Here is a 144,179-nt window from a genome sequence, read left to right as displayed (position 1 = left end):
TTTCTCTGTGTAGCTTTGTACCTTTTCTGGAACTCACTTAGTAGACCAGGCTGGCCTTGAACTCACAGAGATCCGCCTGCCTCTGCCTCCTGAGTGCTGGGATTAAAGGCGTGCGCCACCACTGCCTGGAGAGCCAGTTGTTCTACTGTAGCCTAGACTGGTCTGAAAGTCACCAAGTGTAGTTGGAAGATTTCTCTGGTCTGCCAGGCCCCTCCAGTCCCACAGCCCACTTATAAAATCATCATTCAGAGGCTTATATTAATTATAACTGCTTGGCCATTAGGTCAGGCTTATTACTGACTAGCTCTTACACTTAGATTAACCCATAATACTTATCTATGTTTAGCCACATGGCTTGGTACCTTTTCTCAGTTCTGCCTTCACATCTTGCTTCCTCTGTGTCTGGCTAGTGATTCCTGACTCAGCCCTTCCTCTTCCCAGAATTCTCCTCGTCTCTCACCCCACCTATACTTCCTGCCTGGCTACTGGCCAATCAGCATTTTATTTATCAACCAATCAGAGCAACACATATTCACAGCATACAGAATGATATCCCACAGCAACCAAGTAACTTGGCTTGGTCTCCACTTGTGATCTCACTGTCTCAGCCTCCTAAGTGTTGGTATTACAGGCTTGTGCCACCATATCCCGAGTGTGAGTGTGTGTGTGTGTGTGTGTGTGTGTGTGTGTGTGTGTGTGCAAGCACATACATTGTGGGGGGAGAGTGGCAGGAAGATCAGTACTTCAAAGTCATCTTCACTGAGAGGCCAGACTGGGCTACATGAGACCATGTCTCAAAAACAACAAAAATATTCTTGGAATCAGATTAAGAGAGTCTTTTTCTGAGACTGGCTTAATTCTCATGTGCGGTTTATCAAGACCCATGTGACTTGGATCCTAGAATCCTGACTAGAGGTGGTGTAACAGGTTTCATTTTAGGCCATCAACCAACTCCCAAATCATGACATGGAGACTTATTAGCTACGAGTGTTTGGCCTTATCTTATGCTTGTTTCTTGCTAACTCTTACAATTCATATTAACCTGTTTCTCTTCATCTACATTTTGCCTCAGGGTTTTTTACCTTTCTTTCATTCTGTATGTCTTACTCCATGTTTGCCTGGCTGGCTGGCTCCAGGTGTCTCCCTTTTTTTCTCCCTCATTCTCTCCTCTCATTCTCTTCTCTTCTCCTCCTTATTCTCTCTGCCCACCAGCCCCGCCTATCCTCTCCTGCCTAGCTATTGGCCATTCAGCTTTTTATTAGACCAACCAGGTGCCTTAGGCAGGCAAGGTGAAACAGCAGCACATCTTGACATAATTAGACAAATACAGCAGAAACAAATATAACACACCTTTACATAACTAAACAAATGAAGCATAAACAAATACCACACTTCTTCACATATTCCACAACAGGGTGGTGAGGGTACGAAGAAAAGATACAGACACACACATACAGGGAAGTTGGGGATGGTCACACTCTAACGGAGGGCACCTACTATCACCAGCTACCTGGAACCTCAGCTGTCTATCAGGTGCAGCTCAGGGTATGGGGCTAGCTAGTCTCCACAGTAGGTCTTTATAGTTGAGCAGTCTCAGGCTGTAAATATCAAGGAGGAGGATGAAGCTGTGGTTGCTAGTCTTCGCACACACTGGTCACTGAATCGCATTCAGACTCCCAAGGAACCTGACATCTCTCTTGAGTTTCTCCTGGGCAAGGCTTTACCACTCCTACATGGAGCTGAGGCATTGGTGACCTCAATATGGTTGTGTGGTGTTGACAATGCAACACACATTCACTCAGGACTTCACTCACTCAGGACTTCACTCACTCAGGGCTTCCTCTGATCCCCACAGTGCTTTCCAAGTTTTACACAGATATCGGATATTTGGTATAGATATAGAAAATCCTGTGTGTACATATGACATGAAAAATAGAAGCCAACTGGCCTGGGGACCAAACGGGACTAACAGGACAAGGGATGAGAAAGAAGAGGGAGGGAAAGCGTGGGGATTTACTGGATACATACTTTACACAGCTGTGAGTTTCCTTACGCAGCAAACACCACTTACATGATACAGTGAATTTGTGCTGCTTTTTCTTCCTTTTTTTGAGATGGAGGCTCACTGTGTGGTCTCCACTGGCCTGGAACTTATTGTGTGGCCTAGGCTAGCCTCAAACCTGTCATCTTCATGCCTCAGTCTCATAAACCCCTTAGAGCCCTGCTCCTGCTCTTTTCTTGATTTTGTTTTGTTTTGGTAGCAAGGAAATGTATCATTTATACTATTTACTCATAAACTCATTAGGACTTGATCTCCACTCAAAGAATTAATGTGATCTTCCGATATTAAATTCAGACCCCAGACATCATCTGAAAAAACTTCTCAATTTTGGGAGCAAAACGTGTGTGTGTGTGTGTGTGTGTGTGTGTGTGTGTGTGTGTGTGTGTGTGTGTGATAAATATATGATTTTTTGAGACAGGGTTTCTCTGTGTTGCCCTAGCTGTCCTGTAACTCACTCTGTAGACCAGGCTGGCATCAAAGACATAGAGATCCACCTCCCAAGTGCTGGGATTAAAGTCATGCACCATCACTGCCCAGCTTTTAAAAAATATTTTATTACTTTTAAAATTATGTACATAAGTATGTGACCATGTGTGGTTATGAATGCAGGTTCCTGAGTAGGCCATAAGAGATCATCAGGTACCTGAGGCTCAAATTCACAACAGACAGTTGTGAATTGCCTGGTGGATGTTGGAACTGAACTCAGGTCCTCTGGAAGAGCAGCAAGAGCTCTTAAGCATCAAGTCATTTCTCGAGCCCCCTAATTTGGATTTTTAATCTATTTGACGGATAATCATGAGACACTGAGAACAGTAATATTGTATTTTGGATTAATATATTACATTAAGCATTAAAAGCTGTCACCTTAAATGGGGCATGCTGACTCACTCCTGTCATTTCAGAACTTGGGAGGCAGGGGAGTTGGAGTTTGAGGCCAACCTGGGCCATATAATGAGACCCTATCTCAAAGCAAAACAAAAACATTTCATCACCATAACAAAGAGAGGAAGAAAGGAATGGAAAAGGAGAGGAGGGGAGGGGATGAAAGGGAACAGAGGAGAGGGGAAGGGAGAGGGGAGAAGGAGAAAGGGAGAAGGGAGAGGAGAGAGGAGGGGAAGGGAGGCGTGAAGATAAGGTTCATATCTGAGTCAACATCTCTGCCATTAGGGTTCCTCTCCCAGCCATGGTCTGATGAGCCTGTAAGTCAGCAGGACCCCACAGTTTATGAAAGGGTCATTCATTGGGACTGAGCAAGAAGGTCCTTCGCCACAGTGAGTTATCTGTCCTGTGTGCATACCCTCAGAGTACAGATGGATCCCCGGGGCAGGAATTAGAGCTGAAGGGAGTTCTTCTGGGTGGAACACAGTGCATTGATTCACTCAGAGGCACCAGGGTGGGTCCCACTTCACTGCCTTTTCCAAAATGCCAAATCTGGCCCCTGTCCTGTCACGGTAGATGTGGCCACTCCCTCAGTAAGCCTGGGACTCTCCCTGTGCTTATCACTGCGTTCTAAGTGAGCTCCCTGAAGGCTTGAGCACCTTTGAAGAGATGAGGATCTGAGTCACTGGAGGCTGGGTGTTACCTCCCCACAAGGCCCTGGACAGACAGAGCCTTTCACTGGTCAATTCTGGCCGCTGGCTGAGGTCAGCCTGAGGAGAGTGGAAGCCAGAGGCGTGCTGGGCGAGCCCAACATCTCCTAACTCTTATAGAGGACGTGTAGGCTGAGGCCTAGGCGGGTGCCGGGCTTGCAGGGTAAACAGGATGGGATAAGAAAGAATGATGCTTTTATGTTCTTGTCTGTTCTGGATCCAGATGAAAGGCAGAGGCTGGGTGAAGTCATATTGTTTCCAGAGACAATTGTACAGGTCCCTGGTGTCTACTTCCCCGTGCCCTATGGGAAGGCTGGACTGGATCTGTCATTGCTAACCAGACCTTATCGCCATCATTGAATATGTGGCTCGGCTACATCTCCATCATCTGAGAATACTTTCCTTACACCTTTGGCTTATTTACTAATATCACCAAAAGTAACGGACTGCAACTCTGACCCAGGTTTTGGGGAATGCCTGGGTAATAGCTGTGAATTAGGCTGACGGTATTAAAACACAGATACATGCAAACTAGAACCAGACACCTGGAACAGAGGCTGTGCCTGGAGTCAGTCACCCAAGAACTGGGGAAAGGTGACCCCAGGAACGCAAAAGCTTGGCATCGTGATCTGAGAACAGGGATACAGGAGCCTACGGGAGCGCGGCACTGTGAGTGAGCTACACATCCAGCCTGCTTTTTATTTTTTATTTTGAAATGATTTCCTGCTAATTGGCCTTGAACTCATTCTGTACCTGAGGATGGGCTTCAGTCTGTCCTCCTCCTACCTCAGTCTCACAAGTAGCTGCAATTACAGGCCCCTATTGTGACGCTCAGCTTCCTTAAGTGATACAGGTTGAGCGGATACAGCCAGTGGAAAAGCTCTTGCCTGGTGTGTGTGAGGCCCTAGTTTCCAACCTCGGTAGCACAAAATTAAAGTGTGGTTGAGTGAGAATGACTCCCACAGGCTCTGTACTTGAGTGCTTGGATCACAGCTGATGGAACTGTTTGGAAAGGATTAAGAGGTGTGGCCTTGCTTGGGGGGGGGTGTCACTGTGGGCAGACTTCGAGGTGTCAAAAGACTCCTCCCATTCCCAGCGTGCTCTCTGCCTCCTGCTTGTAAGCTCTCAGCTGCTGCTCCAGCCACCTGCCACCTGATACCTGCACTCTGCCATCATGCACTCTATCCTTCTGTAGTCACAAGCTACAAATAACTTTGTTCTACAAGCTGCCTTGGCCACAGTATCTTATCACAGCTATGGGAGAGTAACTCATACAATCATCTATTGTACTCACACCAGTAAATCAAAAGATATTGTCATTAAATCCTGATTTAGGGATTGGGGTTGTAGCTCATTGATGGTTACCTAGTTTGTATAAGGCCGAGTTCAATTCCTAGCACCATGCACATATACTAGAGATTTCAATTAGTGTTTTCTTGGGGTTTTTTTTTTGGGGGGGGGTATTCTGAGACAGGGTCTAGCTATGTATTCCTGGCTGGCCTAGAACTCACTTTGTAGGGTCTGGCCTCAAACTTCCAGACCACCTCCCCCAACCCCAGCCCCCTGAGTGCTGTGATTACAGCCGTCACCTCTTTAGACTTAAATTTCACACTATGTATACTCATATTACAAACACTGAGTGTTTGGGAAACTTGATATAAAGCATCGCACCTTGCTACAACATATTTTAAAAAAAAAACACATATATAAATATCTATGACAAAGTTTTAGCCACAAAAAATACAGCCAGTACTGAAGAACTGAAGTATTAACAGATTTTTTTTCAATTTTATTTCACACAATATAAAAGAAGTGAGAACTTTGTCAGTTAAAAAAAATCTACTTTATTTCATGCCATTATTTCTTGTCAGTCTCCTGGCTAAAAACACGTCCATACCCAGCTTTTGTTCCCAGATCCTTATTATAGTGTCCATAAAAATCATTAGAAATACACTGTTTCAGAGAGGGAAGCTGATTCTTCATCTGTCCAAATTGTTAGTTTTCTGATTGACTTCAAAAACCAAAACTTTACTCTCATTGAGGGAAAATAATCTATTTTCCCAGCGAATTCCAACCTGTCAGTCACTCTGATAGACGCACAGCTCCAACCGTATTATTTTTTGTTTCAACGAACATATCTTGAAATCAATTTTAAAGGCAAAGGCAACTCAACATCTTGATTAGTCCCAAGAGTTCTCTTTTTTAGGGAGAGGGCAGAGTTTTGTGTTTGCTGATGTGTTTAGCTTTGTTGGAGACAGGGTCTCATAGCCCAGGACGTGCTCAACTCATCTAGGAAGACAGAAATAAGCCCCAGCTCTTGCCTCCACCCTGGCTTTTTCTTCTTGTTGTTGTTGTTTTTGTTTTGCTTGTTTGCTTGAGGCAGGGTCTATCTGTGTAAGACAGACTTGAAGTTGTGGCAATCCTCCTGTCTCTGCCTCCCAAGGCCTAGGGTTACACGTATGAATCACCACACCCACCTCAGGAGTTCTCAAGTCACCCAGCGATGGCCAAGTCTTCTGATGGAAGATATTCTCGTCAAGTCCCAAACAAGCTGTGATCTGTGTGGACGTAGGAACTGCACCCACACATGATGTCTCAGCGGGAGAGGCCGCACTGCAAAGTCTGTAGCTCACATATTTTTAGTTTTAAATTGCACAGCGAATGACTTTAGCTCCCAGACATAAAATGATTAAAGGAGAAAAAATTAAGTTCAGGAAGTCCTTGCTGCTCATGGTTTCAATCAATGATTCACTTGTGTGGGCCAGGACTGTCACAATGGATCACTATGTGAAGACACGGACTGCAGCCTCGCTGCCACTTCCTCTTGGGAACGGGAACAGTCAGTGTCTCCAGCTCCAAGTATAGATGGAGGGTAGAGAGTTGGGGGATTTTTAAGCAATTATTCTTCAAAGACTATCTCTATGAAAACTTGTTTTAGTTGTTGCAGAAACATGAAGTTGCAGAGCATGCTGAGAGGTTTTTTTTTTTAGGAGCCATTTATTCAAAAGAGGTCAGCCTTGAAAACGACATAGTCAGTAAGCAGATATTCAGGAGAACCAGGGTCTCAGCTGCCACTATGTGGGTCCTGGGGATCGAACCCAGGCCATCAGTCTTGCCAGCAAGCACCCTTACACACTGAGCCATCCCACTGGCCCTCATGAAGTCGATTCTCAAAAGGAGGGAATCTGATGAAAATGTTATACAAGTTGGTGGAATAAAATGAAGAAGCGTGGTCTCTTACCCCGTCCCCGGCCTTGCTGTTTCCTCCCTGCTCCCACCCCACGCCACGTTCTGTGTTAAATCTTTACGAAGTAAATCTTACTCAGCCTGGGCAAGGCTTGCATCCGGTATTAAGAGCCACTTGGCCAGAGGTGCAGCACACCTGTCACTCATCAGGCAGAACCTTCAGGGCAAAGTGCATCAGGAGCCACAATGCAGCAGGTCTCCGTGGCCCTAGACACTGCCGTGGTTTCAACAAGTGGCCAAGACTGTTGTTAAAAATATACATAAGGTTTGCACGTGAGCAGTATAAAAATTATGGTAAAAGAAACCGCCTCTTTCAGTAGCCCAGGCTGACCTTAAACTCCTGACCTGCTTCAGCCTCCAGAGTGCTGGAATTTGGCTCCTCTGATCATCTTTGAAAGCATATCTTCGGTTTGCATTAGGACCAGTGAAGTTTTACATTGAAACGATACGGTCGTCGAAAACACCTTGCCAGTTCACTGAGCCAATTCAAAGAGTATGGGAACTTCCTGTAGATCCAGCTGCTAACTAGGAGACTGAGTGCCCAGGCTCTTGCCTCCTGGGAATGCACTGTGGCCCAGCTACATTTATTTATCTATTTTATGAGGTAGGGTCTCATGTAGCTCAGGCTGGCTCAATTTGCTATGCAGCTGATGATGACCTGGAACTCCTGCTATTCTTGCCTCCTGAGTTCTGGGGTCACAGGTATGTGTATCACCACACCTGGCTTACAGTTACCTTCTATTATACACCGGGCCGCTAGTCAATACTGTGAATTTTTTAAAATTCATACATGTATGTAATATATTTTGATCATACTCACCCCCACCCTGTCTTGTTGCTCTCACACTCTCGGTCTCCCTCTTTCTAGCTGGTCCCCTTTCTCTTTTAAGGGAGTGCAGGGTAAGCCCATGAGTTTCATTGGGGTGCAGACTGAGCTTGAGTGAGAGGTTATTTACAGGACAATGAGCACTTACAGTCTCTCCCTGTCCCATCATCCACTCACTGCCTATAGATCCCTAGGGAGGGGCAGGGCTTCCTAAGCCTCTCTCCCACAGTGATTTTTTTCATCTGTTCCTTTGATCTCTCCTCAAATATTCCACCTTAGAAATTCACCTCTGAGCAAGTCCAGTGGCTGTTTGTACAAGCACCACGTCATCTCTTGGCTCTTCCTCTGCCAAACACGGGTAGAAACTCAGCACCCGGTGACAATCCAGTGTGGTGTCATTCAGAAGGGCAGTGAGGGCCCAGGACCTCCAGATCTTCCAGTTTGTCATGGGAAGCTGAGACTATTAGTATGCATATGTGAGGTCTCCTGATTTCTTTTCTTTTTTTGTTTGTTTGCCTATTTGTTTTGTTTTGGTTTTTGGTTTTTCAAGACAAGGTTTTTCCTTGTCATCTTGGCTGTCCTGGAACTTGTTCTGTAGACCAGGCTGGCCTCTTAGAGATCCGTCTACATCTGCTTCCCATGTGCTGGGATTAAAGGCATAGGCCATCACCAACCAGCTCCCAACTTCTGATATCTAAATATTGGTAAATAATTAGAATTTATCTGAAACTGGGCATGATGATGCACCCCTGCATCCCAGCACTTGGAAGGGAGAAGTTGGAGAATAAAGTTCAAGGCCAGCCTGGGCTACATGAGACTTTCTCCAGGAAAATACAGTAAATAAAATGAAATACAACACATCAGCTTAGTCCTGCCTTCCAGGGACCTGCCCTGGACCCCCTGGCCTCTGTAGCCCTTTGTCCTCAGCCTGGTGCTCAGTTTACTGTTAGCTTAGGCTATCCCCTAAATTTATCTCTCCATGAGGGCTTAGAATATCCTCCAAACAGAATGTGGAGGGCAGATGTGGCGCCACGGTGTCCCTATTTTAGTATGTGTATTAATTCTAGACTGGGACTAGTTAAGCACATGCCTTTCTTTTCCACTTTTTGTAAAACATTTGTATAGCAGTGTCTCACTATGTAGCCCAAGAGTCTCAAATCACAATCCTCCTGCCTCAGTGCCCCAGGTGTTGAGATTACTGGGATGCAGTGTCATGAGTGCTGTGAGGGCTGACAGTGCTGACAGTGATAACTGTTGGGGGCCATCACTGTGACCCACTATGTTACTGTACCTCCTAAGAACCCTGGGTCTCCTTGTCTTCCAGATAAGGGGGAGGCTGCACTCTTCATGTCCTGTGGAGCTAAGATACTTGTTTGTGTGTGCATGTGCACATGGACCTGAGTATTTTTGCTTTTAGAAATAGGGTCTCCAGTAGCTGTGTAACCAAGGATGACATTGAACTCCTCCTAATCCTCCTGCCTCCGCTTCCCAAATACTGAGATGCTAGGCTATGTGGCTACATCTGAATTGACAACAGCCTTTAAAGCCATTTCTGAAAGAATGCTCTTCTATAGTGTGGCGGCCAAAACAAACAAACAAACAAACAAGAAAAGCAAAACAACTAAGGGGTCGGCGAGATGGCTCTGTGGGCGACGGCCCTCACTGCCAAGCCTGACGGCTTCGGTCAACCTCCAAGACCCGCACGGTGGAAGACCTGGGACCTCAAAGTTCTTCCTCTCACACCCACACGTGCTCTGTGGCGCTTGAGTGCGTGTGTGCACGTGTGCAAATAAATAAAAGTAGTTAAAGCTGTATGAAGAGAAGAAACGGAGAAACAGAATTTGCGCTGTAGATGTATCTGGGTTGGTGGAGCTCTGCCCCATTGTGCAAGAAACCCTGGTTCTGTCCCCAACACCTCAGGAGACCAGGTGATCCCCTTGTTCGGCCTTCCTGAGCTGAGTTCACAGGCGTGGTCCCACAAAATTGTTTGGTTGATGGGCTGTTCTTTCTTTTTATTATTTTTCCCTTCATTTTTATTTTATGCATATGGGTGTTTTACCTGCATGTCTATTATATGCATGCAGTGCCCTCAGAGGCCAGAAGAGGGCGTCAGCTCCCCCAGGACTGGAATTACAGATGGTTGTAGCTGCCACACGATGCTGGGAACCGAACCCAGGCCCTTTGCAGAAGCAGAGCAAGTGCTAGTCACTGATGAACAATCTCTCCAGCCCGTTTGTTGCTTCTTGACACAGGATATTATATAGCTCAGGCTAGCCTTATACAACCCAAGCTAGCCTCTACTTCCCAAGTGTTGTGGCTATAAGTACGTGTCACCACACCTATGTTTGACTTTGCTTTCTTTTTCAAGACATATTTAAGCTATCTTGTTTCTCCAGGGGTATTCTTGGATCTCTCCCCCTACCTGTAAAGCTGGGTGACCACCCATCCCCATCCCTGAGAAAGACTGATGGTTTGTTCTTTGGAGAAAGTGGGTGACCTGGGGTGACCAGGCACAGCTAAGGATAGTACTGGCTGAACCTAAGAGGGGACTCAGTGTTGTGCTGAGGCATCCCTCCAAAAATCCACTCACGCACGTGGATAACCGTCTTCTTCCCACACAGGACCTACTGCCTGTCAGCCTAGAGCTGAAAAATCAGAAGTGTGTTTTCCAACAACCCAAGAGGAAACGGTTTTAAAAATGCTGACTAGGAGAAAGATTTAGACCAAGGGTCCGCACAGAGCATGTCCCATTCTCTTGGGAAGGAGACAACCATGAGCAAGAGTGCCAAGAGCACCTGCGACACTGAATGAATAACTAAGACAAACGCATCGAGGAAGCAATTGGAATGAAGCAGAACCTGTGACACAACGGCAAATCGACACCGTCCTAACTGCTGCAGTTACAGGCTGGGGCTGGGGTAGGCTGCTCGCCTAGTGTGCACAGGGTTCTCTGGGTTTGATCCTGACACAGAATTCAACTGGGTACAGTGACAAATCCCCACACTCAGGAGGTAGAGGCATTATCTGGAATTAAAGGCCAACCTTGGCTACACAGGAAATTAGGGGCCTGCCCAGGTTATATGAGACCCTGTCTCAAAAAAGGAAAAAGAAGGGGCTGGAGAGATGGCTCAGGGTTAAGAGCACTGACTGCTCTACCAGAGAATCAGGGTTCAATTCCCAGCACCCACATTGTGGCTCACAGATGTCTGTAACTCCAGTTCTAGGGGACCCTCATCCAGACATACATGCAAGCAAAACACTAATGTTTATAAAATAAAAATAAACATATTTTTAAAAGAGAAAAATATTTAAAAAACGAACGAAACAACCCAAATCTATGGATGTTTAGTCGTTCACTTGTTCCACAAATATTTATCAAACAAGCTTTGTGAGGCTGAACATTTTCTATAAGGATGCATGAAAGATACAGAGAAATGCCTGCCATAGAGAGGTGTACAGCCCAGGGCAGGGGGTGAGGGTAGGGGTGTAGGAACGGGGGTGTGCATGTGCACGCGCACGCGGGGGTGGGGGGGAAGGGTCTGAAAACAGGGAACTGCAGAAAGCAGTGGGGGAACGGAACCAAACAGCATGGGGGAGGGGGGCTATTCTGACAGCAGAGCAGTCTCCTCTCCTGACCTGGAATTGGTCTTCCAGCAGTGTGGATCCTGGTTTGACTACGTGTGAGAGGAAGGAGCCAGGCTGAGGACCAGCACAGCGGTTCAGAAAGCATCTTCCCTGCATGGGAGAGGAAGTAGGTCTGGGGATATAGGTTAAAATAAGCCACAAAAGGCAGGTGGTGGCAGTGCACGCCTTTAATCCCAGCACTCAGGAGGCAGAGCCAGGTGGATCTCTGTGAGTTCGAGGCCAGCCTGGTCTATGGAGTAAGATCCAGGACAGGCACCAAAACAAAACAAAACAAAAGCCACAAAAGGCATGTGAAGGGATTTGGATTTTTTCCTATATTTTCAATTTAATGTATGTGTATAGATATTTGTATGCATGCATGGCAATAGTCATACAAACAAAACCCTGTTCTAAATATTAGGAATCTAAAAGGTAATTGTCCAGTTCTTCTCAGAAGGAAGACTGGGATGTGACACAACCCAACAGTCAACCATGAGAAGCAAGGCTGCTGGAGTGTCCCACTGACCACGTGGCCTGCGGTCCTTGGAGATGGAACTTCCAGGCTGGGTGGGGTGATGTGTGTCTTTAATCCCAGCACTCAGCAGGCAGAGGCAGGAGGATCTCTGTGACTCCAAAGCCAGCCTGGGCTACATAGCAAGCTCCAGGCTACATAGAGAGACCTTGTCTCACTCCCTGATCCCTCACAAAAGTGCCTCGGGGTGAGGTGGCTCAGCAATTAGGAGTGTTTGCTGCTCTTGCGGAGTTCAGTTCCCAATACCCATATCAGGCAGCTCGCAACCGCCTGCAGTTCTGCCTCCGGGGGATCCAGCACCTTTTTCTGGCCTTTGTGAGTTACATGTGTGGCACAGAGAAAGAGAGAAGGGTGGGGGAGGGAGGGAGAGAGGGAGGGAGGGAGGGAGGAAGGAGGGAAGGAGGGAGGGAGGAAGAATTTTTTCTTTTTTGGAGAGAATTTTTTAATTAAGTCTAAGAAAAAGTAATAGGATACATGTCCTTCAAACAACTCTCTCTAGATAATGCCTCTACCAATGAGAACATTGACGGGAGTTGGCCAAAGGATGCTAAAAGACAAAGGAAAGAAGGAGGGAGATTGCGTTCTGACATAGGATGTGACCAAAGATTGGAATGTCATGCCCTCTTTCTCTCTTGTATTTTTGTTTTTGTTTTTCTTTCACTTTTTGCTTTTTGTGACAAGATATTCTGTAAGTTTTCCCGGGGCTTCAAGAACATCTATTTCCAGGGTTAAAGAGATGGCTCAGAGGTTAAGAGCACTGGCTGCTCTTTCAGAGGTCCTGAGTTCAATTCGCAGCAGCCACATGGTGGCTCACAACCATCTGTAGTGAGATCTGACACACCGAAATAGATAGATAGATGATAGATAGATAGATAGATAGATAGATAGATAGATAGATAGATAGGAGATAGATAGATGGATGGATGGATAGATAGATAGATAGATAGATAGATAGATAGATAGATAGATAGATAAGAACATCTACTTCCTGCTCACCTGAGTTAAGGCTCTGCTCTTCCTATGGGTCCCTGCACTATGGCGCTGCTGGAGGGATGTCCAGTAGGATGTGGGTCCTAATTAGAGGAAGTAGGTGTGCCTGTGGAGGCTGTTTCCTGCCCCTGGCCTCTTCCTGTCACTCTGCTTCCTATAGGTCCTGGGTCTTCTCTGTTGCCACAGCCCCAAATGACCAAGGCCAAGGAGCCCCAGCTCAGATCTCTGAACCTACAGCAAAATAACTCCTCCTTCCCTTATGTGGTTGTCTCATTTAGCCTGTCATAGCAAGTAGACGTCTATCACAATATTAAATATGGAAAAGATCCAACAAACTAGGACTCTGCTGCTATGCATTTTTGGTTTGGTTTTTTTTGTTGTTGTTGTTTTGTTTTTGTTTTGTTTTTTTTTTGAGACAGTCTGGGTTGCTGGATCCTTGCTACAGGGAACAGGCTAGACTCAAACTTACAGCAATCCTCCTGCCTCCACCTCCTAAGTGCAGGAGGATTGGGAGTTCAAGGCCAGCCTAGGTTACATGAAACCTGCCCCTCGCCCCTCAAAAAAAATTCCCTGGGCATTGATTAAAAATTGCTCTCCTGGGACTCGAGGTGGCTCAGTGGTTAAGAGGACTTCCTCTTGCCAAGCATTTGGGTTTAATTCCAAGCACTCATGGTGGCTCTCAGCCATCCACAGCTCCAGTTCCCGGGAATGTGAAACCCTCTTCTGACTTTCGTGGCACCAGGCATTCATGTGGTGCACGTACATACACACAGGCACAATACTGATACACATTAAACGATAAATAAAGCCGAGTGGTGGTGGCGCACACCCTTTGATCCCAGCACTCGGGAGGCGGAGGCAGGCCGATCTCTGTGAGTTCGAGGCCAGCCTGATCTATAGGACTAGTTGTAGGACAGCCAAAGCTACCAAGGAATCCCTGTCCCAAAAAACAAACAAACAAAAAGGATAAATAAAAACAAATAATTTCAAAAACTTGTCCCATTCCCCTCCAGGCCTATGGAAGAAGCCATCTTGAGAGCGGGCCTGGGGGCTTTGGATGATTTCTGTGATTAGGACGCTTTCAAAAAGACCTACGACAAGTATTTCTATAAATTAAAACCACATACTTAAAAAAAAAAGGGGGGGGTATTTTCAAAATGTTTCCTACAATCAAACAAAATACTAGGCAGAAATCAAAAAAGAATGTTGGCCTGTCTGCATGAAGTGACGCGGAAGCCGGATGACCTAGTGTGCCAGACACTCTGAAATGAGAAGAGTGCCACCCTTGTGTGACCAGGACCCACTAGAGAAGCAGAGCGCTTTGGAGTCCAATGGGGACTTGGGGCTGGAGATTTCAAAAGAACTTCTCTTGTGCTTAGAATGCTAGATTTTTTTTTTTTTTTTTTTTTTTTGGCAACTAAAATATTTGTATGAGTTAATTCTATAATTAGATGCAAAGATTTATTTCCTGTGTGGTTGAGGTGAAAAAGGCAGCTTGCGACAAACAGATGACTAACCCCAGTCCTTTAACCTTGAGATATGTTCTGCTTAAGTTTCATCTGTATAGTGAACATATGTGAGATTCTGACACTATTCTCATATACGGTGCTACAGGTTCATTGCTCTGGGGAGTCAGGGCAAAGAAGGAGCTAAGAATTGGGGACAGGGGCCCTAGAGTCCTTGCCCCCTCTCTAAGCCCTCTATCCCTCAAATCCAATTCAATTACTGTCTCCAAGGTCCAGTTCCCCCAACATGACCTCATCTGTCTCTCTTAGTTTTGGAGACACAGTCCCTCACTTACTTACGAAATTCTGGCTGTCCTGGAACTCACTATGCAGACCAGGAAGGCCTTGAACTCACGGAGATCCATCTGCCTCTGCTGGGATTAAAGGCATGTGCCACCATGGTGGCCTTGTCTTTGCTTTTTAATATTTACTTATTTATTATTATGTGTATGTGTAAGTTTGGGGTCACAAATGTCAGTGCACTCACGTGAGGGTCAGAAGACAACTTTGCAGTATTGATTCTCTCCCTTCGTTGATCATTTCAGGAATCAAACTCGGATTGTTAGTCTTGTGCAGTAAGTCTTTCTTACACACTGAGCCATCTTGGTAGCCCTTGTTTTACTTTCGAGATGGGGTCTCAGTTAGCCCAGGCTGCCCATAAACTTACTATGTAGTGAAGGATGACCTTGAAACTCATGATGTTACCCATCTCTATTTCTCCAGTGATAGAATTCTGGGAGTTTGCCACCACAACAATGTATGCAGTGCTGGGGTCAAATCCAGGGCTTCATACACTCTACCTACTAAGCCACATCCCCAGCCTCTTATGATCATATGATCTTCCCCAAGTGTAGCTCCTTACAGAAAGAAATCAAGAAGCCCCAGACACACACTGTCCAGTTTCACCTTGAGACATGGAAAGCCGCCCGAGCAAAAGGAGAGAGAGAATGGTCAGACATCTGACAGAGGAGAAAGCAGGAAGCAAGTGCAAGCGTGCTCAAGAGTGAGGCTGGGCCAAGGAACTCATGGGTCTCATTTCAGTGGTGTTTCTTTGTTAAGAAAGGGTCTCATGTAGTCCCAGCTGGTCTTGAATTTCCTATATATCAAGAGTTGGTCTTGAACCCTGATCCTCCTGTTTCTGCCTCCTGAATGCTTAGAGTACAGGAATAGACAGCCAAACCATGCCTGGATGCTTGGTTTGACCTGCGTCTTTTTTTCTTTGAGACAGGGTTTCTCTGTGTAGCCTTGGCTGTCCTGGAACTCTCCCTACAGATCAAGTTGGCCTCAAACTCACAGAGATCCTCCTGCCTCTGCCTCCCAAGCGTTGGGATTAAAGGCATGCGCCACCTCGTCCAGCTAATAACAATTTTTTTTTTAGAGATGAAGTCTTCATCCCATCTTGACTAAGTTCAGCCATGATCTCAGAGTTCTGTGCTCCACATCCAAGCCCTCTGCTTCATTTTTCATTAGCTCTGTGAAGCGCTGACATTTGTCCATCATAAGTTGATCTTCAGAGAGATCTCACAGCTTGCCGAAGGTCACCAGCCAGTGTTCAAGTCTACACCCTTCTACAAGCTTCCTCCCTGTAAACTGAAAGTCACCCCCTGAGCCTCCTTCCTGCTGGGGACCCAGTCCCTGGGCAGCAGTCTCCAAGAAGAGGGTCTGAATAAGCAAGCAGAGAGGCCCGAATCGTACTTCTGAGCATGCACGTCGCCCTGGTGTGGCTGGCTCAGAACCTTCCTTTTCTGCAGCCCTCTCTCTGTGTTCATAGCTCGTAGCCAAGTCCCACTTGACTGTAAAACTAAAGTTTATTGTGGTCCTGTTTGTTAAGTGCCTTTTAAAGCAGAATCGTGAGCAAGTGAAGTCTCTCAGCAGATGATGGGCCTGGCCTTGCTCTGAGAACACTGCTAGAAACATCCGCAAGGACTGGAGCCGGATGTGGCCAGAGTCTCTGAGCAGCAGCGTGTCCTTGGCTGGTTTTTCTGCTTTAGCTTGAGACTTGTTCTCGCTGCTCAGCGTGACCTCCTGCTGTCCTTCCCACCTCAGCCCCTGCAGGACCGGGGACTAAGTTCTCCCACCCACACACCCGGTTTCTTTGTATTTTACATAATATCTAACACAAACTGAGGCAAAGAAGAAAAAGACTAGACTAGAACCTGAAGTCCTGAGGTCAGCTGGGGCCAGGGCTCAGCTGGGGGTGTTTGCCTGGGACGGTTTACCGCTAGCCCTGCTGGGATCCTCAGCACTGAATAAGTGAGAGTGTGGTGAGTTGGCTCACCTGCCCAAGTCTGAGGACTGAATCCACTCCCCAGAAACCATGGTAGAGGAGAGGAGAGAAAAGACTCCTGAAAACTGATCTCTGACTGTCACACCACATGTGCAGCAATAGTTGGATAACTACACTCACCTAGGGCCATAATAAACAAAAAATTTTAAAAGCCCAGATGTGATGGTGAATGCTGGCAATCCCAGCTCCCAGCTAGGGAGGTAGAGGCAGGGGGATCCGAAACTCAAACTTGGCTATTTGAGCCCATTCCAGACTAAAGACCTGGTCTCACAAAAAAACAAAACCAAAACCACTTGATTTGGCTTTAACAGTACCCAGCACACAGTGGGTACACGCAGGGCTAGACAAACATCTTGTCTATTTTGTCAGCAGATCTCCAAGACAGGTGGCACTGTTCCCATTTCACAGAGCAGAATACAGTCTTGGTGGGCCTAAGTAACTTGTTCCGGCTACCGAAACACTTCCGACACCTGACTCACCGGTCATTGCCTGAGTTTGTCTGCTCTGCCCTGACAGCCTTAGAGAAGTGAAGTGAACAACAGCATGAGCTACAGTAGAACATCTTTATCATGAGGGAAAGTCTTTGGACTTCAGGGCATGCCGACTGTCAAATTCAACACCAAGTCTTAGAAGCCTGGGATCACGTCAGAGGAGGAGGAGAAAATTTCACCCCACTTATAAATACATTTTAGACTTAGGCTTTGGTTAGTTATTCCCATCTGGCACTATCCCATATATCACCAAAAATGTACAACATAGATCCACACTCACAGGAATATCGAACTCTTCCAGGACACCATCTGAAGCCTGGACTGAGGCAGCCAGAGGTCACCGCCTCTGACTCAGACTCCCACGGCTCCTGGAACAGTGTTCTCTGTACCACACAGATCCTGACATCCCTAAGCAAGCACACAGTGGATGCAGACACCACCAAGGGTGTAACGATTTCTCAAATTATCATGGTGTGTCTGTCACGTGTGCAGTGTAGTGTGGGCACAGTGGTGCGTGTGTGGAGGTCAGTTCTTGGCCTCCACCTCTAGGTGGGCTCCAGCCCTTGAACTCAGGTCCCCAGGCTTGTTCAGGAAGTGCTTTGCCCTCTGAGCACTCACACCACACCGGTGTTTTGTTTTTCTTTCTAGGCAGGGTCTCATGCGGCCTACACTGGCCTTGAACTTGCCACGTGCCACACTGCTAAGAATGGCTCTTGATCCTCCTCCCTCTCAAATGCTATCACACTAGGGTGCGCCAGCACACTGACTTTCCTGTGAAGGTTGTGCGCGCGCGCACACACTCGCCATTGAGCACCTGTGAGACAGGCAGCCTGCTCTGTCACTAACTCTGCCTACTCCCTTCAGACAAGGTCTCTCGTTGAACCTGGAGCCAGGCTGGCAGCCAGCAAGACCCAGCCATCCTCCTGTCTCCAACCTTCTCCACCAGCACTGGGTGGTTACAAGCAAGCTCGTGTGGCCTTGTTCAACTTTTTTCGTGGGTGCTGGGACCCAAGCGCAAGCGTTTGCATAGCAAGGACTCTTACCTACTAAGTTGTCTCTCCAGCCTCCTGCAAAGATTTTTTTAAAGACATGATGACACACGCTAGTTTTCCCAGCACTCAGAAACCAGAGGCAGAAGGATAAGGGGTTCAAGGCCACTCTGGGCTGTAAGAGACCCTGTCTCAAAAAAAAAAAAAAAAAAAAAAAAAAAAAAAAAAAACAAGCAAACAAAAGACAAAACAAGAACAAAAACAATGAACCAGTGACAACTGTCTGTAATTCCAAGACCTGACACCCTCACACAGATGTGCATGTAGGCAAAACACCAGTGCATATAAAATAAAGATAGATACCGTACTAAAAAGGAGTACTTACTTCTCTATAACAGAATGGGAGTAAAGATCAGAGATACACAAAAAACACCTGTAAGTTTATCTGCAAGGATTACACACACACACACACACACACACACACACACACACACACACACACACACTAGAAAAAGAGAAAGAAAAAAAGGACCTCAACAACCACATCCAAAGTTGTCCTAGGCAAACTTTCCAGATCATCAAAAGAAAAAAAGGGGAGGCTATATTCTAAATTATGTGCATGTGGGGAGTGTGGGGCACAGCTGCTTGTGAATACAGTTGCCCTCAGAGACCTGAGGTATCAGATCCTCTTGGATATCATAAGAAACTGATCTAAAAGAGAGGCCCAGCTGGCACGGGGGTGTGGACCTGAAATCTCAGCAGTAGAGAGGGCAGAGGCAGGAGGGTCACCACAAGTTTGAAGCCAGTCTGGTGTGTATAGTGAGTTCCGGGACTGTTAGGGCTACACAGCAAGGCCTTTCTCAAAAGTAAAATGTAAAATAACAATAAAATCTAACAGAAAAGAGCCTGCCAGTGTTGGAGAGCAGAGAAGACCACATAGCCCACCAGAGGAGAGTCATCCAGCCTCCTGTCACTCAGGGAGCCTAGAACCCAAGAGGTACATGGTTATTCCCATTCCTTCTCTCTCTTCCTTTCTTCCTTTCTTTTTTCTTTTTCTTTTTCTTTTTTCTTTCTTTTTTTCTTTTTTCTTTCTTTTTTTTTTTTGTCTTAAAACTTGGAAAGATTGTTCCTGCACTGTCAACAGAGAAGATTTGGTTCTGAGGACTCATTTGGGATTTTCTGTAGAAATGGCTCAATATCATTAGTAGGAAATACGTTTCTAGACATTTGTGGGAACATGGTTGTTGGGCCCTGCAGTACTTTAATGAAAGACCATTTCTCATCGGCTAAATTTCAGCTAGAAACACTATTAGACAAGTCTTCCTCGCCCTCTGCTCCAGTCTTTTCTGCAATTTGGACACTTGAGGTTTTCATGCAAAATTCACTGTGTACCGAGTCCGGCCTCATGTGATCCCAGGCTCTCTCTTTGATGTGATCACTTAAGTGTATCCATCGTGGTAGAAAAACAGGCAAGTTTGGGCAAACAGTGCTCGCTCAGACCCTGGCTCTCTTTCAGACCTGGGGACCCTTCATCTGGCCCAGTTCCCATTCTTGTTTCTCTCCCCACGGCTTCCCAGTGCCATTTTATTAAAGCCCACTTCATCCACATCCAGCCGCACGACTTCTTACAGGCTTCAGAATAAATCACCACATAGCTCCGATCGTGGCTTCTCTGCCCTCGGCTTTCAATTAAATTTAGAATTGACTTTAAAGGTTCAACCTCAATGTGCATGGTTGAAAATGACCTTGTTTCCCCTTTCCCACCACCTGCGACTTCCTGCGAGGGGTTCTTACACTCCAGCTCCTCGTTCAAAAACTAGAAACAGGAATTTGCTTCATGCTCCTGTGGCAAACTGTAAGTCTCAAGCTGTTTGAAGACTTGAAAGTGCTTTCCAAAAGGTAAAGTATACTCTGCAGAGAGAAATCTGGGGACCAGGATCTGTGTGTGCCTGTATTCAGGAAGAAGGAGAGGCAGAAGGCAGACAAGCCCACCTCTCAGCTGAACACTTTTAATTAGTTTAGTTTCTGGATCTTCGGCTCATAATATACAACCACCATTAAGGCAATGGCGTGAAGGCTGTATTGACTCAGTGATGGGAGAGCCCATCAGGTGAGACTAACATCAGAACTAATTTTCCCCTGTGTTTTCCCCTCTGACTCTCAACAAGGGCCATGCCATTGCAAGCAGGCATGTTGGACTCTTTGGAATCCCCTGACTCCACCACCCGGACCCTTTGGAAGGATGGCTGGTTTGGAAAACGGTTCTCTCTGTGTTCAAAAACCATTAATATTTTAAGACATGTGATCCTATCTAACTGAGGGCAATAAGGTCCCTCAGGTTTGGAAAAGAGAAGAAGGGAATGATTTACTTGTTGGAAGGATCAAAGAAGATTTTGTGTGGGAGAAGGGAGCACAAATTCCCTTGTGACTGACAATATAACCAACTGATTTCTTTATTCTATATCAACCAGTTACTGGGTATTTATCATATGAGCCTCACTTTTCTCCCCTTGAAAATGGGTACAGAGACCCTTCATTTTATGGTGGTGGGAATTAAGTGAAAAAATACATTCAAGACAAGACTGTTTTTAAAAATGATTTATTTATTTTTGTTTTTTAAAGCTGCATTTATTTGCATGTGCATGAGTGTTTACCTGCATGTTATATATGTGTACCAAGTCTCAGAAACCCTGGAAACCGGAGCCACAGACAGGTGTGAACTACCATGTGGGTGCTGGGAATTGAACCCGGATCCTCTGCAAGGGCAGCAAGCATTACTAAGTGCTGAGCTAGGGTTTTATTTGTTTGTACGTGTGTGTGTGTGTGTGTGTGTGTGTGTGTGTGTGTGTGTGCACCTGTGGAGGTCAAAGGACAACTTGTGCGGATTGGTTCTTCTCTTCCACCACGGAAGTTCTGGGAAGTTCTGGTCATCAGGCCATCAGGCTTGGCCACAAGCACCTTTACCATAGTGAGTGGCCCTTTAGACTAGATTTTCAAGAGTTACATAAATACACAAGTTTTCCAAATGTGTGGGATCTAGAACATAATGAATAACTGCCCTGAAACTTCTATTTTTTCCCTCTGCCCCTTTTGTGGAGGGAGGGGAGGTCTTGTATAGTCCAGGCTAACCTCAAACTCATTAAATAACCAAGAATGACCTTGAACTCCTGCCTCTGCTGCCTCTACCTCCCGATTACTGGTGAGGGTATCTTAGTTAGGGTTACTATTACTGTGATAAAACACCATGACCAAAAGCAACATGGGGAGGAAAGGGTGTGTTTCACTCACTGTTCATCATCAAAAGCAGTCAGGACAGGAACACACATGCGGCAGGAACTGGAGGCAGGAGCTGATGCAGAGGCCATAGAGGGGTGCTGCTTACTGGCTTGCTCCTCATGGCTTCTCAGCCTGCTTGCTTTCTTTCTTTTTTCTTTTTTTTTTTTTTTCAGAGCTGAGGACTGAACCCAGGGCCTTTAGGCAAGCGCTTTACCACTGAGCTAAATCCCCAACCCCCTGCTTTCTTATAGAATCCAGGACCACCAGCTCAGGGATAGCACCACCCGCAATGGGCTGGGCTCCCCCCCCCTTCAATCAATAATTAAGAAAATGCCCTACAGCAGGAATTTATGGAGGCATCTTCTCAATGGAGGTTCCCTCCATCTGGCCTACTATTGGCTTTTAAGCTGAAAAGTTTCAAAGATTGAACTTCTCAAACCTCAAATCAGAATACTTTTCTATTGATTTCCCTTTAGAAAGAATTACTGGGGCTAAGGAAACAGAGACAGGAGGGTGGATGTAAGCTTGGGTAAAGGATGGGCCACGTGGTAACTTACAGCAGGCCAGCTAGGTCTACGCAGTGAACCCCTGTCCCAAAAGAGCACGAGGAGGAAAGGTTTACCAGGAAAATCATGAGGGTTTTAGTCCTAGTTCACCCCCTTCCTTCGTGCTGGGTGTGTGTGTGTGCGTGTGCGTGTGCGTGTGTGTGTGTGTGTGTGTGTGTGTGTGTGTGTGTCTGACCCAGTGGATTTCATTCAGATGGCTTTTGGGATCCTGGGTGAGAGATTATTTTTAGGACCATGGACACTTTACCTGTGGCTACATCAGTGAAGAATGCCTCCTCAGAAACCATGAATTACCTACAGAGGTCGATGGGCCCAGGATTGTGCAGGTCTTCTGCAGATAATCTGTGACTCCATGAGTGCAATGGCCATGCCTGGAAAACAGCACAGCACAGCACAGCACACCACCCCTTCCAGCTCTTACCTTCTTCTGCCCTTTCTTCCAAGACAGTCTCTGGGCCACTGAGGATGTGATGTCGATGTTGTAGTCATGGTTGAGGCTTTGGGTCTTCAATAACCACTTAGACTTAGCACGGTGGCTAGTTACCTGGTCTGCAGGCACCATCGCCCTCTGTGAAAAGAAGCTTCCTGACCAGAGCTTACAACAGAGATAAAGGTAATTATTCAGAAGTCGAATTTGTTATGGGGGTAACCAACCACTTTTCCGCTGGAATTGATGCCGCCCCACAGGAAGGAATTCACATCTGGTACTACAGCTGGTCAAAGGTTACAGCTGGGAGACACCAGGCTCTGTTGGAGCTAAATGTACATGACGTGCCAGGGTCACATCCCGATTGGCAGTCAAGTAGTATAACATCTCGGTGGCTGGGTTTTTGTTTTTGTTTTGTGCTTGTTTGAGACAGGCATTCATAGAGTCTAGGTTGGCCTAGAACCCACTGTGTAACCAAGGCTGGCTTTGAACTACTGATCCTCTTGCCTCTCCCTTCCAAGGCTGGCTTTGAATTACTGATCCTCCTGTCTCCACCTCCTGGGTGCTGCAATCGCAGGCATGTGCCACCATGCCCAGCTCGACAAGTATCGTGATTAATTCCTCACTCGGTCTTACACGTAACATTCTGCCGTGTTTTCTTCGTTTCCATTTAAATTCTCCCTGGTAGAGCCTTCTTTTTTCAGCTCTAAGAGATCAATATTGGCAGGGCTGTTTCTGACGGCTTTGATTCTCTTTTCCTTTCTCTCCAGAACACTTCTGCTTCTCTTGGGAAGGAAGCCACACACGTGTGGAAGACTGTGAACGGAAGCTAGGAGGGAGGGTTGCGCCCACTGACCTTCTTCTGAAAGGCTACCACCACCCCCTCGGTTAACTGAGTCCTAATTCTGTATTTTACAGCCTTCCCAAAAGGCAACTCTTAAGTGGATGTGTCCTGCTCTCTGCCTCCCCCATCACAAGGAAAGTGACAGTCATACATTAAAGTTAAACCCAGGAACCCGGGGCCGAAGGCTTTGCTAGGTAGATCCATCCCAGCTACTTGGGTTTGTTTGGGTTTGATTTGGCTTTGGCTTGTGAGGAAGGGTCCCACTCTGTAGCTCAGGTCAAATTAGTTGCCCAGCTTTCCTGTCCCGAATGCATAGGAATGTGCCAGCACGGAGAGGCTTGGTGGGTCGGTCCCAGGCTCCATGGCATTTTGAGGGTGATAAGGAGTCAACTGCCCTAAAATTGTTCTGCCAAGACTGTCACCCTCCACTCGGGTGGCCTAGGCTCTCCAGAGCCTGCCTGGCATGACAGCATTGACACGGTGTGCTTGACCCGACTAGTGGATTGAACTGTCTGTCCACAGAACAAACAACCTTGCACCACAGGAGGCCTCCTTTTTACCCTCTCCTCCTTCCTTCTTTTCTTTTCTCTGCCTTTTAATTTCCAGGAATGGTGGTTTTTTCCCAAGTGGATAACAGGAAGGCACCACACGCTCTTTCACTGCCATGGCCTGAACGCTTCCTTGCCCGCCAGGACAGTCTGTGAGCTCCAAGGATGAAAAGGTTGGAGGGTAAAAGCATTTTTTGGAGGGCTGAGTTGGAAAGAGGATGGGTACACTCTACTCTTTTGAGAGTTCCTTGTGGAGAATAAATGTGCTAATTACAATGTGTGTCGAGACACTGCCGAGCGTGGTCAGGGTGTACTGTGGGCATACCTTGTCAGTGTGACTTGTAGAGAGGCACTGATAGGCGTTTGGCCTTGAAAATATTTTAAGTCTGTTTTTTTTTTTTTTTTTTTTTTTTTTTTCTAGAATGTAATCATGGAATCAGGCAGGATGAACCTGTTACCTCAGGTACTTGGGATGATGAAACAAGTGAATCACATGTTCAAGGCCAGCCTGGGCAACATAATGCAATCCTGTCTGAAGGGAAAAAAAGTCAAAAGACAACTGGAAAGGTATCCCTGCTACAGTGCCTGCCCTCATGCAGCCCTGGACTCAGTTCCTGCCAGGCTACTTCATCTGTGAAGTGATGGGATTAGACTAGCAAGAGAGGCCCGTTAATGGAAAACCAGTCAAAAGAACAGAATCTGATGCTGGGCATGGGGGCACATGCCTTTGATGCCAGCACTGGGGAAGCAGAGGCAGGAGGAACTCTGTGAGTTCAAGATCAGCCTGGTCTACATATCGAGTTCCGGGTCAGCTAGGGCTACATAGTAAGACCCTGTCTCAAAACAAAACAAAAACACAACACAAATAACACGAGAGAGGCCAAGGAGGGAGGGAGTGAAGGAGAGAGAGAGAGAGGGGAGGAGGGGAGAGAGAGAGGAGAGAGGAGAGGGAGGGAGGGAGGGAGGGAGGGAGGGAGGGAGGGAGGGAGGGAGGGAGGGAGGGAGGTGAATTTCTGGCCTACCCTACGTGGAGCCCTAACAATCCAGTAGAACAGTGTCAATTACCTGGCCAAGGGACACCCCTAGGAAGGTGGGTCTACTTAAACCATGCTGAAGAGACCATTGCCCTTCACTGAGACGCTATATTGTTCTCTCCCATATTCCTGCCCCTGGTGGTGGTGGTGGTGGTGGTGGTGGTGGTGGTGGTGGTGGTGGTGATGGGGCCCTTAAGCCAAGCTGAGCAGCGCTGAGGATCTGGAGACTGTACACTTCTGAGTGCAACCTTTCCGTTTCTTTCTCTTCTTTCTGTTGCTGGCCTGAACTTGGGATGCTTTCTCTGACACTTTGGCCTTCCTAACTCTCTCTGCAGCCCCCTTCCCTGCCATGGGGCTGCTTGCCTCCTTGTGAAGGACCAAAGCCACAGCTTTTTTCCTTCTCTCCCCCATTCTCCTCCTCCAGGCAGATACTGAGGTTTTTTAAACTCTAATAAAATTGTCATCGAGCTTCCATTTGAAAATTATTTTATTAAGAAGGCGAAGAACCCCAAAGGGGACCTCGATCTTCCCGGAGTCCCTTGTGCTCTTTCTCCTCTCAAGGGAGTGACATAAGATCCGGCCCTCTGGGAAGCCTCTCCAGCAGCCTGTGGGCACTCAGGGAGTGTTAAAGTCCAGGTCTTTCTTTTGAAATATAGCTGTGGGGTCAAGAGAATGAAGCCAAAGAAATGAGGATCCAGGGTTATGTCCCTCGAACGTCCTTGTCCTCGGAAGACCACGGCTTCCTCCTACAGATCCTGCACAGGAGGAGAGCAGTCAGGGAGAGGCGGGGTCACAAGCACAGGGAAGTTGCTTAGTCAGAAATGGGCCTGAGGGTCCCTGCGTCCCAGGTCCCCCCTCAAGCCTGCCCAAACCTTGAGGGCCTTGTACTTCCTGTTTACACTGCTGGGAACTCAGATGGTCCCTTGGTTTCCTCCTTCAGCTCAAGTGTGGTTCTCTCAAGGACACAGTCACTATCTGATCTGAATCCATTAGAACTCTGGCCTTCCTTGGACTCTGTAACGCCTTATCTTGTTTATTTTTGAGGCCAGTTCTCACTAGTAGTCCAGTCTGGCCTTGAACTTTCTCTCCTTCTGTTATAGCCTCCAGATGTGACCTGACTCCAGGTCAAACCCCTTATCTTGAATGGGTCATCTTCATGTCCCCATCCCCCACCCCTACCCGGAGCTGAGGACCGAACCCAGGGCCTTGCCACTGAGCTAAATCCCCAACCCCTTTGATTGGGTTTTTCCTCTATTACTTTTCTTCTTTTTCCTTTTCTTTGTGTTTTTGAGACAGGGACTCACTATGAAGCCTTGGCTGTGCTGAAACACACAGGTACCTGCCCAGCTCTGCTTCTCAAGGGCGGGGATCAAAATCAGGCACCACCACACCCCACTCCTGATGCTCACCACTGACTTCTCCCACTAGACGGCAACAGCCATCAAGAGGGCATGGATAACGAATTTCCAAAGCAAGTGCAATGAAATGTTTGCTGAATGATGAGAATATGCCTATATTATAGGTGTGAAATGACAGTATTTCAATTTTATGACCGACTTGGCTCGTGTGTGCGTGTGCGTGCGTGTGTGCGTGTGCGTGCGTGCGTGCGTGCGTGCGCGCGTGCGTGTGTGTGTGTGTGTGTGTGTGTGTGTGTGTGTGTGAAGGTCATAAGACAACTTGAGGGAACTGGTTCTCTCTTCCTACCATGTGAATTCTAGGGACTCAGGTTAGGTTGTCAGTCAGGCTTGGGGAAGCTTGTTTAGCAGTTGGATCGTGTCTCTGGTTAAGATTGTATTTAAAAAAAAGATTCTATTTTTTTGGCAGCGGCACACGCCTTTAATGCCAGCACTTGGGAGGCAGAGGCAGGCGGATCTCTGTGAGTTCAAGGCCAGCCTGGGCTACAGAGTGAGTTCCAGGACAAGCGCCAAGCTACACAGAGAAACCCTGTCTCGAAAAACAGAAACAAACAAACAAAAAATTTTATTTGGTGTGTATGAATATTTTTCCTGCACGTATGTACACGCACCATATGCATGCCTGGTGCCTGGAGTGGTCAGAAAAAGGCATCAGATTCCCTGGAATTACAGATGGCTGAGCTGCCACGTGGGTGTTGGCAACTGAACCCAGGTCCTCTGCAAGAGTAGCAAATGCTCTTAACTGCTGAACCCATCTCTCCAGCCTTCACATCTGATCTTCCAACCGGTATTTTCAGCCTCGTGCTGGGGTCCATAGAATGGTTAAAGCTACATGACATATTTTAAAGAAATAATAGACAAATTAACCGTTCTCTAAAACTGGCAAATTTCACTTAGAAAGAAGAATAGTCTTGCCAGGCATAGAGGCCCAGACCTACAATTCCCGCACTAGAAAAGGTGAGGCAGGGGGATGACAAACAAGAGAATCATTTTACTAAGTCCAGGCTGGCTAGGACCGAAAAGAGGTTTGACCTTGTCAGACTTCCTCTGTTCCAGTCACCACCCCAGGCAGTGCTCAAGAAGCTCCGCCCAGAGGGCCCTTGGGGCTCTGGCTTTCCCAGGTAAGGCTGAGTTTCCCTTTAGCTTCTGGGCGGGTGTAGCATATTGTTTTTATCTCCACACTCCACCTCCTGGGGGGAACACCACTGCTTCCCTCCCTTCCCGAACTCAGTAACCTCTGGGACATCCTGTAAAGTTAGGGAGAAATTCTGAAATAAGCTGTGCCCCAAGGAGAGCTTAGGGTGTCCCATTCTTTCTTTTTTCTTTTAGATTTATTGACTTTTGTTTTATGAGCATTGACTGGTGTTTCACCTGCATGTATGCCTGTGTGAGGGTGTCAGATCCCCTGGAACTGGAGTTACAGAAAATTGTAAGTTGCCATGTGAGTGTTGGGAATTGAACCTGGGTCCTCTGGAAGAGCAGCCAATGTTCTTAACCCCCCGAGCCATCTGTCCAGTCCCATGTCATTCTTGACATGCATTTTCACAGTTCAAAGCAGATGAACAAACCATATGCCATAGAGCCAACAGAATTTTCAGCCATCCCAAGGACCAAAGAGAAGCCCCTAACATAACTCAAATTTTCAAACAGCTCAAAACATTAGTTGACAGTTTACTGAGGTACTTCACGACAGAAGGCACATCTCAGTAGAAACAGGGGCTCTCCAGAGCCTCTACTGTGGATTGGGTAGGAAGATAGTTCATTGCTCTTAAAAAAATAATAATAATCAAAATTAAGAGGCAAGGACTACGACTGTAGCTCAGTTGGTATAGTGTTTACCTAGCATGCACAAAGCCCTGGGTTCCAGCCTCGGCACTGCATAAACTAGGCCCGGTAGTACGTAGTACATATTTGTAATTCAGCACTTGGGAAGTAGAGACAGGAAGATCAGAAGTTCAAAGTCATCCTTAGTTGTCTGGGCTTCGCGAGAAAAAAAAATTAGGATGCAGAAATCTGGTTTTGTTTAATCTCAGACACTGTACAACAATATGGTCTCTACAGTCATCGCTAAGATTCCTTTGGGGGGGGTGCAGGGTTCGAGACAGGGTTTCTCTGTGTAGCTTTGGAGCCCATCCTGGAACTCGAGTTGTAGACCAGGTTGGCCTTGAACTCACAGAGATTCACCTGCCTCTGCCTCCCAAGTGCTGGGATTAAAGGCGTGCGCCACCGCCTGGCTAAGATCCTTTTTGAAATGCAGTAACAGGAGAGCCTTAACCACCGCTGAGCAGATGTGTTGGACTGCAGTGAGTAAAATTCATCTTTCACTGTCTCACAAGAGCCTTACATTTTATTACTCAAGCTACTATGGCAGGGGATTTTTTTCTTAAATTAGAAATATTAATAATATGTTTCTTATGATATAGGAACCCATTGTGTTTACCAGCAAGAAGCCTTCCCTAAATCAACAGCAACAAAACCGTGTGTGAGAATCCAGCCGCCTCTGCTTCCTGTCCCTCTATGAATAGGGGAGGAGCCCCAGTCACAACCTCCAAGCTGGGTGCTTGCCTCCATCTCCCCAAAGTTCCCTCCTGGAATAACCTGGCTTAAATGTCAAAGGGCAGGCAGCGGCTTGTGTGACTGCGCTCCCCTGTGTTGCCTTGATGTAGGCACAGAGATCAGCTGTGGAAGAGCCCAGTGGTTGGTGCTTTGTGGAGGAGAAGGGCGCAGGCTGTAGAGAAGGGGCCAGTACTGAGCTGTGTGTGAGGACGCTGCTGTTCCTCCAGCTCCCAGCAGAGAACTGTGAACACCGGCTCCGCTCAGTCTGTCGTCTGGGCATCCCATCCACACAAAGAAGCTCATCACATGGTCCTCATTCCAGGAGCAGAACTATTTCCTGAGCTCTGGCTTGGGCCGGACTTACCTGCTCCAACACCTCCTGAATGCCTCCCTGGTCGCCACAGGGAATCCGTTACAAAACAACAAACAGCTAAGTACAGGAGACCTCTGCTCCACTGGTACCAAGGACGACTCCTCCCTGCTCGGCTACCCCACATGTAGCTACATCTCTGACTTAACGGTGGAGAAGTTGAGCATGTAAACCAGAGAGAGGTAAAGATAGGCAGCTGGCCTCAAATTCACTGTGTTAGCTGAGGATAGTTTTAAACTGATCTCTATACCCACTTCCCAACCAATGGGATAACAGGCATGCTCCAGCACAGCCAGTTACAAAAACCTTCTAAAAAAAAATTTTTTTTTTTTTTTTTTTTTTTTTTTTTTTTAATTTCAAGACAGGGTTTCTCTGTGTAATAGTCCTAGCTGTCCTGGAACTCACTGTGTAGACCAGGTTGGCCTGGAACTCACAGAGATCCGCCTGCCCCTGCCTCCCAAGTGCTGGGATTAAAGGCATGTATCACCACGGCCCGGCAACAAAAAACTGAAGGTTTTTGACAAACAAAACATCCTTATTCAGGGTCTAGCCTGGTAAGTGTAGCCCTGGTCCTTCATCTAGGAAACTTCTCTCTGCAACAGAGCTAGACCATTACAGAAAACCACAACCAGTCACACTGCAGAGGTGTGGAGCCCAGTTCCAATGGATACCTCTAGAAAACTCCACCACCTGGAGTGTGGGAATACTGCGGAAGAGGGGGCAGCAAGACTATAAAAGTCAAAGAATCGGGGGTGGGGTGTGCTGTGAGACGGTGTCTCCTAGGATGTCACCCATAAGTCTAACCAACATGACTGCCTGAATATGAGCTGAACAAGGACAGTAGGAATGGATATACAGAAATGAACCGGGGAGAGACCACGAGGTTTCACCCCTACACAAAAAACTACAGGCAACTAAGGAATGCCAAGAGCTGGAGAAACAGTCTACCTGAAGGAATAGCCCTTGAATTGGTTATCCAGTACCAAATGGTCAGCCCTGAAGACATAGACACGCTGGGTGGTGGTGGTGGGTGGTGGTGGCGGTGCACGCCTTTAATCCCAGCATTTGGGAGGCAGAGCCAGGTGGATCTCTGTGAGTTCGAGGCCTGGATCTTGCTCTGTGGGCTACAGAGCAAGATCCAGGGCGGGCACCAAACTATGCGGAGAAACCCTGTCTCAAAAAACAAACAAACAAACAAACAAACAAAAAACATAGACACAAGAAGCAATATACAAACTGAGCAGGTTATATTTAGGAATATGTGTATATGTGTGTATATACAAATATGTGTGTGTGTGTGTGTGTGTGTGTGTGTGTGTGTGTGAGAGAGAGAGAGAGAGAGAGAGAGTATGTAACAACAATTAACGAGAAAAAAGAGACCATTAATTTGAAAGTGAGCAAGGAGAAGTATATGGAAAAGTTTGGAGGGAGGGACTGGAAGGGGAAATGATGTAATCATAACCTCAAAAAATAAAAGAACATTGTACATTTACCAAATATGTTAGCAAGCAGGACAAAGGCAGTGACTCAGTGTTCTCAGTATCTTCTCATCGAGATGTAGGCATGAGACTAATCTACAGCATTATCCTTGATCCCTTCTCATGCTAATTTTTTGTACATTGATGCCAAGAAGCAACATACTTCTTACATTTTTTAGCCCCTCCACTTGTATATGGTTTGAACTCACAACTTGATTTGCCCAATAGAGTATGATGGGAGAGCAACTTTGCCAATTCGAGGTTTAGGCCTGCAAAGTGTAGAAGTTTCTCTTTAACGTAAGTGTTTGGGGGAGGGGGGAGATACCAAACCACGGGGAAAGTTTGTGAGGAGAAACATGGCTTTCTGTTTGACCAAATAGCATGACTTACTGACTGCTTCCAATCATTACCAATGTCTACCTGCGCATTGTATCACGGTCCACTTTGGAAGGTCCAGAACAGGTACATTCCAGATAACAAGATTCCGTGATTACTCTGGTAGCTAAAATCAACATCACCATAAGAAACGAGCAAATGGTAGTTGTTTCAGGCAATCAAATTTTACAGTGTTTTGTTAGGCAGCGATGAGCAACATAAACATTACCAATCAAAGGCTATAACAAGCAACCTTCGCCCTCTAGCCCTGAGGTTAGTCTCTGGACTCCTACTAGGTACGCAAGTTTGTGAACTAAAAATAGTTAACAGGTCAGTATCCTGAAAGCTATAACTGTGAAGAACATCTAGACACACACGCATACATATAAACAGCACACATATATACATCACACAAACACACACACATACATACACCACACACACACATAAACAGCACACACACGTACATACACCACACACACACACAAAAAAAACCAACCAACCAACCAAACAAACAAACAGAAAACAAATAAGAGAAACCCTACATGGATGAGGAAATCCATGCTTGTAATCCCAGGCAAAGGCAGGAGGATTGCCATGAATTTAAACATATTCTGGAATACACAGAGGTTATCAATCTGTAGTACACAGCAAGATGCTGTCCAAGCAAATAAACAAAAAACACAGACAGCTGGGGGCATAGCAGGGCAGGCCTTTACTCCTGTAACTCAGGAGGCTGAGTGGGGTACATCTCTGTGTTCCCGGCCTGTCTGGGCTACACTGTGAGTCTGGAGAACAGGAAGACTGTAGACAAAGCCCCCACACAAGGATGACAGAAAGAATGTACATTCACAGAGGTTTCTTTCCTTCAGATTTTATTTTTAAAATTTATTATTATTATTATCATTATTATTATTACTGTGTGTGTGTGTACACATGCCATGGACCTTGTGTGGAGGAAGTCAGAGGATAACTTTGTGAAGTTGGGGTCTCTTCTACCACATGTTCCCAGGATCAAATCCAGCCCCCTAGGCTTGTGTGGGGCAGGCTCTTTTATCCACTGAGCAGGCCATTTCCCACGCCTCACACATTTTGGGTCTTAAAATAACTATTTGGTAGCTTCCCTTCCTTCAAACCTTCCAAGCAAAGAAACCTCAAACTCTTAGCATATGTCTAGCCATAGTGATATGATATTTATATCAACTTCAGAATTGAAAAAAATTCCTGGGGAACAATGTTCATGCGTTTACAAATACAAAACTGATTCAAAGTTTACGTGTGACCTTTTTTTTCCTTTTCTCATCCCAATAAATAAGTCCCCAAGGAGCAGGGCGGGCATCATCTTTAACAACAGTAATCAAATAAAGCCAGAAAAACATAGACCCCAACCACACAGACATGACTGATAGAAGTTGTTATTTCAAACACGCAGCTCTCCAATCTCGTCTCCCTCGAAGAGAAAGCAAAGCTGGGTACTCATCGATCGATCGCATCCTCCGGTGGCCTCCTGCCCAGGCAGGATCTTTCCCCTTCCTTGAGGAAGATGGGGGGGGGGGGGGGACGCGGACTTCTCTATGTGACCTCGTGGTACAAGTGACCGTGGCTGCAGAGGACGAGAAAAGCCCATGAAGCTGAAAAATTTTGCAAAGAGAAAACAATTGCCCCGCAGACCACGGTAAATACAATAACAGCGGTGGGGCGATTTGCAAGCATGTAACGCGCTTTTGTGCGGGGCTGCTCCTGCGGGCCTCGAGGGTTTCTGTGTGCCTGCTCCGCGGGACCTCCGCGACTGGCCTGCAGCACAAAGGCCGAACCCGCGCCCCTCCTCCAGCGACCCACCCCCAATCTTCCCCATGCTGGGGAGGTCTTACAGCGCACTGAAGACTTTCAGTGGGGTGCAGGGCAGTGCAATTTAGGATTTCTGCGGTACGGGGTGGATTTCCATGCCGGGCAGACAGGGGCCAGATTTAAAAATAGCCTTTACTCACCCGATTAACCCTTTCCTCGCTGAGCTGCTCTTTGCGATTTGCTTGCTCTGTACAGTGTAAGACCCAGCTTCTCATGGCTTGGAGATCAGCTGAATAAATGTCATGATTCATTGCCAAAGAGGTATTAAAATTACCGCAGTCTTTTATGGCAGCGGTGAAGGTGGAACAGGAAGGGGGCTAGAGAGCAGGGGAGAGATGATGGCTACAGAGGAGGAGAAACGGTCGTGGTTAGAGGAGACATTGCCCTCACATGGAGACTGGGATGAGTCTGTGATTACTTTAATGACCGTGAAACTTGAGTATTCAAAGAAATAAATGAAGCTATGTAATCACCTTCTAAGACCGATCAAAGGCCGGTGAGCGAGCGGTGGGAGGGGCCGGTTATATAATAGCATTTATATCCCACAGGGCTCTGCAGGGCAAGGAAAGCAAAGGCCGGTGATGTGTCAGGGGAGAGCAAGCCTGCACTCCATTCTACCAGGAAGGCCTCAAGAGCAGGGAAGGGCAGCCCGACCCATTGGGGCCATTCCGGGCTCTTGCAGCATTTTGGCCGGGAAAAGTCCTGCTGATGTTTTGGGTTTCTCAGATTTTTGCAGTGCAAATCAAACTTCAGTACTACGGAGGATGATGGGCAAACACCATCCAGCATGTGCTTGTGTGCTTTGATTTTTAAATAAAAACACACGACCCAATCAAAAGACAAACTTCTGATTATCTTAATGTGACGCTATTTTAATATCTCTATCTCTTTTTTGTTTGCTAATGTGATACTATAAAATAATGTGACCAATTGCCTAAGGGAGAGATGCCAGACATTGGCCTCCAGCTCTCTCTGGAGCTGAGGATGGCTTCAATGGCTGATCTTTTTGCCTCTACTTCACAAATGCTGGGATTACAAGTGTTCACCACTACCCATTTGTGCCAGGTTTGTGTGGCATTTGATCCAAAACAGGCCTTCTGATGTTAGACAAGCCCTTTATCAACCAAGCTACACGTCAAGCCTGAGACATTTGTGATTTTAGTGAATTTTAGTGTTTCTTAGCCTGTTGCTCTGGGACAGATCTCAGCTGGCTTCCAGTCCTGCTTCTTGCCCTCACAGCTGTGTGGCTCAGTGTGCCAGGCTCTCCCTTTCCTCATCTGGAGACCAGGTTCCTGCCTACATCCCCAGCTTGTTCTGAGGATGCAGGTTGACGAATGTGTCGCACCTGCTCTTGGACTGATAAGGTCATAATGGGTGTTGCCCTACTTCAAGGTTCCAGCAGGTCACAGGAATCCTTACTATAATCCCAGGCATTGGGAAAATAAAGCCTTTAAAAAACAAAATAACACCTCAAGCCCTTCTAACCATGAGTTTGTTATTGTTGAAATTCTCCAGAAAAAGGAGAAAAAACAAAAGCCAGACACCCAGCTAAATTTAAATTTGAGATAAATAGCTGTTTTTCAGTGGAAGTGTGTATCAGTAAAAAATAAATTGCTTACAGTTCTGGTTTGGTTGGCCAGCCATTTTCTACACGCCAAGCTTGGCCGTCTAACTAACACTGAAGACCTGTGGATGGTTCGTTTGAAGCACTGGGAGTTGAATGTAGACCCTCCTCTATGTCTCCGAGTTCTTTATTACTGCTCAGCCCCAGCCCGAGACCTAAGGGCAGATAATGCTCGCTTTCTTAACCCCGGTCTCCACTAAGGTAACAAGAAAGACGTATTCATTTTAGAATATTTTAAAATAAAATTAATATCATTATTTTGACTTATCCAGAATATAATTTCTCCACATTAAAAAGGACAGCCATTTTGACATTTTACAGTTTAAAAAGTGACTTGGATTTTTATGGTTTCTAGCTTGAACCACAACTATGTGCTGGTTTGGGGTTACTGAGCCAGTTCTGAGTGTGTTATGCCCGGATGTTGACCACCAGGCTTCAGGGGTGGGGTGGGGGGTCATTCTGTTTCTTTTCTTCTTCCCTTCTACAGACTAGAGCCCCATAAAAGCTCACCCACAGGAGGACCTGGTCCTGAAGGGACAAGGCCAGAAGCTGCCACACTGGGCCATACTGTCTGAAGGAGAAGAGGAGCCTTTCCAGGGAAACGACAGGGTGAGCAAGGAACCACACACACCTGAAGGCATAGGCTGGAGAGGCGCACAGAGACGTGAGGGCAGTCTGGTCTACATTGGGAGTTCCAGGCCAGCCAGAGCTGTGCTCATCCTGTTTCACAAAAAAGAAAAAAAGAAAAGTAGGTTAGAAAGTCCTTGCTAAAAATAAAAAGTTGCATACAGTGTAACAATAAGTTAATACTTGAAGCATGAGCTTTGCATTCTTAATTCCATGGCACTACCTTTGTATGGAGTTTATTTTATTTTATTATTTTTTAAAGACAGAGTTTCTCTGTGTAGCCTTGACTGTCCCGGAACTCACTCTGTAGACTAGGCTAGCCTCGAACTCACAGAGATCCGCCTACCCCTGCCTCCCAAGTGCTGAGGTTAAAGGCATGAGCCACTACTCTTGACTTATATAATTATGGTTTTTAAAAAGATTTTTGTATTTTTATTTTATGTGTATGAGTATTTGCTTGCACATATATATGCACCATCTGAGTGTCTGGCGGCCACGGAGAGGGCATCAGATCCCTAGAACTCAAGTTTCAGGTGTCTGTGAACCTCCATGTAGGTACCGGGAAGTGAACCTAGGTCCTCTGCAAGAGCAGCCAGTGATCTAACCACTTAGCAACCTGGCCAGCACCTCATGCTACCTTATAAATTAACATCTCAAACAGAAATGATGGGGCTGGAGAGGACTCACAACATCTGTAACTCCAGTTCCAGATGATCCGACACCCTCTTCTGGCCTCCAGGGGTACCAGGCACACATGTCGTACACAGACATACATGCAGGCAAAACACCAATACACATAAAAGTAAAACATTTCTAAAGAAAGAATTACGAAAGTAACAAAATGCCCAAACACCAGAACAACCTATTAACATTCGAAGCACAGAGAAATTCAGATCAAACAGGGCTTTTTGAGTTGTTTTGGTGGTGTGTTTTTGTTTTGTTTTCTTTTGTTTGTTTTTCAAGAGAGAGTTTTCCTGTGAAGCTCTGGCTGTCCTGGAACTCACTGTGTAATCCAGCTGGCCTCGAACTCAGAGATTCACCTGCCTCTGTCTCCCAAGTGCTGGGATCAAAGGTGTGCGCCACCACACCTGGCAGGGCCAAACACTTTCTAGAAAACTCCAGCTCTAAACCCTTAGGTAGTGATGGTGCATGGATCTCAGCAGCTGTACGTCAGTCTGTTAAACCAGTAGACAAAGTCTGTCACAGGTCTTAGTGCAAAGGGCCTGTGACGGATTCAGATGCAGCTCGAAAAGAATCCTTTGCTTTTTGGATACCTGCAAGTACCCCAAAGCACCTGGCGTGGCTTGTCACCTGCAGGAACACACACACACACACACACACACACACACACACACACACACACACACCTGGCACCAAAACAAACAAACAAACAAAAAACAGCTGGCTTGCTTCTATCTGCCAGAGCCCCACCTGACCCTGAGCTGCAGGTAGTAAGGAAAACTTGCCCATCAGGCGTTAACAGCTTAGATGCAAGATTGTAAAATATCAGTAGCGAACTTCTGCCCTCCGGGGTTCTCCCATTGTGCTGTAAGCCTGTATTTAAGACATCCTCCCTCCTTCAATAAATGACATTCGGCATTTAAAATTTTATATATATATATTTATATATATATATATAATTGAATGAATACTGCGAATGTGATTAATATCATGAGTGTAATTAATGAATATCATGAGTGTAATTTTAAAAATAAAAATAAAAACAAAACAAAACTTGCCCATCAGTACCATTTTTCCTTTCCCACTTGGAAGATCTGTGAGGGCCGATGTCACAGTGTCACATACCTGCTCTGGTTGTCAAAAGAGCTTGTGACAGAATATGCAGCAGTTCCCAGCTTCTTGCTCAGTAGTTTCGAGCAATTGTAGTGTTTCTTTTTTGAGGCTAGGCTGCTCTGCAATGGAAAGGTGGACTGAGGGGCCCTTGTTCCTCCCTCCCCAGCAAGTGTCCCATCTTCCCTTCACGGGTGGAGTGTGGCCACCTTTTGGTTTAGGTGGATGAGTGATCAGCAGTGATGCTGTGGTCTTTCCCCCCAGATGTTTAATAACAAACACACACATGTGATAAACACCATGATCCAATGCAGCTTGGTGAGAAAAGAGTTTATTTCATCTTACAGCTTGTAGTCCATCATACAGGGAAGTCAGGGCAGGAACTCAGGGCAGGAACCTGGAGGCAGGAACTGAAGCAGAGGCCACGGAGTAATGCTGCTTCCTGGCTTGCTCTCCACAGCTTACTCGATTGCCTTTTTATACAACCCAGGTCCACTAGCCTGAGGGTGACAGTGCCACAATGGGCCAGGTCCTGCTAATCAGTCATTAATCCCACAGGCCAGTCTGTTGGAGGTCCTTTCTCTATGCTGTTCCTCTTCCCAGATGACTCTAGAGGGTGTCAAGGTGATCAGGGTCTGGGTCAGCCATCATCTGAGATGAATTCAGATCGGGGCCTCCCTCAGCCATCATCTGAGAAACGGCCTCCTGCAGTAGATGGGAACTAAGACAGAGACCCACAGCGGGACAGTGTGCAGAGACTAGGGATTGGGGACACTCCATCCTAGGTGGGATGTCTTCATCAAACCCCTCCCCTCAGGGCTCAGGGAACTGTAGAGAAGGAGGTTGAAGGGTTGTAAGAGCCAGAGGGAAGGGATGACTGAGGAAACTCTTCCAGACACAGCAAGACTGCTGACCTTCCAGAGACCGCCGGCCTGCAGGGGCCTGCACCCGTTCAAGTCAGATGGGTCCCAGTGCTGGGGGAAAGTGGATAGGGCTTCCACCCCTAATCAAGAAGCTGTCTTTGCTGGGCTCTGATCCCAGCACTCGGGAAACAGAGACAGGTGGATCTCTGTGAGTTCAAGGCCAGTCTGGTCTACCAAGCAAGTTCCAGGACAGCCAGGACTGTTACACAGAGAAACCATCTTGAGAAACAAAAACAAACAAAAAAACAAAACAACAACAACAACAACAACAACAACAAAAAAGCTACCTTCACCTGCCACCCACTTGCAAAGGGAAGATTAGTTTTCTCCAGTGAGTCTCACTGGGTGTACAGACCACACTTAAGGGCAGGTCCCATGCCCAACAGCAGATGCCAAACCAAAACAAACCCAACCGTATCTTTGTAGATGCTTTGTCCCATGTTGCTTTGTGTGGGCATTTTTATCTCATTGTTCTTTTGCTTGTGTATTTTGGTTCCTACTTTTTGGGTTTTGTGGGGTTTGTTTGTGTGTGTGAGTTACTCGGTTTTGTTTGTTTGTTTGGTAGGTTGTTTTTTTTTTATTGTTGTTGTTGTTGTTTGCTTGTTTGTATTTTTAAGGAGAGAAAGAAAGGGTATGAATTGGACAGTTGAGGAGGTAAGAGGACCTGGGGGAGTTAGGGAAGGGAAAAGGTGTGGAAGAATATATCATATGAAAAAAAAAAAAAAGGCTCAGCAGTTAAGAGCACTGGCCGCTCTTCCAGAGGACCCAGGTTCAATTCCCACTACTTACAACTGTCTGTAACTCCAGTTCCAGGGGATCTGACATCTTCACACTGATGAACATAAAATAAAGTTCAATAAATCACTAAAAACAAATCTCAGGCTAGGGAGATGTCTTAGTGGGTAAAGGCAATTGTTGCCAAGACTGTCTAGCTAGGACTTTTCATGCCTGGGACCCTATGGTGGAAGGAAAGAACAATGTTGTTCCCCGACTTCTGCATGTTTAGCGGCACACTCCCAAATAAATGTAACTTTAAAAGTCTTCTAAATCTATATTGAAATATCTTAATATACCTCAACTCTGCTTCAAAGAAAAATACACCAATTGTTTGTCAAGTCAACTATGTGATAGTACTTCCATCTCTTTTCTAATACCTCTGTCTGTCCTGTCTGTAATAGAGATCTTGTGTGTAACAAGTCTTGGGGGTTAGCAGCTATCCTGCTACACAGACAGGGTCTAAAACATCTTCAGAAAGAACACCAGGGAGGGAGGGGCAGCCTGCCCAGCATGCAGCATCAAGTTTTGTGGGATGGTGTGTGTGTGTGTGTGTGTGTGTGTGTGTGTGTGTGTGTGTGTGTGTCACATGCAAACTTCTGCCACCAACAAATGGGAGTCCCTGTCTTACAGCACACATACTTCTGAACTATCCTGGTCAGCAGCAGAGTGGCACCATTGTAAGTCTTCTAGAATCATGAGCATAAAAAGGGGTCTGTGGAAAGGCCTCCCTGCAGGGCTGGCTGAGGCCACCAGTGAGTGTTGTGAGATTCCCCTTGACAAGATATGAACACAAAGACCGTTCACTTGTTCAAGATGATGAGGGCACCAAAGTGGTGTGCAGCAGGGGCCTAGGAGCACACGCCCTGGCGGCGGCAGCAGGTGGGCCTTGGGAATCTGCCCCTGAGACTCCAGATCCTGTCTAATTTATATGTTGTTCATAGTCAGAGGTGATTGGGATCAGCAGTTTAGTTGCTGGATGCCTCGAGCTGATTTGATGGATGAGTATCTGTGCCAGCCTCTTCGAGTTGCCACAACTCAGTGAGAGAAGCAGAGACTAAGACTGGTAGGTGAGCTGATTTAGTGATGCCCAGGAAATGTCTTGATTTTATTGATTTATTATTTTTATATTTATTTAGGTTTTTTTTTTTTTTTTTTTTTTTTTTTTTTTTTTTTTTTTTTTTTTTTTTTTTGAGACAGGGTTTCTCTGTGTAGCCCTGGCTGACCTGGAACTCATTCTGTAGACCAGACTGGCCTCAAACTCACAGAGATCCGCCTGCCTCTGCCTCCTGGGTGCTGGGACTAATAGGTGTGCGCCACCATGCACAGCCAAACATGTCTTTAAAATTCACGGCGCCTCATGCTTCCACCTGCTTCAGCACTGCAGTGTGTTTTCCACATTTCCAAACAGGGCATCTCTCCCTGGCTGTGCAGTCTCAAGACCTGCTCTTCTAAAAATTCCCTTTGCTTCCAACAAACCCAACAGGCTGATCCTGTTTGAAGACGAGGCAATTTCAACTCAGAAGAGTCATTTGCCTCTGTCCTGTCACTGGATGATCTGGCTGAGAATAAAGATCGAAGGTTTAGCTTTCTAGAGCTGGTCATGCAGCATAGTCCCGAGACCCCAGCACTCAAGAAGTAGAGACAGGAGAATCACAAGTTCAAGGCCAGCCTTAGCACCTTGAGATCCTGTCTCATACTTCTCTAGTTTTTTGCTGTATTTTCACAGTGACTGGCAAGCATTGACACCACCAATAAAGACATGTAATCAAGGATTTCCTGGGCCCTTGGATTCCAGACATTGCCAGTTAAAAACACAGATGCCGACATCGAACACCATGCATTTGAGGGCACCATGTAGAGAGAGGACCATACTTACCTCAGAGCTTATTATATTATAAATAGACCATAAGAATACAAAAAACAGAAAATCACAGTTGGTTTTCCCTGATGTGGTGGTGCATACCTTTAATCTCAGCACTCGGGAGGCAAAAGCAGGCAGATGTCTGTGAGCTTGAGGCCAGCCTGGTCTACAAAGTTAGTTCCAGGACAGCCAGAATTACAGTGAGACCCCATTTCTTTCTTTTTTTTTTTTTTTTTTTTCTTTTCAAGACAGGGTTTCTCTGTAGCTTTGGAGCCTGTCCTGGAACTCACTCTGTAGCCCAGGCTGGCCTCAAACTCACAGAGATCCGCCTGCCTCTGCCTCCAAGTGCTGGGATTAAAGGCATGCAACACCACCGCCCAGCTCTCTTTTGCTTTTTTTTTTTTGAGACCCCGTTTCAAAGAAAGCAAAAACAAAAACTATAGTTGGTTTTTATATACAATCGTAGTTACTAAAGTTTGATTGCCTTCACATTATTTAGTACAGTGTGACAGAGATACCGAACTTCAAGGTAGACAACAATCCAATGTTTATGTTTTGTTTTAGAAATGGGATCTTACATCCTTGTGCAGGCTAGCCTCGGACTCCTGAGCTGAAGCATCTGCCAGCTCAGGATCCTGCAACCCCACTCCCTAGCCCCTGCTGAGGAAGCATCAGCAGTATCACCTGCACCTGCTAGACAAGGCCGAAGTTTTTCCGAACATCCACAGAATAGGCAGCCAGTCACCCTCCTGGCTCCACAGCCCTGTGGTTCACACTGCTTTCAAACTGTGTTAGCATTGTGCTAACAGTGGTGTCTTGGTTTTAAGGATTGCGGTTAGCACTTTGCCTCATCTTCTCAGTGGTGCCTGTCTGTCACTCTGCTCAGTCCCCAGGTTGACTTTAGCAGGTGACTGTGTGATGACTTGTTTCGGGAAGCAGGATGTCTTACCGTAAGGGGAGGACCCCTGGGTTTACGAAGCTTTTCCACAGCAAACAGAAAAACTTCAGTGCGGTCCTGAGTTAATCAGTGAACTTCTGAGCTCTGTTTGATTACTTACCTGGTGCATGACCTTCAGCAACTTACAGTCTCATTTTGATCATTAGTAAAATGGGGTGTATTACACACCTCTATATCACATTCAAGATTAAAATACTACCAGTTGCTTTGGCTGGAAACAACCTAAGTGACCATCGATAGAATGAAATATGCTGTGATCCAGACTAGCTGAGAGAGCCTGGCCATGGTAGCGCACACTTTTGATCCCAGCACTCTGGAGGCAGAGGCAGGCAGATCTCTGTGAGTTCAAGGCCAGCCTGGTCTACAGAGTGAGTTCCAGGACAGCTACAAAAACCAAACCACACAGACTCGCTGAGATGTTTCACAGCGGGAGGGCCTGGAGAGACAGCCCAGCAATGTTAGCTTTCTGCTCTTGGAGAAGACTAGGATTCCGGTCCCAGCACCACATGGTGGCTTACTAACACCAGTAACTCCAATTCCAGGGCATCTCATGCTTTTTTTATAACCTCCTCAGCCTTCTGTATGCATATGGAGTACATTCATACACTCAGGCACACACGTGCGCGTGCACGCGCACACACACATGCTCAAAAAGAGAGAGAGTGAGAGAGGACTCCTGAAAGATAAAGTGCATGATGCACAGGCCTAATGTGAGTCCTAACCCCGGAACCCACACAGGAGTGGAAAGACTGAACTGTCCCCAGGGAGTTTTCCTCCGACCTCTATACATGTGCACATATACATCACATACAATAATAGTAATAAAATCAAAATTAAAAAAAAAACCAACAGAGTGAAAGCTGGACATTGTGGTCCTCATCCTAGTACTCAGAAAGTGGAGGCAGGAGGATCATGAGGTGAGTTCAAGGCCAGCTTTGGCTGCATAGGGTATTCAAGGCCAATGTGGGATACATGAAACCTTTACAGGCTAATTTTAGTCACGTGACTAAACTTCAAGAGCTCAAAGTGTGAAGGTTCTGTTTCCAGGGGGCATTATTACAATGAAATGGAAGAGATGCTGTACATTCAGCCTTCAAAGATATGAACTGTATAAGCCAACAAAATCCCAGAACAACAACAAAGAATAAACTTGATCTCCCTGAACCATCAATTCTGCATGGGACAATCTCCCTGGAATGTTGCAAAGTAAGACCATATATGCAATAAAGTCTTATTACTTATTTATTTGAAACAGGGTCTCACTGTGTACCCTGGCTGACCTGGCACCCTGGCTGGCCTGGCACTCATTAGGTCCTGCCTGATTTAGAGATCCACTTGCCTCTGTTCCTATCTATCTATCTATGTATATATCTATCTATCCACCAATCTTTGTGTACCTACTGATGTCTATCATCTATTAATCAATCTATATCTTATTTAGCATCTCTCATCAACCTGTTGATATATATGCATGGATTTGTTCATCGTCTATGTATCTACCTCTCTTTATCATCTATATGTATATACATATCTCTGAATCTATCATCTGTCCCAGTCTGTCTATCATATACATATGTATCTATTTATCATCTATCTATGGTTCTTCTATCTTTCTGAGATTTACACTTCTGGGGAATTGATAAAAAGTCTCTTTCTCTTATTTCACACGTCACTTCCAAGTATGCTTCTTGAAATGTTTGAACTGTTATCTGTGTCATAGTCAAGTTTGAAATTATGGTACCGGGCATTCCTGATGTATAGATACTGTAATTACTAAGGAAAGCTTTACAAACAACTGGCCCTTACGTAGGTAGGTACTGAGGGCTAAGTAACTGATTGGCTTTGGACTGAGGCCTAAATCCTCCTGTGTTGATATCTTTGAGTGTAGGAGATGTGACCCTTCCCCTTGTCGGTGTAGCTGTTTTTCAAAATAGAACCTACATAGCTCCTTGCTCGCTGTGAGTCCTCAAAATGCCTGTCTCCTGACTGAAAGGAGTCTGAGTAAAAGCCTCTTAGGAGCGCGCCACAACATGAGGCTCTGTGCCAAGCAAGTTGCATTGACCCTAAACCCACTCTGGACCTTCATGAGTGCCCACTCCTGCTTACCCAGCTGTGGACAGGGGGTGGTGGTAGGGTGGGATGGTGGTGTTTCCTTTACCTTTCCAAACCCTGGAGCTCATCTTCATGATGAGCCTCAGATTCCATTTTGAGTTGAAATACCTTTCACCCCATTTCTTCTGTATGAGTGGATCTCAGGCTTTCGCTGTGAGGTTGTTTCCCCTGACTTAAAATTTCATAGTAAGAGCTGGCTGTGGTGGTGCATGCCATGGGAGTTGGGGGAGGGGCGGATGCAGGAGAGTCAGGTGTTCAAGTCATCTTCTACACAGTGCATTGGAGAGGCCAGCCTGGGCTACTGGAGACTCCAACTCAAAGGAAAAATAAAGGGAGGGAGGGAGGAAGGAAGGAAGGGAAGGGGGGAGGGGGAGAGGAAGGGGAAAAGCTGTTTCACAGTGAGAAGATTGGTACCCATGAAAATAACCTCTTCCTCCTGTCTTATTCTACATCACCCAAAACCTTGACACCCATTGACTAATTTGATGATTAGTGGAGCTCCTGGAACGTGTCCAGGAGGCTTTGATTCTTTGCTTCTCTGCCTTTCAGCACGTTTGCAGCAGGCACAGTGGGAAATGCTCATGATCCCAGCACTTGGGAGATGGAGACAGACATCAGGTTCTGGGTTAGCCTTGGCTACGTTTGGAGTTCAAGGCCAGTTTGGGCTGTACCAGACTCTGTCTCAGAAAGCAAAACAAGGTGGCTAGTAGAGAGAGGCTCACAAGGCCCCACCCTCCCTGAGGGTCTTCAGATTGTTAATGGTTGCCAGGTGAGATATGTGTCATTCATCCTCACAGGACACTGGATGGGAGACTCTGGGGTTTGAATCCAACTTTCCCCAGCCAGGGAGACACAGACGGTATGGTTATATACTCATACGCAAGTGCTCTGTAGCAAAGACTGTAAGGGCCAGAGGGTCAGGGAGTTTGCTGTGAGGTTACGTCTCCTAGCAGGTTCAGAAGCTACATCCATAAAGTTTCACCAATATGGCTGCCGAAACATGAACTAAACAAAGAGGACACCAAAGGACACGCCAAACAGAAAAGGGAAAAAACGCCCATGGGTCTTCACCTGCACACGCTGGGAGCAGGAGAGGTGGTCCTCCCCAGGTAAGAGCACAGCAACTGATTGTCGGATTGCCAGTCAGCTCTGAACACACATGAGTGTAATTAGACAGACTCAACCGTCCTATTTGGGAACGTATGTGTATATACTTACAACAACTAACAGTGAGACAAGAGGCCACGAATGTAAAGAGAGAGGAGAGCGACCTAGGGAGGGTTACAGGAGAAATGTAATTGCATTATCTCAAAAATGCTATGTAACAAGTCGATTACTTGCTTTTCAGATTTGATTCCTAAAATTAACTTAGGAAGATTATAAAGGAGTCAGAAGGAAATTGGCAAGATTTGTGCCACAGACCGACTGCTGAGGACTGGCTTTTGGAAGCCAGGGAAGGCCCGCCTGAGGGTTCTCAGATTGTCATGAACACAAACCGAAGAGAAGGTTTTGTTGTGTTATCTAGACCCAGAACCAGCTGCCCTGGATTTCCTTTGTTTCTTGTCCTTTCCTGGGGGAGGAAGTTCTGATTAAAGAAAGCAGGGTCCAGCAGGCTAGACAAGTGCTCTACCAGAGATGCGCCCCTCGTGTCTGTGTCCTTTGGGTTTTTGTTTTTTTTTTCATGACAGGGTTTCTTTGTGTGGCTTTGGTGCCTGTCCTGAATCTCTCTCTGTAGACCAGGCTCGCCTCAAATTCACAGAGATCCGCCTGGCTCTGCCTCCCGAGTGCTGGGACTAAAGACGTGCGCCACCACCACCCGGCTATGTCCTATGTTTTAAGATAAAGATGCTAGATAAAATATAATGAATAAACATAGGAGAGAAGGTCGAGAGGGAGAAACAAAGGAGAGAGGGCAGGGTGATGAAAAGAGAAGACAGGGCTGGACAGATGGCTCAGCAGTTAAGAGCACTGGCTGCTCTTCCAGAGGACCCGGGTTCAATTCCCAGCACCCACATGGCAGTTCACAACTGTCTGTAACTCCAGTTCCAGGGGATCTGACACCTTCACACGACGTACATGAAGAATGTATGCACCTAAAATAAGAATAAATGAATCATTAGAAAGAAAAAAGACAGGAGGAAAGAGAGGGCAGAGAAAAGGGAAGGAAGCAATGGCGGGAAGGAGGGAAGACAGAAGGGGAGAGCCTGAAAGGGACAGAGAGCAAAAGGACGAGAAAACATTTGGAACAACAGCCAACCAGGAGACAAAGGGACAGAGTGCACGTGGTTACCAACAGAGCAAGGGACTTCAGAACTTCAGGAACAGCTGCACAAATACCCCGTGAACACCAGAGCATTGTTTCAGGGCTAAGATGGAACCCAGGCTTGACCACCAACCCGAGAGTCTTTACATTTTTCAGTTCTTGTTGTGCATGTGGGGAGACAGCAGGAGTTTGGATCCAGGGCCTGATCGCCCACTTTCACGTCCTCTGAATATCTTCAGCCCAATGTCACATTTTCTTAGAAAAGTCTGAACGCTGAAAAGGTCCAAGGGCTTGGGAAGACAGAGGGATGGCTCAGCACTTGCTCCTGAGTCCTGGAAGGACTGAGTTCGGATCTCCAGCACCCATGTGACAAAGAAGACGACTGTAGTCGAGCAAGCCTGGTGTCCCAGCACTGGGAGGCTGCGATGAGAAGATCCTAGGGTCTCAGTCAAACCTAAATGGGTGAGCTCCAGGTTCACTGTGAGACCCTGTCTCAAGAAATAATGTTGAGAGTAAGAAAGGAAGACTCCCAACATTGACCTCTGACCTCCATACATGCATGCACACACATTTACATCACACACATACATGCATTTTTTTTTTTTTTTCTGTTTTTGAAAGTTCACACAGGCCTGTGATCCCAGCACTGAGAAGGCAGAAGCGGGAAGGCTGGGTGGAGCTCAAGGTCAGCTTGGCTATAGATGGAGACCCTATCTCAGATAGACAAAAAAGCATGCCTGAGGCTAGGCACGGAGGTACAAGCCTGTAATCCCAGCACTTGGTAGGTGGAGGCAGAAAGGTAAGCCTGGACTGTATACAATAAGGAGCCAACCTGGGCTACTCAAATTCTGTGTCTATCTGACCACCCCGGAAGAAAATAGCAACAACAACAAAAACAAGAAGAAAAGCAAACAAACAAAAAACTAAGAAGAATCAAATGTGGCTATCACTTTGTGTGTCTTGATTTTTATGTTTAGAAAGGGCAAAATAAACACAAGTAAATACAATCTTTTATGACCCCTATGAAATTATCCCCTCCACCTTTGAGGCAAGGTTTCACTACACAGCCCTGGCTGTCCTGGCATTGATTTGTGGACCAGGATGGCTCTGAACTCACACTGTGTCCCAAGAGATAGGTTAAAAGTACCCTGACACCATGCAGGGCAGTGCACACTTTTTAAAAATAAAATCCTAAGAAGATTCTCCCATTGTGCTGTAAGCCTGTATTTAAGACCTCCTCCCTCTTTCAATGAATGGCATTTGGCATTAAAAAAAAATCCTAAGAAGAACAAAAGTAATATAATTTCTGTCTTCAATCTTGCCAAGATATTAAAAGACAGCGGTCCATAAAAACTAAAGGGCTGGTCACAACTCAGTGGATGAGGCCTTGGCTTTGGTTTGCAGCACAAACTGAACCAGAAGCCTGTAAAACAGCCTCAGGAAGGTCAGAAGCTAAGCTTTGGCTAAGTAGTGAGTTGTTGATACACAGAAAGTTCTAGGTCAGTCCTGGGATACATGAGACCTTGTCTTAAAAAAAGAACAAAACAAAACAAAAACCCTCCAAGGGCACAGAGGTAGAGTGCTTGAGGAGCCTGGTCCAGGCCTGACTTTGATCAGATGGGGGAAGAATCCATACAGTGATTTCATTACACTAAGCTGTCTTGAGTTCTGGAATTTAAAATCATATACAACTCACAGAGGTAGGCAGATTTCTGGGTATTTGAGGGCAGCGTGGTCTATATAGTGAGTTCCAGGCCAGTAAGGGATACATAGTGATAGTATGTCTTCATCAATCAATCAATAAATAAAAATATCTAATTAGAAATCATGTACAGCCAGTTCTGGTGGTGCACACCTTTAATCCTAGCACTCAGGAGGCAAAGGCAGGAGGATCTCTGTGAGTTCGAGGTCAGCCTGATCTACAGAGTAAGTTCCAGGACAGCTAGGGTTATACAGAAAAACCCTGTGTTGAAAATACAACAACAAAAAACTTTACTATTCTATAATACAAAAAGTTGACAGTAAGGAATAGAAAACACAGACCATTAAAGCCCATTTTGTGTGTGTATTAGTCTTGAACTACATGGTCTACATTGGGTTGATAGTGAGGAAAAGAAAACACAGACCATTAAAAGCCCATTTTGTGTGTGTGTATTAGTCTTGAACTACATGGTCTACATTGGAGGCTGCTTCCCCCATAGAGTGCTTGTTCGGCATGCACGAAGAAGCCCCAGCTCTACCACTAGCCCTGCTGAACCAAGTGTAGGGACAAATGCCAGCATCCCAGAGCTTGAGAAACATAAGCAGAGGGTTGGGAGTCCAGGGTCATCCTTAGTTACACAGTAAGCTCAAAGTCAACCTGGACTACATGAGACTGTCTACAAATAACAATAAAAATACATTCAAAAATAATAATCTAAGTAAGTAGATGCCCTAGTATATCAAGACCTGCAATCACAAGTCAAGATGCATGTTGGGGTTTTCGTAAATGTCATTCTAGGGCTCAAACAAAGCTAGAAGTCGAAAGGTATTGGAAGACCAGCAAGATGGCGCGGTAAGGCTGCTGTCAAGTCTCACAGCCTAAACTCAATCCCTGGGATCCACGAGGCGGGGAGAGGAGAAACCACTGCCCTAAGATCTTCTCTAACTTCCATAGGCTCCATGGTATGAGCTTGCCCAAATACTTGCATTTGTGTGTGCGCAGGTTTTTTAAATGTAAAAAACATTAAAGTAGTCTGTAATAGTACATTCCATAAAAACAAAATAAAACACCTTTTTTGTTGTTTTGAGATGGGGGGTGTGTGGGGGTGGGAGTGGTGGGTGGTGGTGGGGGGGGTAGGGGGGGTGTTTACTATGTAAATTGGCTACCCTGGAACTCACCTCATAGACCAGACTGGCCTTGAGCTCACTGAGATCGGCCTGCCCTCCACCTCTGGAGTACTGTGAGTCAAGGAGTGCACCACCATACTAGGACTCCATAAAAAACAAACAAATGAACAAAAATTTAAATAATAATTGTACTTAATTATCCTGTTTATATCATTTCACCCCACATCTGAGTACAGGCCCTCCCTTGGCCAACCTGTCTACCTACAGATCCACAGCCCGAAGGAGGTCATCTCCTGTTAGACTTCTACGGTGCTGGCAGACAGTGTCATCTCTGGGACGTGCTTAAGACAAAGAAGGGCATCTTGAGCATTAAGAGGGAGAGCAAGGGTGCTCTGGACTAAGAGGGAAGCTCTGAATCCATCTAAGATTGATCACTATTCTCCTAGTTAATCTGTTGTCATGTCTAAGTTTCCTCGAGTAGAAAATAATCTACACTTCCAACTAAGTTATTCATGGTCCAGTTTGTTCTCAGAATACTATAATAGGCTTTGTGGAGATAACTTTTATAATAGGGATTTAATGGAGTGAGAAGACGAGAAGTCCCAGCCTCGGAGCATGAGCATTTGTACAGAGCACCTCCCCACCCTGCCCGCAGCCTGTATCCCAAAGGATATTCAGCCTTAGTTAGAATCTAATTTTCACAAAAGAATTCAATGGAAAGGCATGGCAGCCGCTTCCTATGGGGAGGGGGCTTACCATGTGCAGAGCTGGCCAAGGCAAAATAGCAAGTAGGGATGAGGACAGAGCTCAGCAGGGGTCAAGGCAGGGCCCCTCAGTGCTTCTTCCAGTGCGGCCCAGGCCCCCCTGCTCTCCCAGGGAAAGTGAAATTTGAGTGGTGCACTCTGGGAAAAAAAGTGTATGTGTGTGTGTGTGTGAGTGAGAGAGAGAGAGAGAGAGACAGGGAGTCACAACGGTTTATCCACATCAGCTTTATTCCCCCACGATTCAGATAGCTTAAAGTAGGTATAACTGCTGGGAGACACTGTTACATTTTGCCATTTCTTTTCTCTTTCTCTTTTTTAACCTCTGTGTGATGTTGCTTTCCTTATTTACAAATTTCCTCTACTTTGTATCCAAATGGAGCCTATTAGTCATTTGCTTTACAAAGCAGCAAGGGACTTAAGGCAAACAATTCATCATCAATCCCACAGCCGCCACCCCCCCACCCCCCTCCACCCCCCCCCCCCTCCTGAGGTGTTAAAATTCCTCCTCTAAAACATTTCCAAACAGCTACACACTTTACTACATAACAAGGTTACAAGTTCTTTATTTATTAATGAATTTTAATAATTGGCTTTCTGTTTCTTCCACATGATAACCACGCTGCCACATCTAGTTTGTTACAGAACGGCCTGCCTACCTTATTTGCATATTTGTAGCAAAGTATAGAAAAGAGTAAAGATGTTTAGCTTACTATTTACATAAAACTGGTTTTAGTCAGGTAGGGATTCTGAATCAGATACCTTAACACTTCTAACTTTTGAAAGCAGAGCTTCATGCGTTTTAATGATTTCTAGGGCTGACAACGTTTGGTTTGCCTTCCAAAGTGTTTATACTGTCCCCAATAACACTTGGCAAATGCTGTCGTCTCCGGCTAAATCCTCACTTCGGGCGCATGCTATGCCTCTGTGAGACAGGGTCAGGAGGTCAGAATTGATTTTGGAGGCCACCTGGAGAGTCCAGGCCACGAACTGACTCAAAAATTTATATCAGAGCCGGAATAGACCACCTCCCACGGTCAGATCTGGCCTGACACTCCAACCACAGGCCCAGCCTTGCAGACGGGCTTGGGGAGAGGGCAGAGTTGTCGACCCCAAGAGCTGACCTCTTCAAACTTCAGGAGAATTTTTTTGGCAGTTACCACGGTGACTGGGTACTCTAAAGGCTTATCCTTCTTACTGAATGGAGGAGGAAAAAAAATAGGAAAAAATATGTTAAAACCTACCTCATAGACATGTGTATCACAGTTAACGTTTTTTTAAAAGAATGAGGATGCCCTTGACTTGTTTATACTTTGGATATTAATAAAGACCTAAAAGATGCTCTTTCAAATTACAAAATTTGATGTTTGAAGTATATACTGTTTTCATGTTTGTTGTGTGCCTGTCTGTCTTTTTCTTTTTCTTTTTTCTCCTTTGGGGGGGGGCGGCGGTGGCGGCGGGGGGAGGGGGGCCCACATCCCACATTGCTGACAATATACGAATATGGCATAAGCTTATATACTTTTTTTTTGGTATGAGCAAACCTTTTAAACAATGCAATAGCCTTGGAAATCCTAATATCACCCTGCTCCTTTCAGAGACTAATCAGTTATTGGAGGGAAATTTCTAAATAAACATTTTTTGCCTCAAAAACAGGCTCAAGGTAATTTTTCCCCTTGAGTGAAGGTTCTCCATTGTGCCTCCCTTGAAATAATAAATGTAGGGGAAGAAAGCAAAGAAGTCTTATCATTACATACTTTATTACATGCAACAGATGACCTCACAAAAATAGTATATACGTTAAAGACAACACTCATGACTGGAGAGATGGCTCAGCCAATTAAGACCACTGGCCAGTCTTCCGGAGGACCCAGGTTCAATTCCCAATACCTACATAGCAGCTTACACCTGTCTGTAACTCAAGTCCCAGGGGATCCAATGCTCTCTTGTGATTTCCGTGGGCACCAGGCATGCACAAGATACACAGACATAAGAGCAGACCAAACACCTAGACACACACACACACACACACACACACACACACACACACCACCACCACCACCAACAACAACAAAACAACTCTGGCAATACTTTGCACATAACAAAGAATACACAGAGGGGAAAAAATACTTTATTTTAGAGCAGTGAATACTGAAGCTTAAAATAAGCAGCCGAGTTAGGCGTGGTGGTGCACATCTTTAATCCCAGCGCCTGGGGAGGCAGAGGGAGATCTCTGTGAGTTCCAGGCCAGCCTGGTCTACAGAGTGAGTTCCCAGACAGCCAGGGCTACACAGAGAAGCCCTGTCTGGGAAACAAAAGAAAACAAAAACAAAAACAAAACTACAACAAAAACCCCAACCTAGCAAATGCTGTTTCATGTTAATGCCAAATTCGACCTTGTTCTAAAGTCCCAGACAACATAAATACTTACTTAGTCAGGTTCAATCCCTCAGAGTAAATGCACACACATCAGAACGGATACTACCTGACTTTTGGTCACAGGTTAGAACACAACATTTTTTGAAATAGTTCCTGGATGTAACATGAAATTAAGTGAGAAATATAATTCTGTTTTGTTTTGTTTTGTTTTGTTTTGTTTTTAACTCGGAAGGCTAAGGATGAGATTCTCTGGTGGAGGGGTTGTTTAACACATCCTGAGTATGAGTCTTCAGCCCTACAAAACATTAGCAATGACAAACCAACTAGACAGCTGAACCATAACTTTTATGAAATGAAATCACAGACTTTCAATGGTGTTGTTGCTCTGACCCACCCTTAATTTTCTCACCTACCACCTGATCTGAAGACTCTGGACCCCTCCCCCCAACCTCTTGGGAGCCTGCTATGTGCTCACTCATGTGTACCAGTGTTTAAGAGCACTTACACACACACACACACACACACACACACACACACACACACACACCATCGAGCACTGGAGAAGCCAGTGTTGATTGGCATTTAAAGAAGCATTGGCTATATAATAAAACAATGTCTTTGGTCTAAATATCTTTTTTTTTTTTCCTGGAAGTGACAGCACCTTTACTCCCAGATCAAAGCCATCCTCAGCTACATCAAGTTCAAGGCCAGCTTGGAATATAGGAGAGCCTGTTTCACAAAATAAATAAAGAAGTAGATATGGATCTTTTCCACATTGATTCTAAGTGCCCTCCTAAAAGATGAATTACGGAAATGTAGTAACTGTCACACCCAAATGATACAGGAGTGACAGAGAAGTGTTCTAAGCTGATCTTGAATGTGCATTCTGCTGTGACCTATTTTTACTGTTTCATAATCACCACTGGCTTCCTGGAATAGAAAGCACATAAATCTGTGTTCAGTAAGTTGTCTTTTGTGTGTGCGTGTGCGTGTGCATGTGCATGTGTGTGTGTTTTGAAACAGAATCTCTTATTTTGTAGCCCTGACTGTCCTGTTACTCGATATATATAGACCAGGATGGCCTCGAACCCCTGAGTGCTGGGATCAGAGGTGTGAGCCACCATGCCCAACTGGTTGTTTGTTATTTCTGAAACAGCATCTTGCAGTGTGGCTTGGGGTAACCTCCTGCCTCAACCTCTCTAGGACTGAGACTACAGGCATGTATCCCTGATTAATTTATCTGAATTTTAAAAGGAAACAGAAGGTAACTCAGGAACCATTTCTTTTTTTGTCTTTTTCTCAGAACAACCACAGAAGGAAATGCTCCAGATGCCGCTCTAGCTCACCTCGCTGTGTTACCAAATGCAAGTTGCTAAGATCTTCCAGAGAGAATGTGGTTCTCCGCTGTGTGAGTCACTAAAACCGTGGGGCCACCCATTGTCTGAGATGAACTCACATGGACCTTCCAGCATGGGACCTCCTGGTAAGCTTCTCACAGGGCCCGGGGCTGACCAATAGGACCACAAATGGAAAATGAGGTCTTCCTTAGTTTTGCAAGAGACGCCTGAATTCTTAGACCAAAGCAACCAGTCAGATTCTTTTAAATGAGTCTTGAGAAGAATTTCTAGATTCAATCTGAAAAAGAAAAAAAAAAGTTATAAGCCCTATATTCCCAAGACCCCCCTATTAGCTTCTTCAGCTTTAAGATTCTTCTCTCAGAAAATAAAAAGTCATTTTACATGGCTTTAATCCCAGCACTCAGGAGGCAAAGGCTGGCAGATCTGAGTTCGAGGCTAACCTGGTCTACAAAGTGAGTTTCAGGAATACCAGGGCTATACAGAGAAACCCTGTCTCCCAAAACCAAAATCCAAAAAAAGAGGTAATTTTTCATTTTCCTTTCTTCCTTCTGGGATAGCCTTGAACTTGTTATGTAGCCAAGCATGACCTTGAACTTCAGAATGTCCTGCTTCCTCCTCTCAAGTGCTGGTTTATTCCGGACTGGAGATCCAGCTCAGGGCTTCCTGCACTCTAGAAAAGCATTTTACCAGCTGAGCTGCACCCTCGCTTTTCAGTTTTGTGCATAAACATCTGTGCAGTGATACAGATGTTTTGTTTAGTAGCTAACCGAGCCGAACACTCTCTGATGGTGACAACCCACCAGCGTGCTGTGGTGTGGAGCACACAGTAAAACCTACAGATACATTTCTAGGCGCAAAGTCTGAACTCCAGAGGCCCCACTGGATGAAACCTGTTCAGACCTAGCTGGCGTCTCCCTGCCTGCTCAGTGTCATCACAGGCCAGGGACCATGAACCCTACAACATCAGCAGATATCTTGGAGCCCTGGAGTCCCTCAGGTACCAAATGCAAAACTCCTTCAGTTACTCTTCCCAAAAATAACCTGTGCAGAAGAGAGACCTCCTGAAACCAGATGTAAAGTAACAAACTCCAAAAAAACTGCCTTGACAAGCTTCCAAACTCTCAGGAAGTGTACCGTATGGAACACAGCAAGGTCCTGGTGCTGATAGTATTTCTCCAGCTAATTTTCATTCTTGAGTTGTTATAGCCAATAAACATTGACCCACAAATTTTCTTTAGTTGGCCCGGTCTCCTCTCGGTTGGGTTTGTAATTAGGTGTCAAACAGGAGGGCTGTGGTCTTAGTAATCTCCCCTACCAGGGACAGGAAAGACTGTCCAAATAGCCAGGAGCTATGAGACACAGGATGACTGCCCATCCAAAACTGACTTCACTGTGTTGCTTCAGCTCCGCCCTGTTTGACTCCGGCTCTGCTGTCTGTCTCCAGAATCGAAGAACCCTGACAACAGAGTTAAAAGAAGCCTGTAGGAAAACACGTGACCGTGGCCCACACCGCTGGCTGCCACTGGGGGGGCACGGGACGGGACAGGACGGACCGCTTTCAGATGTAACACTCGCTCTCTACAGAGCTGCCCCGAATTTCTCTTAGTCATTACTTTTGGGGGGTAATTTCTCTTCTAACTTGTCATTACTTTTTTTTGTCCAACTTTTAGGAAAATAATCATGATTTAATTCTGAAAAGTTTCCAGGGGGGGCGGGGCACTGAGATGAGAAATGGGTTAGGAGAAAGATGTCTATTTCTTATTCCTTGTCCTCCTCCTTCCTCCTCTTTTCTTTTGATAGGGTTTGATGTATCCCAGGCTGGTCTGGAACTCACCGTGTGGGTGAGAAAGACGTTCAGTTTCTGATCCTCCTGCCTCCTCGACCCTCGTGCTGGGATTACAGGTGTGCACCGCTATGCTCTCAGTGGGACTGGGGCGCAGCTCAGTTGGTGGAAAGCTTGTCTAGCATGTAAAGGCCCTGGGTTCAATCCTCCACTGCATAAACCAGGTATGGTGGCACACGGCTGTAATGCCAGCATTCAGGAGGTGGGGGTAGGAGGTTTTAGAAGCTCAAGGTCATTCTCAGCTGCATAGTGAGTTCTAGGCCAAGCTAGGCTACATGAGACCGTCTCAAAATCAAGTAGAAATAAGAATAAGAGTCCAGAGCTGGACAGAGAGAAGGAAGAGGGCAAGGGCTCAAGGAGTGAAGAAATGGAAATGTCCCTTCCCTCTTGTCCCTGATGTGGCTGTAGCAAGCTGGATGGCTTTCAGCTACAGATCCAGGCAGATCTGGATGAGGGGTGGGGCACACTGCAGGGTTCCAGTTGTGCTCTGGTCTGCACAGACCGCGGGGTACCTTTCAGCATCCGGTGCTCTCTTCCTGCATCCAGGGCTCACTCTGGCTCTTCTTCCCTGTCACCACACAGTCCCAGCGGAGCCGCTCACTCCTCCACCTGCATTTACGCTTTCTGAACACACATGTCCACGTCTTCAGTGTCCTACAGTTTTTCTTGGCCCGGGTTCTTTTGTTTGAGATCCTGGGGCCTTGGGATTCACTGGACTTCAGCTGACATCAGTATGCTGCCTGTGTCTTCCCGTAGAGAAGACAATGCACGAGAGGCAAGTGCTACATTCCCCTGTGGACACACTGGAAGAATGTGTGAACATCAAGTTATTTAAGAACGAAATTGGAGTCTGAAGATCTTTTAAAGTGACTGCACTTTGGTCCCTCTGTCACGGCCTCCTCCACCCACCCCACACTGCTAACAGCTGCCCTCATTGTGCTCATAATCATAAATCTAGAAGTAACTTTATTATTTATTTGCTTATTAGATTGATTTATTTATGTATTTTATGTATATGAGTGTTCTATTTGCATGAATGCCTGCAGGACAGAAGAGGGCATCAGATTCCATTACAGGTGGTTGTGAGCCACCATGTGGGTGCTGGGAGTTGAACTCAGGACCTCTAGAAGAGCAGTCAGTACTCTTAAGCCCCTGAGCCATCTCTCCAGCCCCTATTTATATATATATGTTAATTTATTATTCTCTCATATATTACATCTTGATTGCAGTTTCTCCCCCTCCTTCCCTCCCACTCCCCTCTCCTCCAGACACCCCCCCCTCCATTTCCCTTCAGAAAAGGTCAGGCCTCCCAGGAATGTCAACCAAACGTGGCATAACAGGCTGCAGTAAGACTAGGCTCATATCTCCTATCAAGGCTGGATGAGGCAGCCCAGTAGGAGGAAAAGGTTTCCAAAAGCAGACAAAGAGTCAGAGACACACCCACTCCCACTGTGGGAAGTCCCACAAGAACACCCAGCTACATAACCATAACATATATGCAGGGGACCTAGCACATAGGGTCCATGATTGCTGTAGAAGTAACATTAAACACCTACAATGACCTACATGTGCATTTGGGTTTTTTTTTTTTTTTTTTAAAAAAAGAGAGAGAGGGATTTATCTTTATTTTATTTTCAAGACAGGGTTTCTCTGTGTAGCCCTGGCTGTCCTGGAACTTGTTCTGTTTATCAGGCTGGCCTTGAACTCACAGAGATCCACCTGCCTCTGCATTCCAACTGCTAGGTAGGATTAAAAGCGCCCAGCTTTATTTTTATTTTCTTTTGTGTACACACACACACACACACACACACACACACACACACACACACACAGGAATACTGGTGTTCTACTAAGGGCAGAGGGCATCAGATTCTCCAGAGCTAGAGTTATTGACAGCTGTAAACTGCCTGACATGGGGACTGGGAACTGAACTCAGGTCCTCTGCAAGGACAGCAAGTGTTCTTAACTAATGAGCCATCTCTCTATCCTTTAATGCACACTTAGAATATAAGATACTATTTCTCTCAAGGTTGATGCATCCAATTGTTGATCATAGGATTCAAATTAAACAGCCAGTCCCTCGCTTCTCGGAGGGCTGAGTTAGCGTCTATAAAAGTTCAGATTCAGAACCGAATTCCCCCTTGCATTTTCTCGGGCTTGCATTGCGATCTTGGCCCTTTGATTGCGGCACAGCCCCGAATGAAGAGTCGCCTTGCTAAACTGGACTCTTCTCACTTCTGTGGCGCTGTGAACTACACTGTCATAAAATCAATAGGAAAACCTCAGCTGTCACGGATCCTAAACAACTCCTAGCCACAGAAATAATGCCAACTGGCATTTCCGAGTTGGAAAATGTGCTGTTTGGATGACAAGAGCAGATCTACCCAAACGGCTGGCTTTAAATTTCCTGATCTCTGTGAGTGCGGAGGCCTGCCCCCACCGGGAGACTGAGATCCCGGAATCCGCTTTGCTCCTGGTTAGAGACCAGGTGTTCCCTTTCTTCTTTCAGAAACAGCCACAGGGGCCAGCACAGCATATTGAGATGTGGGACTCAAAGCTATTTCTAAGCTCTTCTAAGTTGGCTTTCATAGAATTTATAACAGGATTTCAAATTAGGTATTTTTTTTTCTTTCCTGCACCAATGAAAAATTCAGATTTGGATTTAAAAGTAGAATTCGGAAACTAAGTGCTGAACAGTTCCAAAGCCTGTCTGCACGGCCACTGCCAGGTCCAAAGCAGTATTAAACTCAGCAACTCCGAAAACAAGGGCACATTTTGGAACTGTAAACATAGCAGCTACCAATTGCCTCTGTCCCGACCTCGCCATTCCGGAAGACGCGCTCAACCTTGCAGCAGTCATCTTCGAGAATGCTAGCCTGCCATTCATAGGAGAGAAGAGGAACCCATGTGACTGCACCCGTTAGTTCCATTTTTATCTGTGACACGCTGCTTTCCGCTCACCTCAGTGACTTGTTTCATGGGAGCTCATTTAAAAACCTGTTACTGGCTGCACCCACCCTGGAGTCCATTTGGAGACTTTGATTATGCAGGAAACATGTTAACTCATCCCCAAACCTTGCTAAGAAGGTATATGACCATGGCACACTACAAATCGGTTGCACACCATAGGTAAAGATATTCTCTGATGACTCTGTCACAGAGTCTGCACAGCAAACAGCACAATTGTTCAGTGGCTGTGTCAAACTACCCATGTAAGTAAGTAAATACATACAATACATACATAAGAAAGCTAGAGGGAGGCTGGTGGTGGCGGTGACGCATGCCCTTAATCCCATCACTTGGGAGGCAGAGGCAGGTGCAGCTTTGTGAGTTCGAGGCTAGCTTGATCCATAGAGTGAGTTCCAGGAAAGCCAGAGCTACACAGAAAAACCCTGTCTTGAACCACTGCCCCCAGCCCCCGCCCAAAAAAAAGCAAAGGGAAACCAGACATTAGCAATCAAAGTGACACAATATAGCATGGATGTGTGACACTTGTCATTTCTAAACTAAGGCCGTTGGAGTTTGTATTTCTTACATCTGCCATCATTAAGATCTTTGATCTAAGAATGAAGCATACTACCTGTAATCTGCTCAGCTTGCTGGAGTCAAGGTTTGTATGTTGTACCCACTTAGCTCTGGAAGGAAACAGAACTTGGGCTTCTGTAAAAAGCCAGTATTTCAAACTAGCCTCATTTTACAAGCTCTCAGAAGTCTCTAACTCGCCAGGCAGTGGTGGCACACAACTTTAGTCCAAGCACTTGGGAGGCACAGGCCAGAGCTCACTGAGAGATCAGAGTTCAAACTTAGAGATCTCTGAGTTTAAGGCCAGCGTGGTCTACAGAGTGCGTTTCAGAATAGCCTGGGCTACACAGAGAAACCCTGTCTTGAAAAACAGACAAACAAATGGGAAAAGGTCTTTGACTCATTCCCAATAGTCTTTTGAGACAGGGACCCAGGCCTAGGCCGGCTTTGAACTTGTGCCTCCCAAGTGCTAGGATTACATACGTGTACCACTACACTCAGTTTATGCTGTGCTCTAATTCGAACCAATGCTTTGTGCGTGTCAGACAGGCACTCTATCAACCGAGTGAGATCCTCAATTCATTCGCTCTCTTGGCCACTTTGCTGTAGGACTGTGGGCACTGCAGAGTTTATCTACACTCACAGTTCATGGGTCAGAAGGGAAGAGAAGGGACAAAGCCCACACAGGTACCAAGACACTATTTCAGACGAGTGTCACCAGTGGAAGTCAGGACCGAGCACATCATACCAGCTGCAATTGGGTTAACTCTGGTGTTTAGCTGTAACTGGACACTTGATCAGTTAGCTTTTCGTGCCATTGTAGGAAATGACTAAATCCCATCCCAATCTGAATGGGTGGGAAGAGGGGGGCTTGTAAAACTATCCCTGCTTCCCTAAATTTGATAGAGTGTTCCTCCATGTAGCCAAGGCTGACCTCAAATCTCCAATGTCTGAGCCTCTTGTCTCCAGCTCCCACCTCCTAAATTCCAAACCAGGGGTGTGAGTCAATACACTCAATGCAGAGAACATCCTAAGTCCTCATAAAGGTCTGGCCACCCCCATATATGTGCCTTCTGAGGCAGTTCTCTAAGCTTTCTCTTGACTTAATTTTACAGACATATCTGAGTCTCCATTGATCTGTTTAAATAGCACACGATGTACACCAGATAGGAGTCGTGTGCCACCAATTTTGGCACATTGTTTCTTCTATAATTCTTGTCTTCATCCAAGCAAGGCACCACAAAAAGGCTAATTTCCAGCCCTGAAAACATACTTAAAGTACAAAAATCATTACATCAGCAAAATATACATGAAGTTCCAAGGTTATAGATTTGAAATCCTCTGGTTCCATCCACCAGATGGGGGCCCAGGTATGACGGTCCCCTGCGGATACCAAGTTCTACGCTAATGGTATAGAGACTCTGCCCCTGGAGCACTCTGTTCTTGGAGATTCAAAAAGGGAAAGATTTCAATGTTCACTTGCTAGAGTTACTACAGTTCATAAGAGTCCAGGATGCACCTCTTTTTGCTCTCTCTCTCTCTCTCTCTCTCTCTCTCTCTCTCTCTCTCTCTGTCTCTCACTCATTCTTCTTGGTCACTAAGAAAATACATCTTAAAAGGAATTCTCCTCTAGGCATCTCACTAAGAGCAGACAGAGCAGGATTTCTCTTCTGGGAAGTGTGAGCACTTGTTGGTCTCTGGGTTAGGGGCGGGGTTTGAGAAATTCGACCTCTGCCTGCCCTTGCAAGTTGTGGGGTTGTAGATTGGCAGCCGCTCTGTGGAGGCAGGGCCAGGGATAGCAGGGGTCAGTGAGGTTGAGATGTATTCAAATGTAAATTTACACCTGAAAAGACAGAATGGAGTCACCCACTTGGGGGGTGATTTGAGTTTCTTGTGAATACACGCCCTGAGTGCTTCCTCGGAAAAGATGAAAGTTGCAGCAGAGGGGAACACGGTCTAGAAGTGACGGAGCAGGAAGAAAGGAGGGAGCAGAGACAGCTTTGATGAGCAGAAGAAATGAGTTCGGCCACCGGTTGTAAATCTGTTTCCAACTTTTCCTTTTCAAGGCAGTTTTGAGATACAATAGCATGGCGGTAATTTCTGCCTTACTAAATATTTGGAGATTGTCTATGAAATCAAGAATATTCAAATAAAAAAACCAGCCTATTTTTTCCGGGCATTTGAATGGGTTTTCTTGCTGTGTAATAGTCTTTTCTCTTTAATGACTGCTACCTGCCTTGCTTAGTGGAATCCCAAAGTACCAGTGAGTAACCAAGAAAGAAAGGAAGAAAGAAAGAAAGAAAAAAAAAACCACTTCTACATTCCAACACTGCCTTCAACCTCAAATGACGGTAAAAGGTTCATTCAGACCCCAGGACCACACTGAGGCATTAATTAGGCTGATGAAATCCATGGAAATGTATGGATTCAGCATAATCAAGTTTCCACCGCAGACTACCGTTTAGGAATACGTGAGCAGCTGGGAGAATAGAAAGTACTGTTGGAGTTAAGTCATGCATGTAATTGAGTATATTTAACATAACCATTTTAATGACCAGTGATTAAAAGTGCATCTTACTTAAATGGTATATCCTCTGCAATTTGTTCATATCAACTTGATAATGTTCTCAGAAGGAAAAGGGGGATACAAATTTCTAAACAAGATTTTTTTTTTTTTGAGTTTGGAAGAAAAAGGCAAGAAAATGAACTGAGAAGGGAATAGACTCTTTCTTGCATGCAAACACCTTTACCAGTGTGCTATAAATTAGTCACTGTTTTGGGCAATCTGTGCTCAGTTCAAACAAAGCACATAATATATAAATATTTTCCCTAAAGACACTTTCTCTGATGAAAACTAAGGTTCATCTGTGTGTGCATGTGTGTGCGCTCTCACTCCAGTGCACTGGATTTTAAGATTTTTTTTTTTTTTTTTTATTTTAAGAGCTTTCCCTAGGAAGCTGGGAAGTTCACTCTTCTAATTCTTCCAACCTGTAGGGTTGGCTGATGTGAGCTGCCTCTGGGAAGAAGGAGGATGCAGAAACAGAAGCACTCAGCCTTGACTGTCCATAAGCAAACACAGTCCAGAAATCTGTAAAGTGGGGGGATGAACTGTTCAAACCACTCAGGGGGTCTGAACCCTCAGCCCACGCGCTTAGAGGCAGAGTAGGCTCCCTCCCATTCATAGGGACCAGGCCTATAAATGCAGGCTTTGTGGGACCATGCACAAGCCAGTCTGGCTACTTTTGTTATAAGTTCTCAGCTTTTGTGCTAAAAAAAACAAAACAAAAAAAAAAAAAAACACCCAAAACCCACCAATGACTGTGCCCCAGAAAAGAATCGAAAGACAGAGGAGTGTGTAAATCGCACGAAGAGCACACACCCATACAGGCGCCATTAAAAGTGGGAGCTTGGGAGGGCTGTCCAGCTCCCCAAAGTTGCTTCACAGAGCTCTTTTTACCTCATTTCACTCCCACCCCCATCCCCACAGAGAGACAATCTATTCTCCTGTTAAAAAGGAAGGCCGCAGAGGGGCACATTGCTGTGAACGTCCATCCGTCCGGGAGTTGGGCTGACACTTTTACTAGCCTCAGAGGACGGGGCTAAGGGAAACATGCAAACACGGAAAAGGAGATTGGTGCATGTATTTGGGTTGCATCGGCTAAAATGAAAATGTTTGTAGGGGAAAATCGTTTGGAGTCTTTCCACCTCCCGGTAACGTGTCTTTTTTGGCTTGGAGGGACAGGCCCGGGATGCGCGAGTTCTGAGGCGCACTCTTGTCCTCAATGTGCAGTCTATAAATATGGCGGAAGAGTGCTGGCAGGGCAGTCAGAGCGCAAGAATCTGAGCCTTGAAAGCATCTTTTCCTTCTGGCTATGGTGGCACTTAAGTGATAATGTGGGCAGTCAAGCTGGGAGATTTATATCTCTTGGAAAGTAGGGCAAGCCAGATGGCAATAGCGTCATTAACACACAAACTTGGGATGTGAGAGTGAAGCTTGAAATCAGGGGGGAGCTCCAGAGAACAAAGGGGGCTGCTGTGAAGAGCCCCCCCTCTGCTGGCCAGAGCTACGAGCCCCTTGGTACTGGGGTCTGCTCCTGTCCAGAACTGGATAATAAACAGTGGCCTCCCGATCTCCTGTTGTGACTTAGGGCAGAGAAAACTTTTCCTGACAGGCAAATTCAAAAGTCATTCATGGGTAAGCCTTCCTACTCTGAAGGGGCAGCAGTGGGCCTTTAATTCAAATGTGTGCCCCCCACCCCAGGATGATAAGCCTGCAGTGTTGACACTTTATGAAATCAAAGTTCTGCTTAGTGTATGCTTCAGACAAAAGTTCACTTCCCTCCCCTTGTGTAAACACTGTATGCAAACAAGACAAGTTCAGAAGCAACTCCTTCTCTTTTCTTTTTTTTTCATTTTGGTGTTGGGGTTTGGTGCCGAGGTGTTGGGGGGTGGGCGGTGGCAAAACTTTGGAAAACTTTGACGTTCAAGCCAAACTCTTACTGAGTAGATATGGTTTAGAAAGAACAAAGAGCATACTAGGACAGTATTAGAATGTATTACTAATAATGTGTTTATTCTAACTATCTCCACAGACGTTTGTGAACAGTAAGTGCAGTTATAACTAACAAGACAGAAATTAGTGACCGTGCCGTTGTCGTTTTTATTAATGCAGCGTGTGTGTATACATATACACACAATGCGTTACTAAAAAGAAGAGCAACATTCTTGACACACTGAACGCGCCCTACACAGCTTCCGGAAGACAGCAAGCCAAGGTGACCGGGATCAAGCATTGACTGGCTTGAGTGATGACGAGGTATAAACTAAAATCGAACATTTCCCTTTTTCTCCTTCAAAGCAAAACCGAAAACAGTCCCCCTCCCTTAAAAATACCCCCAAACTGAAGCTCTTTAAAGACCTCGAGGACTTATGCTCAAGGCATTATTCAGAAAAATACTGAGCGGGGGCCGTTCGTCACAGGCAATTGTTAAAGGCTTTCAAAGAGCCGATCAAACGCGGCCAGAGTAATCTACATTGGAGTCCGGATGGTGGAGTTACGGCGTCCACCTGCGGGGTGTTTGCTGTCGTTGCCCCTCGCAGAGCTACAAATCTTGATTAAAGCTCCCTGCCTAAGTTTCTCCCCAGTTTGGAAACAAGAGTTTCTTGGGACGGTTCGCTTTGACCAGAGAGCTATTTGGACGCTCCAGACAGAGCGGAGTGAAGCCATCAAGGTGGGGAGGGACAGGGGCGGCGAGCAATTGGAAAGGTCTGTTTCTCAAATCGATTTTCCTGAACAGAACCTCCACCCAGATGTAGACAACCCAGTTAGAAGACCTGATACGTGGCCTTGAGTTCTCGTGTCTCCAAAACTCCTTCACAGTCTTTGCCACAACTTTTTGTCGCCCCTGAGTGTGGATAGCAAGCTCATTTCGTCGCTTTCTTTCCTCGGTTCCCATAGGTGCCCACCTTAGGGTCAGTCTCCACCCTCGGTCAGCACTTTTTCTAGTACAAACCTACATCTTTCTCCCCCCCCTAGGGTCGGTATCTAGTTTGAAACTTTCACTTTTGATTCATTTGTTTGAGATTATCTCCTCCCTCCCACTGCTTTTCTGGGTTGGCTAGGTTCCCATTGCCTTCACTCTGAGGGGCAAAAAATGCAAAGTTGTGAGAAAAGAAGGCGATGCGAGGGTCGGACAGTTGGAAGCGGGAGGGACGTCAGCGTCTGTCTGCAGTCAGCTAGCAAGTCCGCAAACCGTCTGCAATCGGTGTGTGACCCATTTGGGGGTGGGGTGGGGACTAACCGGCTGTCCGCGATGCCAAGATCAACACTCGGAGCGAATGTTATCAATAGACCAATTTTCTGCTCTTACTCGGGGCTTTTTTTGTTTCATTCCTAAGTGGAGAGTGTCTGAGCTGCGCAAGAAGCAACTGTACGGAGGCGTCCGGAAAGAGAGGGCGCTAGAAGCGGGAGACGCAAATATGGAAATTAACTCATTAGGAAGGGGTGTGGTTAGCGCGAAGCCCCCTCCTCCATTCCTTCCTTTCTCCCTCGCTGCCACCGTCCTGGCTTGCTAAATATGAGATTACAAACAAACAAATAAAGCAGAAGCTGACTACGCAGCCCCAGATCAAACACGCTCCAGATAATTCTCTCCACTCAGCGCCGCGGCCAGCCCTGCCACGCAGCGCCCGCCCCTGCCGCCACCGGTGGCTGCGGCGCTGCCTGCGCCATCTCAGGCCGCCTGGTACTGCTTCGGGGCCGCCGCCACCTTTCGAAGGCGCAGCACGTGGTTCCGACACCCGGCAGGGTGCACGTTTTAAGCCCTAAGACGCCAGCATCAGCCACTGTGGCGCCCTTCCGAGGGCGTCTGCTGACCTCGTGGTTCCTCTGCAAAGGCCGTGGGTGCTGGTGTGCTCTGGGGGAGAAACAATCGAACTAGAAAGGAATGTCCCCGAGTCCCTGGCCTGGGGCCTTTTTCTGCGGAGCCGTACTCCCAGCGCGAGATTGCGGTGTGCCAGGGCTCGGATGAGACAAAATTGGCACCAAGGCGGAGGCCTGCTTAGCATCAGAGCCCAAGATTGAGATATTAACAAAAGACAAGATGTCCAAGAGTGAAAACTGGGGGGGGGGGCTGGACCCCCTGGAGTGCAACATTCTGTGTTTAAATAAAATCGCGCGCGCGCGCGGGGAGGGGAGCAATTAAAATGAAACAAAGTGCAAAACTCGCCACCGTTTAGGGTGATTCACACGCACGCACACGTCTCATGCAATCCTGTATCTAGCTCCTCAATGCCAGACTCAGTCAGTGTAAGGTCTGAGGCAAAATGGTGCTTCTAACGGCTGTCCTTCCGGCGCCCGGCCTCCCCGCCCCTGCTCCCACCCTGACGCTCCCGCAGCTGCGGGCCCCTTGGAGGAAGGCTGCGCAGTCCCCAGCCTCCCGCTGCCTGCAGGCCACCGAGCCTCAATGCGGGCATTGTCCGCCGCGGGTGGGGAGGCCAGCAGACCGACACACAAGAATAGCAATGTGCCCGACTCCTCTTAGGAGAAAGTTTCCAAAAGCCCTCCTTGTGCTGAAATACTACTTTCTAAAAAGTGCGAGTGCGTGTTTCTGTGAGCAAAGATTCGTTTTTGAAAATCCCCTATTCCTCTCAATTCCTCAACCCTTTTCACTTATTTTAGGTTTTCAGAAAGGGAAAGAGTGGGCAGGAAAGTGACTGGCCGAGGGCGAAGGGGGCCAAAAAACGTGAGCACGGTTGGCCGCGGTCACTGGGACGGTTCTGAAATACGGGCAGTTGTCACCCAGGTCGGGGACGCCGAGACAGCTGCTGGGGCTGCGCGGAGTGGGAGGAGGGCCCCGGGGCGCGTGTGCTGGGAAGCGTTTCGCACCTCCTGTTTATCTTAGAAAGGCGCGGAGGGGTGGGTGGGGAGCGAATTGTTCCTTTTCTCGACAGGCAGTATTAGTTGACTAAAATGGAGAGGCGGGCACACACAAAAACAAAACCTCTGCAGGCTCCGAGTCTCTCTCCCCTGACCCAAATTCCAAAAGCTGAGGCTTGCCACTTAGAAGACATTCAGAAGTCTGAAGACCCCAGCGTCCGCGGTCTTCCTACCAAGGCAGGAGCATGGTGGATGCCGTTAGAACTGGGCCTTTGAGGACACCGGGGATGCCTTCCTTCCAAGAGTGGTCTTTCTCTGGAGAGAATCTCTGGGTATTCTAAGCTCTTCCAGGTATTTGTAAAAAAAAAAAAAAAAAAAAAAAAAAAAAATGGCTCAGGTCGCTTGCCAAACTGTCTGGGACAAGTAAATTCCAAGACCCTGTAAAACCAATTCCCTTTAAAAAAAAAAAAAAATCACACCAAAACAAAATAAGACCAAAACTGACCAACCAACGAAATAAACAAACAAAAACCGAGGCTCCTACTCTCCGTGTCCCAGAGCCAAATTGACGGTAAGGGCGCCCAAAGGGTTGTGGCTGTTTGCAAGTCGTGTTAATTTGGTAAGCTGACTGGATGCCTTAATGATAAATCCCCAAAGTAAAGAGCCCGATACAAGCTCTAATTGCTACTGGGAACTTCAGGTGGTTGCTAGGCTCTGTGGACCACCGCCACCCCAGAAAGCCTCCAACAGCGTGTTTGGATGGTGGGTAGAGGGGTGGGGTGGGGTTTCTACAGCTAGCGGTGCCCACATCTGCTGGGACTTCCATATCGAAGCTGTTCATTTACCGGAGCCAACTTATGAAACCTCCACAATTAGATCTTCATTGTCCTTCCCCCATAATACTGTCTAGAAAGAAAAGGTCTTCTCGGTCGGGGCCAATCCAACGAAGCGTTTGACGTTATTAAATAATAAAGCGATTGTGATTTACATTGTTGTTGAGAAAAAAAGGCCAATTATCCACTGTTATGTTGCCATAAAGATCATATTAACTCGAATTAGTAATCAAACAATATGCGAGCGCTTAAAAAGTACAGCAGAACTGGGTGACAGCTACCGCGACGTCTTCACTTTCACCAGCAGACAGACCCACCCGCATCGTCAGCCTGAGCAAAAGAGGCCGACACCACAGGCCCGAAAGGAGGGAGAGAGCCGCGAGGTGGTGATTAACCGTGTCCAGTGTTAATTATTCTCAATTAATCCCAAACAGTGCAAACCTTTCCTGGTTCTCTGCAAGTTCCCGTGTTGCTCTGGGGATTGCGCCTCCCTGGGAGGGAAGAGGCGCCTTGAGTACCTGCGGGCTGAGCAAAGGGGCTGGGATGCAGGTGCATTCCAGGATGCTGCGCGTGGCGCGCGCGGGAGTTTCGGTGCCTTCCCCACAGCCCCAGCTGCAACCCGAGGCAAACGCCAGACGTGGGTAAGGCCCACAGCATCCTTCCACCCCACCCCACCCCCCGTGAATCCTGCGTCTTCTCTACTCAAATCCCTCTCGCGCGCGCCCTCTGTTATTAGGTTTATAACTCGTTGCCCACTTAAATCTGTGCAGCCAACCAAGGAAATCTAAATAGGTTTGAGTCGCCCCTTGGGTACCGAATGGAGGCTTTAATAAGAAAGATTAATTGTGGGTGTGTACCGGCCGGAAGATACGTTAGCGCTTAAGCTGCGGCCGCTGTGGATGGGGGAGCCAGAATGCTCTTCTGGGTCTAGACTTTAAGTAGGCGCCATAGGCATACCCACTGTGAGGCCACGGGCAGTGGGCTTTGTCATGCCCTCAGACATCTCTTCCTGTGAGTTGGGGTTTTAAAGAATTTGGCCTTTACTATCAATGCCTTCCAGAACCTCCGGGTGCACTCTGGCTCCTCCTCTTAGCCATGCAGAGGTGAGCAAGGGGTCCTGTCTGGCCCCACCGAAGTGTTTAAGTGAATCATAAACAGGCTTTGCTGGGGAGAGCCGTTGGAAAGTTGATGTTTTCCTTGGCTAGAGGGATGTGTTTTAACTGTAAGTAAACAGGGAGTAATTTTCCTCAGCACAAATGGGAACCATCTATTAGCCTGGCTACCTTGGTGTCACCCTCATATCGCAGGCTGTGCTGAGGGAAGAATCTCACCTCCCCCTAAATGTTCAGATCCAAAACTGAAACCTGGCCAAGCGATGGGGCCAGGGCAGGATGTGTGAAGAAGGGCCTGACTGCAGTGCTCAGTAGCCTCTCACTCTTAAATAATCCCGTTTTAAACTTGCTGCACCCAGGCCCAAGTTTACGCCAGTGAGGGGTGAAAACTCTTCTAACGTCTGCTCCTTGCCAGCAAGGGCAGCTAAAGGGTGGTCGCATTTCTGCCCAGAGTTTTAAAACAGTTGCCGCCTTTCCTGACCCCCTTCTCTTCCTCCCCACCCCTCTCCCCAGTAAAACCAATTCAAAAGGGGACAGGACATCGCTCAGCAAGATTAACGCGCCTTCATTTGTAGGATTAGCCCTCTCATGCTGCATAATAAAATACTAGAGGTCCTTTTACATTTAAACAAATACACGAAATTCATGCCTTCTTTCCTGTTTGATCTCACAAGACGTGCAAGACCAGGGCTTGGAACCTAAGTAGTCTCAGAAAAACTTTTAACTTGGAGTTTTCAGATCCTAGCACATCTGGGCCTTATGAACATTGATATTGGGAGAAAGCAGAGAGATCCACTTACTTTTCATATCTACAGCTATAGATTTGAGTTTGAAACTCACGATTAAAAGTCTGTTTGTTCCTCCCAGGGCTCATGGATTTCAATGCTGGCCATAGGAACCACAAAATGTTCATTAAAGGAACCTATGCAAGGCTACTGTATGGCCACTTTGTTGGTTCAGAACTATGGATGGGGGGAAAGTATGTAAGTGTGAGCCGATGTCACGCTGGCCATCAGTGTGTGGTCTATTGTGGGAAATGCTGCTTTTTGACTGAACAGAGGGCCCCCTCCCCCTTTCCCAGCTCTACTGCACCTGCAGTGGATGAGGGAGCCCCTGCCATTCAGCCCATCGCAGATTGTTCAAACAGAAGACATCTCTGACAGCACTCAATTCATTACATTTCTTCCTGCTTTTCAAACCAACACACACACACAAAATGAGTATTGCCAGCCAGTGACAGCCAAAAAAAAAAAAAAAAAAAAATCTTAAAATACTTTATATGCAGCTAATTTAGAAGCTCACACAACTAACCATGAAATATTTTGTGTCCTTAACTTGGAAATCTTCCTGGGGCTGGGTGGGGGATGGGAGGATTACCTGATTTTCTTTTTCCTATTGAAACTTATCTCCATACTTTGCATGGAAATAGTAAGTTTGCAGAATGACATTGCTCACAGGGCAGGGAGAACTTTCTACAGGAATCAAAGCAGAAACATTCGAGAGGAAATAGGACCTGATTAATCTCAGCAGAAGGTACCACTTGATATATATTCATAATTTATGCTGGGGAACCAGCATGCTGAAAGAGGTAGGGTACCCAAGCACCAAGAGCAGGATACTGAGAAGAAAGCGCTGGGGCCTGAAGTGTGAGCTAAACATTTAAATCCATTTCCTGACAAGTGAGCCTCACCTCCATATGTTCAGGTTTACTTGGCCGTCTTGGGTTCCAAAATGTTTTTGCACTATTTCACAAAGCTGAAGAGAGGGTGTTTAGAAAGCTGCTAAGGGTGTCAGCCTAGTTCATCAGAAGTTGGAGCAAACAAACTCCCAAGGAGACTAGATTTTAAGGTACCTTCCCTGGAGGAGGAGAAGGAAGGGGAGCTTGAGAAGAGAGGCTTGCTTCAGCCTGACTGGACTGTAATGTTATGCAATAACCCAGGTTGGAGCTCTTGGACAATTCTTGCTGAATCATTACTCTGTGAGATCCTGGGCCAATATCAGAATATAAAGCCCAGTTTTAAGACCTTTTTGCATTGGAAGGGAATTTAAAAAAAAAAAAAAAGAAGAAGAAGGAAGGAAGGAAAGCAAGCAAGCAGGCTGATTTAAGGGTTGAAAAAAAAAAAAAAAAAAACCCTGGGCAGTACATCTCCAGGACCACCAACAGGCTTCCACAGTGATTCTGTCCATCTTAGACACACTCCGGCCACCAAATGGTTTTCATCCATAACTTGCTCGGGCAATGTCTATAATCAGTGTTTGACTCTAACATGGCATCATTCTTATTTTGAGATGGGTCTGATGTAGCTCTAGCTTCCAGAAGTATAAATAAATCCTCAGGAGTGGAAGGTATGGAGGACATGGAAATGGCATGCCATCGGCAAGTCAGGAGCAACTGTGCTAACCACCATGATGTCAGAGCCAGGGCCAAAGCTGCTGCTGGGGCTCTGGAAGGGTGAACCAGACAAACCATGGCACATCTAGAAAGACCTCTGGCCTAATTCAATAAGAAGAGCCTGGAGACAAAACACAGCTGATCGAGTCCTTCTGAGTGCAGAACAAACCAGCTAGCAGATCACCCAACTTCCAAAGCACACATAAAGGAAAAAGAGTTCTGCTGTAGATACACATGAGCAGACCTGGGGTTATTTGTAGGAGAGACTGGCCATGTGAATGTTGGGGAGGTCAGGGGTCTCCCAAACTGGACCTTCTGGTAGTGTGATGGAGTCAGCTTTACTGGCCTGGCCAGAAACTCTCTGGTGTCTCTTTTCCCAATTAGGCCTCCCAGAGTTGCTTCAAACCCTGACATTACAAGGTGGGGATAATAGCCCTAGTAGCTTGGCCACCAGCGATAAGAATGCTCTGGAAGAAGTCATGGCTCCTTATAATACCGTACTGTTACACTGCCCTCTGGGAGTGAGGGCAGCTCAAGTCTCTAATGCCAATATTCTTCCCTTCAGGAAGACCCAGAGTGATGACAGAGTTTCAAAGTGACTTCCCAGGCTAACCCTAAGCCGGAAAGGGTGAAAAAGAGGTGAGAAGAGTGACCCCCAAGCATAATGTCACTGCAAGACCGGCAAGAAGGGCCAGCATCTTTGTATCCAGCTTTGAGACACCTGCTACCCCTGTCTCTCTCACCTTATTCTGCTAGACAGAGAGGAAATCTCTAGCTCGAATCAAGCCTGGGGGTGTGGGGGTGTGGGGGTGGTCTGCACAGCCATCTCTCTCTACTTCACACCTGAGGAAGTGCAGGGCTGGCTCAGCATCCCCACCTGCATCCTTCCACCCCTCCACCCCCAACCAGACAAGAAGACTCTCAGAGTTTCCCATGCTTCTGCCAGTGCTCTGCCTCTGATCCTGGGTGGGAAGGACCCAGCCCGGCTTGGCCATAGGCAGAGAACTAGGGTGAGATGTCAGGAAGACAAGTCCTGGGCCGGCAACTTCTGATTTGGAAAGTCTGGGTTCTCTCTGGGGCCAGGAGGTCAACACACAGAGGGTTCAGGCTCCCGCGAAGGAGGCGGGGGACTCTGTAGCAGCAACTGGGTGCAGGAATGCGGGAGGGCAGAGAGGCTGGGAACCCCTGAGCATTTTCTTGTGTGTGTGGGGGGTCTCTGGGGATAGGGGCCTGGTCTCGGTGACGTCAGGAACTGCCCAGTCCAGGTTAGCCACCGGCTTGGTTTGCCCCAGCCCAAGCTGAGTCTCTAGGCCTGGAACCTGCAGTCTCTTCCTTTCCTGCAGGAGGCTGGGGAGCCCTCAGCTCAGCCCGGCCGAAACTGGGTCTTGAGAGGCAAAGGTGGTTCAAAGAGCCGAAATCTTTACACATCCGTGCCCACTGGACTCGGTATAGCCCGGCAGATAAGGTCAATAAAAAAGGAATAGCCCCTCCGAGTTTTGAATCACCTGAGCAGCCAGCCTGTCAACTAGAAACACTACCTCTAGTCGGAACGCTGGCCCAGAAGCAGCAGCTAAAGTCTCTGCAGCTCTCAGAGGAGAAAGATTTACCACTTGCTTCCGGAGAAAACAGAGACCAGCGCCCAGGAAGTCAGAAGTGTTCCCATTCTACCAAAATATAAAATACAATTCATCCGGAACCGCACACAGAAAGAGGGCTCTGACTCGAGAAATCCCCGCTTACCTGAGTACTCCAGTCTCCCCAAGAGAAGTCTCTTTAGTCAAAACAAGAAAGTCCAGTCGTCCATTATTTTCTAAAGGCCACAGAAGGAAAACATCCTCGCGGAGAATAACAATACTAGGGCTGGCCAGCATCCCTAGAGGAGAGGAGGCTCTCGGCGGCGTCACGGGCACATTTCCGGTAAAGTTTTTAATAGAAAAGAACTATGAAAGACGTCAACTTTCTCCTGCAGTTCGAGATGTCTCCCTGTCTTTGGAAAGCTCTGTTGAGCTTCTTATTTTAAATTTCCAGAGGCTGTGTGCCTTTGGACATTATCCAGGATCTCACAGTAAAGGACAGTTTCTCCCGTCTTTAAGGGATCCATCTCCTAGACAGGGTCCCTAGGGAGAGGCAGTCAGATATCTTTCAAGTCAGGTCAAAAAGGGAAGCTGAAGAATATGAAGTCAATCCCCAACCCAGGCCCAGGTGGACCCTGAAAGGAAGTCTTAGCTCCAAGGGCAAGGAAAAGCAGCAGAAAACAAACAAAAACAAAGCAAAAAACCCCCACAGAGATGCAAATTATTTTAAAGTAATAGTAGGGTGGGGGTATAGGAGAATTATGAACAAGTCCTGGCTGAAAGAGTTCCAGGCAAAAGAAATCCCAGGAAGAAAAAATATGAAGGCTTATTTTTCAAAACTTTTCAAAAAAAAAAAAAAAAAAAAAGAAAGAAAGAAAGGAAAAAAAAAAAGAAATGGGGGAGGGGGCTTCAGAGAGGAAGTGCTTTCAATCACAACATAAAATAGATAGATAGATAGATAGATAGATAGATAGATAGATAGATAGAGATGCTAACTAATAGTGATCAGGCCACAGTCAGACCTCAATCTCAGGGCAGTTAGCTATAAACTGCGATCAGTTGAAAAGTAAAACCTCATGCACACAAAGGCACGATTTAATTTCGCTCTTGTAATGGTTCTAAATGAAGACCCCATCACCAAGCAGTTTAGCAGCAGTACCCCCCCAACACCCCAGGCGCTGATCAGCTCTTTCAGTGTGAGAACCTGGCAGTTCAAACTCAGTCAATGGAGTGCCTACAACAAAAGTTCTGAAAAGCTGAATGGATTGGGCTGTAATTACTACCCCCCAGCTTATCTCTTATTCATTCAATTTATATTATTGTGGAGGAATCTTACTCTCAAAATCATTTGATTACCATTTTACCTAGGGTCATGGAAGAACCTGTGACATGGCAGAAATTCACCCCCCTTACAGTGTTCAGGCCAACAGGAGAAGGGGGTGACTCCTTGCACCCCAATTTACTCTGCCATTACTAGGACTCAGAACACTCAGCCTGGTGCCTTCCATTTCAAACCTTTGCTTTTATTGCCAAACAAGAGTATGTACCCTATCTAAGCTCAGAGCCTGATAGGGACTATGAAATCCTGTGACTTTGCTATTTAGACAAGGCAGAGGTTACATAAAACACCATCCAGTCCCCGACCCCAACACAAACTCTAAAAGATCTTCCCAGACATGGTGATGAAATTAACATAAACTATTATGTTGTTCTTCCTTTCAAACCAAAAATAGTCCCTGAAATAGGAAAAAAAAATGTAATTCTTTCCTTTGGTTTAGGAAAATGTTTCATGAAAAAAGTCATCTTTGGAGTGCCAGGTTCTCACACACCCTTTCCATCTGAGATGTTACTGAAGGATAGTCTCTGGAGATTTTCCTCCTGCAAGAATGTGTCGCTTTCCAGAAATAAGTACAGCTATTACATCCAAATCTACTAGCAGTCTAAATAATTAATTGAAGCATTGCTCTTTGACCTTGAAAAGTCCAGTAGGGACACATTTATAGTAATAATACCTCCGAATGAGCCCTTGTCAAATATTCATTTAGTGGTTAATGTGAGCCCTTTCCCCCTGGGATGGGCTGTGATACCAGCTTTCCGGCATTGGCAGAGGAACCTTGCTAATCTACTCCCGCTCAGCAAAATATTTTAACACTCTTTAAGATATGGAGGGGGCGGGTGTGAGAGAAAGGAAATGTAGCAAGAACAGATTATATGCTCATCCTGTTGCACATTTCTAGTCTGTGTATAAAGTCAAAGCAACATTTAAATTTACCCTCCTGACTGGAAATTAAGTCTCTTTGACCAGAATAATATCCCAAGGAATGAAGTGAACACCCAGTAATGGAAGTAAGCCATCCCTGGGCAGAATTAAGACTTTATCCCTCATCTTAAAAATGAAATTAGTCTTCCTTTAATCCCAGTACTCGGGAGGCAGAGCCAGGTGGATCTCTGGGAGTTCGAGGCCAGCCTGGTCTATAGAGCGAGATCCAGGACAGGCACCAAAACTACACAGAGAAACCCTGTCCCGGAAAAAAAAAATCAAAAAGGAAAAAGAAAAAAAAGAAAGAAAGAAAGAAAGAAAGAAAGAAAGAAAGAAAGAAAGAAAGAAAGAAACTGGTCTTAAAAATTATTTGCTCATAAATGTTAAGTAGGGTATGAAATTACACATCTTGGGAATTGTTTTACTCAATTTTAAGGCTAATGCAAAAGAAAAGTTGTCCTTTTCTTCAGCTGCAGTTTATCAAAAACTGCTGTGTTTGCAAACAAAATACTTTGGTCTATACTTTTAAAACTATTTGGTTTGGAGATATGGGGCTTCTCCTTCTTTTGCAGAGTGATAATCATTTAAAGGATTTCAACCCTCAAAAGTGCTCTTCTGTTTTGCAAGATATCTGAACCTGAGCATCTCTCCACAATGTTTGGTTTGAGTCAGATTCACTGAGCTTTTTTCCTGTTCCTTTAAATTGGGAGGTTGAGTCGGGTCAATTATTGTAAACTTTATATATATATACCCCTAAGATATATTTATTTTCAAATATATACGTTCCATACTGTCCATTGGCTCGAATTCCGGGAATATCCTCCCCTCTCTCCCAGCATGATCGTTTGGTTCTTTATTCAAAGTTTCTTTCATTCCTATGTGTGAGCAAGAACTGTCGAACGTGCTCATTACCACGTGAATAATCCTATATGCATCACAATGGCTGGCCAGGCCAGGGGAAATTCTTTTAGAGTCTCTGCATTAATTAGAGGGGAAAATGCCTAGCTTGGATTGGGAACAGAATAAATGTCTCTTCCCAGCACAACATAACCGTAAAAACGAAAATAAAGAAGTAAACAGCACACTGAACACCTGAAATGAAGCGATCGAGAAGAAATATAAACACAGAAAACTAGACCTTCAGAGTCCTCCACAACATTAGCAGCAACTCAAGAAAGAAAAGACTTTCTTGCAAAAGAGGCCACATAGGCCGAGAGACGAGAGAACCGGCTATGGCCGGTACCCGGCTGCAGGGCAGAAAGCGCCGCAGGATCCTAACTTCTGCAGAGGTGCAGCGAGCCGACGCTCTAGAAACAAGCAATGCTGAACTCCTAAGGACGCCCGATTCCTGGTTCTTGGTGCCTTTGGGTAGAAGATAGCGGAAATAGGGGGGGAAAAAGCCCGCCAGCGGCCTTGGATGCGCCAGAACCTGCTGGTTAGCTTAATAAAGACCACGGCGGCTCCCCCAACTTTTCCGCTCCGGTCGAGAACATCGCCAGTCTCTCTTTACTTTTCCTGGGACGAAAGAAAACAGCAAATCCAATCTCGTTTCCCCACCCTCTCTCCTCCCCTTCTCTCTACTACTGTAGTAAAACAGTTAACAGATCAAAAGCACAATCATGTCCAAATGTGATCAGAGCGCACAAAGCGAAATATCTACCTCGCAGTCGAGTTTTCTTCTGTAATATGTCTGTTGCCTGGCTTCTCTTTTGCGTGTAACCAGCTGCAGAGATTATCCGATTTGGGACTACAGGCTTGGACCCGCGCTGCCAAATTAAGAAGTGGAATCCGGGGTGGGGTGGGGGGGAGAAAGGGGGAAAATAAATAAAAAGTCCATGATAAGTAAGGGAATTTTGTAAGCCGGTCTTCGCTTTTCCCTCGCCCCAAACAGGAAAACGTAGAGGAGAAAGTTTATGAAGTCAGGAAACAAAGACAGAAAACCCCTGGTTTCCTCACACAATAGCAAGGCTAGTCACCCAAGCACCTACCCGGCAGAACACTCGGCCTGTCTACTTTGTAATTATTCCGATACAAGAAGCATCATTTTCCCCTATAAAACCACATTTCAAAGGGCCATTGTGTTGTAAAGAAAATGAAAACAAACCCAGCCAACCTGGCTCTGATTTGGCTCAATACCCCATCTGCTAAGCCACATGAAAATTTCAGAATCGACTCCTTCTGGCAACAAGTGGTACAAGCTAGCTTAAGCCCACATCGCACTTATTCACGCTGCTTAGGAAAGGAGGGGGTGGACTTACAATATATGCCTCTAGTTTCTATTTTAGAAATGACAGCGCATTTCAGTTTCCCGTTATTAATCATCCAGCCATCTTTTTCTTCTGCAGTTAATGCTAACAGACATTGCTGGTAACATCAAGCCTGGCAGCTCACTCAACACGGTATTCTAATTCCCCAAGAAGTTATGTCTAAGCACTGCTAGCTAAAGAAATGAAAGACTCAGGCATAATTCCAGTGTCCATATTTCAAAAATTTATTTATCTCAAACTGTGCATAATGGAGTAAAAACTTAAGTTGAAAATGTAGCTGTTATAAGGATGGTATTAGTTCAAATATATACATGGATTTTCGGCAGCCTGATTCCAATAACAGAGCCGAATATTTTAAAATACAACTACGGAAAATAAAAGGGGAAGAACCTTAAAATATCACAATAAATTTACAGAAATATTACAAACCATAAGAAAATATTCCAAACACAGTAATTCCATATTTTTTATCTGAACAAAATGGAAAGGTGGGATTGAACAAAAGCTTTTATAAATTACCAACAATATCAACCTGCATGGACATTTTTTTTTTTTTTGCCTTTAACAGTAAGTTAAAAATTTAGTACAATCTAGAACGTTTGCCCTTTCAAACAAGACCAAGAAAATGGTCTTGCCAGTACTTGCTCTCAAGTCTTCCTTTTGTACAATTTTAAAACTAAAAGGCTCAAATCCGAATAAATTTCTTCCTTGTTTGTAACGGTCCTAAATTTAAGCTGCAGAATCAAAACCCAGCAAGAACCCTTTCCTCGAAAAATATTGGCAAATTCTCAGCTTATAAACAATGGACATTTGATTGCCATGTTTATCTCGATAAATACTGTACAAAAGTTGCTTGCAAATATTAAAACTTTTTTTGTCGCTCGGAGTCTAGCTCTAAATATCACTGGTAAAGACTTTTGCAAACTCCCTGCGAAGCGCCTAAAGTACCACTAGAACTTTAAAAAAAAAGTTTTGCGTAGTTTCTTTCTCCAGATCTATACATGGTCCGATTCCCCTACCCTCCCCGCCGCCCTCAGGTTTTCTCTGTACAAAAATAGTCCCCCAAAAAGAAGTCCCAAGATCTCTCATAAAAGTTTTCTAGTCGGCATCACGGTTTTTGCGTTAATTTGGATGGGATTGGTGGTCTTTTCCGCAGCTGTCATTTTGCTGCGGGTAATGAGATTTTTTTTTTTCCTTTTGAGCATATCAGATTTTTCTTACTCTCTTTTGCACCCCTCCCAATTCCCTTGTTTCTCTTTGAAAAGCTCTCCCCTTCTCCAGTTCGCGGTCCGGCCCTCACATGTGCGACAGGGGCAGTGTGCCGTTAATGGCCGTGCCGGGCACCGGGCCGCTCTGGTAGTGCTGGGCCATGTGCAGTCTACTGGGAGCAGCGGGCTCCGGCACCTCGGCGCCGGGGAGGTACATGCTGATCATGTCCCGGAGGTCCCCGGCCTGGCAGGGCGCCCTGGAGTGGGAGGAAGAGGTAACCACGGGGGGGCTGGAGCTGGCCTCGGACTTGACCACCGAGCCCATGGAACCCAGCGCCATGCCGGGGGTGCCCTGCTGCGAGTAGGACATGCTGTAGGTGGGCGAGCCGTTCATGTAGGTCTGCGAGCTGGTCATGGAGTTGTACTGCAGGGCGCTGACGTCGTAGCGGTGCATGGGCTGCATCTGCGCCGCGCCGTGCGCGTTGAGGCCCGGGTGCTGCGGGTAGCCCAGCTGCTCCTGCATCATGCTATAGCTGCCGTTGCTCCAGCCGTTCATGTGCGCGTAGCTGTCCATGCGCTGGTTCACACCCGCGCCCAGGCCGGCGCCCACCCCGACCCCGCTCGCCATGCTGTTCCCGCCCGGGGCCAGCAGCCCTCCGGGAAGCGTGTACTTATCCTTCTTCATGAGCGTCTTGGTTTTCCGCCGCGGCCGGTATTTATAATCCGGGTGCTCCTTCATGTGCAGAGCGCGCAGCCGCTTGGCCTCGTCGATGAACGGCCGCTTCTCGGTCTCCGACAAAAGTTTCCACTCGGCGCCCAGGCGCTTGCTGATCTCCGAGTTGTGCATCTTGGGGTTCTCCTGGGCCATCTTACGCCGCTGCCCCCGGGACCACACCATGAAGGCGTTCATGGGCCTCTTGACGCGGTCTGGGCTGTTCTTCTGGTTGCCGCCGGTCGCTGCCGCCGTGGCGTTGCCTCCGCCGCCGCCGCCCCCCGAAGCTTGCTGCGGGCCCGGCGGCTTCAGCTCCGTCTCCATCATGTTATACATGCGGGCGCTGGGCGCGGGCGCGGCCCGCCGGCGGCCGCCGACCCTCGGCCCGGCCGGGACTGCGGGGGCCGCGCGCGGGGGCCGGGCTGCAGGGGCCGCGGGCGGGGGCGTCGGCGAGCACGGCCCTGCGCGGAGATCGGGCGGAGAATAGTTGGGGGGAAGCGGAGCTCGAGACGGGCGAAGTGCAATTGGGATGAAAAAACAGGCGCTCTCCTCCTCGGGCCGCCGCGATTGTTGTGATTAGTTTTTGGAAAGGCTTAAGCCTCGGGCTCCAAACTTCTCTCCTTTCTTTCTCTCTCCTCTTCTTTCTCCCAGCCCTAGTCTTAAAGAGGCAGCAAAGTACTTTTCCCTTTTTGCAAACACTCTCTTCTCTGCCTTGACAACTCCTGATACTTTTTTGAACAAGTTAATAGACAACCATCCATGTGATGGGGGCTGTCAGGGAATAAATGGGTTTCCGGCGGCCAATCAGCGAGCGCCGGCTCCTGCGCCGGAGCCCAGCCTCGCCAGAGGGTTTTGCATGAAAGGGGGCGGGGCCTGCCGCGCCGCCGAGCCGAGCCCAGCAGAGCGCTGTGCCCGGAGCGGCGCGGGGGAGGCGGGCCCGCAGGCTGCAGCCGGCCGCGGGGGAACCTTTGTATCCCCCTTCCTCAGCAACAGGTCACGGCGCACGCCTGTTCGAAGGAAGTGGGTAAACAGCACCAAGGCGACGGCTCCTAACCCCTTTGCTACGGAATATTGGCTCCCTCTTGGGTACATAAGGGAGGATGGGGCGCGGGGAGCTGGGGCCAGGGTGGGGCAGGGCCCATGGGTGGTTCAGGGCGACCGTCCAACTAGTATTTCAGGAAGCTGGCAGGGCCGGAGGTGGTGTGCCATTGTTCCTCCGCTCATCCGCGGCACTGCTCTGGGTTCCAGCCCCTCTTCCTACCTTGGTGCCAACACCCACTCAGCCCCTCTTCTCACAGCACAGACAAGAAGTTAGACCCAAGCCTCCGGGCCTCAGCGCCCTCCTGGCTTCCACGTCATCTGCTCGGTTCCCAAACACGAGTCCTCTGCCCGTGTGGCCCACTGCAGAGCTAGGGCCAGGCCTGGTTCTCCTAGCCTGACTCAGGTGTGGCTTAAGGAACCGCAGCACGTGTCCTCAACCCTAACTCCCTCCTCCACCAGCCTGTCCCATCCAGAGGGTGCAAAGGCAAAGCCTGAACTCTCCTCCCACTCTTCCTAACCCCCACCCCCGACACAAGAGGATTTCAGTGGTGGCAGTTTCAGATGAGAGCCTGGGGACGAAGAATCAACAGAAAGAGGCTCCAGAGCGCAGGCGATGGGGGAGGGTCACGCAACTTCCTGGCATCCCACCGCGAGGCACGGAGGTGGCATTTGGGCTGTGCTCACAAACTCCCTCCCACGCAGCGTTCCCAGGAAGGGAGCTGCGCAGCCGGCGTGGCCCCTGCTGACTGGCACGGTGGTAGCCGCGAAGGCCCGGCCGAGTTGGTCTAGGGCCGAGAGAGAGGCACTGGGGCCTGGGAGGCGCGGGGTTCAGAGGTACAGGTGCAGACAAAGTGCGCAAGGACAAGGCCTGCGGAACCCGGGGAGCCGGGCCCCAGCAACCCAGGCTGCCGGAGGATGGGCTGGGGGCGGGGGTAGGGGCTCAAGAATCTTGCCCGCCCAGGACCCGAGAGGGTAATTTTAGCCGATCTCCCATTGTCGAGACGTAAAGATTTCAATCGGCAGGCGCTCTAAAAGCCCAGAGCCACCGCACCACGTCCGTTACAAATAGGTAGTTTTGTTTCTCTTGTTGTCGCTACACGGAGTCAAACAAAGCCCGGTCTAAGTTTCCTTCCACTCTTGTTGGAACCTTTGTGGCTAAAATGCACTTGGGTACAAAAGGGAGGAGAGAAGGAAAAAAAAAAGTCCTGATGCCATTTTTTTTTTCTTGTTAAATAAAGAGCTTAAACCATCAGGGTTACTTATTTTTTTTTCTTCTGCAATTCTCTCAGCCCCTCCTCCCCTCAACCACCCCAACTCGGCCTAAAGAAAGCGTTCAGCCACGCTCCGCATATTGTCCTTACAAACTGTCCTGTTTATTCTCCGCTCCCCAACACCGCTCTCCTCCCCCCACCCCACGTCTCCAATTCCTGCCCTCCCGGACTTGGCTGTTATTGTCACACTCAAGCTAAATACGTTCACTTGACACCCTGAAAAGTTGTGGTAAATAATTTTTGCAAACTTGAAAAAATTTCTTCTCTAATCCACCCTCTGCCTGCCCCAGGTGCTCCTTAAATCTTGGTTGCTCTAGCTCTTGGGAACCCGGAAAGGACTTACAGAAACGCGCAAATATTTGGGACTCTTCAAATTAAAGCATTGTTTTCAGCTTATTCGGGGTGTACTATTACGCTCAACACGAATCTCTGGAGACTACAGAAAAGGTTGAGCTGGGGAAAGCAGCCACCGACTTTTCAGTACGCCTCGTTTCTGGGATGTGGCTGCTGCGCCCCCTGCTGGTATATTTGCGTTTCCAAGCCTATGCTTTTACCTTTAAAAAGAAGGTGTGTAGAAATAATTAAAGTTAAAAAAAAAATGAGGAGGATGGAAGATCAAACTAATTACACATAATCTAAACAAAAGAAAAGTTAACATATCATATAAGCCGTGGGACCAAATCATAAGAATCAAATTTAATTTGCTTAACTTAGAAATGTACATAGAACCGCCAGATGAAGTGGAAGGTTAAACCAGGGGAAAATAGGTATAAATTATGAGATTCAACATATGAATGAATTATGATTGTCCGCGCGCCACGAAGGGCAGGCGGAGCATTCACTTTGTGATTGTGTATGTATCGGTAGGCGCTTAATAGCATTATCCTGAAAACTTAAAAAAGCTTATGGATAATTAAGTTTGAAGAAAAAAAAATCCCAACGAGTTGATGTGGACAACGGTGGTGCACATTTATTAAGATAAATATTAATAATGGATATGATAAAGGAACATCTTTTGAAAATATTGATAGTTTTCTCTCAAGGGTAGTAGTAAGAAGCAAATAGCCCCCCCACCCCCCACCATCGGGATGGTGTACAACTAACTTTCAGATGAACGTGTTTGCACCTGAACTCTATCATAATGTACTTCAAGAGGGTAAGCGTTCTGGCTAGGTCTTTTGTTAACTGCTTTATCATATGAATAAACTATGGGAGGACATTACAATTGTGTTATCATTTGTAGTATTTATTTACAGCTTTATTTTAATTAAGCTTGCTGTACTTAGACTTATCGAGGCAATGAAATAAGATTAAAGAAGATGGTGATAGCAAAAACCATTTTTAGTTTATATTTTTAGAACATATGCATTTAAAAAATTAGATCACTAGCCACCCGATTTCAATCCAGCACCATCCAGGTCCCCTAAGTCTAATAATAACTGTAACAGCCCTAGCCCATGACAGAGGCAAGCCTCTTTGGGGTTCTAATAGCTGACTACAGTACCAGCAACAATACACTATTGACTAGTAGACAATCAGAAAAAGACTTGGAACAGGGTGCTTCATCCTCCGAGAATTTCAAATGTTGCCACTGGCATAGTTTATGAAAACTGGAAGTGCTTCATCTAAAGAGAATGTAACACTTCCCTTCCATGGGCAGCAAAAAGCTATACACTTTTAGACCAGCATTAGTAATTAGCATATGCCTGTAGTAATCAGATTTTATTTTGTTCTGCTATTGGCCCTAGCCAGAAGCCTTAACAGCTAAGCATAACCCAATTTTATTTAAAAATCTTTTAAGTCAGTTTTTCTCCTAAATGCTCCCTGTCCTCCTCAAGTATTATATCTGAAGCCAACTGACAATTTTGTGGAGGTGAGGGCTGTAGACTTATTTTTTTCTTCTTAGTGGCAAATAGAGGTTTAAGTTGCAGTAATTAGCGAGAACTAGCCAAGCATCTTACTATTATGATGCTTGTTAAAAACGCTTCGCTCCTGCATCTGCATTTGAGTGGGTTCCCTCCTCTCCTAATCTCCTTATGGAAATGAAGGCGAACGGCGGGGGACCTGCAGAGTCCCGGAGAATGCCCTTGTTAACTGGAATTTCTCAGCATCGCTAATTAGCAGAGTTTGACGACCACCAGTACTGGGGGAAAGCTCTGTTTAACCACTCGCCAACCATTCCGAGGAAGAGCAGACTAATTTTATTTTGTAATTAAAATCTGAAAAGGGCCCTATTTGACAGTTAGGGCTATGAGAGTTTTATCTCCCCGAGAAATAATTACTGCCTTGATAACTCAATTTTCTGAAAAATGTCAACTCTGGGCTCCAAAAGTTTTAATTTCATTACATAAGGAAAAGAAGCAAGAAAAATAGGAGAAAATGTACAGAAAGGCTTTCTAATTCTGGAACTGGTTAAATATATTAGGAGCCAGCTTTAACCAAATGAAGCTCCCCCCTGCTCTTTCTGTTATACACCACATTTCTCTAAATGTTAACCTTCTAACCATCTCTCGTGGACACGCCGGTAGCAGGGATCCTTCTGCAGTTAAGGAAATGACATGGGAGCCTGGATTGTAAGAGGCAAGTAAAGCCAAAGTGAAGCACAGAAACTGTAGGAAAGTTTGTGATTTTAAAAACCAAAGATACAGAGAATATTGTACCCCAGGCTTAGGGAAAGGCTGAAGAATCTGATGAGGTGAGAGTCTGTTTGTCTATCCCCTAATACTACAGGAAAACAGAGAGTTACATAGTAAGGACACTGGGATATGATGCTACTTTATAAAATGCTTCCTTCTGCCCTCTAAGTCACCAGAATGCCCAGTCACTCTACTTGGCAAATGGGGTACCACTCAGCTTCCCGAAGGACCAGAGCTTTACGATTTAAGAAACACAGATGGATGAAGATAAAGGAATGCATTTAGAAGATTTATTTTCCAAATAAATAAAGAAATAAATAAAATCACATACATTCCAAAAATAATTAACAAGAAATGTGCCAGAAAAGTTAGGATACAGAAAGTTTGGGGTAAGAATTAGAAAATGAATCTCATTGCTGTGAAACTTCTTCCTCTTTTCTACTCTGAAGTTTCCCTTACTGGAGAGCCCGAAGGGATACCTTAATTTTTATACAGTATGACTTTGAGAATAATGGATGCTCTTTCACTCGTGCCTTGCCCATCCCATAGTCCCATGTACATTTGTTAGATTTCGGAAATGTGAAACATTATCGACAGGGACCATCACCCACCTTTCAAGATGCCATGAAGAACAACCACAAACTTCTACCCCTTTCTAGTTACCATATGGATGCAAGGTAGACTGGTAATTTAAAATTGCTTAATCATATTTTTTTCTTCTTGTGTGTCTCTCTTCGGGACCTTGCCTTTAATTTTCAGAAGTGGTATTATACACAACAAATGGACAAGGGGCTGTCAAAGCCCAGACCCAATTTTACCAAATAATTTCACTCAAGAGCTGCAAGGACCCTTGAACGCCGCCGAGGAATGCAGAGCAGTCTGACGCTGCCCATTGTAGCCATTCTTTTCCATGGAGTTCTCACCGATGGAGTAAATACATTTAAAAAAAGAGTTTGGCAGTTAGAAACTTAATATAGTCTCCTCTTGCTTTGAACTATATTATACCCCCCATCACTTTTTTTTTGTCTTCTGGGCTGTATGTAAATAAAACATTATGGCTTACAGTGTTTCATATATTCCTACATGTTTCAGATATTCCAGGTCAATTATTTTCTGGGCAAAGTATTCACACCTCACTATTTTCATTTCCATTTTTTTTTTTTTTGATTTATCAGTCATGAGATTCTGTTCCCACACCGTTGCTGCTGTCCAGAGGAAAATGTAGCTTGCTCATTAAATGATCTAATTGCTTTAAAACAGGAATTCCCCTGTTAAAGACAAACTGAGAACATGGAGAGCAGCCACAGTTGGTTTCCAAAAGTACTTCTGATTCTAAAAATCAGGAGAGAGATTGAGATCACCAGAGAGTCCAAATACTTCAGAGAGCCCTTGGTCCCTTTTGCCACCCCCAAATCAATGCTCGGAGGTCTGCGCCCACACCTGTTTGACAGTTAAACTATTTTGGGCAGTTCATCTCACCAAAGACATAATATGGCCTCCTTTGTCCAGTGGCCATGACTGTTTCCCTAATTTAAAGAAAAAGTTGTCCATTTAAAATTTTCTAGCTTCCATGATTTTTGTTTAGTTGTGACATCTATCAGAACAAGAAAGCCAAGTCTTCCTTGAGGTTTTTCTGACTCATATTCAGTGACAGCAGTGCAGGTCAGTGACATTGTCACAGCTGCAGCAAAGTCCAAGTGGCTGGAACTCTTTGCCTGGATCTTGATCTGCTTTCCTGGGGTGACTTCATATAACTTTCCACTCTGTGCCACTCACAAGCTTCCTTTCCCGGAGCTCAACCCGATGTAATACAAACACCAACAGAAAGCAAGGGTCTCAGGCACCCCCAAGAGCAAGCCAAGGGAAGGGGGAGATCTGCTTTGCTGTAAAGGACCCGATGGTGCTCATGGGAAAGGAAGAAAGCGGTCCACCTGTAGCATGACAAGAAGGTAAAGCAAATCTGGGTGGCGAAAGTCACCCACAGTTACCACCAGACCTAAAAGAAGCCTTGTCTGCAGTGTGAAGAAAATCACCCCATAGTCACTACCAGATCTAAAAGAAGCCATGGCTACTTCTGGAAGGTTTGCCCGTGGCGCATGCATGCTAACATGCTGTGAATCAGTGTGGTCCCATCCCGGGTGGGCGGGCTGGCATCCTTCAGGCCTTCTGTTGATACCAGGGGACGCTTCCAAAAGCTCTTCTAACCTCAAAAGCAATGTCTGAGAAGTCGGCCTTCCCAGAGGCCCACTTCTGCCTGTCCTCAGCATCCCTTTCCAGCCCAGGCTCAGAGAGAGCTGGGCTTCCGAACCCATCTCTGTGGAATTCTCAGATCGTTGGCCTGATAATCTTTAAAGGCTCCTTCTGAGCTGGGGCTCCGACTTTTATCTCTCCTCCCACCCTTCTTGGCTTTTTGTTGGCAGTCCCCACTCCTTTTTCCTCTTATGCTCCCCCCCCCCCTTAATTTGGAGATCACTGACAAGCTACGCTGTAATGAGTCCTTCAGAAACTGTTATGATCTATGGTGACAGTCTCCACACCTAATTCACAGATTATTGACAAGCACCGTGGGCTCAATGGTGTCAAGTTGTACTTATGGTATCTACACCCTTCAGCAGCCCACGTAGCTCCTGGGCCCTGGTTCCGGAGCCACAGCCTGGGAGTTTATTGAGAGATGATCATCTATCTGTAGCCATGTTCCTGTCATCCTGGCCGGGTTCTCTCCCTGGCTCTTTGTCTGGGACTTGGATTCCAGGAACTGAAGGTTTTCCAGCATTTGAAAAACGAACAAGAAGAGTAAACTCAATAAACGCAAGCACATCCTCGAACCTGGCTCTTATTAATGAGCCTTGCCCCCGCCCCATCTCCAAATAGCCTGCCCAACTCCAAACCACAAACCCTGCTTCTCAGCGTTCTAAGCTTGGGAGGTAGGGGAGGAGGGGGGAAGGAAGGAAGGGTTGAGGACTTGGCCTGGACTCAGTGGACCTAAGCTGAGTTGGCCCACCCGGCTGGCTGGCTCACAGAACTCACTACTTTACAAAGCAGGGCGCCCAGCCAACCCGCCCGGGCTCAAGCCTGGACCCGGCGACTACAGACCCAAAGCGCCTGCCACGCCCCTAAAGGGTACAGTGCGTCTGGGGGGAACCGGCCGGCTGCCAGCACCGGGAGGCTCTGCCTTCTCGGAGGACTCAGCCCCTCTTTGGTCGCCTCCCTAGTCTCCGAAGGTGGAGGGGCCGCCTCCCCGCTGGCTGTCCTGGGTGTGGGATTGGAGCAGGGGCTGGGCCACCTGCGGCTGCAGAATCACAATGCCATCGAGCACGGGTGGCGCGCCGGGGCCTGGCTCATCCCCTGACTCAACTGCTTCTCGTTCCACCCAACTGTGCGCTGTCCTCCGACCTGGCGAAGTTGCGGACTTGCGGGCTGCACTCCTGGCCCCGCTGACCTTTGCCTAAGTCTTCTGTCCGCACGCCGGAGAGAAGGCTCTCCCACTGCCAAGTCTTCCACACTCCCCAGTGGAGGTTGTCCACCCCTTTTGCAGTCTGCTTCAGAGGCAGGGTCTGTCTTGGCCTCTCCACTCCACTGCTCCGCGCGGCGAAATGACCGCAGCGCTGGGACCCGGGGGCGCCCAAGAAGTGTTCTGAGTCTCCTCGGTGGGACTGAGATCCCAAGGCTAGTCCCAGGTTGGGATTTTCCTAAGCAGGCCTAGCCTCTTCGTGGAGCAAAGGATGAAGGTGCCAAGGCAGGGGCTCCTGATTGCCTATCCTTTCGACAGAATGCCGGGTAGGGATTTCTCAAAAGGTGGATTTTCCCCCATCCTCGGACTTCGATCCCGGGATCGGATGAGAGGCATGTCATCGCGAGGAGCAAGTCCTTTAAAAACAGCCTCGGATCCGCTAATCTGGAGGAGGAATAAACATGTCCTCAACAGCAGACTTGCAGAGATACGGCATTAAATGTGCAGAAAGCCATTCTGTTAGGAAAAAAAATCAAGCTAGTTTCCGATAGCAAGCCCTAACCTTACGGTTAAAAGTTAAAATGGCAAACATGTCCCTGAAGTAGGAAATGGTCATTTTGTTTATGTAGCACTTGATGGCTTCTTTTTGATTTTCAACTAAACAAACCAGCATTTTCTGCATTGTTGTGAATCTAGAGGCTATGTTCTTTTCGCTTTCTGAATCAATCACAAGGCTACTTTTCTCTCCCTCGCTGACAAAAGTTACAGCTCTTTCTTACACAGACATGTTTGGAAGTATTGAAAAACAAAACAAAACAAATTAAAACTGTTTCCAGTATAACTTGGATTCCTGACCAATAAAATTTATCACAGTCCAACCTCCCCCGAAATTCTACATTGAGATAAAAGTCGAAAAGATGTAGGACACCTGTTTGGTAGACAATAGCTGGGAATTAGCCGATTGCCAGGGAGGAAAGTTTGATCAAGACTGTTTCAAGGAGAGGTAAATACTCGACGGAGAGACTGGACTTTTATTGCATTCTGGAATGAATAATCAAATATAACGAGTAATTTCTAGAGACCCCAAGCACTTCACTTGCCGAACCTCGTATCTGAAACGCAGTTGGCGGTTCAGCGAAGCACTCTCCACTCTAGGGTTATTTTGTGAAAAGCGGACGAGCGGCAAAAGCAGTTTTTATTACGTTTCTCTGTAGTACCACCGCATAACCTCTCAAAGAAGACCCCAAACCAGACCAGGATGGGGGGAAGCTGGGGAGTAGGGAAGAATGTCATGTTTTTTTTAAAAAAGAAATGGAAATGAAAAGAATATTTCTTTAGTTTTTGTTGAATTATAGTTATATTTTAAGGGCATAAAAACTTGTTTCTGCACCCCTACTTCCTTTTTTTTTTTTTTTTTTTTGAGGGCAATAAAGAGTTTTCTCTAACCCCAGGGCAAGGGCGGAAGCAGGTTCGGGGAGGGCGCTGTGCATCTCCCACTGCGTCCAATAGGGGGCGCTGGCACCAGACCGCGGAGACGCTTCTCTACTGAGCTGCTCCTGGCCCCGGCCGTGACAGCCGCTGGTGGGGTCGAGCGTAGAGCTTTCGTCTTCGCGGATAAAAAGAGATTAAAGACTAAATTCTTTGTGTGTGTGTGTGTGTGTGTGTGTGTGTGTGTGTGTGTGTGTGTGTGTGTGTGTGTGTGTGTGTGTGTGTGTGTGTGTGTGTGTTGTATAGAGAGGGTATCAGTTTTAACCAACTACGAAAATGTAGAGCTTTGATGTTATAAAGAAACTCCTATGGGTTGAAAAATTATAAGGTTTCTGAGGCAATACGGAGCTAGTGTGTGTGCGGAAATTATTTAATTAAAAATATATATTTCCATACGTCAGACGATCCTTTAGAAGTACTTTAAAAGCTGACGTTTATCCTTTTGGCTGGCCTGTTAACCCTGCTCAGAGTTTCAAATACTTTCAGCTGCGTCGAAGGCCCTTCTGTTTATTTGAAGGGGAAAAAAAGAGACCCAAATATTTAAAGCCCCCTCCCCACCCCAAACAGTTACTGAACTTCTTCCTTCTCCTACTTTCTGTAAACAGGGGCAGTTATGTGACAGACACGTTTTACCCTGTCGGTTCCTCAAAGCCGAGCATAGATAACAAAAAACAATTCCAATAGCAAGAACCCGGTGTTGGACCACAGAACCATCATAGTACAAGGAGAAATCTAAATAAAATTGTAACCCACCCACCCCCACCCCAACTTAAAAAAAAAAACCCACTACCCTTCACCTGTATTTAAATAGCGTGTCTTTAATTACAGCGGCGGGGGTTGCCTGAGGCTGGAATGAAATTAGCAGTCATTACGTCCTTTAACTCCGTGGTGCTTTGATCAGCCCTAGATTAGTTTTGCAGGCCTAACAAAGGCTCGACAGCAAGCGGTGGGCTGTAAATAAGACCGCGCGACCTGCCCTCCACACCTTCTCTCTTGTCAATCATAGCTCTATCATTCAGCCCAAGATTAACCTTTATCTACCAAAATTTTAAATAAAAAAAGAAGAAAAATAAAGAGGAGGAGGAGGAAGAAGGAGAAGGAGAAGGAGGCGTGAGTTCAGGCCCCTGACCACCGCACGCCTGGGTGGCAGAGGTCCCCACCAGCCTCCTTGAACTGCGATGATGGGCGGGTGTCGGGATGCAGGATCCGCACACCGGCCTTCCCAGGCACACTTCTCCGGCGGAGAAGCAGGCCCTCCCCGGTACTGCTCATCCCGACAGGGCCTCCCTCCACGAACCCAACCCATCCATCCATCCTCTCCTCGCTTGGAGGGAAAACGCGTGTCTAAATCACGTGCACTAAGTTTCTGGGCTGAAAAACACCTATCTCTTCTACTACGTGCAGAGAAAAACAAATCAAAACAAAAACAAAACAAACAAACAGCAACAACAAAAAACCCCGCCGCAGCGGCAGCGACAAAACCCTTCCCCGAGCGTGGGATGGAGACGGCAACGTTGCTCGGTTGTCATTAGAGGGCGCCAGAGAGCAGCCCACCGCCCCAGCCGGCTTTCCCCAGCCCTCCCAGCTCCCAGCCGCGTCCGCCTGTCATTCCTTCTCAGGTAATATTTCTTGATGATCCTGCCCCCTTGCGTTTCTATCTCCCTCTATTCCAGTTGCATAAAGAATGAAGGTTCGCCATGTCCCCTGCCTGGCTTTTTTTTTTTTTAAATGCAAGCTCCCTCACCCCAATTACCGCCCCCACCCCCAGTCCGGACGGCGATTGAAGGGAGCCCTTCAGGAACTGTACCTTCTTCCATCGCAAGTCACAGCGGTCTGCTCAAGGCTCTTTGTAGGAGAGCAATACTAGAGTTTAACAGTTTTAAGATGGAAGCCCGAAATTTTTCATTATTGGATTTATCTATAGGGACTCGCGGATCTGTTTCTTAGTTTTTACTTAAAAAGAAACACTCACACCCCTTTCAAGCCACCTTGATTGCGTTCAGACCTAAAACTAACTGCTCAGAAGAGAATAAAATGTCATCTCACTCCTGCATTTGTTAAAGAGATCTTAATTAGCATTTAATTCCCAAACTTAACATCTTCAGACTTAAATCGGCCTGTGTTAAATGACTACCACATAGGATGGTGAGCCAGATTTCTTAAAGGTCACCAAAAAAAAAAAAAAAGAAGAAAAAAAAGAAAGAAAGAAAGAAAAAGGAAAAAAGGCAGAATGAGAGAGAGGAGAAGAAAGTGAGTGAGTGAGTGAGTGTGTGTTGGGGGGTGGGGAGAGGGAGCTAGCCTTGAATGTCAAAGTTGGGTTGCAAGCTACTTACGCGTCCATGCCAGAACAGGGTGTTGTCTTGTAGCAGTTTGATTGGCAGGTAAAAAAGCACTGAACGTGAGGGCCCCCGGAGCCTCTTGTCAGCCCAAGCTGGATCACTCCTCACCGGACGGAATGAGTTGAAGGAGCTCGCACTTCCCCCTCTTCCTCCATCCAAGGCACGGAGAATCCATTTCGGCTTTTCTTCCACCAGTGTCTTCTTCCATCAGCCTGCTCCTGCCTTACCCGCACCGCCTCACACCAGCCTCCAAGACCTAGCCTAGCTTTGCCTCTGCAATCCCCTGCAACAAGAAAAATCGTTTATGGCTTAAAACCCCAAATGGCTGATTTTTTAAAAGAGAGAGAGGGAGAGGGAGAGAGAGAGGAGAGAGAGGGTGAGGGGGAGAGAGAGGGGGAGCGGGAAGAATGCACCCAGAGAACAACAAAAAGTCAGTTATCCTAACACTGCTCTGTCCCCCACCGTACAGAAGAATAAAAAAAAAAAAAAAAAAAAAAAACAAGCTTTATGTTTTTCAGTGGGTATTCAAAGATAATTTGATGCCATTGTTTCTGCTACAGATGGTTCTTTTAAATACAATAACACGGCTCTTTGTGCAGGCTACTCACAATAAAATCCAAAGCGTTCCCCTGAATAACCATTTTGTTCTCTCTTGTATGGGGCCAACAAAAGATGCCGTGAGGTAATGGGTTCTGTTTATTGAAGCCATAGAATAGGGGTTTGATAAAGATTTTTTTTTTTTTAAAGCAGAAGACCTTGGAAGGTTGGGCTGATCTCTTCATATTTTTTGATTAAAATATTTGTCCAATACATTATTCCTTGGTGCAGCTGCAAGCTTCCTCCTCAATTCTTAATCAGCCCAAACATCTGTCTCTTGGAGGCTCTAAAAATCTGCAATTGTATCAGTCATGCAGTAACCTCATCAAACCCCAAGTCTTGAGGCTCACTGCAGGCTGGAAGGCAACGCAGCTTCAGTTGCATTTGGGTGAAAGGGAGATTGGGGGCTCGGAGACAAACCCAGCCCCACTGACTTAAGGGAAGGAGCCTTTCCTCTCCCCAGGCTGGCTGACCATGCTACCAGAGGAATCAGACACATGCTCATCGGCAAGCACTTCTTCTCTCCTGAGCTGCTCCCCCTCTGCAAGCATCTGCCATGTGCACAGGAGGGCAGGGGCAGGGCATGTTTCCTTTCTGGCTGGCCTTCCTTTCTGAAAATCCTAGACTGGGAACCTAGGTGTAGCAGAACCTGTTAAAGGTCCATCTCTAGCACTCAAGGGCCCCACTCCTAGCTCTCCAGGATTCATCCCTAGCTACTTGTGACTGCGCAGGGTCTGAGGACCGGACTGCTGGCCAACCTCCAGCCTCGGCGCCTCAGCTCGGGGTGGCTCTTGCAGCTAGCTTCTCCCTTTTTCTTTCAGTTCTGTTTCCTCCCACTCAGGAAACCCAATCTCTAAATTCAAGGAAGGTCTGAACGAGCTCCCAGAGCTCTGACTCGGGGCAGGGGGGCACTGCAGGAAGCGCTTAGTTTTTGGCTGGTCTATCTACCTTTCTGGAGACTTTGACGCCATTGCTCTTAGGCCCGGTGGGATGGTGACTCCTCACTACCCTGACTTCTGCTCTCTGCATTATTTGGGGCAAGACAATAGTCTGGGAAACGCTTTTTATCTTAAAAACAAGTTTTCTGTGAATTTTCCAAATGCCCCCCATTATTACTTTTTCTTCCCATACATCTCCAAAACAAAAGATAAACATTCAAATGAATCCTTTAAAAAAAAATCAGATACCATCTTATTTTTTTCCTTTTGGAAGCAATTCTGTTATTGGTTTACAAATGGCCATCTCACAAGGGATTTGGGGAGGATGGTTACTTAAACACTAGAAACAGACAAAATCTTGACAGCAAAATCACTTCATGAGTTATTTCCCAATAATTTACATTCTAAATTATGTCTTTATTTTGAAATGGGTCACACAATGCAGCCCTGGCTGGCCTTGTTGCCTCTGCTGGGATTAGAGGGGGTGCACCACTACACCCTGATTAAATTATTTATTGTATAAATTGTTGAGGTAAACATCCTCGTATAAATAAGAAAAGAATGAAAATTGAGGCAGTACTTTAAAAGGTTAAACATTTGAGACTGGTTGAAAAACAGTGAGCCCCAAATGGGGTCCCGGCAGCTGAATGGGTAAAGCCCTCACCCGGCATGCATGAGGTTTTAGGGTCAGTCCCCAATACTGCCAACAAGAATGACAGTGAGGGGACTGGAGAGATACTCAGTGGTTAAGAACACTGACTGCTCTTCCAGAGTTCATGAGTTCAATTCCCAGCACCCACATGGCAGCTAACAACTGTCTGTGACTACAAAATCTGACACCCTCACACAGACATGCATACAGGCAGAACACCAATGCGCATAAAACAAAAATAAATAAATTATTTTAAAAAAAGACAATGAGTGTGCGGCGAGGTGGGAGGGACCTTTACGATTGGCTAAGGGATGTGTGGGTGTTTTCTACTTGGAGCACTATGGGAGAGGGTGGGGCACACAACAGTCTGTAGGAACACTTCCAGTAACTGGGAATGAGGGAAGCAAGTGTGAAATGAATGCCCAAGTTGTCATAGCAACTAACTCTGGAAAGACCAGAGTGGACCATTGTACTTCTCTCTCTATGTTTCACTATTTAGACTCACCAGGATGTAGTCCCCTATGTCCTCCCCCTCCCTCTCTTGACACCGAGGAATTTAGACCTAAGACTCAGGCTCAAAGTGAGACATCCTGCATACCTTAGAATCTGTACCATCCCAGCCCTAAGTTTAAAATAAGTTGTCCCCTGTCTCCTGGTAAGTGACCAAGGAGGGGTGTGTGTGTGTGTGTGTGTGTGTGTGTAAGTTATCCAAAGTCTCAAAAGCCTTCATTCAACCATAAAGACACCAACATTGAGCTATGTAGGAAATGTCCTGGCAAGTGACAGCCCAAGGGACAAACTGCCTTTGCAGATAAGGAATCTGGAGCCAGTGAAGAACTGCTTAGGAAGGGAGGAAGGAAGGGAGGGCAGAGCAGAACAGGAAAGAGGAAAGGTGGAAGGGGAGGGGAGGGGGAGAGAGGAGGCAGCCAGGGAGGTTTTCTACAGCAAAGGGACAAAGCTGACTAGTCTTCCACACCCACCACCGCCATGTTTGGAGCAAACACAGCCACCAGAAGGCTGCTAGAGATAGGATGTACAGACAGGCACTTTGGGACCGAAGTCTGTAAATGCAAGATTTCTTGGGGAGAATGGGTTGGATTTCTTCAGAATGAGCATGGGTATCGCTCAACGGGAAACATTCAGGATGAAGAAGGAGGGAGGAAAGGAGGAGAGGAAGGTGGAGAGCCTTGTGGTTGAGGAGTGTGCCACAGATGGCATCCAGGTTACAGTTAGTTGTCCTTTGAAGTCCACAGCTCCAGTCTTCACAAGCAGTTAGCAGACAACCATTCGCCCGCTGAACTACTTATCCACGCTCTCCTCATGGGAAGTAAGTCTGGTCCACTCCTGGTGCAGGGTCCCTGGCGTCTGTTTCCCCGGGGCATACATAACAGAGTGGTGGTGACACGCTGGCTGCGCTCCCTGGACCTGCCACCAGCCTTGGCCCTGCGTCACTGCAGGAGGCTAGATGGCTGCACTCTTAAAATGCCAAGGGCCTATGCCATCCAAGTGTTCACTCGGATCTAAACCCAAACTACATGGTCGCCTGCTACCGCTCACTTGTAGGTGATGGGAGGGAGGCTACTGATGTGTGTCATGTTGTCCACCCCCCCCCACAAGACAGTTCATAGGGGCAGCAGCACCAGAGCAGAACCCAGTGAGCCTTCCCGTCTGCCCTGCTCCTGCTATGACCAGCCTTACCCAATTTCTTCAGGTTGGAAAGTGGAGCTTTGGGTGGCCAGGCTGGGTTCCCTTAGAGTTATACCTGGCTCATGGTCCTGTGTGGCTCACCGAGGGCCAGGCCCAGATTTGAGTGAGTGGTCTCTGTTCCAAGGTGCAGAAGCCATTTGCAGGCCATAGCTTTCCAGTGTGTGTGTGTGTGTGTGTGTGTGTGTGTGTGTGTGGTGCACACACGGGTGTGGTGTATCTCTGACTCCAGGCTCAAACTCTGAAATACTTCTTCCTCTGAGCACAGTGTGGCTGGTCTGGTTTGGCGCCAGGAGCCCAGGGATTCTCCAGGTAGGTAGGGCTGGATAGCAGTCACCATGGAGGGAGGATCTTGGGTGTAGTCTTGCTGGAGAGACTGGGAACCTCAGAGAGGGTCAGGGAATCTGACTTGGAACAAGGAGTGGGCATCCGAGGAACCTGCAGGCTGACAGGAGGCCCCCTGCTCAGCAAGGCCATCCTCCACACCTGTGCACATGCTCAGGCACTCTCGGAAGTTCCTACTGGTGACAGACAACTGATCCAAGAAAGGTGAGCTTTATAACTAAGTGGAAGGTTCAGCGAAAGCAAGCGCTATTGGGAGACTTCATTGTGGCCGCCTTCATGCTTTCTTTTCATATATGAATCGAGATTATGCAAAACTGAAGCGGGAATCTATTTAGTTTTAACAATATAAACCCAGAGTCAGATATTAAGGTGAAAGCTGAAAGATCAGAGCAGCAGAGCAGCAGCCATGGAGTCGTCTTACCTCTAGGAGTCCTCAGACCGAACAGGGAATCCTGTCTCTAAGTATCCTCAGACCGAATGGGGATCCTGTCTCTAGGAATCTCAGACCGAATGGGGGATCCTGTCTCTAGGAGTCCTCAGACCGAATGGGGGGATCCTGTCTCTACTCACCTTATATTCCTGTCTCCACCTCCTTAGTGCTGGGATTAAAGGCGTGCACCACCACCGCCCGACTCTGTTTCTCTTTTAGACTGGCTCAATCTCATGTAACCTAGGGTGGCCTTGAACTCCTGATATTCCTGCTTCCTCCTCCCAAGTGCTAGAATTAAAGGTGTGAGCCACCATGCCTGGCCTCTATGGTTAACTAGTGGCTAGCTCCACTCTCTGATCTCCAGGCAAGCTTTGTCAGAATACAAACAAAATATTACACAACATGAAACCATATGCTTTATCTGTATATTTGAAATACTTTTAATTTTGTTGGCTGCTGGTGGTGCACGCCTTTAATCCCCGCAGAAGCAGAGGCAGGTGGATCTCTGTGAGTTTGAGGCAGCCTGGTCTACAGAGTGAGACCCAGGACAGTCTCCAAAGCTACACAGAGAAACCCTGTCTCGAAAACAAAACAAAACAACAACAAAAAAAAGAAAGTGTAACTCCAGTTCCCAGGGATCCAACACCCTCGCCTGGCCTCCATGGGTAACAGGCATACACATGGTGCACATACATACGTATAGGCAAAACACTCATATACATAAAAAAACAAATCTTACACGAGCAAGAGCAGGAACACAAACTCTTCCTGCCTCAGCCTCCTGTTGACTGGGGCCGCAGATGAGCAGCTGCACGCCTGACTGCATTATGTCCTCTTGAAGTTACCAGTGCATAGTTCTGCCCACTAAACTTGAGCTTTCTGAGCCAAAGTGCACATAATTCCAACCCATAAGCACAGTCACGGACCCACGGCCACACGCAGTTTCCATGTATAAGAGTTTGGAAAGGCACCCCAATGGTAGCGCTGACTTTCCATTCCTCTGTTTCACAGGCACAAGAGTCGGCAGCTAGCTTGGGTGACTAACTTACTGGTATTTTGTCATTGTTGTTGAGACAGTATCTCAAACGGTCGAGGCTAGCCTTGAACTTGCTATGAAGTTGAGGATGACCTTAAAGTCATCCTCCTGCCTCCATTTCCCAAGGGCTGGAATTACAGCTATGCACTGCTACACCCAGGATATCCACACCCAGGGCTAAGGACTGAACTCAGAGCTCTGTGCTTGCAAGGCAAGCGTCCTACCAAGAAAGTCCCCTCCTCAGCCTCATGAGTGAATGGTAAATACATCGGAGAAGGTATTGCTGTGGCAGACTGACAAAAAAAAAAAAAAAAAAAAAAAAGGAGGGTGTTCTTTGGGGATTTGTCTAGAAAGGAATTAATGATCCAAAAGAACATTTCAGGGAGAATTTCTATTGCTTTCTTCCAACAGTGCCTCCTAATATTCCCTTCCTCTTTGAAGAATGAACAGCATTCCATTCACTCAAGGGTGAATGAGAAAGGAACTAACCTTGAATTTGGACAGCAGATACCGTCTCTACCTCTCATGGTAGCATGTGAACTTGGGTTTACCCTGTTCTGCTGTATTTATAATGTAAGAGATCAGTGAAAGGCCTGTGGCATCTGAGCTGGGAAACACCCTTGACTTTCTCACCTGGATCTGGAACAATGTCTGGACTTTAGAATTGGATAGACCGAGGCCCAAAGGACTCAAGCAAGGGCCATTGCGTGCTGACTCTTGTGAGCAGGGGAGGAAACTGGCTTTTCCCGGAAGACAGAATTTTCCTTTTCCCACCCCGACCCGTGACTATTCTGTAGTATTTGGGTCGGGCTGCTGTGGAACTCACTGTGTAGCCAGTTTGGCCTCAACTTCTTAATCCTGCTGCTTCAGCCTCTGGAATGCTGCTGTTAGAGCTGAGGCAGTCTCTTCATTTGGCACCTCCTTGGGGTCTTTGATATATACATCTGTATCTTCCTTCACACCAAAGTTGGGCCTAGGGTTTATATTTCTTTCTTTCTTTCTCTTTCTTTTCTTTTTCCTTCCTTCCTTCTTTCTTTCTTTCTCTTTTTACATTTTTAGAGCTTTATTGGGAGAGAGGGAGAGAGAGAGAGAGAGAGAGAAGAGACAGAAGGAGAGAGCAGAAAGAGAAGGGGGTTTATATTGTTTTGTTTTATTTTTATTTTTGGCCTCAAACTCTTTCTTTCTTTCTTCTTCTTCTTCTTCTTCTTCTTCTTCTTCTTCTTCTTCTTCTTCTTCTTCTTCTTCTTCTTCTTCTTCTTCTTCTTCTTCTTCTTCTTCTTTTTTGGCGCTGAGGACCGAACCCAGAGCCTTGTGCTTGCTAGGCAAGTGCTCTAACACTGAGCTAAATCCCCAGCCCCCTCAAACTCTTTATATAGCTGAAGATGGCTTTGAACTTCTGATGGTCCTGCCTCTATCTTTCTAGTGCTGGGGTACAGGCTTGAGCCAGCACACCGAGTTTATGCAGTGCTGGGATTCAGGCTTAGGGCTTTCTCACATACCATCACATCTAGGCTTTCGCCAGGCTACACTGATCCAGGTCACAGTTCCATGGCTTTAGATTAGACAGGTCTGAGGATGTTCCAGCCTCAAAGTCCCAGCCTCAGAACCCAAAGGGCTGGGAGGGAAATACAGTAATAACAGGCCTTATGATTGCTAATTCGCCTCATTAATGACTGTAAACTGGAGAACATTTACGTTTGTATTGTCTCAGAAAGGCAACTTTCTTACTTCGCTTTCCATGAACTTACCCCCCAATCCCCATGGGTGATTCCTTACACCACAACTGTCCTTCAATGTTGGAAACCCTTATTTTAAAACAGGAAAATATAAAATAAACACTGTTATTTTCATAGGGACTGTGGTGAGTTGAATTTGTATTTCATAAAATTAAACATATGGAGAACAAGGTATAATAGATTTTTTACACTTTGGCTGCCGACGTGGCAACGGTGGCCAGCTCCTCTCCCGGGCAGGCTTGTCAGTGGTGTGTTTACTAGCTTATTTGAATTAAAATAAAGCTTTGCTTCTGCTGACTGCACGGCATTATCTATGAGACCGTAATCCTTCGAGCAAATCCTGTATCTTCTAGAACTGGCTCTTTTGTTTGGGATTACTGAGAGCTTAGTTTATCACAAAGAAGAAGGAGGCATCTTTCTCCTCCTCATAATTAAGTGTAGGGACTAACTCAGAAACAAACCCGGAGAGATGCACTATTTAGAGTTATATTTCTATGCAGAATGAGGAGGGGACGGGCGGGTAAGTGTACTACAGGATTCCAGCCCATTAAAATTAAGAGCAACAGCCAATGAGGCACTGATGGCCTGCTTACGGGGCAGCGATTCTGTGGGAAAGATCTGAAAGCATGTCTGCACAGAGGAAGTTGCTTCACGTCAGCCTTGAGATGGTGTGCTGTACTTCCTGGGTGTCTATTTATCTCTTCTTCCGTTATGCCAAGAGGCTGCCCAAAGAACAGTTGTTCCGAGCAGGGTTGTTAAGTGAGAAATACAAAAGAGCAAAAAACTTTGGTTCATTAGGAAAAATAATACAACTTTTCCTCCTTAGAATTGTCATCACTTTGCCTCCAAGATGCAGCCGATTTTTAGCAAAATTCTGGCTTCTTCCTAAGATTCCAGGCAAGCTTCCACATGTACAGATAACCCAAATGTGTGTTCAAAGAAGGATTTTTTTTTTCAGAATGATATGCACAGACTGCTTAATAATCCGTGTACCCACTGATGTCTGTTTATGTCTATTTATTGAAGGAAAAGGAAAACAGGTTGATTTATCAATGTCACCAACATTAATTGTCACAGACAGCAATTGGGAGGATATTTGTGAAACCCAAACAGACCCTGCTAAAGCCGGCCCTCAGGCAGAGTGACAGTTCAGAACATCTGCTAGCCTTCTGGCTGAGACTGCACTAGAAGTCATGGGGTGCACAGCTGTAGGCATTTCAGCCTTTCTTCCCCCAACATCTGTCACAGCAGTATAATAATGTAGGTAATTATCAACACCTTACATAAACTGTTTGCTATTTCAGTTTTGAGAAAGAGTAAAATTAATGTTTCAATCCTTGGCAAAAAATTGAGATAAATGTAATTATTTTTTATCTAAAAAAATGAATAAAGGATCTGATCTTTTTTTTAAAGCACACATTTTAAATATTTTTGGCAGCTGGTTTGGGTATGTAGCAAACTTCACACACAATCTTACGTTTGAAAATAAAGACAAAGCAAATGGGAGAAGAAAGAAGCCAATGACTAGGCCACTGAGCAACCAAAGGTGCCATGATTTGTGATTAAAAAAAAAAAAAGGTAGCATTTACTAAAACCGCACAATTGTGGCATTGATTGTGTCTTTATAAGAAATTTAAAACATCACTCTAACACAGTCCACAGTGATGAGTTATTAAAAACCGCCTCTGCCCACCCGTCTTTTATTGCTAGAATTCTACAGCATCAGGGCAAATGAACTCAAGTTCATACTCTGCCACCTTAGTCACCAAAAGTCAAGCACCTTATGTATACCCAAGGACCCAAGGATTCCTCCCCCTCCCCCTTGGTTTTTCAAGACAGGCTTTTTTCTGTGTAGCCCTGGCTGTCCTGGGACTCGATCTGTGCACTAGAGATCCGCCTGGCTCTGCCTCCCGAGTGCTGGAATTAAAGGCGTGCGCCGCCGCCGCCGCGCCACCGGGCAGATCCTTCATTCTTTTTTTTTTAAAGATTTATTTATTTATTATGTATATAGCATGTATGACTGCAGGCCAGAAGAGGGCACCAGATCTCATTACAGATGGTTGTGAGCCACCCTGTGGTTGCTGGGAATTGAACTCAGGACCTCTGGAAGAGCAGTCAGTGCTCTTAACCTCTGAGCCATCTCTCCAGTGCCAAGGATCCTTCATTCTTTAAGTGCAACCTGCATATGGATCACCTAGAAGGCGCAAAGCGTTACTGTGCTGTAGCTGATTCCCTTGGTCTGGTAAGCTGTTTTCCAGCCCAAACAACCCTGAGCAACAAGATTGTCTTCTAAAGTACCTGTTCTGGGGGAAGGTGCTGGTCAGTGATGTCTCATCAAAAGACCAGAACCAGCCACAACAAATAAAGGAGCTGGATATAGCCTAGCTTCATCATCTACTCATGTAGCCGCATGGTTGCCAACTCATTACACACCTCTTTTGTTTCTGCTACAAAAGGGATGCTACCTTTGTCAGAGGCTGTGATTCCAGTATGTTCAGGCAAAGAGAAGGGAAAAACTGAAAAGTGCTGTAAATTCTACCCACAGTGAGGAAGAATGGTGGGGTCAGAAGGTCATAATCACCATCTCATATCAGTTCGGCCCAGACCACTGTTTGCTAGTTTCCATATTGTCACAAAAGCGTCTGGGAAGGGGGTTGGAGAGATGTGTCTTAGTTACCTTTCTATTGCCATGATAAAGCACAGGGTTTAACACATATGGAGTAAAATCAGTTATTTTGATCACAACTGATGTGTTTAATATTATTCTTTTTTTTATGATTATCTTGTGGAGGATGGATATTTTATTAGTGGGTTCTCTATGGCAAAATACTGTGTCACAAACTTCAACACTCACAATCTAAAAATCAAGAAAGAGAAGGCCGAAGTCAACGGAGGTATAGGAATAAAGATGACCGTGATGGTTATGGTGGCTCTCGTCTGTCATCCCAGCGCTCTGGGAGCTAAGGCAAGGACACGGAGTGAGCCCTTTCCCCAGACAACCACCAGACTAAGCAAAACCCAAACCAAAGGAAACCCAAGAATAAAGGTGAACAGAGAAAGAGAGCTTCACAGATACTGACAGAGAGTAAAGTAGTGTGGGTATAAGGAGAAAGGAAGGAGGTATTGACGGCCAAATGGACCATCCGGGCCAGCCAGAAATGTAGGTGCTGCAAGGCTTGATGTTTCCTACAGACAGTCCAACTGGAGGACTAAGTCCTGGGAAGAGAAGTACTTTTAAATCGTAAGCTTGACATTTGGTTTCGAAACCTGTTGAAGTGGGCGTATTTGATAGTTTTCCATGTCCTATTTTGACATATTTTGAGGTTCAGAAAAAGGAAAGAGAAGAAAGCAAATCCTTTTCTGAGTAACTCGGGGACTTGAACTTGGTGAGGGCGTTGCTTTCCCACCAGGTTAGGGCAGAGCAAGCATAACAGAAACAGCAGATATTTGGGCAAACATCAGGATGATTGTGATAGAAAACCCTTCTGAAGTGTGTGTGTGTGTGTGGGGGGCGTGTGCAGGAACGTTCAGTCTGCTTTGTGAGTACCGGGCACCCTGTCCACAAGTACGCTTCCTATATGTAAGACCCTGCTCCTGGCATATTAGGGTCAGACTGTTGGGATCTGTGTCGCTTCTCTTTGGGATGCACAGTTTGCAGCCAGCCCACATTCCATTGCTCTTTTGTGTTATCATCCATCCCTGTGTGAGCCCACTGCCTCCCTCTTCCTTCATGAAGAGTTTTGATATGGTCTCATCTTTCCTGGGTGTGTCTTGGGCTTGTCCCACCCTTTAGGTTTTCAAAATCTGAAATAAATGGCTCATAAATTGATCCTCCAAAACAAATAGGTGACTGATAATAACATTAAATGTTTCCCTCAAAGTTCTGAGTTCTGTGTCATAAGCTCTTTGGAGAAGGGAAACAGATTGTGGTTATTTCTCTGTCTCTTGGTTCAACAGTGGAGTGCCTTTCCTGTAACACCCATGAATTCATCAGTCAGTATTTGCAGAAGTATGTCTTTTTTCTCTAAAACTAGCTATATGAGATAGAGTTATTCTCTCTTTCTCTCTCTCTCTCTCTCTCTCTCTCTCTCTCTCTCTCTCTCTCTCTCTCTCTTTGGTTTTTTGAGACAGGGTTTCTCTGTGTAGCTTTGCGCCTTTCCTGGAACTCACTTGGTAGTCCAGGCTGGCCTCGAACTCACAGAGATCCGCCTGCCCCTGCCTTCCGAGTGCTGGAATTAAAGGTCTGTGTCACCACCTTCCAGCTTTTTGGTTTTTGCTATTTTTTTTTAATTTATGTTTTGTTTTTGTTTTTGAGACAGGTCTTCACTATGTAACCTTGGCTGGCTTGGGAACTCACTATGTAGACCAGGCTAGACCAGTACTCATAGAGATTCGTGAGCCTCTTCCTCACTTGTGCATGCAACCACAACTGGTTTAGGATTAGAGTTTTTAAGGGTGATATTAATTTTTCCTTACTAGTATTTATTATTATTACACCAAAGAGACATATTTAAAGGCAACTCTCACCTGTTCCACCATATTAGCCCTAAGTAACCATACCAAATTTTCCAACTTCCCTTCCAAGTTTTGGCCCACAAAAACTTGGTATATACCAAGTCAGCACACACACACACACACACACACACACACACACACACACACACACACACTCACTATTGTATGTTATCGTGTCATTTTAGATTTAGGAATTTGACTGCTATTTTTATTCACTTCTTTGTATACACACTTCTTTATTTTTCTTTTTGAAACAGGGTTTCATGTACCTCAATGGCCTCAATGAGGATGACCTTGAATTCTGGTCCTTCAGCCTCCACTTCCTGAGTGCTGGAATTGCAGGTGTGCCCCACGCCTAGGGCTGAGGATCAAACTCAGAATCTCATGCACTGTAGGGAAGCACTTTTCCAACCGAAGGCAAACCGTATCTCCAGCCCCTGGTGCTGGGCTTGGGTGGAGTGTGTCAGTGTGGAGCATAGACTTACTCTAAATACTACAGTTATTTAAGAAAACATAATTATTGCATGTGTGAGACGTGTGACCGTGAGTACACGTCCACCATTGCACATGCGTAGACTGGTTCTCTCCTTTCCCCTTTCTGTGGGTCCCAGGGATCAAATTCGGATTGTTAGGCCTGCACAGTAAGCTCCATCACCTCCTAGACCACCTGATCAGCCCAAATATTACACATTCTTTCTTAAAATTTTTTATGAATTCTTTGACAATTTTGTGTAATTCATTTTGATAATGGTTATCATGTGTGTGTATGCGTACACCTGCCTTAGCATGGATGTGGAGGTCAGAGGACAGCCTGGAGGAGTGGATTCTCTCCTTCACCATCAATCCCAGGGATCGGTATCAGGTCATCTGGTTTATCAGCAAGTGCCCTTACCCACTGAGCAGACAGGGTTTTTCTGCGTAGCCCTGGCTGTCCTGGAACTTGCTATGTAGACAAGGTCGGCCTCGAACTTACAGACATTCGCCAGTGTCTGCCTGCTGAGTGCTGGGATTAAAGGTGTGTGCTAACACACCCAGTGGATCCTCTTTTGTAGAAGGGGAAATGAGCAGCTCAGTCTTGAAATAGCCCTGAGAGGAGAGCCGTGAATTTGGTTTAAGGGCAGGTCTATGGGTAGACAGTGATGCAATGCTCGGTTGACCCCCTTCCTCCTTGAGTCATCTGGGAAAAGCATCAGTTTCTCCATCTCATCACTAACATGTACCACAGGACGGCAGGGGCAGCCGGTTTAGAAGTGCAGGCAGTGTCCTCCAATGCTCACGAAACAGGCCTGTTGATGTTGTCATAGCAGTCTGCTGTTCTGACCATGTCAGACTTCACAGGAGGAGCTCTGCAAGTCTGTCAATCAAGGAGCATAGGACGCATTTTTGAGTGTAAATGATTATTAGCTTTACTACGGTAAAGCTAAAAAGATTTGGAGGAGTCTCCTCACAGTGTGAGGAAGCCTTGAACATCTGTTACCAATACAGAGAATGATTTGAAGGTTATGGTAGAGCAGTTGATCAGAAACCTGGCCCCTAGCTGAGTGTGGTGGTACACATCTGTAATCCCAGGACACTGGAGAAGGATGCTGAAGGAACCGGGTTTCAAGGTCTCAGCTGCTTAGTACATAGTGAGTTCAAGGCCAGACTGGGCTGCATAAAACCTGTCTTGAGAAAATAAAACAGAGACAGAGCCAGACAGACAGACAGACACACAGAGAGAGAGAGAGACAGAGAGAGACACAGAGACAGAGACTGACACACAGAGATAGACAGAGAGACAGAGAAAAAGACACATACACAAGAGACAGACAGACAGACAGACAGACAGACACACACACAGATTGCTATACTTTTCTCTTTTACCTTCTTTTGCAACCCTGCTTTGACTTTACTAGTTAGTTGCTTTTTTGCTATATATGCAATATATAATGTCCCTCTTCCTCTCACACTCATCAGTAAGACAGATAGACATCTTGATATACAGTTGATACAAGCTGATACCTTGTACTGTGAAATTCAGTCAGTTTTCTCTACTTCCAGCATTTTGAGACAGGGGTTCATTCTGTAGCCAGGGCTGGCCTTGAACTCATAATTCTCCCACCTCAGCCTTCCAAGGAGTGGTCTCACAGGGTTGTGTCACCATGCTGGACTTAACATATGGCACCACACTTATAAATCGGGCACACTTTTTGTTCCCTTACTGGCTGGTTTTGTGTGTCCACTTGACACACACTTGAGGCATCAGAGGAAGGAGCCTCAGCTGAGGAAATGCCTGCATGAGATCCAGCTGTAAGGCATTTTCTCAATTAGTGATCAATGGGGGAGGGCCCAGCCCATGGTGGGTGGTGCCATCCCTGGGCTGGTGGTCTCGGTGCTATAAGAATGCAGGCTGAGCAAGCCAGGGGAAGAAAGCCAGTAAGCAGCATCCCTCCATGGCCTCTGCATCAGCTCCTGCCTCCAGGTTCCTGCCCTGCTTGAGTTCCTGTCCTGACTTCCTTCAGAGATGAACAGCAATGCTGACGTGTAAGCCAAATAAACCCTTTCCTCCCCAACTTGCTTTCTGGTCATGGTGTTCTGTTGCAGCAATAGAAACTCTAACTAAGGCAATTCCTGACAAAAAATGGAAGTCTTACAAAGTCATTAACCAATATAACTGATTATATATATACTATTATCAGTATATAATGCAATCAGGAAGGAGATAGCGTTCTTTTGAAAGGTGAGAATTCACTAGAAAGCAGTTGATATGCACAGGGCCAGGAACCGGGACCAGGAAGCAGGCCGCAGGCTAGACAGAAACACCTGGAAAACGGCACGTCCTGCACCTGTTGCCTGCCAGCTGTGCTGTTCAGAGTGCACTTACTGGTCTCCATTCTTGCCTGCAGGTTAGCTCATTCTCTAACCCTGTAATACCGGCAGCGAAGACAGCACACGCGGATGTGAACGGGGTCACGAAAAACACAAGGACGGGGGATGATGCAGGCTACATTTTGTGCTCACTAAAATCACTGCCTGCACTTGGTAGCAGACACAGTGAGGAGAGACAGCATTTCCAAACACTGCCTTGGCTCCCATACCCAGCTTCCGTTTCTCCCACCTTCTCCAGCCAGCTGGCCTTACAGCACACCGTCCTCATTTTATGTTGCAGGCAAAAAGCCAACGAAAATACAATCACATTTAAAAGCCTTTTAAACAGTGAGCACCTCCCTTTTCCCCATGGTTCCCTGCTTTTTCACACTCCCAGTTAACAGCTCTTAAAGGGGTTTCCCCAACCCTTATCCTGACTCACTCTGCGGCTGGAGTTGATGCAGCAAAAGTCTGCTGTCAAGAGACCAAGAGACTTTTACATCCATTATGCTCCTCCACACCTCTCCGAGGCTAACTCCAGGTATGGGCTGGCTCCTTGGCTAGGCTATTTTGCATATTCCAGGCCATTTACAAGCAAGCAAAGTGTAATAAATACAGTCATTACAATCCCAGCCCTGAGCCAGCCAACCCCACTTGGTGAGTGTCAGGTCCTGCCTCAAAACCCACAGCAGACAGTGTCTGCGTGGTCACCCTTCCTCACATGAAACAGCCAGAAGATTTACTTAGCCACCCATGAAATTCCATCTTCACAACCAAAGTCTCTCTTTTGTCTTATACAGAATGCTTTCGGGCTTAGGCTCTAAGAGGAGCTAGTCACTCAGTTCAGCTCCTGAAGTACCTATTTCTTTTCTTTTCTTTTTTCCTTTTTTTTAGATCAGTTATAAAAATGCAAGCATCTCTAGGCCTATGACGACCAGCAGAGTGAGTGGTGCCTGGAAGAGAGAGGCAGGCAGCCGGTGGAGGGAGCCGGTGGAGGGGGCCGGTGGAGGGGGCCGGTGGAGGGGGCCGGTGGAGGGGGCCGGTGGAGGGAGCCGGTGGAGGGGGCCGGTGGAGGGAGCCGGTGAAGGCGGCCGGTGGAGGGAGCCGGTGGAGGGGGCCGGTGGAGGGAGGATCACATTGAGGAGACTCGGACTTTGGTCAAGGAAGCAAAACTCGAGTTCCTTCCCTCAGACCTCCTCCTCTTTTTAAAAGGGCAAGTAGGTAACTCACAGAAGAGGTCCAAATAAATAGCAAACATATGAAAATTGTGAGCGGGGAGCCAAACGGGTGTTCTGGAAGATCACAAGCACCTAGAACCTTCTCTACAGCTGTACCTTTTTTTTGTGATTTCTTTCTCTCGTTTTTTAATTAAGGAAGTTTTTGTATTCATTTTACATACCTACCCCACTTTTAAAGAAAGACTTGTGATCGTGGTTTAGACAAACAGGAAAGAGAAATCGCCACGTCTTCACTCTTTACTCAGCTAACACCGAGTGTGGGCCTCGGGCTGGTTCAGTGGGTAAAAGACTTTGAGAGCCTTCACAACCCCAGTTTGGTCCCCAGAACCCAGAGCCAAGGGAGAGAACTGACTCTTGAAAGTTGGCCTCTGGCTGGGCGTCCTGGCGCACGCCTTTAATCCCGCACTCGGGAGGCAGAGGCAGGCAGATCTCTGAGTTCAAGGCCAACCTGGTCTACAGAGTGAGTCCAGGACAGCCAGGGCCACACAAACAAAACAAAAAAAGAAAGCTGTTCTCTGACCTTTACTCATGTGTTGTGGGGAAAAATAACCAATATGGAATGTCTCCTGCAGGCCCTGGTTCCTGAGTTCTCTTTGAGGCTTTTTTTTTTTTTAAGATTTATTTGCTTATTATGTATACAGTGTTCTGCCTGCTTGTGTCCCTGCACTCCAGAAGAGGGCACCAGGTCTTACTATAGATGGTTGTGAGCCACCATGTGGTTGCTGGGAATTGAACTCAGGTCCTCTGGAAGAGCAGCCAGTGCTCTTAACCTCTGAGCCATCTCTCCAGCCCCTCTTTGAGGCTTCTGCTAGGAGCCAAAATATAGATGGCCTGAAGATGTCCGTCCAGCTCCTTCTGGGAGGCTGCGATGATGTGACTGGGGGGGTTTAGATCCCTCTTGCCCCCCAATGTCTCTGCAAAGGCACATGTTAGCAATGTTAGGAAACGCGCACTGCTGAAAAGTGAAGAAGCCAACTGTCTTTTCTGTCTACTGAACCTCTTTGAACTTCACTTTATTTTTGTCCAGGTGGGTCGTACAATGTTGACCAGGCTGGCCTTGACCTCCTGACAGTGCTACTGTCTTAGTTTCCAAAGTTGCTAGGACTCCAGTACAGGTGTGGCCCACTATACTTGACCTGAACTTTTGTTAAAAATAAAATTGTGTGTTAAAATGGTAAGAATCAGGGTCATCCAGAGACGACTCAGTGGGTAAAGGCCCTTGCAGTCAAACCAAGGGTCTGACTTAATTCCTGGGACCCACATGGTGGAAGCGGAGACATAGCCCACTCTAACTCCAGAGGGGTGCCACAGAATACACACATACACATATGTACGAATGGGTGTGTATATACACATATGCACTCACACACATGAATGCAACACACTAAATAAATAAATTTAATTTTACATTTAAACAATTGTAAGAAATAAATATAAGTCCTCATTGTTTTGTTTCCATTAGTGAGGAAAAAAGGACAGAAATAAAATCTGAAGTAGAACTATTGTGCCTGTGGTTGGTACCACACATTGCAAGGACACATGCAATCACAACACGTAATTCTAACCGGATTCTGTTTTCAGTGCTGGGGACTGCCCCTAGGGCTTCATGATTGGGGAGCAAGCACCCTGTGACTGAGATAAATGCTCAGTCCTCTTGTTGGATTTCTGAGGAACACAAATAAAATTTACATGATGTCCACAGCTCGAAATGTCCTAAAAAGAACATGGGAAAGATGTGACAAATAGATGTGTCTCTCATACTCTGGTATTAATGTACCACAAAACATGGTGGAAATGATGTTGCCGACTTTACAATATATAAATAGACGAAGAAAACAGACTCCAGAATGCAGAAACAGGGATATTGGAATGGTAATTGCTGGCAGCACTGAGTAAGGGGTCAATGGCTGGAGGTGAAAATGGTCAGTGCAGTTTTTTTCTGACTGAGCAGAGCAAAATGTTTCTTTTCCTGTCCTGGAACCTGCTTTGTAGACCAGAATGGCATCAAACTTACAGAGATCCGCCTGCCTCTGCCTCCTGAGTGCTGGGACTAAAGGTGTGCACCACCACCGCCCAGCTCTTAAACAAAATCTTAAAGCAGCAACTCAAAGTAGAAAAGGTGAATGGATTCAGCTACACAAAAACTAAGGATTTTTTTTTAAATAATGAAATACAAGTAATATTAATAAACATGTGTAAAAACATAATGAAACCCATTATGTACAATTAACATATGCTAATAAAACCATTAAAAAGAAAATGGTATTTGTTATGTTTAAAGCCAGTAAGGGAAAAAATGCCCAAATTATAAAAATATAAAACTCCTAGATTATTAAAATGTGGGGAATCAAGGGAAAAAATATAAAGGCAAATAGGTAACTCACAGAAGTCCAAATAAATAGCAAATATATGAAAATTGTCGCTCTATAAAGAGATGAGATACAAATTAACAAAATATCACCTTGTATGTATTTGAACAGCAGTGATTAGAAAGGTGAATATTACCCAGTATTGGAGATGGGATGTGGCAGAGGAGATGTCTGCATTGTTGCATATGATCTACAGCAAACTGGCAATAGGAAGATACACCAAATACAAAAGACAATCTCGCTGAAGTTTCTCAGAGATTCAGCAGAAGTTTGATAGGGGCACATTTATGGATGTATTAGCCACTGACAGGAGATAAGGTGTGAGCCCTGCCTGAGGTGTTCATCAGTAGCTGAATTAACAGGCTGACTACAGAGGATGTATGCTACAGAATACTATGCAGGTGAGCAGTAATGAATTAAAGTTGCAGAGAAGCCTCAAATGCAGCCCTGGGAGAAAAATGTAAGTGACAAGATGTGAACGATCTAACTGGAAAACATTTCTTTGTAAAACAACCACACATACTTTACCTGTGCAGGTACCAGGCATGTATGTGGTACAGAAACATGCATGTGGGTAAAACATATATACATTAAAAAAAATTAGACTTGGGTCATGTTGAGTCTTTTGCTATTGAAAATTATGCCACCATGGAGGTCTTTGTTATAATACACATTTTTCACCTTAATCATTCTTTACAAAAGTCTTTAAGATTTATTTTTATTTGTGTGAATGTGTGTGTATATATGCCATGTGTGTGCAGGTGCCTTCAGAGGCCAGAAGAGGGCATCAGATTCACTAGAGCTGGAGTTACAGGCCATTGTGAGTTCCCATTGTGGGGTCTGGGCACTAAACCCTGATCTGCAAGCGGGAGCTGTTGACTGCTGAGCCATCTTTCCAGCTCCTTAAGTAGTCTTTAATTAAAATAAAGTTTATTTATTTACTGTGTGTGTGTGTGTGCGCGCGCGCGCGCGCGCATGCCCAAACACCCATGTGACGTGGTGAGTTCAGAGGACTGCTTGGTGGAATGGATTCTCTCCTCCCATTATGTGGACCCTGGAGATTGAACTAAGGTTGTTGGGTGAGGTGGTAAGTGCCTTATCTGCTTTGTTATCTATATTTTTGTTAAAAAATGATAAAACATTAACTTTTTAAAAATTGTGTATTTGTGTGAGACAAGGCCTCATTAGGTAGGCCAACATGTCCTCGGACTTGAGATCCAACTGGTCTAGCTTCCAGAGTGTTGGAACTGTGGGTGTGCACACTGTACCCTACAAAGTGGTTTCTTCTACTGTGTGTTTCTTATGCTCAGGACTCTCCCTAAGAGAGACTTGTGGTGTTCCAGAAGTGGAATTATGGTTACATGCCTTCAAAAGAGATAAGGCCCTTCCAGGCTCTGTGGCAAATTCCATTTCAGCCATCTGCACACAGTCTCACTTGCAGAGCCCTTATTCTTAGCCTCGTATATCTCAAAGATGTTTTGCCAGCTGTTATATAAGAAATCAAGATGGAAAATAATCCACGGTTTAAAACAATTTATAATATAAAATTCAAAAATAACTGAATGAAAGATTATTGTCTTAAACAGGATGTTAGTGAGAACCTGGAAGAAATGTCACAAGTGTGCATACCCCCCTAGTGTCTGGCTTTACAGAGGACAATGGAGTCCCTTGTTTGCTTTCCCATTCAGTCTCTGGTGAGATGCTCCAATTCAAGTAGCATTAGATAGGCCAGGTCTACACAGACCACTGTTGGTGAAGTAAGGGATGCTTTAAGAGCCTTCGCAAGGCCGGGCGGTGGTGGTGCACGCCTTTAATCCCAGCACTCGGGAGGCAGAGCCAGGCGGATCTCTGTGAGTTCGAGGCCAGCCTGGGCTACCAAGTGAGTTCCAGGAAAGGCGCAAAGCTACACAGAGAAACCCTGTCTCAGAAAGAAAAAAAAAAAAAAAAAAAAAAAAAGAGCCTTCGCAAATAGCCAAAGACTTCCATCTGATGCTATTCAACAAGTGAGCAATGGGATGCTGTCATGAGGTACCCAGTGACTCTTCCAAGGACTTTCAAAGTTGCTTATGTTAAAGTCCAGTAGCATGTCTTGGGTTTTGACACTTTAATTTTTCCCATACATAGTTTTGTGCATCACTGGTTGGAAAACATAAGTTCCTTGGAGGCTGCACGTATCATGTACAGTATTTGTTAATGACAATGATCTCATTATGAGCTCATTAGGGAAGTGTGTGTATGTGTTGGGAAGCTGTGAGTACTCAGTGTGTGTAAGTTTCTCCAAGTGATATGATTTTCACTTGAAAGCTGAAATTTCATCATTGCCCCCCCCTTCCTCTCTCTCTCTCTCTCTCTCTCTCTCTCTCTCTCTCTCTCTCTCTCTCTCCTCCCTCCCCCCTCTCTCTCTGTGTGCACATGCACAGTCCAAATGAGACAGGAATTCATCTGGACAGGTAGCCCAAGCTGGCCTTGACACTGTGCTGCTCCTGCCTTGGTCTCCTGAGAGCTGAGGTTACAGGCAGGTGTCAGGCATCCACCTAGCTGTTGTTACACACACCGAGGAGCCACCTGCTGTAAGAGCTACTGACCATTTTATGTACCCTCACCTGGACTCCATCTTTTTCATGTCCTAAGTGTGAAGAAAAGTCCATGAGCTAGAATAACTTCATTTTCCCTCCAAAGTACTCAAAATACCGGCATAGGAGGAGATCAAAGAGATGTTCCCTAAGAGGAGCAGTTAAGACAGAAGGTGAGGAGAGAGATGGAAACAGAAAGGCGTGTGGGTTCTTCTCTAGGATGATTGCACCGTAGCTTTAGAAACTTCCATATTAAAACTTAGGCAAGGGACTGGAGAGATGGCTCAGTAGTTAAGAGCACTGACTGCTCTCCCAGAGGACCCAGGTTCAATTCCCAGCACCCACATGGCAGCTAACAACTGTCTGTAGCTACAGGATGTGACACCCTCACACAGACACAATACAGGCAAAAACAATGCACATAAAGTAAAAATAAATAAACGTTAAAAAAAAAAACCTTAGGCAAATAGAGCAGGGCATTGAGGTGGCGCACGCCTTTAATCCCCAGCACTCGGGAGGCAGAGGCAGGTGGATCTCTGTGAGAGTTCGAGGCCAGCCTGGGCTACAGAGTGAGTTCCAGGAAAGGCACAAAGCTACACAGAGAAACCCTGTCTCAAAAAAAAAAAAAAAAAAAAAAAAAAAAAAAACAACCAACCAAACAAAAAAACCTTAGGCAAATAAATACTCTAGAGTGTCAGGGTAGGAAAAAGCTTTCTAGCAATGACTTCATAAAATTTACAAGAAAAGATTGCATTAAAAAAAAGCACTTCTTGCCGGGCGGTGGTGGCGCACACCTTTAATCTCAGCACTTGGGAGGCAGAGAAACTCTGCTTGAAAAACAAAACACAACAAGACAAACAAAAAAGCACTCTATGACATATATAAAAAAAAAAGGACTCAACTCCTTAGTACATAGAGAACCAGAAGTTGTAGAAGAACAGTGGATGGAATGCAGAAGCAATTATTTCCCAGAAAAGGAAGTGTGATTTGCTTCTGATGCTTAACCTTGCTTTTCCCAAGTGGGAACCAGAGAGAGGCACAGCAACACGCAGCTGCCCACCTAGCAAATTGGCAAAATTCTTCACTATGGTTTATCTTGGCAATACTCAGGAGAAACAAGAATCATTACAGGAGTATAAGCCAGTGTACCTCCTGTCCAGGGCAATTTAGAAACAGCTTTCAAGTTCTGCTTCTAGGGATTCTCCTTGCATATGTGAAATTGCGTGGAAACAAACTGATAATTTTTTTGCATTTGTTTTATCTGCAACAGCTTAGAAGCTCTAGTCACCCATCACTTGGGCCTAACAGCAGTCTGTACATATGGAAGGGATGTGATGTCAGGGAATCTGGCAGGAGGGAACAGGAGGGAGGTTTTTCTCTAGATGCTGATCTCCACATGTTTCAAATTCTTCAAAATATATTGTATTTTTTCCTCTAGTGCTGAAGATGGGACCTAGGGTCTTGTGCATGCTAGGCAAGTGCCCTCCCTGTGGGCCTCACTCCAGTCTGAATAATGGAACATGGGTGGGAGCTCATGGTTACGAAAACAAAAGGATGAGGGCTAGGGATGTAGCTCAGTGGATGGGTCCTTGCTTAGCATGCTCAGGGCCCTAGTTCGATCCCTAACACACACACACACACACACACACACACACACACACACACACACACACCCCTTTAAGGAAGAGCTATCCCATGTGAGTGGACATGGGTCTGCATAAGAGCTTCATGGTTAAAAATTAAACCCATTATTCTTGACCAACCATGAATATTCATTCCTACTTTACCAAATAAACAGTATACTGGAAATTTTAGGTAAACTTTTGTTGCTCATGAAAACAGAAACTGAGCTGGAGGGCTCTAACTCTGAGGTCATACAGTTGACCCACTGACTCCTGAATGCAAATGTTTCCTTAAACCAAGGCTAAGTCAGAAAATGACTAACGAAGGCTTAGAATCTAGTAACTCACAATGTATATTTAATGTGATGTAATATAAAAATATATTTAATGCTGATGACTAATAACAGATTATTAGTCATGTAAAATGCCTTATTATTTTCTTAATTAATCTCTCATGAGTTGTCATGTTTAACAGAAATTATCATATGCTCCTTTTATTATATGTTGTAATTGTCATTAATCTCCCTTAAAAAAAAAAAAAACCATTGCAACGGAGGTTCACAGCTCATCACACAGTGTCAAATTGTCTGACAGACGACGTGGAAACAGGACAAAATGTGATTCGGTTTGCAGGGTGGAGCATTTCACAGCTTTGCCTGCATGTTTGCAGACATGCTCGTATGGTAACAAACAACTCATTATCAACTTTTAAAAAGCTTTCACTGGTGAAAAAAAGGATGTTAGTAAATGCATATTTATAAACGAAACAACTGAAGTAATTTATTTTTGATATGTACTTGCATCATTAAATTATTCCTAAGTAAAAAACTACCATCCTATGGATTCCTAACTTTAATAACTAATAAAGTCAAAGTCAACACACTCTTAAAATAATCCCATTTGATAAGATCAAACTGTTATTATATCTATCTGTCTGTCTGTCTGCCTGTCTGTCTACTTACCTACCTACCTATGATCGACCTGTGTGTGCACATCAGAGTATATGCTACAGTACACCTGTGGAGGTCAGGGGACAACTTTTGGGCATCAGTTCTCTCATTCCACTTTGTGGGGTCCTGGAGATTGAACTCTGGTCGTCAGGTTTGATGGCAAGCACCTTTAGCCACTGAGTCTTCTCGCTGTCCCTTAAAATGTTGCTCAAGTCAGAGTCTGCAGGACGGCTCTCTGCTGTTGAGTTCTGAAGCTAGGAGGCCCACAGAGTGCTCCAACACTGAGCTGTGCTCTGGAGGGCGAGCTCCTGCTCCTGCTCCTGCTTCATGTTCATTTCGGATTAAACTTTGTGTCTAGGGTAGTTGAGGTAAGCCTTTAGGTCTAGGAAATTCTGAGGTCCCTTTCAAGAGCTCAGAATCCACTTCTGCCTCTCTTAAATTTCAACAGATGTTTCTGAGACTGGATTATGTCAAGTGTGGAGGCTGAGAAAGTTCTGGAATATTGTGGAATGAGAATTCCTATGCCCAGATGGCTGCCCGCCTCAGGTCTGGGGAGAGCAGGAACTCAGCCTCTGGGAAGTGCCCTTGACAAAAGCCTTTTCATGATCAACAGTAGGATGCCTGCCTGCCTGAGAAGGCCTCAGCAGCCTGTGACGTCTTCCTCTGGAGTTATCTGGGGAGCACACTCAAGCCAGTGCGGTGGAGACGGCAGACTTCTCTGCACAATGCATGGAGATTGGCATCCGGTTTTTACAACCCCCATATGGCAGAGACCTCCCATGATCTTTCTTAGAACTGTGGGAAGCTTCTGCAAGTTGCTTTCTGAGAAGAATGGGATAGATTTATTGATTCCTAAAATACTTTTCAGGTTCAGCAGTTAAGAGCACTTGGAACAGCGGGGCACTGGTGGCGCACGCCTTTAATCCCAGCACTCGGGAGGGAGGCAGAGGCAGGCAGATTTCTGTGAGTTCAAGGCCAGCCTGGTCTACAGAGTGAGTTTCAGGAAAGGCGCAAAGCTGCACAGAGAAACCCCTTCTCGAAAAACAAAAAAAAAAAAAGACCCTATCTCAGAAATCAAAAGACTATGTTTCCAGATCTTATTGGTGCACTGGACTTCGTTGTATTGGGTCCATTTTTATTTTTAAAATGTGATCAGTTAATTTCTGTGTGTGGTATACTCGCATGTGTGGGTGGATGGCACCCATGTTCATGCATGTGGAGGTTTGAAGAATACATCCGGTGTCTCCTGTCACTTCCGGTCTTATTTTTTGAGACATGGTCTCCCATTCAATCTCAAGCTACAAAATAGCTAGACTGGCTGGCCAGTGAGCTCCTGGCATCTGGCTGCACAGCCAGCTATGGGGATAGAGGCACTCACAACCATGCTGGACTTCTAGGTGGGTGCTTACGATTTGAACTCAGGTCCTCTAGTTTTCACAGAAACTGAACCATCTCCCCAGCTCCTCGGGTTTAGTTTTAGATATCTCATGTTTATCAAAAGAGCTCATCTATCAGTCAAAATCTGGTAAGGAGCAAAAGTGAATGAAACACAATTAATTAAGCCATGTGGTCAGATTAGATTTTTTTAAAAAAGATTTAATTATTTACTTATCACATACACAGTGTTCTGTCTGCATCTTTGCCTGCAGGCCAGAAGAAAGAACCAGATCTCATCACAGATGGTTGTGAGCCACCATGTGGCTGCTGGGAATTGAACTCAAGACCTCGGGAAGAACAGCCAGCACTCTAAACTGCTGAGCCTTCTCTCCAGCCATAGATTTTTTTTTTTTAAAAGAAAACATCTCGATATGAAACACAGCAATAAAATAACTCCTAATGACACATTCTTCTATACTCATAGATCAGTGCCTTGCTCAGCCAACATCAGACAAGCTTCTTCCTGCAGTAGAAGGGAACAAATCCAGAGACCCACAGTCGGACAATGTGCAGAGAGTGAGAAACCTTGGAACATTCAACCCTAAGTGGGATCAAATCCCTCTCCTCAGGGCTCAGGAAATTCTGTAGAAGAGGAGGCAGAAAGGATGTATGAGCCAGAGGGGATGGAGGACACCAAGGAATCAAGGCTTTCTAGACAAGATTGATGCACATATGAACTCAAAGACTGAGGCAGCATGCACAGGGCCTTCACGGGTCTGCACCAGATCAAGAAGTGGACACATGCCTCCATCCTTGCCCGATTAGCCTTCTGAAGAATGCCATGAGCTAGCTGCTTGTTCTTTTTAGTTCACACAACTTGATGTCCCCCACGAGGAGATGCTGTCCTAAGGGCGTGAAGGACTTGCGTGGGCATCTTGATGACTTAAGTTTGGATGTACCTGTGATTCTAGTCACAGTATTTGGCATCCATGCAGATGTGCAGAGCACTGGACTAGCCATGTGGGACACGCCAGCTGTGTTTCCATCAGTTCATTTCCTGTCAGTGCCTGGGGCACAGCTCCCACTAGCTGCCTGCTTGGTATGTGCTAGGTCTCTCAGAGTGTGTAGTCTTGAAACCTGTGAGGCTGGAATTCTTTATGGAATAAAGTCAGTGGCACACAGCTCAAACCATAGCCACCACTCTGCTAGTAGAAAGAAACACAATGACTGGAAGCAGATGGGGTAGCGGTGGCCTGTGATCCTCACTCTGGGAGCTGGAGGCAGGGGATCAGGAGTTCAAGGCTTACCCAGGATTTATGAGACTCTAACTCAAAAGATTAATAAAAAGAAATAAAGAAGTGCTATGAGCCGGGCAGTGGTGGCGCATGCCTTTAATCCCAGCACTTGGGAGGCAGAGGCAGGCAGATCTCTGTGAGTTCGAGGCCAGCCTGGTCTACAAAGTGAGTTCCAGGAAAGGCGCAAAACTACACAGAGAAACCCTGTCTCAAAAAACCAAAAACCAAAACAAAACAACAAAAAAAGAAGTGCTATGATGCTCAGAACTAGGCAAGTTTCTTTTCTATGTGTTGTTAGAAGATCTAAAGCACATTTAAAATTCTCTCTCTGATTCAGCAGATAAACCTGAGCTTTTCGAGTCTGTATTGTTCCTCTGCATGTCTAGTGAGGGTGAAACTTGTGTGTACCTGCTAAGTGTGACTACCCAACAACTGTTTATAAAAATCCTGGAAATAAAGCTAGCAATGTACTTTATTTATCAATAAAGTGAGAACGGTGGGCTTAGACGGGAGTCTCCCCCTCTTTGGTTTCCTTCGTGTGGTGCTCAGGACTGAATGATGGCACTTCCCTCTCAGCCCTTTTACACTGAGACAGACTGCCACTATGTTGCCCAGGTTGGACTTGAACTTGTGATCTTCCTTTGGCCCTGGCCTCTGAAGTGCTGGGACTCACAGTCTGGGCTGCTGGGTCAGCTCAGGTTCGTGCTGTTTTGTGACTAATTGCTGCTTCATCCACTGTGCTTCAAGTTCCTCAGGAAGTGGATTTCGAGCACATCTTCCTGTGAGTCACCCAGAGGTCTGTGCGGTGACATCAGCAGTTCCAGCCTCCCCCTGGTCTGTTCTCCCATCTTCAGCCTGGACTCTGGCTGTCTTGGCAGAAGACCATCTTGTTTCTTGAGCATGACGTCTCTAGAGCGCAAAGGAGGCACTTGAGGCTGAGGTTGCTCTCAGCGGCTCCCCCTTTCCGTTCTCCACTCCCAGTCCTTTGAACCTTCCCCCAGGTCCCTTTCCACCAAAGTGCACTTTGTAGTGTGGAGAGATGTACAGTTGAATGTCTATACTCAAAACAGAACGAGTATGCTAATGAGGTACTGCAAAGACTGGGAGGTCATTTTCCCATAAGTGTCAAGCCACATCTTCAAAACTCCCTAAAAATAGAGTGCAGCTTATAGGCAGACATGCGTCATTTAATCCAACCACTAATGACCAAATCTTGACTCTTGTTGAAGGCTCTCCTGTGTTTTCATCTTCTGGGCTGAGGAAGGCTGGTGTGAACGAGGAAAGTGGGCAGAAGTAGAGGCAGTCTACACTGGATCTCCACATCACATCCCACCGAAACAGAGTTTACTCACGTATGGAGAGAACAAGTAATGTATACCCCAGGGCTTTTTCATGTAACATTAAATCATATCCAGCTGCCCCAGCTGTTTTCATTTGTGTGTTTACTGTTTTATGGGGCTGGGAAAGCAGCTACTGAGTGCCTCATGTATCAGGCTAAAAAGGCTTTTTTTTTTTTTTTTGGATCATTAATAGCTGAAGTACCAGAACTATCCAGGAGGTCAGAGGCAATGTCTGTTTTATTCAACGCTGAATTTAAAGAAGGAACCCAATTCATTCTTGATTCTTTATAATGTCCCCCTAAATGCTTAAGAGAATGATTATTCTTTGATAATCATCTGATAATCACCTAATGATGATTATTCTCCTAATTGATCAGATACACAATGATGATGAAATGACATGGTTATAACGTGTGGAGGGTCAAAAATGGACCTGCTTTCCTTCTGTGTGTGTGTGTGTGTGTGTGTGTGTGCATGTAAGTCAGAGAGAGAGAGAGAGAGAGAGAGAGAGAGAGAGAGAGAGAGAGAGAGAGAGAGAGAGAGAGCCTTACTATGTAGCTTTGGCTGTCCTGGGACTCACTGTGTAGACTAGATCAAACTCACAGTGATCTGCTCACCTCTGCCTCCCCAGTGCTGAGGTTAAAGGTGTGCTCCACCACGCCCAGCTTCTGTTTTACTTTTCAAGGCTGAGTCTTCCTAGGTAGCTGAGGTGGACCTTGAACTTGTAGCAATCCTCACGTCTCTCTCCTGCATGTCACATTGCTTTTTATCTTCTATGCATATATATATATATATACACATATACATATATATATATCACATATAATCAAAGGGTTTCATTGTTGATTTGACTTCCTTATGAATTTTGTTACTCTGGTTCCAAAAATATTTATAAAAAGATGAGGCAGCTCTTAGATCTTTTTTTGAGCTTTCAGCCACATTAATCATTTTGATCCAACTCAGCAGGTTATTTTCTGCCATTCAAAATCCAAAACACACTCAAAGTTTTCTCTCATCCTTCAACTTCCCTCCCTACACACCTTGTGTCTCTTCTCACAGGGATGTCATTTCTCTAGTGCAGTTTTCTAGAGAAGTGGGTTGTGTGTGTGTGTGTGTGTGTCTGTCTCTGTGTGTGCATCTCTGTGTGTGTCTGTGTGTTGTGTCTGTGTGTATATGTGTGAGTGTATGTGTATATGTGAATGTGTGTGTCTGTCTGTGTGTGTGTGTGTGTGTGTGTGTGTGTGTGTGTTTGTCCCTCTCTCTTGCATGTGTGTGGTACTTGGGAAAGAATTCAGGGCCTTGGGGTGTATGATGGGCAAACACTCTACCATTGAACTACATTTCCAACCCTAATTTGTGCCTTTAAAACTTTTTTGTTTTGTTTTGTTTTTGTGAGACAAGGTTTTTCTGTGTAGCCCTGGCTGTCTTGGAACTTGCTATGTATACCAGGCTGGCCTCAAATTTACAGAGATCTTCCTGTCTCTGCCTCTCAGGTGCTGGGATTAAAGGCGCATGCCACCACCCAAAATTCCAACTCTTAAGAAGTAAATTTATGACCGGGATTCAAGATGGCGGAAACAAGCAGACGCGGGTGGGCCTGTGGCGGCGGCCCGCGGAGGTAGACAGGTCCGGCGGCAGTGGCTGACAGGGACGTTTAGGCCCAGTGGCGGCTGGTGGAGACATTCAGGCCCAGCAGCCGCAGAGGTGTACAGGCCCTGCGGCAGAGATAAGCAGACGGAGGTGGACGGGACCGGCGGCGGCGGTCGACAGAGTCATTCAGGCCTGGCGGTGGCCCGCAGAGGTGAACAGGCCACGCGGAGGAGACAGGCGGACGCAGGTCGGCGACTTGCGGAGGTGGAGGGGCCCGGTGGCGGCGGCCGACAGGGACATGCAGGCCCGGCGGCAGCCGGCAGAGACATACAGGCCCGGTGGCAGTTTGCAGAGGTGGATGGGCCCAGCGGCAGTGATAAGCAGAAGTAGGTAGGCCCGCGACGGCAGCTGGCAGAGACATACAGGCCCGTTGGCCGCCCGCAGAGGCAGACAGACCCAGCGGCAGCTGACAGGGACATACAGGCCAGCGGTGGAGACAAGTGGACGCAGGTGGGCCTGTGGCAGTGGGCCACAGGGGTGGACAGGCCCGGGGATGGAGAGGGGCGGACACAGCTTGGAACGGGGACGCCCCTAGCCCCAACACCTGGGGAAGAGGCTGTGGGTCAGGACCAGGGCGAGTCTGGACACTCCATCTGGGGATAACCCAGGGCCCAACTGCTGATCCTGTGAAACCCAACAACTTGGAGGTGTTGGTGAGACTACCCTGCTCAGCTGAAACCCATCTGGGAGAGGATTCAGATGCCTACAGTTTGAAGTCTGAAGAAACAAGATCAGCTGAGGAGTTGACAAATGAACAAAACGTGACCTGGGAACACAGAAGAAGGCGCTACCCAGTCACCAAACCAGATCACGAGAATCATAAGTATATAATTCACTGACTGAAATCAGCTGTCCCTGAAGAAACAGCCCAATAGCACCAATTTAACCAAGAACCCCTACTAAACCAAGACTAAAAATTAGAACAAGAGAGGCACTCTCAGACACAGACACCACCTGCACCGCACAGAGGAAAAGATGAGTAGACGCCAGTGCAAAAATACAGGCAACACAACATAAAAGACGCTATATATGGCAACATCAGAACCTAGTGATTCTACACCTGCAAGACCTAAACATACCATGACAGAAGAAACAGAAGAGATCAACCCTAAAAATGACTTTAAGAAGATGATAGAGGCCCTTAAAGAAGAAATAAAACATTCCCTCAATGAGGAAATAAAAACTTTCCTTAAAGAGAATAAATTTAAGAGGAATAAAACTTCTTAAAGAGGAAAAATAAAGAGAAATAAAAACTTCCCTTAAAGAGGAAATGAAAAACTCCATTAAAGAGGAAATAAAAAACTCCCTTAAAGAAATGGAAGAAAAAACGAACAAAAAATGGGAAGAAATCAAATCAAGCCAAGAAAAAGCAATTAAACAGATGAAAGAAACATTCCAAGATCTGAAAAATGAATTTGAGACAATAAAGAAAACACATGCTGAGGGAATGCTGGAAATAGAAATCCTGACAAAACGAACAGGAACTACAGAAACAAGCATAACCAACCGATTGCAAGAGATGGACAGAGAATCTCTGATGCTGAAGACACGATAGAGAAAATAGATTCGTCAGTCAAAGAAAACACTAAAGACAAAAAAGTCATAACACAAAACGTCCAGGAAATTTGGGACACCATGAAAAGACCAAACCTAAGAATAATAGGGATAGAAGAAGGAGAAGAATACCAACTCAAAGGCACAGAAAATATATTCAACAAAATCATAGAAGAAAACTTTCCTAACCTAAAGAAAGAAATACATATGAAGATACAAGAAGCTTACAGAACACCGAATAGGCTGGATCCAAAAAAAAAGTCCCCTCGCCACATAATAATCAAAACACTAAACACACAGAACAAAGAAAAAATATTAAGAGCCGCAAAGGAAAAAGACCAAGTAACATATAAAGGTAAACCCATCAGAATAACACCAGACTACTCAATAGAGACTATGAAAGCTAGAAGATCATGGACAAATCTCATGCAGACACTAAGAGACCACGGATGCCAACCCAGACTATTATACCCAGCAAAACTCTTAATCACCATAGGCGGAGTAAACAAAATATTCCAGGATAAAACCAGATTTAATCAATACCTGTCTACAAACCCAGCCCTACAGAAAGCACTAGAAGGGAAAATTCAACCCAAAGAAGCTAAACACATCCATGAAAAATCAAGCAATAGATAATCCCACACCAACATACACCACAGAAGAAACAAGCTGGTGTAGCTATCCTAATATCTAGAGAAAAAGGATGTTTCAAAAGAGAAGAAGTCTTGTGGCAATGCCTCAGTGGTCCAGGTAACTACCAGAACTCGGAAAAGTTGGTTGAACTTGGGATTAACTGGGAGGCCAAAGATTTAAAAAGCAGAAGATTCTCTCAAGACACAAGTTGTGTGATAATAATGTGTTTTGTGTGTCGTGAATGAGAATTTGTAAATGTTGAATTCTAGGCTTCGACAATCATTGTCAGTGCAGATTAAGCTACAAGTATTTATGCTTTAAAACTTAAATTATAAAGCTAGTTACGTCTTTCTAACAACTAGTTTTAATGTTTATGAGCATATTTTACCTACATTACCTTTTCAGGATGTTGAGAAAGATGCATCACAAGCAAAGGCTGGAGGCTGGGGCTAGATGGTTTTGATGAAGAGGTCTTGGTGGACTCTTTCATAGAGCAAAGGGAAGCAATGCCTTCTGGGAAATGAGCTAAGTTTTAATCTAGTCTTTAGGATTAGAAGTCAAAAACAAAAATATTAAGGAAAGGAAAACCTAATTGATCTTTGAAGTATTGTTATATGGAATTGAGTGGGACTTTTGAGGCCTTTCTTCCAGAAAACAAGGACTTGGTTGTCAGGCCTATATTAGGCCTAAACCTTGGTGCCATGTAGTTGTATTTAAATCATTTCAATGGAAAGTGTCTTAGTGATTGGAACTTCTAGTGCAGTTTGGAGTTCTTCCATTTGAAAAATGTGATATTTGCATGGGATTGTTTGAATCTTGTTTTCTAGTCCCTCCCCATCACCACCCTCATAGTCTGAAGGTAGATTTTTCTCTTGATAAATGAACAAAAAAGGTGAACATCTTGTTTGTAAATAGGTATCTAGTAACTAGTGGTAAACTTGAAATGGTAGAATTCTTTAAATCCTAATTCTAGATAGCCTTAAGAAAATATATCTTAATTACTTTTGAACCTGTATTCACCTTGTTTTTTTTCAAATATCTTAAGTTATATTTTCTTTTTCAGAGCTGCTTCTTATTTGGGGCTACTTTTTTTTTTTTTTAATTGAGGCGTAATTCATAAAAGGGTATATTGTTTTGATGAGACTTTTTACAACTGTGGCTGGATGTCTTTCTTTAGTCTTCCAAGAAGGGCCATTTTACTTTTTTAGAGTTACTTTTTAAAGTCATGAGGTCAACAACTTGGACTACTATGCATGTAAGTGCTAATGCAAATTAAAGCCCAAGTTGACCTCCAGCAGCAGTTCATTCTATGTTGACAGTGAGAGAACACTTTGCCTGTTAGGATACTGTTACTCGTGGACTGAAATGCTGAAGAAACCCCTCCCCCTATTTTGTTTTTTTGCAAAAATCAAGGTATATTATAGGGTTTCCTGGTTGACCTCAACAGATAAACTGAGATGATAGTCTTAGTTCAGAAATGATCTGAATGTAGACTTACAGTCTACGTGTACAGCTGGCTAAGTGAGATCGCTTTCACAGTTCTGCATGTATCCCATCGGCTCCCATTAGTCACTGAACTCTTTTTTTTTTTTTTTTTTTTTTTTTTTTTTCAATTTCTCTGTTGTTTGCCCTTTTGGAACTCACTTGTACCCACTGCCTCAACTCACAGAATCCGCTCTGCTCCGAGTGGGATTAAGCGTCGCCCACCCCCTAGTCACTGAACTCTTAAAACTGGTATTGTAACATTATTACAATGTTTTGCGTCAATTTTATAAACTTTACAGTACAATATGTGTTCCTTTTCTGAGGCAAACCAAAGGTATATTTCTCAAGGTTCTGCTGCTATCAGCAGCATTGATGGAGGATTTTTTATACATTTGTAATAGATAGAAATAAACCAGAAAAAAAGAAGAAAAAAAAAGTGGTGGAGGAAAAGGTGAACACTGCAAGAATATTCAAAAGGGCTGAGAGTTGCAAACGCCAAGATTGGCTTTGCATAGTAAATGGAATAGAACAGCTCTGAACTATAGCTTACTTTTCCTGGTTTGGTCTGACAGAATGATTGAATGCTTTTGTACAAAAATCAGAGCCTTAAAAACAAGGATTTGGTGAGATTGTAAAATGGTGTGCCACTTTGGCAAAACAGTCTGGTGGTTGGTCAAAATGCAAAACATTGTTACTCTGTTACTCAACAATTCTACCCTTAGGAATGTAACCTCAAACTACTGAAAATGTGCACCTATGAAACATGTACATGAAGGTTTACAGCAGTGTGTTGCTAATGGTAAAAAAGTTAAAACAACTCAAATAGCTATCAAATACTGGAGAGAAATAAAATGTGGCTTATTCATAAAAAAAAAAAGAAGTAAATTTACATTTTGTGTTGGGCTGCATTTGTAGCCCTCCCAGGCCACAGGCCACTCACGGGTCCTGGGTCGCCTGATGGGAGTTGCTTCTTTCTTTCCTGTGGCTTCATGGCTCTGAGGCATCAATTTTCCAGACTTCACTTAAGTGACTTCTGATTAAAGGGCACTTCCATTATCTCCAATACTTTAGAATTATGATAATTTGATGAATGATTTTGGGTGTTTGCCACCTCATGCACCTGAGAGTGTATCATTAGCTCACTCCCAGATGTAGAGTGAAATGTATGCAGTGTGACCTTGATAGATGTTTCCCTAATTGCATAAGAATAGGTTTCAATCTTTTTTTCTTTTTTTCCTTAAAAAGTTGCCTGACAAGGTACTTTATCAATTAAGTATTTATATTCTGGAGGTTATGAGAAAAATCAAATCTTACAGTCCAGAATAGGTACATCTTATTACATCTCAGCAATGACACAATGAACTGTAATATCATACCAGTTAAATCCCAGAATCCTCAGTTTACCGTTAGAGGAAGACCCTGGCAGATTCCTTTGTGAGGATCTCAGCCAGAGCCATACCTCTTCTTAGTTATAATAACTAAAAGTACTTATAACTTTAAAAATATGTGAACACATTTTAATTCTGTTTATATTTGTGTCTGTGTGGGGGTCTGTGCACATTAGTGCACTGCCCATGGAGGCCAGAAGAGGATATCATATCCCTAGTAGCTGTGAACCTGCCTGATATGGGTGCTGGGAACTGAAACCAGGTCCTCCTAAAGAGCAGTATAAGCTCTTAACCACTGAGCTGAGCCATCTTTCAAGTCCTATACTTACATCCTAAGAATTATAAAGTGCCTCTCCAACACTTTCTTTTTCTGTACCTCTCACTTATTGAAAGACTAAGCTGAGATCCCATGATCTTTTACTATTATAAGCTGTAGAACATTCCAGAAACAGACTGTTGACATCACTATGGAGAGCAAAGGAGGAAAGGAAAGAGGAACTAAGCTTGTCACACTTCTTTTCCTCCTCTTAATGTTCTAGAGATCAGTCTGCTCAGCCACCATTTTGTGTGTTGGTTCTTGACTGCTGGAGTTGATTTAACTAGTATGATATTAAAGTTCATTGCACCAGGTCACCAGAACAGAAGTTTTAAGTCTGTCTTCAACTTTCAAATAAGAGACAGTTCTTCAGCCCTGTTGTCTTCTCAGCACTTTGGGGTTGAACTCACAGAGCGCAGTAGCTTTCTTTTCTGTTCTGGGGCCATGGTCGTATGCCAGCGCGGCCGTTGAAGGTGGTGTTTCCCCCTCCAGTCCCAATATCTGTGAATCATTTCTTTGCCCTTGTGGAAGATTATACTATCTCATGGAAAGCAGACACTGCAGGGTAGAGAGTGTGTGGCTAAAGGTAAAGACATGAGAACAGGAGAAGCAGAGAGGAACTCTGAGGAAAAGACCAGGAAGGGAGAGGTAGGAACATGCGCTTCACTAACATCTGGGAATCCCAGGCATCCCGAGTCAAGTGTCAGGAAACTGAACTGAGCAGCCAAGGAGCTCACCCTTTGGGGGCTGCTGGTCAGGGGCAGATGAGTTTGGGGCTAGGTACTTTGACCTGCAGGCATGTTTTCTTAACACTTCCTGGTAGAGTATTCAGAGAACATGATTTATATGCCCAGAATCTAGTCATTAGGTGCAAATTTGAAAGCACCACGGAAACTCAGGATCCTACACAAGACCCAAGGGAGCAACCTACCAAACTAGAGCAACCAAAACAAAGAAGACAGGTCTGGACAGAGCGTCTCCAGCTTGGGCTGGGACCAAACTTTTCACGATCACCTTGGATTGCTGATTCTCCTGCTTCCTCCTCTCAGTGCCAGAATAACAGGCTTGGAACCATGTCCTTTTTTATGTGGCCTTGGGGATTGAACCAAGGGCTTCATTCATGCTAGGCAAGCAGTTACCAGGCCAGTCACAACCACTGAATTCCAATGCCTCTTCTTACAAAAAATTACCTCCTTTTTATTTAATAATGAGTGTTTCTTGTCAAGTGTGACCCCCAAAGAAAGTACCCGAGAGGAGAAGAGAAAAGCTTTAGAGATCTGTGCCTGTTGGTATGGCAGCCCTACAAGTCCTATCGGATCAGCAAGCCTGTGTGTTTTGCCATGCGACTGCCAGCATGCATGCCTATGTGGTTCACTGTGGCTCTTTTGGGGATACCGAGGCAGCCAAGTAATCATCTGATGGCCAGAGGAGCACTTGAGGTTAGAACTTGTCCCCACCAACACCAGCCATGGGAATGCGTTTGCTGGCATGTCCTTGCCCCTTTGTTGAGTCTTCACTGCAGTTTCTGTTGTGGCTTTCAGAGTCTTCTGTGACACCATCACGTGCTCAATTCACCAAAGCCCACGGGCCTGATAGTGCGGACCTGGCTTTGAGTACCAATCCTGCCAGGCTGCTTTAGCTGTGGGCGCTTGGACGAATTATTTTATGTCTCCAAATCCCAGTCCCCTTGTTTGTCCTGGGGAGGGTGGCCACCATGCGCTGTGGTCTTTGTAAGGTAGCTGCTGTTACGCCCTTACCACACTGGAACTCCTTCAGGACGCCTCTGTCCTGTTTTGGACACAGCAGAAACAAGCAGTGAAGGGCTCCTTTTTATCTCATGAACTCACAGTGAAGATTGAGAACACACACTTATTCTCTGACAATATTTCGTCTGTGTATAACGTATTCTGGCCACACCCTCCCTCTGCCCTTTGACCGACCTTCCTTCCTGCAGTTGAAGTTTTGGTTAGATCATCCGGATGTCCTAGGAAGGAGTCAGACGTCTGTACCCTGTGACTGGATTTGGATTCAGGGTTTTCTTTGCCTTGCTCCCTCTCCTTGCCCCATCTCCCCCCCCCCCCCCCCCCATTGTAACGGCCTGCATCTGTGCCTGTGGGCTCCCACGGGTAGGCCAGAGGTCAACGTCCAGTGTCCTCCTCAATTGCCTTTGCACTTGGTTCCTTGAGATAGGGTCTCTCACTGACTTCAGCCGTTTAGGCCGGTGGCCCAGTGACCTGTCAGCGCGGGGTCATGGGAGGGCACTGCCATGCTGAGGATCCGAACTCAGGTCCTCGTGTTCGCACGGTGAGCCCTTTAACCCACTGTGCTGGTCTCCAGCCCAATGCTTCTCTTGTTAATGGGAGGCGTTTCCATTCCATGTACTCTATGTGACAAGCTTTGGGAATCTGTGGCCTGAAGACATACTGGGATAGTGTTCAATGTTGTGATAGCACTAAATGTAGTAACTCTACGTATAGTATTTCACAATTCAAAAAGAAAACAGTAGTCAGGGTGGTGGTGGTGAAGCCTTTAATCCCAGCACTCGGAGCAGAGGCAAGGGGATCTCTGTGAGTTCAAGGCCAGCCTGGTCTACGGAATGAGTTACAGGACAGGCTCCAAAGCTACACAGAGAAACCCTATCTTAAAAAAAAAAAGAAAAGAAAAAAAGAAAGAAAAGAAAACAGAAATAGAAATACATATCATTCCTCATATATATGTGTGTGTGTGTGTGTGTGTGTGTGTGTGTGTGTGTGTGTACAGATATATGTATAGGTGTATATATATATAGGTTCATGGTTTCAGGCAAATGGCCTAGCAATACTTTGTGACTAAAAACAGTCAAACAAAGTAAGCAGCCAGAGAGTTTAGATTATGGAGAATCTCTTTGAAAATGCATTTGCTACAAAGACATTTATTGCAGAATGATTTGTAACTGACAAACTGAAAGTGATCTAAATGGCTGATGTCAGGCAGAGGAGTAGCAACAGTAATAAAGATTTATTAGACATCAGCTATGGGCGGGCGAGGTGCTTGTGCATCTTCCAGGTGCTAGCTCATTGAATCCTTACACTACAGCTCTGATGTGGACAGCCCTACTATTTCCACTTGCAGGGAGGAGACAGGCGCAAAGCCGGGGGTAAATCACCCATGTTTTCACGGCTGGGGAGTGGCAGGGCAGGATCCCCACTTAGTCAAGTGGATTTGGAGCCCAAATTTTCAATATTTGTGTTGTATTTACAACCTTCAAGTGCTGCCTAAAGCACTTTGGATGACACCACATGGCTGTGATGGAACAAGACACAGACTTCAGGACAAGCACTGGAGGAGCAATTTCCTCTCCATTTTGAAAAAGTCTGTGGCAAGCAAGCAAGCAAGCAAGCAAACAAACAAAAAAAGAAACCAAAAAAAAAAAAAAACCCTAAAGAACAACCCCCCACAAAATGTTTGTTCCCTAGAACAGAATTGTGCTGGGGCTGGTGACATGTGCCTGTAAAGCTGGCATGAGGCAGGCTGAGGCAGGAGGATTGCCTCAAGTTAGAAGCAAGCCTGGCCTACATAGCCTCAGACCAGCCAGGACTGCATAGCAAGACGGTGTCTCAAAACAAACCAATGGTGTAACTATGCTTAAAATTTAAATTGTAATTATGCATGCATGTACGAGTGGTGCATGTGTGAGAGAGTGGAGGTCAGAGCAAAACTTGTGTGAGTCTGTTCTCCCTTCCTGCCACACGGGTCTCTGGGACTGAATCAGGTCGACAACAGGCTTGGTGGCAGATGCCTGGACTCACTGAGCCATACTGCCAGCTGCCCTGTGATGTTTTCTCTCTAATACATATTTGATATCTGTGCTGACTAGCTTTAATGTCAACTTGACACATGCTAGAATCATACGGGGAGAAGGAATCCTTTAATTCTATTTATCTATTCATTTGGTTTTTTTTTTAAACAGGGTCTCTCTATGAAGTCCTGGCTGTCCTGGAATTCGATACATAGACCAGGCTGGCTTTGAACTCCCTGAGATCCGCCTGCCTCTGCCTTCTGAGTGCTGGGATTTAAGGTGTGTGCCACCACCACTCCTGAGAAGAGGAGGGAATCTTAAGTGAGAAAACACCACCATAGCATTGGCCTGAGGAAAGTCTGTAAGGCATTTTCATGATTGACGTAGAAAGAGCCAGCTCACTATGGAGTGTGGCACCCCTGGTGGCATTGGGTGGCTTAGTGCTTGTGCCTGGGAAGGAACCCAGGGCCTTGGGGGTATAAAGAAGAGCTTTACTACTGAGCTGCATCCCCGGGCCCTGGGAATCACTTGTGCCTGTGAGAGATCTCACTCCGACAGGTCCACACTCACGTCCTCCTGCACCTCTGGCCTGGATCTTCCATGCTCACTCTTCTCGACTTTGGGCTGTGTGTGGCTGCTTGACCTTAGTGCCTCTGCTTCTGCAAAGCCATGACACCTGCTACCATGAAGTACCTCAAACAGTACCTCCTGAGGAAACTCCCCTTCAGTGTTAACCTTGGACTGGCTCTCACCTTGCAGAAAACATTCATCTTCCATAGCATGTACAGAACTTTTCATTATCAATGATGACCACTGATAACACATCCCAGACATGCGATGACATTTGTCATTTTTCGTTGACTTAGGGAAGTCTTCTTTCTATTTTTGTAGATGACACTCATGTCCACAGGGGCAGAACCCCTCAATACAAAGGACTGAATAATTGACGCAAGTTCTGAAAACTGGTAAACGACAGTTAGGTCCAAAATACAGGTCAAATTCCAGTGTCCAAGTTCTCCCAGGGCCTCTGAGTTACTGCTCTGCTTAGAAGGTGACCTTTTGTCTTGATCACTCAGGGTGACAGGGGATGAACATGGTTAGCACGCTGTGCAGAGCGAGGTGGCTCTTCCTGAGGGCTGGACCATGGAGTTCTTGTCTGTCTCCTAATGAGCAACCACATGCCTCTCTCCTGCTTTTGACTGTGCCATGCTCATTATATTTTCTGATATGCTGATTCAGAACTTCTGATTCAGAATACCAGAGGTTGGATTCTGTTAACCATGGATGTTAATGAATTGTGTCTCAGCTGGTTCAGGAAGCCCAGAGGGCAGGCCTAGGGACTTCTCTTGTGTTTGGGGAGCGTGTGAATGCTTTTGAGTATCTTGGCCATTTGGGGGCTTCATTCTAGCTGTGGTCTCTGTACAGCTGACAGTGATTAATAAACAAGACAAGGCCTTTCTTTGAAGTCTCTTTCAAAGCTCTGATTACTGAGGGCTTAGCAGATGCCATCACTAAATGCACCACACTAAACATGGCTGAGTGGAGAAACAGAGAATTGATTCAGCTGTCCTCACCTCCATTCTCTCTGCTCCAGACCTTATTCCTATCTTGCATGTTTTCACATAGGGTAGCAAGCCTTGCCTGTTCTCAGAACTATCTAGACTAACAGCTGCTAGTGATGGTTGTCAATATCAGTTATTTGTTCATTTTTCGACCTCATGTATTCTAGGCTGGTCTCACTATGTACTTAGTGATGACCCTGAACTCCTGATTCTCTGCTTCTACCTTCCAAGTGGGCTCTCAGGCACAAGCCACATGTACTGTGCTAGAGATGGAAGCCAGGTCGTTGTGCATGCTAGGCAGGAATGCTGTCAACTGAGCCCATCCCCAACCTCTGTAATTTAATTACATTTACATTTTGAAAAGGACTCTCGCTATGTTGCTCTGGCTAGTCTCAGTCTTCTGGGCTTAATGATCTTCCTGTGTGTGATAGTTTTTGCCTCAACTTGACACAAGCTGGAGTCATTGTGAATCAGGGACCACAATTGAAAACATGCCCCTACCAGTTTGGCCTGTGGGCAAGCTGTGGTATATTTTCCTGACTAATGCTTGGTATAGGAGGGCCCAGCCCACTCTGGGTGGTGCCATCCAGGCAGGTGGTCCTGGGTGCTATAATAAAGTGGCCTTAGGTTTGGAGAGACGGCACAGAGGTTAAGAGCACTGACTGCTTTTCCAGAGGTCTTGAGTTCAATTCCTAGCAATCACATTGTGGCTCACAACCATCTATAATGAGATTTGGTGCCCTCTTCTGACACACAGGCAGAACACTGTGTACAAAATGAATAAATAAATCTTTAAAAAATTTTAAAAAAAGAAAAGAAAGTGGCCTGAGCAAGCTGTGAGGAGCACTCCTCCATGGCTTCTGCATAGTTCCTGCCTCTTGGTTCCTTCCCCGTTTGAGTTCCTGCTCCACCTTCCTCAGTGATAGACTTTGATGTGGAACAGTAGGCTAGAATAAACCCTGTCTCCTATGTTGTTTACGCCACCACGTTTTATCACAGCAATAGCAGCCCTAACTAAGACACAGCCTCAAGCGGGTTGTGTGAGTAAATTGTGGTACCTGACTAACAGCAACTCATTAGCAGTTAAAGAGTTAAAAGCACCCTGTGTGGGGTTTAGCTCATTGGTGGATGATTTAAGCAGCACCTGTGAAGCTCTGGATTCCCTATGCCCAGTTTCAAAACAGACTAAAACAAAAACAAAAAGCCAGACAAAGGTTAGAAGTGGTCAATGGAACGGCAACCCCAACTTTCAAGATGACTTGGTATTACAGGAGAGTCAGACACTTCCAGCTTCAAGGCCTTTGTATTTGGGAGTAACCATCAAGAGTTCCCACCCTTGTAATTTCTGAGAGCCCATTGGATTATGGGAGACTTTTCTTTTCTTTTTTTTTTCTCTACAGAGATAAAATGGCAAAAAGACTGCTATTTTCTGAGTCTTTAACATTTAAAATAATGTTCAGATACCCTATGCCTTGAAGGTTTAGAGGACCTTTTAGGTACATTGAGATAGGTTCATCAGTATTTGGACTGCTTTATCATTTCAACAAGATGTCAAGCTGATTTAGTCATTTACTCAGCAAGACAGGGCTAGAATGATTGATAGAGGCTTGAGAAAGATGGATAGATGATAGATAGATAGATAGATAGATAGATAGATAGACAGACAGATAGATAGATAGATAGATAGATGGTAGATATAGATGATAGATAGCTGATGGATAGATAGATGATAGATGATAACCAGATGATGGATAGATAGATGATAGATAGATGGTAGATAGATGATAGATAGATGGTAGATAGATGATAGCTAGCTAGCTAGCTAGATGATAGGTAGATAGGTGGATGGATGGATGGATGGATAGGAGAGAGAGGAGGAGGAAGAAGAGGATAGGAGGAGGGGGAAGATGGAGAGGGAAAGAGGAAAGGCAGAAAAGGAGAGAAGTTGCTTCTAACCTTACAAGATGCAAGAAGAATTTGGCTTCAAGTCAATATAGATGGAATGAAAAGAACAGAGGCAATGTCTACACAACACTAATTATTCAAATAAAAACACACTTTGAGGGGATTGCAAGATGACTCTGAAGCAGTCTTGTAAAGACATATGCTGCCAACCTGCCAATCTGAGTTTGAATCCTGGAATCCACATAGTGGAAAGAGAGAACCCACCCCTGACATAAATAAAATGTAATAACAAAGTAAAAACCTCACTCTTTACCTAGTTCAGATCCAAATTATCTCAAAATCAGTCACATACTGTACCCTTGCGCAAACACAAATGATGTCTGAAGGCTTCTCTGCTTTGTACAGACCAGAGACTCACAGACAGCACAGAGGGCTCAGGTTCCATCCTTCATCCGATACTGAGATGCAGAGAAGGGGCTCCAAGCACGGACAGTGATGAGGAATTAGTGCTTAGGACCTTAGGGGGCACGTGGCTCAGCAGAATCAGTCCCTGCCCTGTGGCTGAGATGAACACACGAGCAGGGTGTAGATCTTGTGGGAGGAGCAAATGGCATCTCTGGGCAGTTCTGCTCAGCTCTGCCTGCTGGAACACACTATGGTTTTTGTTTGTTTTGTTGTACAGATTAGGAACTTAGCTTTGGAGAACCTTGGTGATGCTCCCAAGACTGCCTAGCTGGCTTTGAACTCCAGCCCCTTAATCCTTGAGGAGGAAATTCTCACCTCTGTATTCCTCTCTCTCAGAAGGGGACTAAGTTTGCTAGCTTAAGAACTAACATGTCATCTTTTTTGCATGCAGGACAGCACTGCTCTGTCTGTTCTTCTGGAAAAGGCTCCTTGACTCTCTGAGTGTGCCAAGACCTCTGTTTTTAAAGTAGGGACTGGAGGGAGCTCTGGAGGAAGTGAAAGAAACGTTTGGTTTCAAGGCTAGTTCTGTTCTCTGTTCAAAAGGGTGGGAGGAGGTTCGAAACTGCATGCTGTTCAGCTAATGAACATTTGTTCAGCGTGGACTCTCTGGACACATGGTATACAGTTGGTGCTCAGGTAATGCGTGTCATGCTTGGTCTCTGGCCCAGGTTTGGATCCTTGAATTTCCCAGAGGACTATCTAGCAAGCTCATTGCAACAGTTCTTTCGATCCGCATCGCTGGAGATTCAAACTCAGCAGGATGGGATTTCACAAAGCTAAGTGCTCACAGAGGCAGCCAGGGTGAGGTGGGGGGGGGGAAGTGTGTACTTGGGGAGTCCTTGTTCCTGTGCGAGAGCCGAAGAAACTTGAAATCCGTGACCCAGTTCTGAGGTCAGAGGGCTACAAAGCCTGCCCTGGTTCCTGGGCTAGGGAGAATGCAGGCCCCAGGCAGTGGGCCTGGCTTCACCGAGGGCCTCAATACACAGAATGAAAGGACAACTCCCAGATATCAGCTATGACCGACCAGCAGTGATTTTGTTTCATGTTGAATACTATATATTTTTATTATGTTTGTGTATATCTATATACATGCATATATGTATACATGTAATATGTACACACACCACATGTATAATAGCTATGCTCCCTATACATGTGAATACACAGGCACTATCTATGTAAGAATATACTGATGTAGTCTTTAAGAAATTATCTATCTATATCTATCTATCTATCTATCTATCTATCTATCTATCTATCTACCTATCTGAAACTTTTGCTATTGTTTTTGAGACAGGGTCCATGTAGTCCAGCCTGGCCTTGAACTGACTATGTAGCCAAGGATGAACTTGGATGAACTTGGGTTTCTCAGGTTTCTGCCTCCACCTCCTGAGTGTAGGGAGGACAGGCCTGTGCCATCAGGCCTGGCTTATTTGACACTAGAGACAGAACTGAGGGCCTCATACAGCTCGGCAAGCACTCTATCAGCTGAGCCCCAGATCTTGTCCTTATTTTTTAATCAGGACTTTCAGATTAAATTAAACTATTTATTTAATATAATAAATAAATTTTCTAAATGGAAAACAAACTTTTTAAGCCAAGGCCCAGAATTTGCCAGGATGTTCACATCTGCTCTTCCCATAATAACCTTTGATTAAATTACCAACAAACTAACATTTTTGTTTGTTTGTTTGTTTTTGTTTTTATGGCCAGCATTTTCTTTCATCAGCTTGATACAGTACAAATTCTTATCCTAATAGTGAAATGTTTCACTAAAGCTTGCCCAGTGATTGGGTAAAACCAAAACTTATTATAAGCCACAGTCATCCTAGGGTGCCCCCTGATAGGTAGCCTCCCTGGATCTGTGGGTTGCAGTCTGGTTATCCTTTGCTTTACATCTAGTATCCACTTAGGAGTGAGTACATACCATGTTTGTCCTTCTGAATCTGGGTTACCTCACTCAGGATGATATTTTCTAGTTCCATCCATTTGCCTGCAAATTTCATGCTTTCATTGTTTTCCTCTGCTGAGTAGTACTCCATTGTGTATATGTGCCACATTTTCTTTATCCATTCTTCAGTTGACAGGCATCTAGGTTGTTTCCAGTTCTGGCTATTACAAATAGTGCTGCTATGAACATAGTTGAGCATGTATGTGTCCTTGTGGAGTGATTGAGCATTCCTTGGGTATATGCCCAGGAGTGGTATGGCTGGGTCTTGAGGTAGATCCATTCCCAATTTTCTGAGAAACCGTTCTCTGACAGATGTGGGGTTGGTGAAGATCTTTTCCCATTCTGTAGGCTGTCTTTTTGTCTTATTGACTGTGTCTTTTGCCCTACAAAAGCTCCTCAGTTTCAAGAGGCCCTATTTATTAATTGTTGTGCTCAGTGTCTGTGCTGTTGGTGTTACATTTAGGAAGTGGTCTTCTGTGCCCATGCATTCAAGAGTACTTCCTACTTTCTCTTCTATCAAGTTCAGTGTAACCGGATTTATGTTGAGGTCTTTGATGCACTTGGACTTGAGTTTTGTGCATGGTGACAGATAGGGATCTATTTGTAATCTTTTACATGTTGACATCCAGTTATGACAGCACCATTTGTTGAAGATACTTTACTTTTTCCATTGTATAATTTTGGCTTCTTTGTCAAAATCCAAGTGTTCATATGTGTGTGGATTAATGTCAGGGTCTCCAATTCAATTCCATTGGTCCGTATGTCAGCTTTTTATACCAGTACCAAGCTGTTTTTATTACTATAACTCTATAGTAGAGCTTGAGGTCAGGGATTGTGATGCCTCCAGAGGTTGCTTTATTATACAAGATTCTTTTAGCTATCCTGGGTTTTTTTGTTTTTCCATATGAAGCTGAGTATCATTCTTTCCAAGTTTGTGAAGAATTGTGTTGGAATTTTGATGGGGATTGCATTGAATCTGTAGATTGCTTTTAGTAAGATTGCCATTTTTACTATGTTAATCCTACCCATCTATGAGCATGGGAGATCTTTCCATTTTCTGATATCTTCTTCAATTTCTTTCTTTAGAGACTTAAAGTTCTTATCGTACAGGTTCTTCACTTGCTTAGTTAGAGTTACCCCAAGGTATTTTATATTATTTGTGGCTATTATAAAGGGTAATGTTTTTCGGATTTCTTTCTCAGACCTTTTGTCATTTGTGTATAGAAGGGCTACTGATTTTTTTTTAGTTGATCTTGTATCCTGCCACATTACTGAAGGAGTTTATCAGCTGTAGGATTTCCCTGATAGAATTTTTGGGGTCACTTATGTACACAATCATATTATCTGCAAATAGTGAAAGTTTGACTTCTTCCTTTCCAATTTGTATCCCTTTGATCTTCTTTTGTTGTCTTATTGCTCTAGCTAGAACTTCTAGTACTATATTGAATAAATATGGGGAGAGTGGACAGCCTTGTCCTGTTCTTGATTTTAGTGGAATCACTTTGAGTTTCTCTCTGTTTAATTAGATGTTGGCTTGCTGTAAATTGCCTTTATTATGTTTAGAAATGTTCCTTGTATTCCTGATCTCTCTAAGACCTTTGTCATGAAGGGGTGTTGGATTTTGTCAAAGGCTTTTTCAGCATCTAAGGAGATGATCATGTGGGTTTTTTTTTTCTTTCAGTTTGTTTATATGGTGTATTACATTGACAGATTTTTGTATGTTGAACCATCCTTGCATCCTTGGGATGAAACCTACTTGGTCATGGTGGATTATTTTTTTATGTGTTCTTGGATTCAGTTTGCCAATATTTTGTTGAGTATTTTTGCATCAATGTTCATGAAGGAGATTGGTCTGTAATTCTCTTTCTTTGTTGCATCTTTGTGTGGTTTGGGTATCAGGGTAACTATAGCCTCATAAAAAGAGTTTGGTAATGTTCCTTCTGTTTCTGTTATGTGGAATGTAGTAGGTAGCCATTCCGGCTTGGATCTGGAAGTTCCAACCCCCATTGAGACTCTGGCAACTGTCATGCCTACAAGGTGGGGCCAGGGGAGGCGCCTGGAGCTGGACGGGGCAGCGCTCTCTCTGTGCCAGGACGCTGAACGGTGGAGGTTGACTGAGCAGAGCTCCAGAGAACACCGCTGGACTGCAATACACCTTCCCCAGACCCTGCAACCTACCTATTACTTAATTTGTGAGTTACGCCATTAAATGAATATCCTTTTAACTACGTGGAGTGGCCAAAATAATTTCACCAATAGTGGAACAATTTGAAGAGTATTGGAATTAGCTCTTCTTTGAAAATCTGGTAGAATTCTGCACTGAAACCATCTGGTCCTGGGCTTTTTTTGGTTGGGAGACTTTTAATGACTGCTTCTATTTCCTTAGGGTTTATTGGTCTATTTAAATAGTTTATCTGGTCTTGATTTAACTTTGGTATGTAGTATCTATCCAGAAAATTGCCCATTTCTTTAAGATTTTCCAATTTTGTAGAGTACAGGTTTTTAAAGTATGACCTGATGATTCTCTGGATTTCCCCATTGTCTGTTGTTATGTTTCCCTTTTCATTTCTGATTTTGTTAATTTTGTTAATTTGGATGCTCTCTGTTTAAATTACCAACAAACTAATGCTTTTTTTTTTTTTTAACTTCTTTGTTCACCCCAGGTGAAGGATCTAATTTTGATTCTTAGCAGTGGAGACTTTGGTACACAGCATTTTACTTGGCTGTAAACGTGGTGAAGCTGAAGATTCTATAGTAGATTGCTAATCTAAGGCACTGCATGTGTGTAAAGAACACAACAGCCATGGGTCTGCAGTGTGCAGGCTGTAGGTGTATGCGTTGCTGTGTATGATACACATTTCACACTGTCCTGTGAAGCAATCAAGTTTGTCTCTGTTCTCATTGATTTCAGCTCACCTGTCACCTGAGAGCACTTGGTGTGTGCTTTAGTCATGCAAGCCTCTATTCACACACACACACACACACACACACACACACACACACACACACACACAGAGAGAGAGAGAGAGAGAGAGAGAGAGAGAGAGAGAGAGAGAGAGATTCTTCTACTCTTCACTACCTTTTCCACAAAACTTCTGTTCCAATCACACCAGCATCTGCTTGATTCCTACCAGAAAATTATGACGAAGGCTGGTTATTTCTACGATGGTTCCCACCATCCTGAGAGCAACCGGACAGAGCTGTGCTGTTTCCAGAGTGAACATCACTAGCCCGTGTTCATTCTCAATGCAGATCCCGACACCCTCAATCTTGCACACCCAGCACTGGCCTCTGCATTGTCTGTCCTCTTCCCTCCATCGGCCTGTGGGGCTTCGGCTGGCTCCTTTGGGAGCACAGGCTCTCCCAGGCACTGCTACAGGAGCATGGCTCTCCCACGGGCACGTGTGCTGTTCTGTGCATGCAAAGGTTTTGACTTCCTAAAAAGATTACGAATTCTGGCAAGATTTTATTTTACACTTTCTTTCTTTTTTTTTTTTTCGAGATAGGGTTTCTCTGTGTGGCTTTGCGCCTTTCCTGGAACTCACTTGGTAGCCCAGGCTGGCCTCAAACTCACAGAGATCCGCCTGGCTCTGCCTCCTGAGTTCTGGGATTAAAGGCGTGCACCATCACCGCCCGGCTTATTTTACACTTTCACAAGACTGTAATTCTGGGGTGAGTTACTGAGGACATGTCCTCCACTTATTTTCTGGAACAAATTCTTCATGTATGTTCATGAATACAGTTCCTTGTGTGGTGGTGATCCTCAACCATAAAATTATTTTTTGCTGCTACTTCATAGCTGTAATTTTGCTACTGTTAAAAACTGTAATGTAGCTGGGCAGTGGTGGCACACGCCTTTAATCCCAGCACTGGGGAGGCAGAGGCAGGCAGATCTTCATGAGTTCAAGGCCAGCATGGTCTACAAAATGAGATCCAGGACAGCCAGGGCTATTATACAGAGAAATCTTGACTTGAAAAACAAAAAACAAAAAACAAAAAACAAAAACAAAAAACAAAACAAAACAAAAACAACAACAACAACAAAAACCACCAAAAAAAAAAAAAAACCCAAAAATTGTAATGTAAATATTTGGTATGCAGGATATCTGTTATGCAACCCTGTGGAAGGGTCATTCGGGGACCCACAGGCTGAGAACCACTGATGTGTGTGAATGGTTCTGTAGGGACTGGTGGGTTTTCTCTGTTAGATTTGTGAACTTAAGTAGGATGCATGGATACGCCCACATCCCCACGCCCTCCCAACGGCTGACCTCAGCACTCACTTCCTCCACTGCCCTTCCCTCCTCTTCTACTTCTTTCTTTCCCACCTCTGCTTACTCTTCTCTCTTTCTCCCTTCCTCTTCTTGTCTCGCTCCTTATCTTCCTCTTCACTTCCTTTCCTTCCTCTTTCTTTTCATCTTTCTTTTCCTCCTTTTTACTTCCCCTGCCGCTCCCGATCTGTCCTTACATCTCTTTCCACACTTATGCTCGGCAGGTCTCACTTCCTTTGAACAACAGCCATCCCTAGTGCGCTAACACTTAGCACACTTTATCTCAATTATCCTGTTTCTTGCCTGAGTCCTCACTACGCTTTTCAAAGTCTTTAGGACAGAAACTGCTTATTATTCATCGTCAACAGTGTCTTCTGTTCCCAGGCCCGAGCTCCTTCCTCACCACGTGACGTTCTGAGGCCACAGCCTTGCCTGTTGCCCTGCCATCCACAGAGACGTGTGCTCAAGGGAGAAGAGAAGGCCCTTGTGCTGCTGGAGCTCCAGCCACCCTCAGCCACAACTGCGGGACCTGCCTTATGCTCTCCTTCGCTTGACATTGTCCCCGGGGCATTGTACACGCATCCTCCCCTCGCTCCGGGAACAGCACTAAGTGTTGTTCAGTCAAAAGCTCTATGCCAGGAGGAACCAGGATCCCCGAGAGGGTCCTTGGATACCCGGGGGCCATTCAACGCTTCTATACTGAGAGGAGATGTTATTTGACTGCAGTGCCTTTGAATTTTGATGATGTTCTTTCTCTCTCTCTCTCTCTGGCATAGGGTTTCATGTAACCTAGGCTGGCTTAGAACTCATTCTCCTGCCTGTGCCACTCGAGGGCTGGCATTACAGGTGTGTGCTGTGGGATGTTCTGTATGTCCTTTGAGCCCGTTTTCGGGTTCCTCGTGGCTTTACCCAGCAGGTCCGCATAGAGGATGATTAGGACCACGGGCCTGAGTGCAGGTGTCTGAGATGGTCTGCACTTGGCTGTGCTGGGGGATGGTCTGTATGTCAAGTTGCTCTGATTGGTCAATAAATAAAACCTGATTGGTCGTGGCTAGGCAGGAAGTATAGGCGGGACTAACAGAGAGGAGAAATGAAAGAACAGAAAGGCAGAGGGAGACACTGCCAGCTGCCGCCAGGACAAGGAAGATGTGAAGTACCGGTAAGCTATGAGCCACGTGGCAAGGTATAGATTTCTAGAAATAGACTAATTTAAGATATAAGAACAGTTAGCAAGAAGCCTGCCACGGCCATACAGTTTGTAAGCAATATAAGTCTCTGTGTTTACTTGGTTGGGTCTGAGTGGCTATGGGACTGGCGAGTGACAAAGATTTGTCCTGACTGTGGGCAAGGCAGGAAAACTCTAGCTACAGGTGTGTGCAACCAGGCTTGGTTTGTGGTGCAGAGGAACCAAGGGGACCCAAGTTTTCGTGCGTTCTAGGCAAGTGTTTTACCAATTGATCTAATCCCTAGACCACTGATACCTATTCTAACCTGATTCTACTTTTTTATTTTTAAAGGAAAGAAAAAAAAAATACAGAGAAATGAAACTGTTTGAGTATACTTGTTAGGACTGTGGTGGGTTGGGGGCTGGGCTCCATGGTAACTGTGTCTGCAGAGCTGTACCCCCAAAGTGACAAGTACACATTCCATCCACTGAACTGGCAGGCTCAGCCCACCAGCCCAGGGGGTTCCCCAGGGCAGCATTGCCTGAAAACAGTGTGTTTCTAAGGATGCTCTCTAAGAAATGCAAAAAATAGGGTTACAGTAGCTTGCCCTGTTCATCCTTTCTGTCAAGAAACCTGCAATTTACATGAAAAAAAAATGGAGACTCCAAATGCTTGAAAGCAGAACCTGAGACACTGGGTAATTAGGTACTGGAAAGAGATCAGTATTTTTCTGTGTTTTAATTTTAACTTTATCTATCCATCCATCCATCTATCTATCTACCTACCTACCTACCTACCTATCTATTGAGACAGAGTCTTGCTAAGTGCTAAGTAGCTCTAGCTGGCCTAGTACTCACTATAATTCTCCTGTCTCAGCCTCCTGAGTGGAGTGTTGGGGTTACAGGCAAGTACTTCCACACAGGGCAAAAGATGATTCATAAAGTCTCAGCAGTTTACTGAGTTTTCATCACTGTAGAGGGCAGCTGCCTTCCCATGGTTTAACTCACAACATCTTCCAATGCCTGATATACAGCCATGATTAAGGCATTGCAAGTCTCAGCATACTACATTGCCAATACCCATCCTGTGATAAATACTTTTCTATTGCCATGATAAGATACCATACCAAGACAACATATAAAAAAAAGAAAGGGCTTAATATGGGGCTTATTGTGGTGATATATTATGTACCTTAATAAACTTGCCTGAGGATCAGAGAGAGGACAGAACCAGTCACTAGATTAGACATAGAGGTCAGACAGTGGTGGTACATATCTTTAATCCTATCACTCAAGAGTTAGTGATCCATCTGGATCTCTGAGTTCAAAGCTACACTGGCCTACATGAGATTGATCCAGTATAAGAGGGAAACAGAGCCAGGCAGTGGTGGCACACACCTTTAATCCCAGCACTTGAGATCTCATGCCTTTGCTTGGGAAGCACACATGCCTTTAATCCCAGGAAGTAGTATGGCAGAGCAGAGCAAGGTATATAAGGTGTGAGGAAACAGGAACTCACTCTCTTTAGGCTGAGGATTTCTTAGAGGTAAGAACTAGTGGCTGGCTGTTCTGCTTCTCTGATCTTTCAGCTTTCACCCTGATATCTGGCTCTGTTTTATTTTTTTTTTTAATTAAAAGACCATCTAAGATTCAAATAACAGCTTATGGTTCCAGAGGGTGAAAGTCTGTGACCAATATAGACAGGGAGAATGGCAGCAGGGAGTTAGGTGTGGCACCAGAGCAGTAGCTGAGAGCTTACTTCTTGATCCATAAGCATGAGGCAGAGAGAGCTAGCTGGGAATGGCATGGGATTTTGAGAACTCAAAGCGACCCCCGCTTCCCAGTGACACATCATCTCCAGCAAGGCCACACCTCCTAATCCTTCCCAAACAGTTCCATCAACTGGGAACCAAGTATTCAAACATATGAGCCCATTCTCATCCAACCCCAAATCCCGTCTTTGTTAACAATGACAAAAACTAATCATTGTTCTAAATTCTAACATTATTTTATTCTGTAGTTTATTTTCAAAAGTTCAAATATATATGCACACACACACATTATATGCCTCTTGCTGAAAAAAAGGAAAAGGTACAAAAACACACACAGTTCACATGCATAGAGGAAGCAGAGGTGACATACATCCCTAGCCACTCACTGGACTTTCCCACACAGCGCTCTTTACCTGCCTTGTCTTTAAATTAGTAAATTCTTTAAATTAATTTATCATTGTACGTTTGTGGGCACACTTGCCTCAGAGTGCATCCAGAGGTCAGAGGGGAACTTTATGGGGTCAGTGCTCTCCTTCTGCCTTTATGTAGGTCCCACAGATAGAACTCAGGCCATCAGGCTTCTTACCCACTGAGACGTCTCAACTGCCTGCTGTCATTATTCTTTATATAGGAGCTTTACCAACATCTTTCTGCGTCAGTACACATAGATCCAGGAGCCCCAGCTTAGCAGTGCCAACCTGTATGCTGTGGGGCTTCACTTCTCTGGGTTCCCAACCTAACATCTTCAAAATGAATTTAAAGGGACTTACGGTCCTACCTACCTCAAATCATTTTTCAGAGAATTGAAGGAAATAATGCATTTAACTCAAGAGTTTACCAGTGAAACTTAATAAAGGTTAACACTAGGGTTGAGGACATAGCTCAAAGGTAGAGTGCCGGACCTAACACACACACACACACACACACACACACACACACACACACACACACACGGTAAAACTAATGTTATCCATCATAATAGCCACCTAGTATTTCTAGTACACAGAAACATCAGTCTACCTAATCACTTCCTTTGTGTCAGAGTGCAGTTTTCTCCTTGTTATGTGCAAACCCCCGTGCTGAATATTGCTTTACACACATGGCCGACAGTGTGAGTGACTCTTTCCTTGGCATAATCTCTCGGTGGTGGGTGTCTGTGGGGTAGAAGCAGGTACATTTTATGGATCTGATTGGCTCTTCTCTGTGAGAGGCTATTGAAATTTGCCACAAGGATTTTTTCTTTTAATTTCTGTTATGATGTTACTGGCCAGTTCTTAAGCTCATGTTGTTATTCTTCTCATAATGTTAAAGCCACCAGTCATTTTCTTTGGGATTTCTTGAGTTGTTTCATGCTAAGATTAAATAAAATTCTGGATTCTTGTTCATTCCCCTTCAGTAACTTAAAAAAGTCACATTTAAGTTGTTAACCTATTAGAAATGTGTTGGTTGGATGGTTTGAGGTAAAGGTTAATACGCTTTGGCATGATCTTTCCCACTGGACGTGGTGTGGCTTCACACACATGTGTATGGGTGTACATTACTCACTAAAACGTGCTATGTCTCACCCACGACCCCAGTCAGCGATATGCTTTGGAGTAATTTTTAACAGAGCAAAGGCGTTGACTTGCACCGTCCTGGTTCCATATCACATTTGTGGAAGGTCTCCTGCAGAGATCCATCAGTTTGTCTCCAGGATATTCCTGACACAATCTGCCGCTGTGCCCTCTGCCTCTCTGGCCCCTGGTCTGTGCTCCAGTTTCTCAGGAGACGTGAGTAGAACTGTCAGGTCAGTGAGCATGTCTTGCGTTTTACTAGAGACTGCCAAAATGCCTTCTCAGATGACTTTCCAGTTTTACTTATTTTTAAAATTAATTTTCATTGATTAAATAAAAGCATAAAGACTGTATATATTAGTGGGTAACACAATGTTTCAATACAATGGGCAGTGTTTAAACCAGATCAAACTTGGACCTCTCCTTAAACATATATTATTATTGATATTGTTATTAATTGAACTTTTAGAGCTGAGGTCTCATGTAGCCCAGGTTGGCTCCAAATACACTATGTAGCTGATTGCTCCTTCTGCCTTCACCTCCTAAATTCTGGGATTGTGAGTGTGTACCACTTGGCCTATGTTTTCTCTTTGTTTTCAGAAACAGTATCTCTATACAGTTCTCCCTGGAATGGAACTTGCTATGTAAACCAGTTGGCCTTGAACTTTCAGCAATTCTCCTGTCTCGATTCTTTCTTTG

At 45.6% G+C, this 144,179-nt stretch overlaps 1 protein-coding gene and 2 long non-coding RNA genes across 5 annotated transcripts; 1 reads left to right on the top strand and 2 right to left on the bottom strand.

Annotated features, from left to right (window-relative positions):
• Positions 1-31,947: 31,947 nt before the first annotated feature.
• LOC114695355 lies at positions 31,948-90,920 on the bottom strand. Of its 3 annotated transcripts, XR_005091737.1 has the most exons (6): positions 90,463-90,903; positions 55,497-55,787; positions 53,130-53,418; positions 35,134-35,222; positions 33,019-33,220; positions 31,948-32,633 (listed from the first exon to the last, which is right to left on the bottom strand). It is a non-coding gene; the product is annotated as an uncharacterized LOC114695355 (long non-coding RNA). The 3 variants fall into 3 exon arrangements; XR_005091736.1 differs by having other exon boundaries at positions 33,019-35,222; positions 90,463-90,920; XR_003734840.2 differs by lacking the exons at positions 31,948-32,633; positions 33,019-33,220; positions 35,134-35,222 and having other exon boundaries at positions 52,841-53,418; positions 90,463-90,890.
• LOC114695356 lies at positions 32,582-53,171 on the top strand. Its single transcript, XR_003734847.2, has 3 exons — positions 32,582-32,705; positions 34,990-35,111; positions 53,087-53,171. It is a non-coding gene; the product is annotated as an uncharacterized LOC114695356 (long non-coding RNA).
• Positions 76,523-80,571, bottom strand: Sox2 (SRY-box transcription factor 2). Its single transcript, XM_028872688.2, has one exon. The coding sequence runs from the start codon at positions 78,576-78,578 to the stop codon at positions 77,619-77,621; it is 960 nt and encodes a 319-aa protein (XP_028728521.1). The 5' UTR covers positions 78,579-80,571; the 3' UTR covers positions 76,523-77,618.
• Positions 90,921-144,179: the final 53,259 nt, after the last annotated feature.

Source organism: Peromyscus leucopus, chromosome 6, assembly GCF_004664715.2.
Source record: "Peromyscus leucopus breed LL Stock chromosome 6, UCI_PerLeu_2.1, whole genome shotgun sequence".
Lineage (NCBI taxonomy): Eukaryota > Metazoa > Chordata > Mammalia > Rodentia > Cricetidae > Peromyscus > Peromyscus leucopus.
The sequence above is the reverse complement of the archived record's forward strand: the minus strand, read 5'-3'. Positions and strand labels throughout refer to the sequence as shown.

What these genes read in the sequence shown, in the direction of transcription:
- Sox2 (XM_028872688.2), bottom strand. Translation starts at nt 78,578, where the DNA reads ATGTATAACATGATGGAGACGGAGCTGAAGCCGCCGGGCCCGCAGCAA.